At 41.3% G+C, this 144,179-nt stretch overlaps 1 protein-coding gene, 2 long non-coding RNA genes and 1 pseudogene across 6 annotated transcripts; 2 read left to right on the top strand and 2 right to left on the bottom strand.

The window, feature by feature from the left end:
• Positions 1-15,012: 15,012 nt before the first annotated feature.
• On the bottom strand, positions 15,013-19,590 carry LOC136937083 (uncharacterized). Its single transcript, XR_010875212.1, has 3 exons — positions 19,086-19,590; positions 17,095-17,172; positions 15,013-15,486 (listed from the first exon to the last, which is right to left on the bottom strand). It is a non-coding gene; the product is annotated as an uncharacterized lncRNA (long non-coding RNA).
• Positions 19,591-37,968: 18,378 nt separating this feature from the next.
• Positions 37,969-123,745, bottom strand: taok2a (TAO kinase 2a). 4 transcript variants are annotated; one of them, XM_067230720.1, is made up of 20 exons: positions 123,466-123,745; positions 102,437-102,574; positions 102,141-102,212; positions 101,701-101,802; positions 93,956-94,001; positions 93,767-93,863; positions 93,144-93,257; positions 92,695-92,786; positions 92,106-92,199; positions 90,598-90,679; positions 90,152-90,319; positions 89,740-89,946; positions 89,207-89,335; positions 76,607-76,843; positions 75,458-75,586; positions 58,121-58,324; positions 57,737-57,976; positions 57,259-57,480; positions 56,728-56,910; positions 37,969-42,258 (listed from the first exon to the last, which is right to left on the bottom strand). In XM_067230720.1, the coding sequence occupies exons 2-20, from the start codon at positions 102,563-102,565 to the stop codon at positions 41,371-41,373; spliced, it is 3,435 nt and encodes a 1,144-aa protein (XP_067086821.1). In that variant the 5' UTR covers positions 102,566-102,574; positions 123,466-123,745; the 3' UTR covers positions 37,969-41,370. The 4 variants fall into 4 exon arrangements, with proteins under 4 accessions (XP_067086821.1, XP_067086830.1, XP_067086838.1 ...); XM_067230729.1 differs by having other exon boundaries at positions 57,268-57,480; XM_067230743.1 differs by lacking the exon at positions 37,969-42,258 and adding an exon at positions 48,865-49,236.
• LOC136937890 (uncharacterized) lies at positions 59,368-70,840 on the top strand (annotated as a pseudogene).
• LOC136941213 (uncharacterized) lies at positions 116,518-117,216 on the top strand. Its single transcript, XR_010876456.1, has 3 exons — positions 116,518-116,545; positions 116,652-116,842; positions 116,929-117,216. It is a non-coding gene; the product is annotated as an uncharacterized lncRNA (long non-coding RNA).
• Positions 123,746-144,179: the final 20,434 nt, after the last annotated feature.

Here is a 144,179-nt window from a genome sequence, read left to right as displayed (position 1 = left end):
CTTTTGTGAGGCTTGGTCTGAAGATCATCTATGGTCATTTTGAAGAAGATATGACAATAATTGTAGGAGGAGTAGGCTTTCAAAGGTTTTTGATACAACCGGAAATAGCGGAAAATCTATACAACCGGAAATTGACGTCATAGGGTGCGTTGAACTCGTCTTCATCCAGGGAATCCAATGGTACCTCATTTTTGTAAATCAGTCATACGGTTCAAAAGTTGCGTGTGTAAACACAAGTCCAACTTTGACCCATTGGTGGCGCTAGAGTGGTCTGATGGGATACATGAAACTTGGTGTAGGTATAGAAGGAACTGTCCTTAATGAGTGTGCCAAATTTAACAAAAAGTTATCCAAGGGTTCTAGGGGCTGCCATTGACTCCCATGGAACTAGAATAATAATAATAATAATAATAATAATAAAACTAACAATAACAATAGGTTTCCTCCTTACGGAGGAATCCTAATAATAATAATAATAATAATAAAACTAACAATAACAATAGGTTTCCTCCTTACGGAGGAATCCTAAATATAACTGCAAGCAGCAATGGCGGATTCCTCCAAACATTGCAAACCACTGAAAAATGTATATTCTTTACAAATTGTCACTGTAAAATTCCATGCTGCAGACTTACCAATGGGATACCAAATCTGAAATGCAATACCATCAAGATCCACAAGGACTTTTTTTTCAAGCCAAGGAGTGAAGGGAGGGGGCTTGGTGAGCCTACCCATTCCAGAAAGCCTTGTATCTTTGTGTATCAGGGCGTGGCCTGTAGTAGCATCACTTATGGGTGATATTGGGCCATTTGTGGTGTGGTAGTTACTCTTGGCCTATACTATCAATGTTTTAGGGTTTTGAGAACTTTTTACCATTGCATAAAAAATCGGAAATGCAATACCATCAAGATCCACATGGGCCTTTGCTAAAGACCAAGCAATGAGTGGGGGCTTGGTCAGCCCACACTCTCCTGAAATGTTGTGTTTGCGTCTCGCCAAGCTTGCGCGTGTGTCAAGGGAAAGGCTGAGTGTGTGAGAATGTGGAGCACGCGCGCGCTGAGGAGCTGTACCAGACAAACGGTTGTGAAAATAAAAAATCTGTTGAATACATGAGTGAGGGTTGCTCTGACGATGATGTGTGCCAATTCTGGGGAAGATTGCACCAGAATTGAAGGAGGAGTAGCGAAAAAACGTGTTTCCTTAATCTTTATTGTACAGAAAAATCCAATATGGCGCCCGTTATAGGTTCTTGAGGCTTTTTTGTTCCTCATGAGAAATAAGGCATATCTAATGAATTTCAGAATTTTGGGACAAATGGGATGCAAATGGCATCACTTTGAATATAGGCAAATTGGGGCATGGCTGTAGAGGTTTAAAAAGCTACCTCTGCCTAAACTGACATACACCAACTCAGAGTATTGCGTTTCAATAACCTCCTCATTGCATTCACTCTTATTCCCATAGCTATTGTGGTAGCAAACAAGCATAACTACGTGTGGCCTACACATCAAACAACATTTCTAGTCAATTGGAGTCATGGTTCATAAGAAGATATTTGTACGTTTTCAAAATGTTCACCGTACATGGTGGACTGTATGGGTCACCACTGTATAGTTTCCCATTATAAATAAGGCATGTAAAGTTTCCGACGTTTTAGACTGATGGTGTGGAAATGCCATCACTTTGAAAATTGACAATTGGGGCGTGGCCGTAGCGCCACCTATGGGTAATGGTGGGTCATTTGTGGTGTGGTAGTTTCTCATGGCCTATACTATCAATGTTTCAGGATTTTGAGAACTTTTTACCATTGCATACAAAATCGGAAATGCAATACCATCAAGATCCACATGGGCCTTTGCTAAAGACCAAGCAATGAGTGGGGGCTTGGTCAGCCCACAATTGCCTGAAATGTTGTGTATGCGTCTCGCTAAGCTTGTGCGTGTGTCAAGGGAAAGGCTGAGTGTGTGAGAATGTGGAGCACGCGCGCGCTGAAGAGCAGGGGAGACATTTCATTGAAAATTTCGTTAGCAATTAGCCAAGCATGCATGTTTCAAATATTCACATAAAATCAACTTTTCATGTTACAGTCAACTTTTCCTCAGATTTGTGTACTAAACATTCTCAAGAGTCTTCATATGAACTTGTGATTGAATCAAAGTATCAGTTTTTGACCGGCGGATGTGTAAAGCATTATTTTAGCGTTAGCGATAAATTCGATTTGCTTTATATCAATCATTTTTTGAGATATGAAGTTGCCTTTGCACATGGTAGTGTCGTCCACCGATATACCAAGTTTAGTGTTGATATCTCAAAGATTTGCTGAGATTTGACCCAAGTTCCTGTTTGGTTACTTTTTTGCTGATTTTGATTGGCTGTGCCGGACAAACGGTTTAGAAAATCAAAACGCCATGGGATAACTTTTGTGAGGCTTGGTCTGAAGATCATCTATGGTCATTTTGAAGAAGATATGACAATAATTGTAGGAGGAGTAGGCTTTCAAAGGTTTTTGATACAACCGGAAATAGCGGAAAATCTATACAACCGGAAATTGACGTCATAGGGTGCGTTGAACTCGTCTTCATCCAGGGAATCCAATGGTACCTCATTTTTGTAAATCAGTCATACGGTTCAAAAGTTGCGTGTGTAAACACAAGTCCAACTTTGACCCATTGGTGGCGCTAGAGTGGTCTGATGGGATACATGAAACTTGGTGTAGGTATAGAAGGAACTGTCCTTAATGAGTGTGCCAAATTTAACAAAAAGTTATCCAAGGGTTCTAGGGGCTGCCATTGACTCCCATGGAACTAGAATAATAATAATAATAATAATAATAATAATAAAACTAACAATAACAATAGGTTTCCTCCTTACGGAGGAATCCTAAATATAACTGCAAGCAGCAATGGCGGATTCCTCCAAACATTGCGAACCACTGAAAAATTTATATTCTTCACAAATTGTCACTGTAAAAATCCATGCTGCAGACTTACCAATGGGATACCAAATCTGAAATGCAATACCATCAAGATCCACAAGGGCTTTTATTTCAAGCCAAGGAGTGAAGGGAGGGGGCTTGGTGAGCCTACCCATTCCAGAAAGCCTTGTATCTTTGTGTACCAGGGCGTGGCCTGTAGCGTCACTTATGGGTGATATTGGGCCATTTGTGGTGTGGTAGTTACTCTTGGCCTATACTATCAATGTTTCAGGATTTTGAGAACTTTTTACCATTGCATACAAAATCGGAAATGCAATACCATCAAGATCCACATGGTCCTTTGCTAAAGACCAAGCAATGAGTGGGGCTTGGTCAGCCCACAATTGCCTGAAATGTTGTGTATGCGTCTCGCCAAGCTTGTGCGTGTGTCAAGGGAAAGGCTGAGTGTGTGAGAATGTGGAGCGCGCGTGCTGAGGAGCAGGGGAGACATTTCATTGGAAATTTCCTTAACAATTAGCCAAGCATGCATTTTTCAAATATTCACCTAAATTCAACTTTTCATCTTACAGTCAACTTTTTCTGAGATTTGTGTACTAAACATTCTCAAAAGTCTTCATGAACTTGTGATTGAATCAGAGTTTTTTGACTGGCGGATGTGTAAAGCATTATTTTAGCGTTAGAAATAAATTTGATTTCCTTCATTTCAATCATTTTTGAAGATATTAATTTGCCTTCCTACATGGGAACATGACGTAGTGTCTTTCACGTGACACACCAAGTTTGGTGTTGATATTTCAAAGATTTGCTGAGATTTGATCCAACTTCCTGTTTGGTTGCTTTGTTGACGATTTTGATTGGCTGTACCGGACAAACGGTTTTGAAATTCAAAAATCTGTTAAAGAATTCAGTGAGGGTTGCTCTGACGATGATACCTGCCAATTCTGGGGAAGATTGGACAAGAATTGTAGGAGAAGTAGCAAAAAAACGTGTTTCCTAAATCTTTATTGTACAAAAACATCCAATATGGCGGCCGTTATAGGTTATTGAGGCTTTTTTGTTCCTCATGAGAAATAAGGCATATCTAATGAATTTCAGAATTTTGGGACAAATGGGATGCGAATGGCATCACTTTGTAAATGGAAAATTGGGGCTTGGCCGTAGCGCCACCTATGGATAATGGTGCGTCATTTGTGGTGTGGTAGTTACTCCTGGCCTATACTATCAATGTTTCAGGATTTTGAGAACTTTTTCTAAAATGCATTACCATCAAGATCCACAAGGGCCTTCACTTCAAGCCAAGGAATGAGTGGGGGCTTGGTCAGCCCACAATTGCCTGAAATGTTGTGTATGCGTCTCGTCAAGCCCGCGCGTGTGTCAAGGGAAAGGCTGAGTGTGTGAGAATGTGGAGCACGCGCGCGCTGAAGAGCAGGGGAGACATTTCATTGAAAATTTCGTTAGCAATTAGCCAAGCATGCATGTTTCAAATATTCACATAAAATCGACTTTTCATGTTACAGTCAACTTTTCCTCAGATTTGTGTACTAAACATTCTCAAGAGTCTTCATATGAACTTGTGATTGAATCAAAGTATCAGTTTTTGACCGGCGGATGTGTAAAGCATTATTTTAGCGTTAGCGATAAATTCGATTTGCTTTATATCAATCATCTTTTGAGATATGAAGTTGCCTTTGCACATGGTAACATGTTGTAGTGTCGTCCACCGATATACCAAGTTTAGTGTTGATATCTCAAAGATTTGCTGAGATTTGACCCAAGTTCCTGTTTGGTTACTTTTTTGCTGATTTTGATTGGTTGTGCCGGACAAACGGTTTAGAAAATCAAAACGCCATGGGATAACTTTTGTGAGGCTTGGTCTGAAGATCATCTATGGTCATTTTGAAGAAGATATGACAATAATTGTAGGAGGAGTAGGCTTTCAAAGGTTTTTGATACAACCGGAAATAGCGGAAAATCTATACAACCGGAAATTGACGTCATAGGGTGCGTTGAACTCGTCTTCATCCAGGGAATCCAATGGTACCTCATTTTTGTAAATCAGTCATACGGTTCAAAAGTTGCGTGTGTAAACACAAGTCCAACTTTGACCCATTGGTGGCGCTAGAGTGGTCTGATGGGATACATGAAACTTGGTGTAGGTATAGAAGGAACTGTCCTTAATGAGTGTGCCAAATTTAACAAAAAGTTATCCAAGGGTTCTAGGGGCTGCCATTGACTCCCATGGAACTAGAATAATAATAATAATAATAATAATAATAAAACTAACAATAACAATAGGTTTCCTCCTTACGGAGGAATCCTAATAATAATAATAATAATAATAAAACTAACAATAACAATAGGTTTCCTCCTTACGGAGGAATCCTAAATATAACTGCAAGCAGCAATGGCGGATTCCTCCAAACATTGCAAACCACTGAAAAATGTATATTCTTTACAAATTGTCACTGTAAAATTCCATGCTGCAGACTTACCAATGGGATACCAAATCTGAAATGCAATACCATCAAGATCCACAAGGACTTTTTTTTCAAGCCAAGGAGTGAAGGGAGGGGGCTTGGTGAGCCTACCCATTCCAGAAAGCCTTGTATCTTTGTGTATCAGGGCGTGGCCTGTAGTAGCATCACTTATGGGTGATATTGGGCCATTTGTGGTGTGGTAGTTACTCTTGGCCTATACTATCAATGTTTTAGGGTTTTGAGAACTTTTTACCATTGCATAAAAAATCGGAAATGCAATACCATCAAGATCCACATGGGCCTTTGCTAAAGACCAAGCAATGAGTGGGGGCTTGGTCAGCCCACACTCTCCTGAAATGTTGTGTTTGCGTCTCGCCAAGCTTGCGCGTGTGTCAAGGGAAAGGCTGAGTGTGTGAGAATGTGGAGCACGCGCGCGCTGAGGAGCTGTACCAGACAAACGGTTGTGAAAATAAAAAATCTGTTGAATACATGAGTGAGGGTTGCTCTGACGATGATGTGTGCCAATTCTGGGGAAGATTGCACCAGAATTGAAGGAGGAGTAGCGAAAAAACGTGTTTCCTTAATCTTTATTGTACAGAAAAATCCAATATGGCGCCCGTTATAGGTTCTTGAGGCTTTTTTGTTCCTCATGAGAAATAAGGCATATCTAATGAATTTCAGAATTTTGGGACAAATGGGATGCAAATGGCATCACTTTGAATATAGGCAAATTGGGGCATGGCTGTAGAGGTTTAAAAAGCTACCTCTGCCTAAACTGACATACACCAACTCAGAGTATTGCGTTTCAATAACCTCCTCATTGCATTCACTCTTATTCCCATAGCTATTGTGGTAGCAAACAAGCATAACTACGTGTGGCCTACACATCAAACAACATTTCTAGTCAATTGGAGTCATGGTTCATAAGAAGATATTTGTACGTTTTCAAAATGTTCACCGTACATGGTGGACTGTATGGGTCACCACTGTATAGTTTCCCATTATAAATAAGGCATGTAAAGTTTCCGACGTTTTAGACTGATGGTGTGGAAATGCCATCACTTTGAAAATTGACAATTGGGGCGTGGCCGTAGCGCCACCTATGGGTAATGGTGGGTCATTTGTGGTGTGGTAGTTTCTCATGGCCTATACTATCAATGTTTCAGGATTTTGAGAACTTTTTACCATTGCATACAAAATCGGAAATGCAATACCATCAAGATCCACATGGGCCTTTGCTAAAGACCAAGCAATGAGTGGGGGCTTGGTCAGCCCACAATTGCCTGAAATGTTGTGTATGCGTCTCGCTAAGCTTGTGCGTGTGTCAAGGGAAAGGCTGAGTGTGTGAGAATGTGGAGCACGCGCGCGCTGAAGAGCAGGGGAGACATTTCATTGAAAATTTCGTTAGCAATTAGCCAAGCATGCATGTTTCAAATATTCACATAAAATCAACTTTTCATGTTACAGTCAACTTTTCCTCAGATTTGTGTACTAAACATTCTCAAGAGTCTTCATATGAACTTGTGATTGAATCAAAGTATCAGTTTTTGACCGGCGGATGTGTAAAGCATTATTTTAGCGTTAGCGATAAATTCGATTTGCTTTATATCAATCATTTTTTGAGATATGAAGTTGCCTTTGCACATGGTAGTGTCGTCCACCGATATACCAAGTTTAGTGTTGATATCTCAAAGATTTGCTGAGATTTGACCCAAGTTCCTGTTTGGTTACTTTTTTGCTGATTTTGATTGGCTGTGCCGGACAAACGGTTTAGAAAATCAAAACACCATGGGATAACTTTTGTGAGGCTTGGTCTGAAGATCATCTCTGGTCATTTTGAAGAAGATATGACAAAAATTGTAGGAGGAGTAGGCTTTCAAAGGTTTTTGATACAATCGGAAATAGCGGAAAATCTATATAACCGGAAATTGACGTCATAGGGTTGAACTCGTCTTGATCCAGGGAATCCAATGGTACCTCATTTTTGAAAATAAGGCATACGGTTCAAACACAAGTCCAACTTTGATCCATTGGTGGCGCTAGAGTGGTCTGATGGGATACATGAAACTTGGTGTAGGTATAGAAGGAACTGTCCTTCATGAGTGTGCCAAATTTCACAAAAAGTTATCCAAGGGTTCTAGGGGCTGCCATTGACTCCCATGGAACTAGAATAATAATAAATATAGCTGCAGGCAGCAATGGCGGGTTCCTCCTCAGCATTGCAAACCATTACAAAATTGACATGACACAGACATGTATTTCATACATGTACACAACATTTCAAGACAATTGGATCAATGGCTGATTTGAAGTCATTTTTTGAAATTCTTCACAAATTGTCACTGTAGAGAAATATCCATGCTGCCGACATTATGGGTTCTTGAGACTTCTTTGTTCCCCATTGGCAATAAGGCATGCGTACCAACTTTTAGACATTTTGGACTGACAGGGTTAAAATGCCACCCTTTTGAAAGTGACAACTTTGAAGCTTGTTCTGTCAGGCCACCTGTGCTCTGGTCAGGCCCATCATGCAGAGATCCATTCTTTAAAAGCTTTGATTACAACAATAACTTTATGAAAGTGAGGATACACTTCACTAAAGGAAGTGTGTAGGTTATGTACTACTACTGCTTGCTCTGCCCACACACTTTCCCCATCCATGCCATTTCCTGAGTATTAGAAGTAGCCCAAAAAACATACCATACACAGTCACACTGTTTTCAAAACTATAACTGGTTAGAAGACCATGGCTATTAGAACTCTACCTGAATTGAGCTCTCTCTAGAATCTCAGTCAAACAACTGTCAAGAGTCATGTAGGGAACTGGACCAAGGTATAGCTAATGTCCAGCTTTTAGCAAGTGTACCTTGTGATGGTACTGGAGCTTGACAATACTTAATCATGGTCAGACTCTCTGATCCCATTAAACTACACAACATGCACAATCAGGGTGACCAACAGTATTATCTTAAGTAAAAAACAATAACATTACACACATTTAAGTGAACGAACACAACAACTGAAATCCCTTGCACAGCTGTTGTAACCAAACTATTTTCCACAACTATTTGCGTTTTTGGTGTGCACTGCATGCTGGGTACCCAAGGGCACTGACGCTACAATATTTATTATCTAGCTGCCTTTCGGGCTGTGTAATATGATGAGATGCTAGCGATGCAAACATGAAAGCTTGTCTCGGGGGGTCATGCATGTGATCTCACTACAAGCTTTTGATTACACGTGAGGACTGTTAGCAAAGTATTTCTATTCGTGTTTTGTTAGTGATTGAATGGTTATGTCAGCTAGCTAAAAACAATGTTAGTTAGCTTGGCTAAAATGGTTTCATAGCATAGCAACAGATATCAACAAATCAGATCAATCTAACTTAATTCAGAAGGGGGGGGGGGTGTGAACATATACACTAGAGGTGAAATGGTAGGCATTGTTCTGCCTTGAAGCTGCGTGCGCATCCTCATTGTTTGTAACCACCAACCCATCTATATGTAAAGATAACATCCAAGCTAGCAATTTCGCCAAATTTGACTCCAGATTTTTTACACCATATGTACTTCGTTATGGTTTTTGAGTCAAACAACTTGCTAAATGATTAAATGTCTGTTAAATGTCAAATCCAACTTTAAATGTATAAAAGAGAGAATTAAACCTAGAGGTTTAAAAGGCTACGTTTGTCTAAACTGACATGCACAAACTCAGAGCACTGAGTTTCAACATCCATGTACACATTTTGTCTCTATTTTTTACTCTACTCTTTAACGCATGACTATGTTTAACTTAATGTCAGCACCTCTCTGTCATCAATTGTCTCTGGAGTGGGGGATGGGGGCTTCTTATCCAACAAATTACATTCCTGAACTTTTAAAACATATCAATGGCCTACTACAATTGTAAACATCCTTTGGCCTGCCCATGCTGGGAAGAAAACTACAGTTTTTCTTTGATTAAACGTTGACCTTGAATAAACGCTGCACCAAAAATGAACATTGTGTAATAAATGGCACCTTCGATTAAACGCCTCCCCCCAAAAATCAGAAAACGGTTATTTAATTGGTTAAATTAAAACACAGTATTTATTACACAAGTAATTTACAAGTGTAGCATACTATTATCCCATGAAACACTGGCAGGCACAAGTGTCTTTCTTGCTACAGGTTTATTTGAAGCTTTTTCTCCAAATCCACCGTCAAAACTAAACTCACGCTGTAATGAGAAAATAAAGACCACATTAGCTTAATATGAACATGCAATGACATGCGCAGCATGTAAATAACGTTCACCAAAGTCAAATACAGACACAAAACAACATACTTTGTTGGCTGCATGCTGAAGCCTACACAAGGTAATAGAGGTTTCCTTAGATTGCTAAAAACCTCTATAACAACCTTAAACTTATCACTTAGAGTGAATGTGCATAAAGCTCCAGGACCTGACAACATCCCTGGCTGTGTTCTCAAGGCCTGTGGTCCTGAACTGGCAGAGGTGTTCACTGACATCTTTAACCTATCCCTGTCGCAGTCTGTCGTCCCCAATAGGTTCAAGGGGGCCACCATCATCCCAGTCTCTAAGAAACCATCAGTGAGCTGTCTCAATGATTACCGCCCTGTTGCCCTGTTGTGATGAAATGCTTTGAGACGTTAGTCAAAGACCACATTACATCCTGCCTGTCACCTGCATTAGACCCACTCCAGTTTGCATATAGGCCGAACAGGTCTACAGATGATGTTGTAGCTTTGGCCTTGAACACTGCTCTCTTTCACCTGGATCAGAACAACATATACGTGCGGATGCTCTTCATCAACTTCAGCTCCGTTTTCAACACCATAGTACCATCCAGGCTCATCATGAAACTACAGGACCGGAACATCAGTCCTTCCATGTGCAGCTGGACAGGACACAGGCAGTACGGCTAGGTAACATCACCCCACCAGTATAACAATCAGCACTGATGCCCCACAGAGTTGTGTGTTAAGCCCACTGTTGTACTCTCTGTTCACCTATGGTTGTGCAGCCACAAACAGCTCCAACACTATCATTATGTTTGCTGATGACACCACCATTATCGGCTGCATCAAGAATGGTGATGAGTCTGCCTACAGAGCAGAGGTGGCAACAATGACATCCTGGTGTCAGCATAACAGCCTGTTGCTTAATGTAGCAAAAACCAAGGAGTTGATAGTGGACTACAGGCGGCTGCAGGGAGAACATGCACCCATTCACATCGAGGGCACAGCTGTGGAGTCAAAAGTTTCAGATTTTTTGGTATCAACATCAGTGAGGATCTGAGCTGGACCACCATATTGGTGTGGTTACAAGGACAGCGAAACAGAGGCTCTTTTTTCAGCGGCGACTGTGGAAATTTGGCATGGACTGCACTATACTGACCAATGTTTACCGGTGCACCATTGAGAGCATACTGACTGGTGGCATTACAACATGGTTTGGCAACAGCACTGCCCAGGACAGGAAGACTAAATGTAAATGTAAGACACTACAAAGAGTGGTCAAATCTGCACAGCGTATTACAAGGACTGCATTACCATCCATTCAGGACCTTTACAGCCAGCGGTGCAGGAGAAAGGCCAAGTGGATCATTTCTGACGCTAGTCATCCCTGCCACAGTCTTTTCTCCCTCCTGCCTTCTGGAAGGCGATACAAGAGTATAAGGTCCTGTACCAGCAGATACAGGGATAGTTTTCTCACACATGCCATCAGGATGCTGAACTGTCCTTGAAATATCTTTTTGCACTACAATTTTTCTTATTTTTTCTACCCTTTTTCTCTATTGTTTAGTATTAAAAAAAATTATTCTGTAAGTTGAACGGACATTGAGCACAAAGAATTTCATTACTGATAAATGCTGTTTATGAGTATATGATAATAAACTTGAACTTGAAACTTTTATCAGAGCTTTAAATTGTCTGTGCTTCGCTTGCTGTTAGGTTGTCGACTCTCTCACTCATGAGCATCCCAAAAGGCCCTAAAAATAAAGTCACGTAATAATTCTGAATACAATTATATAATTCAAAATTAAGACATTGCTTGAAAAAAAATTATACATTATTATAATGCAATTGCGACAATTGCATTCAGGCCTATAGATAGTTATACATATTGTATACAATATGGCGTGGTAGCTGACTTAACCATTCCTGAATGTGCTTTTCATCAACACCAAGTTTGCCTGCTATAGATCTGTTGCTGGTGGTGAGTGCTTTCTGCACAGGTTTCTGTTTGAAAGCTAAAGTGTAAGAATGTTACGGCATGCTGCGTCAGATTTGTACACAAAGTAGAGACACGCGCGGCATACATTTTACACTGGGCTTTTGTTTGACTTCCTTGTCTATTCTGTGTTTGTCTATGGCTGCACTGCAGCTACAATTCACTGAATCTCTCTTACCAATTAAACGTTGCCCTTGAATGAACGCCACCCTCGAATAAACACTCCACCGCAAATGATCATTGTGTAATAAACGCTGCAGCATTTAATCAAAGGTGGCCCCAGCTTGCCCCTTATGGTCTAGGTGCATTGCAAATGAAGACGAGCCTTTTCATTTGGCCTAGTGGCAGACTGTCTGAAGTTGTCAAATGTCACCACTCATGGAATTCTTCTTGTCCAATAAAATTAAACCTACTTGATTGAAACAAATTGTTTTGCATACTATTATATTACAATTATAAACAAACATCAAGAAAAATTGTATATGTACAAAGTTGCTTCCTAATTGCATTCAGTCTTATTTTCATAGCTATTGTGGTGTCAAAGTAGAATAAATACATATGTGTTTTACATAAACATACGTACTGAATTTTAAATCAATTGGAGTCAGTGTAATTACATGAGGTGATATGTCCATGTCATTGTTGTGTTGGAAATGTATGTGAATGCTGGGTGGTTGACTATTTGTTATTGTATAATCTGTGTGAGATGTAAGCAAGGTAAATATTCTGTGAGGTGGTAAGATAGACAGCAGTTTTAGAATAAACAAATACTTTATTAGCAATGAACAAAATATAAGTTAACACAAATGTAAGTGTAAAATGAACATGAGTAAAATAAGAACGTATGTTTAAAAATAGGTGGTTTTTAACCTTTTGTAATTTTTTACAATAAGCAAAGAATTTACTAGAAATGAACAAAAATACAAGTTAAAGACAAATGTATAAGTAAAACAAAGATAAGTAAAATGAAGATAAGTAAAAGAACGTATGTTGAAGAATAAGTGTTTTTACACATTGCAAGTTTTACATCGAAAACACATTTAAAGCGAGAGTAAAATGAATGTGTTTGACAATAGTAAGAAGGCAAAATATTTACATCATGTGATTTACTGTGTAGGGGTTGTGCAATGGAGGGGTGCTGTTAGAAACATGTACAAGGCAAAAATCAAATAAAAACATTTACAAGTATAACAATTATGAAGATTATTAAGATAACAACTGTGTGTGAAACAATAGGATTATCAAATGTTAAGGGTATGTTTATGACAAGTGTTGTATGTGAAGATGTATGTTTTGGTGAGTGTAATGCAATAAGTTGTCAGAACTATGTGGTGTGTTGTGTTGATTTACACGTCACTGGTAGAAGGCGTTTCATCCAAAAAAGTCAAGAGGGTCTCATCAGCGATGTCTGTATCTTCTTGAACAGATGCAGAAGCTGTGCAGGGGTGTAGTGTCGAAACAGCATCATCTTTGACATGCACAGTTACTAAGCCTATGGACAGGAAATGTGCAGTGACTGTGATTGGGTCTGTGTCCAGGTAGATGTGCTTCGGTGCCGTGTTTAGGACGACTGTAGGATCCATCTTCAATTCTCTTGTAGTGGTGTCATTTAACTCCAATGTGAGGGTAACATTCCATTGGTGCCGGAGCTTTGGTGTAATATAATGTTGGTTACATGTAGGGCACATGTGGAAAGGTGCACCAGGAGGACAGTTGGGAAGAGGGTGCCTTTTGGGACAGGTGATGGTTGATGTAGTCATGGCTCCAATGATGAGTCCAGTGACTTCTTCTGAGTTGTCCATTACTGGTGCAGCTACACCATGTCTGGGGGGTCGATTGATGGTCTCTGCTGTGGTGGATGGTGATGTGCTGACAGTGATGGTGTTGTTATAGTCCTTAACAGTGACAGGTGAGAGGGTGTACCAGCTGTTTATACTGAGGTCCATGTTGTTCCACGTAGTTAGCAGGATACTGGCAGTGCTGTCGGCGACGGAGTAGGTAGACATCTGTATCTCCCGGCATTCGTGTTGAAGCCAACGGGTGGTGTTGTCTCGGATGTCTTGAATTTTGACTTTGATATTAACCTGATGAACAACAAGAGGAGAGCATAATTTTAGAAACTGTGAGAACAGATGTAGGCTATGGTAGATGGTAGGTAACTGCAATATATTATTGTGTGTTGTTTCAAAAGTTAATCAAAGAAATGTAAATGTGTGTGTAGCTGAAATGTGCATTGATTAGATATGATCACACAGTGGCTATGTGGGGTTGAATTATGCGAATGTGTTGTATAGGACTATACAATTAAAGGTGTGATTTTGTAAATAAAATAATACTGTGTGTAAAATGACGATGTATGAATGTGTAATTTATATAGTTGTGTGGTGTATGAAATTGTATTGGAAAGTTGGAGTAAACATTTACCTGTTGACGATTTCTTGGTTTAGCTAATATTTCAGCTATGGTTATGGTTTTGTTTTCCATTCTGGTGCTTGGTTGTTGGTGAATGAAGTGTAGAGTTGGTATGATGTCCACTGATGTACTGCTTCCAACCAACACAGAGAGCTCACAAATACCTCTGGCGTTATTTGTGCTTTCATGGCATTTGCATTGCGTTTCCGTGTACTAGACTTGTGTAGTGCTGTAGTGTTTATGTTGTTGCCGTCTTCTAATCTCATTGTAAAGCTCATTCCAGTTACCTCAAACGGTTTTCCAAAGGCATTCATTGAACTTGCAAGCCTATTAATGTGATGGCTGTACATATCCTCAAAAGTTTGAAAGAAACACACAACACTTTTTCCTGTTGGATGAAGAAGGCCATCATAGCTGCGTGCGTGGGAGTCAAATACTGCATAACCACTGGTGTGTTTAATAATGGCACAAGTACTTTTATTAATTGTCAAAAAACAGCTGTCATCTTCTAGTACTACTCTTTGCAGTGCTTCATAAAGGCTTATTGACATGTCTGCCAAATCTGGATCATAATCATGTACTCCTACTATGCCACTAAATGCTTGTCCAAGATTAATTGTAAAATCAACATTATGCAACACATGAGACTTTGGCAAATCACTTACCAAAAGATGAGTATGTTTTACCTGATTGCGGTTCTGCACTGATGTATAAAGCTTGTTTCCATTCACAAGAATATTATCAAGGTCACTACTTTGCCACGTGCACACATCTTTCAGTTCATTCATCAACATTGCTGTTAAACTGTTTGTCAGACATTGTACGCCTGCATTTTCTGCAAACATCACATGTCCTTGATGAAAAGATCCTTGTATATACCTGTTATGACAGCTTGGAGGCATGGTGTTGGACAGCTCACCACTGTTCATGTATTCAACAGAGTTTGTTGAATGACTTTTGATAGTTTTAATTTCATCAGGTATTACAATAGTGTATGTTTCAAAGTTTTCAGCGTTGCACAGTTTTGTACCAAAGTTTGCAAGGTTTGTATCAAGTTTTTTTCCTTGGTGACTGAGAGTTTCACCGTGAGAACAGTATGCCCCAATGGCTGCACACCTTATAGATTGCAGAGGCAGTGTGAACGATGCTCCACTGGTCCTTGAAAGAGACTGCGATACATTATCACAGCTCACAACAGGCACAGACTGTGAAAGAGTCACAGGGCCTAAAGATAGATGACCGAGCGGTCGGAAGAGGAGGAAAATCAGAGTAGGTGAAGCTTGGGGTGGGGGATGAAGATGGAGATGGGATATCACAAGGGGTAGAGTGGGGATCAGTGGACAGAGAAAAATCAGACAAGGCGCTACATGTTGCAGCAGCAGCCAAGTGAGGACGCCCTTTCCGCCAGTTCTTCTTCCTCGGCATCTGAAAAACAAGGAAAAGTTATCAAGTAAGGAAGAATAACTACACATCAGCAGTACCAGTCTTCATAAAGCTACATTGGTATATAGTTTTTCAAGTGTACATTACTGATATTAGCAGTGACATCACACCTTTTTTTTTATTATTGCTCATCAAAAATATGGTTATTTGATATGGGGCAGAAGAAAGTTTACAACTTTTCATACACATTGTAGTGCATAAATAAGTGACAGCATCTTCAAGACTATTTTATTTCATACAATACAAAACTGGAAAACATTTGGAATGCCATGGTCTGTATTTTGCCAATACAGGAACACAGTCCTCCAAGTTGATCATAAGAGGACAATTTTATTGATTAGCATGACATATGAAATTAGTAACATATTTATTAATACATGATTCAAACAGTAACTGTAGCCATCAACATTAAAATAGGTTCAGCATCAATCTGCATTTAACTAAGTAAGTTTATTTATAAAGCACACTAACACAGCAAAAGCTGACCGAGGTGCCGAACAGCACAAAAAAATAATAAAAAAGACACCATAAAATACATAGTAAAAACAAAATACAAACAGTCAATAACAGTAAAATCACAACTCAAGAGGTAGTGGGAAACACTAGTGCATATAGGTGTGTTTTAAGTTTTATTTTAAATACAATGAAGAAGCCTGCCTGATAGAAAGTTGATTCCATTTAAACATTCACAAAAAACAAGCATTAAGGAAATCAAGGGAAGCCTCTGCTCACTGTTAAATGATAAACTGTATTTTGTTGTTATACTTTTATCGACCCTACAGTTCACTTCAGAACATACATCTTTAACCCTAACACTTAATGCAAACAGTAGTCAGTTACTGTTACAACCCTCTTTGCCTAACATGGAGGTAATGGCAATGTGTGGAAAATGCACATTCATCACAGGGGAATAACAATGGAATGATGCCCAAGCAAAAACCAAAAAGTATCTTATCTAGTAAACACATGAACTTACCTAGACTAAACATACATGGGGTGGCACCATTCCTTACCTAGTGTGTTAACACAGGTTTGCTGTGTGATGGTGTATGCCCATGAAGGGCAGCTTACCTATTCCAAAGCCCCGTGTGCAGTGAACAAAAACAAACCAACCTAAAGCACAATATCAAAATAACTGCTCTATTAAAAGGGTTCACTATGAAGCAAACTATTCTAACAAAATAATAACAAGATTTACAATGATTTCAACAAGAAGTCTCTCTGACTTGACAACTCTCTAAACAAGCAACTTTCCAAAGCAATCTCTGAAACAGCTGACTAGTGCGGTAATTTTATGTTGACAACTAAACCGCTGATTGGAAGTGCGTGGCTGATTGCCAATCACGAGGTAGGGAGACTGATAGCCAACTGCCAACAAACGCCAACTAGACCATACCTACATGCAGCGAATAGAAAGAGGGGAGAAAAGAAAAAACACACAACCACAACTATACAGACTGAATTAGGACATTTTAAACATGGTCCGTAACAAAGACGTTGTTAAAAATGCTCCTTCACATTCATTTTTCTCAATTAATCTTATCACTTAAACACACTGGTTTAGCATTTTTTCCCACAAGGAAGTCTAACCTCAACAGTGGATCCTTGGTCTTCTGGAGCAGATATCCTTTTCTTGGCTGCCCTGGATCTCTTGCTGGAACGTGGCATCTAAAAAACACATAGAAAACCATCAAAAACTATGAAATGTAACATACCACACTACTGCTTAACAATTTCAATGTCTTACATTATCATAACTTCATTGTCAACAGTTCTAGTATACAGACCTTCAAGAAAATATTGAAATGGTTAGGATTCTCAAAACACCAATCTCTTTACTTAAAAAAAAATATTTAGACATCTATTATTTCCCTTTATTCAATTTACACTGTCTACATTCAAATTTAAGTCTGTAAAATGTAAACATACAGAAACAGACTCGACTATAAATACAAATTAAGACCAATTGAGAACAATTTATCTTGCAAATGGTTTTTACTTTAAATTCAAGTTTCACCAAAAGAATCATGACAGTTTAACACAAATAACCAAACCTTACTGTTAAAATACTGCCAAGCCACTGACTCACATTAGAAAATTAAAACAAATAAACATAGCCTAGAAGATGTTCCTGTAGGTCAATTACATAATCAAGAGCATGGAGTAGGAATGGATGAATGACAAAATACCCCGCCAAGCCCAATCCATTGAATATTTCCCACCCATAAATTAATTTCCTGAAATGCAATAATTCACCAACATTTTGAACAATTTCATGCTCCAAACTTTGTGGGAACAGTTTGGAGATGGCCCCTTCCTGTTCTAACATGACTGTGCAACAGTGCACAAAGCAAGCCCCATAAACACATGGATGAGCGAGATTGATGTGGACGAACTTGAGTGGCCTGCACACAGTCCTGACCTCAACCCAATACAACACCTTTGGGATGAATTAGAGCAGGGACTGCGAGCCAAACCTTCTTGTTCCACATCAATGTTGGACCTCACAAATGCACTTCTGGAAGAATGGTAAAACATTTCCATAAACCTCTTAAAACTTGTGGAAAGCCTTCCTAGACGAGTTGAAGCTATTATAACTACAAAGGGTGGTCCGACATCATATCCTATGGTTTAAGAATGAGATGTCACTCACGTTCATGAGCGTGTAAAGGCAACCGAGCGAATACTTTGGCAATTTAGTGTATAAAATTGATACAAATATAAAATGTTATCAAGAGATAGGAAATCGTGCAGCATAGTACGAAATGCCTATTACAAACGTATTGTAGGTCTCTAGGCTTTCAATGGAACTCCTAAACGATCAAACCATGAACCCAAACAAAGCTAGCAAGCAAAACAACCATGGTACCATTGCTACTTGCTTAATGCTAGGTAGCTCTAACTGTGCAGCAAACTAGGCTACCTAGCTACAGTTTCGAAAAGAATAACTTACGATGTGAAGACCGTCAGAAAAACTTGAACGAACAAACAAAATTACATCAACAATGACATGTTGCTAAATATAGAATAACCCAAACGTAGGTACGTACAGTACATACATTTGAAACGCCGTCCACAACAGCAAAAACTAGCCTTCAGGGTTATAGCGTGCTCGGCATTTGTTTGACCTCCTTGTCTATTTGTTTGTGTATGGCCGCACTGCAGCTACAATTCACTGAATCTGTCTTACTAATTAAACGTTGCCTTCGAATAAACGCCGCACCACAAATGATCATTGTGTAATACACGTTGCAGTGTTTAATCGAAAGACACATTTGGAACTCACTGTGTTAATTTAAATTACATCAACAATGACATGTAAAAATAGAACAACCCAACCGCATAGTTACGCACAGTATACTAATTTCAAACGCGTCTCACAGAAGCAAGTATAATGTTAAAGATTTTACGGCTTGCTAGCCTGTAATACTGTCTGTACAAAGATAAATCCTTAGCTCAGCTAGCCTAGATAGATTAGCTGCTATCCTGTTTACAACAGTATAAAAGTCTTCAAGTTATCATACGAATACAAACGCTAAAATACATGTTTTGTACTGCTGTTGTAGGCTCTTATTACTCACTGTCAAATGTAACAATGAAAATCTCTGAGGGCTGCAGGAGTCTCGTCAGTCGTTGTCTTCAAGTCTTCTCCAACGATAAAATGGTCTTCTTCTTGTGCGTCGTACCAAGGTCGCGCGTGTGTCAAGGGGCTCTAGCCCCTTGTGTGTGTGAGAATGTGGAGCACGCGCGCACAGGAACAAAGGGAGAGAGGATTTGGGGAAACAGCCCTAGAAATTAGCCAAGCATGCATGTTTCAAATATTCACTAAAAATCTACTTTTCATCTTACAGTCAACTTTTTCTCAGATTTGTATACTAAACATTCTCAAGAGTCTTCATATGACCTTGTGATTGGATCAGAGTATAAGTTTTTGGCCGGCGGATGTGTAATGCATTATTTTAGCGTTAGCGATAAATTCGATTTGCTTTATATCAATCATTTTTAGAGGTATGAAGTTGCCTTTGCACATGGTAACATGTTGTAGTGTCTTCCACGTGACATACCAAGTTTGGTGTTGATATCTCAAAGATTTGCTTAGATTTGACCAAACGTCCCGTTTGGTTGCTTTGTTGCAGATTTTGATTGGCTCTACCGGGCAAACGGTTTTGAAAATCAGAAATCCCAACGATAACTTTTGTGAGGCTCAGTCTGGAGATCATCTATGGCAATTTTGAAGAAAATTCGACCAAAAATGTAGGAGGAGTAGGGAAAAAACATGTTTCCTTAATCTTTATTGTACAGAAAAATCCAATATGGCGGCCGTTATAGCTTCCAGAGGCTTTTTTGTTCCTCATGAGAAATAAGGCATATGTAATGAATTTCAGAATTTTGGGACTTATGGCCTGCAAATGGCATCAATTTGAAAATTGACATATTGGGGCGTGGCCTGTAGCGCCACCTATTGTCTCACATGGCCCATGTTTGGTATGGTAGTTACTAATGGTCTGCAGTTTCACAACTTTTTACGGTACTGGTCTAGGGGCTGCCATTGACTCCCATGGGTAAAACATAATAATAATAATAATACCACCAATAACAATAGGGTTCTCCTACCGGAGGAACCCTAATAATAAAACTAACAATAACAATAGGTTTCCTCCTTACGGAGGAATCCTAATAATAATAAAACTAACAATAACAATAGGTTTCCTCCTTACGGAGGAATCCTAATAAAACTAATAATAACAATAGGTTTCCTCCTTACGGAGGAATCCTAATAATACCACTGATGAAGAAAGTGTTTGTCCGTCTCTTCATAAACGGAGTGACTAAGTTCAGTTGAGTTCTGGATTTTAATACGTATTTATCAATCTGCAGATTGGGAGAGAAAACCAGTCTTCTGACCATAAATGACAACACAACACCAAGCTTAGGTCTCAACCAGGTCTCTCTCAGCTCCGAAAGCCGGAGGACCATCTTTTATAGGGCACAGGAATGTAAACATAGATAGTGACAGTCAGGCAGTAATGACGTTACAACAGTCTCAGAGGAAGAGCTTCACAGCTCCCAACACATGACCACTCAGACTAGAGAGATCATAGTTGGCGCTCTCCTTGTAGTCATGACAAAGGACGTTTACCCAGTACTTTCTCCTGATCACGAACATCTATTAACACTGACACATAGACACAATCTACTGTTATTAATAGCAAGCTTACATGATAAACGTACTAACTAGTATCCAATGACTAGTTCTATTGATTAGTGAATAATGTAAGCACACAGGAAATCCCAATTTCTTCCACAGTCCCCCCTTTTGACGTTTAACGTCAACACAACAAACAAGTCTCATAACATTTCAAAACCTTAACAATCAAACAATACTTTATCTGCTACTACTCAGCACAGCATACATGATTATAGGATTTGAAGAAGTATTAGGTAGTACCCCATCAGGTGAAAAGTACAAAGTCCATGAAGTGAATAGAATAATGTTTAGCTCTCTAGCTAGGGCACCCAGAAATGACCTTAACGCTCCTTCTATTTTCCTTGTTCAAAGTTGCATGGTATTATACACTTTGGTGATATTGTGACCTCTGATTCGTCCTAGTAACACAGGCACCCCCTAGGATCCCACAAAAGAACTATCTTATAGCTATTCACTTCATAAGCAAACAGCATTATGACAGTTTATCAATGATACCAGAAACAGAGGCATATTTCTCTCCTGGACATAACCAAGGGTCATGCTCTCATGAGCTCAACACAGCATGGTATAGATCAAACACTGTTCATAAATTCAGATTATTTCAAACAGTATAAAAGTAATAAAGTAACCACTATCTTTAATTATTGTTCACCGATCTGTGGTTAAGGACAGATCTATTCAGATTGCACACAGCATTGTATGTCAGTTGGAAAATAGAAGGAGGCAAATGGCCATCTTTATTACACTGGCAAAATAGTCACTTGGTACTTGAGATTACATATCCGACATATCAATCATTCTCAGGGCAATGCAGTAATCCTCATTTTTGCTTGCTTTTGTCTGTGGCTTGATTTGGGCTACCATAAACTTACTGAGAGCCTACTGCACAGCACTGTACACAGCAGGCAGTACACATCTTCAAAGCACAAACCACAATCAGCACAACAACGATTAACATGCCCAATCCAGTGATTCCCATTTGAATGATAGTCGAAAAAGAAACCCCCCCCACAGAGGAAGTCAGCACATGCAGATTCATCGTGGATAAAAGTACAACAGTCATGACCTATCACAGCACAGGTACCTCCCTGAGCTGACAACAGATAATCCAGTGCCGTTCGGTTCTGTAGCACTACCTGCCTCATGGCCTTCATCTCAGAAGCAACCGCAGTTAAGGCGTCGGCTGTCTCATTACCAATGGACTCCAACCCTACTGCTAAGCTCCTAATATCTCTAAAGGCAGTGATAACACCATACACAGGGAGAATGGCAGCTGAAAACGTGAAAAGTGACTGTGTACTATTGAATCCACGTGATGTGATCCCAGCTTCTTAGCATCTGCATTAATAATACTTCTCTTGTGGCGGTGCCACCATTGTTTGGGAAAGGGGTGCAGGGGCAACCCATCTACAGGTCTGAGGGCTCTTACAATAAACCCAAGGTAACACTTTCCTGACCAGTCGGCAGGCAGGAAATAATAAGCACTCTTACCACATACCCACATGGTGCCATTGTTAGCTGCACGAGGAACCCAAAATGGTGATGCCCTTATACTTACAGGTCCATCTGCATTAGGCAAATCATGCAACAGGCTGTTAGCATACATACCACAGTGTGGTTAAATGTATTTTTCCAAATACCCATAATTATTTAACCATTTAATCAACCATATACTACATCTTCTGTAGTATGCTAAAGGTGTAGGAATAACATAGTTAATAACATCAGGAATTTATGTCACCCGCCCAAATGGTATACAGGACAAGTAACATTGAACTCAGATACAATTGAACTTACAAATCATCCAGTAGAGTGTGAGCATACATAGAAACCGTATCCTCACATGTATTTTTTCACTCTCACTGTACCACTGTGCCATACACATAACCATGCAGGTGGGGCATATTCAAGAGATGACTGACTCATTCGACAGAACAGTCACATTTGTAACATCCAACCCTACACAAGGCCACTTCTTGACCTTACACATATCAGCCATTGACAGAGGGACAGATCCCTAGATAACCTCAAGAATGCTTGGGACTCTAACCACAAACCCTGCAAGGCCTGTCCCCTCTAATGCTGCGTCCAGTCATTTTTCCCGTCCACGGTAAGGTGTTGTTGTACAGATTGTTCTTCATGTGTGCTTTATAATGAATCTCAATGTTCACATCAGTATAATTGGGAGCGTGCAATAGTGACTCTCGGTGTGGCTCATGTATGCGATGTCTGTGGACTCATGCGTCCAGTATCAGTAAATGTCTGTCAGGTGTGTGCGTCAGTATGTCTGGCTCTCATCTCTCATCGTAGCTCCGGCAGCGGCCTCGGTTTCCTTGAAACAACCGAGGGCCTCCACCACAGTATCCTCTCGTCCCCATTCTGGGTGCTGTCATCTGCTTCATGTAGAGGCTGGAGGAAGACTGAAAGTGTCTTCCCCTCTCCAGGCTCCTCTCTCTGGTTTCCCATCTGGGTGCTGTCATCTGCTTCATGAATCACACATGGGGAAGAGAGGCATGGTAGCAACAGCAGCCCCTCTCTGGCTTTCTCCACATGTGACTCACCTTTCGACGTCTTCAACACCTCCGGGTGGGTGCTCTTTGGGACCTCCTTCTCGGCGCCCCTGGATTGGAGTGCTAGATGGCGGGGTCCTGGTTCTGGCTCAAATCGGTCCGCTGGACTGGAACCTGCTTCTGGATCAGCCGCTGCAAACGGGTCTCCACCCCCCTTGGTGTACTCCTGAAGGAGTAACCCAGTGGGGATGAGACGAATGACAAGTTGGAGCAGGCACCATGTGGAGGTGCACCTGCTCCTCCACCGGCCCCTGGCTCTCAGTTGGGACCCTCCACCGTGTTGTTCGGTGGAGGGGCCGTTTTGCAGTGTGTCGCATGGATCCATGTCGGACGACCCTCCACTCTCACAGCTGTGTGAGTCACCAAGAGAAACCAGGTATGGACCGGTCCATCTCGGTGAGAGGGCAGTCCTCCGTTTGTGCACTTTCACGTACACGTAGTCTCCCGGTTGATAGGGATGCCATGGCTCCCCAGCGGGCAGCTTTCACCTGTGAATGCACAACCCTGGCTGCTCTAGTTAGGGCAAAACAAAAGTTTAACATTGTATCATCCATCTGGTGGATATCCATCTGTTTCAATGATAGTGGGGGAGAGACAGGCAATCTCATTGGTCTCCCTAAAACGATCTCATGTGGGGAAAATCCATTCCTCCTCTGGGGAGTGGACCTCATGGCCATAAGAGCTAGTGGGAGTGCATCAGGCCATTTTAGGCCAGTCTCTTCACATATCTTGGCTAGTTTGTTTTTCAAAGTTCCATTTTGCCTCTCCACTGCCCCTGCAGACTGTGGGTGGTAGGGACAGTGGAAATGCTGGTTGATCTGGAGCGCTTTTCAAAGTTCCTGAACAATTTGATCTGTGAAATGTGAACCTCTATCACTGGACAGTCTTGTGGGGGTCCCATATCTACAGATCACATCTCTAATGAGAATCTTGGCTATCGTGGTAGCATCAACTTTCCGACATGAGTAGGCTTCTACCCATTTCGAGAACATGTCAACAATTACAAGTACAAATTACAACACTTGTTCATCTGCATAAAATCAATTTGTAAATGAATAAAAGGACCACTTGGTGGCGGGTGGGCTGCGTCTCTTCTCTTTGGTCCCTTTCCGGGATTATGCTGCTGGCAGGTATGACACTGAGCACAATGTTGCTCAGCCTTTGTGGACAACCAGGTGCAAACCAATCAGTATTTACTATTGAGACCATACCCCCCTTGCTCGTATGGGCACAGCCGTGCGCCATGCGAGCTAACCAAGGGACCAATGCACGTGGCGCCACCACGCGGCCGTCGGGGTGGCTCCACACTGCCGAAGTTGGATCTTTCACACAGCCAACGGATAACCAACCATCCCTCTCAGTGTTATCAGCAGCGGCTTGAAGGTCCGCCACATCATGAAGAGAGGGAGTGTGTGTTTCCGGTTGCTGAGACACAGAAAAAAAAAAAAATAGAGACCTGGGACACATCAGAGGATTTGGCCGCAGCCTTTGCTGCTAAATAAGCTCTAGCATTTCCTCTTGAAACATCATCTGTATTGTTAGTATGAGCCTCACACTTAACAATAGCTAGCTTTGTCGGTAGTAGTATTGCAGATAACAAATTATCAATCATCTTTCCATTCTTGATTGCTCCACCTGAGGAGTTAATAAAACCTCTTTCTCGCCATATGGCACCAAAATCATGAGTAACTCCAAATCCATACCTCGAGTCAGTGTAAATATTTACAACCTTGCCTTCTGACAAACAACATGCCCTTGTCAACGCAAACAACTCTGCCTGCTGTGCAGTGCATTGTGGAGATAGATTCGAATGTCTCACTGTCCGTGCAGACCGCATATCCGGAGTTTAGGGAGCCATCCCATGCTCGGGACGAAGATCCATCTACGTACAACACAAGTTCAGCATTTTCCATAGGTTTGTCAAACAAATCAGGTCTGGGTGTTAGCACTTTATCGACAACCATCTCACAGACATGTGGTTCACCATCATCAGGGGTGGGCAACAATGAAGCTGGATTCAATGGGGAGCATCTATGGATCGTAATGTTACTTTGAGTCAACAAAATCAATTCATACTTTGTGGCTCTGGTGGCTGACAGGTGTTGAGTTTTGGTGCGTAACAGAAGAGCACTTACTGCGTGAGGAACCATCACTGCCAAGGGCGACCCCAGCACTATATCTGTAGTTGCTTCCACACATGTTGCCGCAGCAGAGACTGCTCGTAAGCACGGGGGGAAACCTGCTGCCACAGTATCTAAAGAAGAACTCAGATAGGCGATAGGCCTCCTAAGATTACCATGCTCCTGGGTCAGTACACCCTGGGCAAACCCTTTGGCCTTGTGGCAGTACAGTGTGAATGGCTTGCTGTAGTCTGGCAGACCGAGAGCTGGCGCCTGGGCCAAAGCCTGCTTGAGAGATACAAATGATTTATCAGCTTCAATGTTCCACAACAAATGAGTATCAGTCTGGCCCTTCATTAAATCGAGGAGAGGTCTAGCCAACACAGCATAATCAAGGATCCACTGACGACAATACCCGGCAGAACCTAGAAAGGATTTGAGTTGTTTTGGTGTTCTAGGCTTCGGTATCAATCGGATGGCCTCCACTCTATCAGGAGTCAAATAGTCGCTCTGTACCTTTGAGTGTATGGCCCAGATACTTGACCTCCTCAGACCATAACTGCAGTTTTGCCTTTGAGGCCTCATGGCCCTTCTCAGCCAGTGCATATAATAAAGCAATAGTGTCCTGTTGGCAGGAGGCAAGATTCTTAGAACATATAAAAAAGGTAATCAATATACTGCACCAGAGTAGAGCCGGGTGCTAAAGTGACATCCTGGAGGTCCACTCGTAATGCTTGACTAAACAACGTAGGTGATTCAGTGTACCCCTGTGGTAGAACTGAAATGTATAGTGGACCTGGCGAAACGTGAATGCAAGCAGATGCTTTGCAGATCTTCTGCAAAGGGAACAGAGAAGAAAAGCAAACTAGAGAGGGTACAATTTCTGGGGAAATTGTAGGGTGTGCTTGCTTGCGTCGGTTGCACAGGGGTCCGTTTTTGAATGACATTTTTACAACTGATATTTCTGTATATTTTATATAAAAATGCATACTTATTATTTATAAAGATTACATAGATTTTTTTGCTGCTCATTTACAACTCAAAATACGAGTGAAGTGTAGAATGAAATAGATGTCTTCTCATTTCCCCTGCAAGAGGCAGCCTCATCGTTGAATCAAAACGAATACATTTGGCAGACCGGTGTAAAAATTGACCTAATCTCTATGACTTAAACGTCATTTTAAGTTTTTCCCTTGTCATGATATTTTCAGGCATTTAGCCTACTCATATTGCATTCATTCATGAATAAAGAACCCCCTTTGAAGATTATTCTACGACGTTACCCGGCAGTAGAAGATGGAATCGCGATTCAAACAGTACCATCTGCTAACTGAAAATATGCCCCCCAAAACGTAAATAAGCTTGACATTTGTTTAGTGGAAAATCGCTCATTCATAAAAAGCTCACTGGTAGCGATCATTGTCAGTAACAACGCAAAATGCGATATAGCCCTGTGTGGAGAAGCTGCCCCGGTAAATTGTACTACTACGGTACAGTAGTAGACTACTGCTGTGTTCGTCTTGGTAGCGATGGCGTTGGTTGAATTGGATTTAACGTTCCGTTGTACGGTTTAGGCTGAAATTAATTATTTTCATGAACAGATTGACAACGTTTAGGGTGTGGCAATGAAGTTCAGGTTAGTAGTTAGATAGACTTTTGATTTAAGTAAGGGGAGTGCCGAACATTTTCTGTCGCCGTTTGACTTCCAGTACAAAAACATCTAGCTACAGTACACAGCTGTTTACTACAAATTGTAGTGTGTCTCGTGTAAGCTACAGCGTTGCAGTGAGCTACACTGGTTTGAAACCACAGGTAATGGTAATTTCACCAAAAAATCGTTTACTAATGTCAGAATAAATCCTACAACGAAAATGTATATGTGAGGAATGTTTATTTTAACGATTGAAAACAGATAACGCTACATCATAGACTACTGTAGTATGTGTTGCCCGGGCAACACAGGCTAATGTCATGATGCTAATACTTCAGTGAAATAGTTGACTACTGTTTCCGAAAGTAGATGTACTTCCTTAATAATATCAGCTTATACTGTACATTACACATCACAATTGTGTGTCATATCACAAAGTAAAATGAGTAAATAGTTATCACCCTGGCCTATTTTCTTGTGGCGTTTCTGCAGCTGCCTTGCAGTAAAGCTATAGTTAGCCTAGCTATCCCCCAAGTTAACAGATGCTAAACGAATGTTCTGGCAAAGGTAGTCACGCGTGTTTTCGTGATGTTAGTGACGCAGTGACGTTAGTAACGTCAGTGACTGTGGCTAGCAAATTAGCCACCGTTAGCTTCACTTTTCGCCACAAAAACTTAACTTACGCTTAAACCATGCAACGGAACGTAAATTCCAATAGAAGCAACTCAATCGCTACCAAGACGAAACTTTTGACACCTACGTTGTCTATGTAGGCCAAATATTGACTGAGTTTTAGGGGGGCAAAAAGAAATAAAAATAAAAATAAAAATAACTAGAGAGGATACAATTTCTGGGGAAATTGTAGGGTGTGCTTGCTTGCGTCGGTTGCACAGGGGTCTGTATATTTTATATAAAAATGCATCGGGCCTACTTATTATTTATAAAGATTACATAGATTTAAAAGCATCTTTTTTTTGCTGCTCATTTACAACTCAAAATACGAGTGAAGTGTAGAATGAAATATGATGTCTTCTCATTTCCCCTGCAAGAGGCAGCTGACAGGCTGAATCAAAACGAATACATTTGGCAGACCGGTGTACAAATGGACCTAATCTCTATGACTTAAACGTCCTTTTAAGTTGTCCCTTCTCGTGATATTTTCAGGCATTTAGCCTACTCATATTGCATTCATTCATTAATAAAGAACCCCCTTTGAAGATTATTCTACGACTTTACCGGCTGAAGATAGAATCGCGATTCAAACAGTACCATCTGCTAACTGAAAATATGCCCCCAAAAACGTAAATAAGCTTGACATTTATTTAGTGGAAAATAGCTCATTCATAAAAAGCTCACTGGTAGCGATCATTGTCAGTAACAACTCAAAATGCGATATAGCCCTGTGTGGAGAAGCTGCCCCGGTAAATTCTACTACTACAGTACAGTACTAGACTACTGCTGTGTTCGTCTTGATAGCGATTGCGTTGGTTGAATTCGATTAAACGTTCCGTTGTACGGTTTAGGCTGAAATTAATTATTTTAATGAACAGATTGAGAAAGTTTAGGCTGTGGCAATGAAGTTCAGGTTAGTAGTCAGATAGTTTCCCTACTGAAAGACTTTTGAGTAAGGGGAGTGCCGAACATGTTCTGTTGCCGTTTGACTTAAACAGCTGAGGAGTTGTTGTTAGCTACTCACACTAGTGTCTCGGGTACAGTAGGCTACAGCGTTGCAGTGAGCTACACTGGTTTGAAACCACAGGTAATGGTAATTTCACCAACAAATCGTTTACTAATGTCAGAATAAATCCTACAACGAAAATGTATATGTGAGGAATGTTTATTTTAACGATTGAAAACAGATACATCATAGACCACTGTAGTATGTGTTGCCCGGGCAACACAGGCTAATGTCATGATGCTAATATGTCAGTGAAATAGTAGACTACTGTTTCCGAAAGTAGATGTACTTCCTTAATAATATCAGCTTATATTGTACATTACACATCACAATTGTGTGTCATATCACAAAGTAAAATGAGTAAATATTTATCACCCTGGCCTCTTTGTTTGTGGCGTTTCTGCAGCTGCCTTGCAGTAAAGCTATAGTTAGCCTAGCTATCCCCCAAGTTAACAGATGCCAAACGAATGTTCTGCCAAAGGTAGTCACGCGTGTTTTCGTGACATTATTGCAGACCGGTGTAAAAATTGACCTAATCTCTATGATTTAAACGTCATTTTAAGTTTTTCTCTTCTCATGATATTTTCAGGCATTTAGCCTACTCATATTGCATTCATTCATGAATAAACAACCCCTTTGAAGATTATTCTACGACGTTACCCGGCAGTAGAAGATGGAATCGCAATTCAAACGGTACCATCTGCTAACTGAAAATATGCCCCCCAAAACGTAAATAAGCTTGACATTTATTTAGTGGAAAATAGCTCATTCATAAAAAGCTCACTGGTAGCGATCATTGTCAGTAACAACTCAAAATGCGATATAGCCCTGTGTGGAGAAGCTGCCCCGGTAAATTCTACTACTACAGTACAGTACTAGACTACTGCTGTGTTCGTCTTGATAGCGATTGCGTTGGTTGAATTCGATTAAACGTTCCGTTGTACGGTTTAGGCTGAAATTAATTATTTTCATGAACAGATTGACAACGTTTAGGCTGTGGCAATGAAGTTCAGGTTAGTAGTTAGATAGACTTTTGATTTAAGTAAGGGGAGTGCCGAACATTTTCTGTCGCCGTTTGACTTCCTAAACAGCTGTGTACTGTAGCTAGATGTTTTTGTAGTGTGTCTCGCGTAAGCTACAGCGTTGCAGTGAGCTACACTGGTTTGAAACCACAGGTAATGGTAATTTCACCAACAAATTGTTTTCTAATGTCAGAATAAATCCTACAACGAAAATGTATATGTGAGGAATGTTTATTTTAACGATTGAAAACAGATAACGCTACATCATAGACCACTGTAGTATGTGTTGCCCGGGAAACACAGGCTAATGTCATGATGCTAATACTTCAGTGAAATAGTAGACTACTGTTTCCGAAAGTAGATGTACTTCCTTAATAATATCAGCTTATATTGTACATTACACATCACAATTGTGTGTCATATCACAAAGTAAAATGAGTAAATAGTTATCACCCTGGCCTCTTTTCTTGTGGCGTTTCTGCAGCTGCCTTGCAGTAAAGCTATAGTTAGCCTAGCTATCCCCCAAGTTAACAGATGCTAAACGAATGTTCTGGCAAAGGTAGTCACGCGTGTTTTCGTGACGTTAGTGACGCAGTGACGTTAGTAACGTCAGTGACTGTGGCTAGCAAATTAGCCACCGTTAGCTTCACTTTTCGCCACAAAAACTTAATTTAAGCTTAAACCATGCAACGGAACGTAAATTCCAATAGAAGCAACTCAATCGCTACCAAGACGAAACTTTTGACACCTACGTTGTCTATGTAGGCCAAGTATTTACTGAGTTTTAGGGGGGCAAAAAGAAATAAAAATAAAAATAATAATAATAATAATATATATGTGAGAGAACAAAGGTTGTGCTCTCGCCGAAGGCTTGAGCACACCCAATAATATATATGTGAGAGAACAAAGGTTGTGCCCTTGCCGAAGGCAAAGCACACCCAACAATAGTCATTCACAGAGCAAGAAAGTAACAAGGTTACTTGCTAAGTATCGTAACAGGGTTAGGCACAACAGGATGTATAACACAGGCATTACCTGCTTATAAACCCATAATAAACTTCCAAGTATTTTATTAGCCTTAAAGGATCAAATTGACCTTAAATCTACCTATGACTCCTTGTTTCAACAAAGCATCAATAACTGGGACAATACCTTTCCCTACTTCTCTATTACTAGCATACTGAGGTACGGTTCTCAAGAGTTGTACTACAATCAATGATAATAACAACTTGGGTAGCATTCTTAATGCGCCCAATATGATTCGTTTGTGTGGACCACAGTAGCTCAGGCCCAGCTTCTAGCAAGGCCACATCTGCGGGGACTGTGTATGGGATTGCTAGGCCAAGTGTTCTTTATCCTAAGGAATAGATAAGAAAAAGTCAGTAGTGCATTTCATTTCGGTTCAGTTTGTACAACAAATTCCTTTCCAACAGATTTACTTGTTACTTACTTTTACATAGTTGAAAGAAATACATCTTTCAAAGATCCATCTATCCACCCATAAGAGCTAACTGACAGTTGTGTCCACAGGAATCCTAGAAACTACCACTATCATCTCATTGATTTGGGTACTGTGTACTGTTGACCTAGCTAACCTAGTAGCTCTGTGTCTTACTTGAAAAAGAGGAGCTCTCTGCCTCCCCTATTCTTGATTATTATTATTTTGATGGTGGCTGTTTACTGTCTGAGTGTCCTTGAGCAGGCCACAGCAAGCTCTTCGTTCTGAAGAAAACGGGAGGGGTTGAGTGCAGTAGTATGGAGTATATGACTGAAGGGTACTGACTATTTCTGTATACTGTGACAATAACCTGCCCTGTGGCGTATCTGTTTACAGAGTATGCACATATCCCTGTCTATCTCTTACTCCCCTTGCTGCCTGCCCGTGGCTCTCCTCTTTCCTTTAAACATATTATTTTCTTTCTGTAAGACATTCATTTGCAATGTCATTAATTTCTCAACTTTCTTTTCTGCATTCTCCAGCATCATGTACAATTATGTTTGACATAATCCATAATCATATCAGCAGTTTTGTTCTCCCAATGTAGAACCTGTTTCTTAACTTCTACCTGGAGTTCAGGAAGCAATCCACATATGAACACATAACAAAGTGGCATGGGGATGCAGCTGCTGTAAAACCAGAATGTTTTTCAAAAATCCTAGTAAGTCTTTCCAGATAATCTGTAGGATCCTCATCTTTTCTCTGTTTGCAATCATACACTTTGCTCCAGTCAAGCAACACCCCTTCGGTATTACTGCCATTAAACACCATCAGGAATCTATTTCTCAACACACCGGGCTGGAGTGCAACCTCTAACCCTTTCCTCAACCTCATAAGCAGTAGTGCTTCTTCTGTTCTTAGGCCTTCCTGACTAACCTCACCAATCATATTTTCTGTGGTATGAACCTCAACCTTCTCTTGTAGGTTCTGTGCTGGTTGCACCTGACCCGCTGCTTCCACTAACACTGCATTTTCCCTATCTCTGGCTCTCCTCTGCATAGCCACAGCTATAGCAACAATCTGATCACGTTTAACAATGACTCCTGGACGCTCTGTCTCTCAAACTGCTCTAGTTCAATTCTAGCAGCCTCTTGTTTGTCTTGCTCAAAACGTTCAAGCTCACTTTTCTGTGCATCTTGTCTCTGTTTCTCAAGACGCTCCAGCTCACTCCTAGCTTCTCTATCAGAATCAGTTTTAGCTTGATCTGACCGTATTTTCTCAAGATAGCCAACGCCACGCCGTCTCGTAGCTTCAGTTAACCATATCATAAACATTGGCCAGCTGACAAATTGTTTACACTTCCGACTTGTTTCCTTGTCTTTCAAAACCGCTTTTAGACTCTCTAATATTTTTACGTCAAACGTTCCCTCCAACGGGAAACAATGTGTCGGGTCATGATTTGTCCACGCATGCCATTTCTCAATGCTTGACACTGCTTGAATTCTATGTAGCTCAAACATATATCTGGCTGGACTGTTCGCAGGTAACAACGTCTCTATCGTTCTCGTGGAATCTGAATTACCCATACTGAGTTACAATGTAGGCTATCTGTAACAAATCTCCTAACGGTATGAAGCCAACTCTATTGATTTACTGCAGCAAGAATCACCCATCACTTTTAGAAACAGTCACAAGATCATAGAGCACTGTAACACGGTCACATAGTACTATTGAAGAATAAAAAGAACTACAATATAACTCGCTAGTGAACTACAAATATGGCCTTTTCAAGCCAAACTATCCTCGCCTTCCGGGCGCTCAAATCATGGGACGCGCATACAACAAAACCTCAACTTGGGAACGCGCCTACATTAATTTCCTCAACTCCGTTACCTCATAAGTAACAAAATATTCACAATTCGTGTTTAAGAGAGACGAGTTAATCCATAAACTGCCAGTCTATCTTTCCCTCAGTATTTGATTGTGTCCCTCGCTGATCATCTAAAGCCAAGTTTGTTCGTAAAAACCTAACTGTCCCTTTACATTGTCAAAGTATCCCTAACTTGTTTAAAACACTTTACCCTTAAAAGTCGGTCTCTCGCATAAAGCCTTTGACCCTAATACATTATGACCGCCCACCTACTGTGCTTGGTCTTTAAGAAAACTCAAAACAACACTTAATACCGTTACAATTCAAACAAAAAAATAAAAACCCAACAAGATCTCTGTTCAAAAGAGAAAAAAACTTTAAACATGCATCTTAAAACATATACATTTGGTTCACCCCTGGCTGTATATATAAAACCATACACTCTGTTAACAGATCCCTCCCAGATCAAGAGTATGGGCCGTATTCTTGGTTAACAGATCCTTTGCCTCAGATCAAGAATACAGATTTTTACATATTTCTTTAAATACTTCACGTGGACAGGGTTCTTGTACGCTATCAGAATTCGCCAACTCTGACCTAGACAAAGTAAAAATAGCAAGTAAAATAATGACCCAAATTTACTAAACCAAGATTCTACTATATTATTTTTTTATTTTATTTTATTTTTTATTTATTTTATTTTTTACAAGTAACACACATACATTTGGTTCACCCCTGGCTGTATATATAAAACCATACACTCTGTTAACAGATCCCTCCCAGATCAAGAGTATGGGCCGTATTCTTGGTTAACAGATCCTTTGCCTCAGATCAAGAATACAGATTTTTACATATTTCTTTAAATACTTCACGTGGACAGGGTTCTTGTACGCTATCAGAATTTGCCAACTCTGACCAAGACAAAGTAAAAATAGCAAGTCAATTAATGACCCAAATTTACTAAACCAAAACTCTAATATTATCTTCCTCCTGTTGAGGCCTAGCAGACTCTGGTCTGCTAAGACCAGGCTCCCAACTGAACATCACAATAAAAGGTTCTTAAATTGTTTACGTTACCAGCATCGCAGAGGGACAGCAGGCGCACCAAGCATAAAGCAGTCCATGAATGGGGTTTTGGAAAAGGATCCCCTTACCTTTTAGTTTTGTGCACCACGGGTTCTGCTTTATACTGGTGCCGCCGTGGGTCTCTCCTGGATCTGGTTCTGTAATCCTGCTGCTCGACAACGCCAATTGATGAAGAAAGTGTTTGTCCGTCTCTTCATAAACGGAGTGACTAAGTTCAGTTGAGTTCTGGATTTTAATACGTATTTATCAATCTGCAGATTGGGAGAGAAAACCAGTCTTCTGACCATAAATGACAACACAACACCAAGCTTAGGTCTCAACCAGGTCTCTCTCAGCTCCGAAAGCCGGAGGACCATCTTTTATAGGGCACAGGAATGTAAACATAGATAGTGACAGTCAGGCAGTAATGACGTTACAACAGTCTCAGAGGAAGAGCTTCACAGCTCCCAACACATGACCACTCAGACTAGAGAGATCATAGTTGGCGCTCTCCTTGTAGTCATGACAAAGGACGTTTACCCAGTACTTTCTCCTGATCACGAACATCTATTAACCCTGACACATAGACACAATCTACTGTTATTAATAGCAAGCTTACATGATAAACGTACTAACTAGTATCCAATGACTAGTTCTATTGATTAGTGATTAATGTAAGCACACAGGAAATCCCAATTTCTTCCACACCACCAATAACAATAGGTTTCCTCCTTACTGAGGAATCCTAATAAAACTAACAATAACAATAGGTTTCCTCCTTACGGAGGAATCCTAACTAGAGAGGGTACAATTTCTGGGGAAATTGTAGGGTGTGCTTGCTTGCGTGGGTTGCACAGGGGTCCGTTTTTTAATTACATTTTTACAACTAATATTTCTGTATATTTTATATAAAAATGCATAGGGCCTACTTATTATTTATAAAGATTACATAGATTTAAAAGCATCTTTTTTTTGCTGCTCATTTACAACTCAAAATACGAGTTAAGTGTAGAATGAAATATTACGTCTTTTCATTTCCCCTGCAAGAGGCAGCCTCATAGCTGAATCAACTAATAAATTTGGCAGACCGGTGTAAAAATTGACCTAATCTCTATGACTTAAACGTCCTTTTAAGTTTTTCCCTTCTCGTGATATTTTAAGGAATTTAGCCTACTCATATTGCATTCATTCATGAATAAAGAACCCCCTTTGAAGATTATTGTACGACGTTACCGGCAGTAGAAGATGGAATCGCGATTCAAACAGTACCATCTGCTAACTGAAGATATGCCCCCAAAAACGTAAATAAGCTTGACATTTATTTAGTGGAAAATCGCTTTCATAAAAAGCTCACTGGTAGCGATCATTGTCAGTAACAACGTCAAGCGCGATATAGCCCTGTGTGGAGAAGCTGCCCCGGTAAATTGTACTACTACGGTACAGTACTAGACTACTGCTGTGTTCGTCTTGGTAGCGATTGCGTTGGTTGAATTGGATTTAACGTTCCGTTGTACAGTTTAGGCTGAAATTAATAATTTTCATTAACAGATTGACAACGTTTAGGCTGTGGCAATGAAGTTCAGGTTAGTAGTTAGATAGACCTTTGATTTAAGTAAGGGGAGTGGCGAACATGTTCTGTCGCCGTTTGAGTTCCTAAACAGCTGTGTACTGTAGATGTTTTTGTAGTGTGTCTTGCGTAAGCTACAGCGTTGCAGTGAGCTACACTGGTTTGAAACGACAGGTAATGGTAATTTCACCAACAAATCGTTTACTAATGTCAGAATAAATCCTACAATGAAAATGTATATGTGAGGAATGTTTATTTTAACGATTGAAAACAGATAACGCTACATCATAGACCACTGTAGTATGTGTTGCCCGGGCAACACAGGCTAATGTCATGATGCTAATACTTCAGTGAAATAGTAGACTACGGTTTCCGAAAGTAGATGTACTTCCTTAATAATATCAGCTTATATTGTACATTACACATCACAATTGTGTGTCATATCACAAAGTAAAATGAGTAAATAGTTATCACCTTGGCCTCTTTTCTTGTGGCGTTTCTGCAGCTGCCTTGCAGTAAAGCTATAGTTAGCCTAGCTATCCCCCAAGTTAACAGATGCGAAACGAATGTTCTGCCAAAGGTAGTCACGCGTGTTTTCGTCACGTTAGTGACGTAGTGACGTTAATAACGTCAGTGACTGTGGCTAGCAAATTAGCCACCGTTAGCTTCGCTTTTCGCCACAAAAACTTAACTTCAGCCTAAACCATGCAACAGAACGTAAATTCCAATAGAAGCAACTCAATCGCTACCAAGACGAAACTTTTGACACCTACTTTGTCTATGTAGGCCAAATATTGACTGAGTTTTAGGGGGGCAAAAAGAATAATAATAATAATAATATATATGTGAGAGAACAAAGGTTGTGCCCTTGCCGAAGGCAAAGCACACCCAATAATATATTTGTGTGAATAAATTATACTATGTTAGCAGCCACTTGTGGAAACGGGGCGCCATCTCTCAAGGTTTAAAGTGGATTTTTCACTAGCTTCCAACTTCGTTTCTCTGTGGACAATTGAGGTGTTTTCTTTAGTCAATTTATCTTCAATGAAAGCGAAATAGTGTGAATATTTCGACCCCGAAAACGTAACACGTTCTGCAGCCATGATTGCTGTCTGATAAATACAATCTGTATTTATAAGGCTATTTTACTTGCAGTAACTTGGACAATTAACGCAAGTTACTTAAAGAAGTATACTTCTTTAAGTAACTTGCGTGGCCATTGGTGACCTATACAGTCCGCCATGTACAGTGAAAATTTGAGAAAACCTACAAATATCTTATTCTCATGAACAATAGCTCTAATTGACTTGAAACTTGGTACAGCTATTTTGCGAACCTCAGGAGGAATCCACTATTGCTGGTTGCTGCTATAATTATTATCATGTCTAAGCTTCCGCGCTTTGGTGTCTATGGCAGCCCCTAGAACCGTATGGTGAAAATCATCATTTTCACCAAGTTTCATGTCTCCCATTGGAGCAGTCTAGCGCCACCAACGGGTCAAAGTTAAAGATGCTTTTACACGTGACTTTTGAAGCGTATGGACGAATTTCAAAATTGACGTATCGTTGGATTCCCTGGATCAAGACAAGTTCAACGCACTATGACGTCATACCCAGTTATATACATTTATTGCCATTTTGAAGATTTCTTTAAATTTGGAGAACTTCTCAACTTATGATAAATAAATGTAATCTAATTATGAATAACTGGCTCCAAAGAGACGTACAATATTTGGAAGAAATATACTTTCTAAAGTGGAAAGCCTCTCAAGAGTTATTTACCCAAGTGTGACGGCCTCCTCTTTCTCAGCCGTTAAGTGGATACACCTGGGCTGGTGTGTCTCTTCCCCTTTAAAAGGACGTCGGAAGCAGAGAGAGGATCCTTCCTTTTCTCCACAGCACGTTTCTGTTTTGCGTTGTGGCAACCTTTTGACTTTTGTTAATACACCCTTCAACACCGCTCACTCTCATGAGACACTCCCACACATGTACACCACTGACTTACATACCTCACCTTTGATTATGTTAAATTAGTATTCTTTAATAAATTACCTCTCGCATGTGTTCCCCTTTGTTTTGTCGCAACCACTGAGCCGGGTTCGTGACACAAGCTATTCGCTGGCAATCTTGGCTGAAATTAATACAATTAACTTGGATTATATTTGGAAAAATGTATATTATGTAAGGTGAAATGAAAAACAATATGAAGATGGTGAACTGAACACAATTTATTTTGACATTATAAATGATGTGCTAAAATAAAAATGGTTGCAAAACTTAATTAAATGAATAATCACTTTGGTATAACAATTCTTAGTCGGTATTTAAAAAAAAATTGGGAGTAGGCCTATTACATTTATTTTACAATGTGACTTTGTTCTAACTTCTAAGCTGCCTTTAAAACTTTCCACTTTCCACGAACAAGTCATTTTAGTCCCCATTGTCAATTTGGAACAATAGATGTATATTATCAAAAGAAAATCTTTATTTATAGATGACTGGTGGGATAAAATAATATGGTCAATTTTGAATATTATGGACATGGGGGTAACATCTTAGATTATAAAAACTTTTGTTGCAAATTTTTAATAAACAGCCCTTAAAAGATTTAACACACAATAATTTTAAATATCCCTTAACAAATTATTTGACAAATAACAGAACAAGTTAAATACACAGTGGCAAATCCTATGAGCCTAGGATAAACCAAGTGCTTTTTACTGATAACAATTGCACAAATACATTTATGAGGAAATGTCTTCTGAAAGAATGCTATCTGAGCATCCGATATGTTGATCTTACGTTCTTAATCATCATAATCATCATCTTAAACATATTGCATTCTTATAGAAGCAGTGTTTCTATAAGAATGTGCTTCTATAATCTTTGTAACAGTCCAAAATGGTGGCATCTCTACCTTTGTGCCATCTAGTGGGGGTTTCAAAAACCCACCAGAGCTTCACATTTTGTCTTATATACTCTTTGCTTTGGCTAATAAGCAATCTTTAAGGTCTTATACAATTAGAAAACATTTGACAGGACAACCAAATAAGGGCAAATTAAGTTTTGTTTATTTTTTATTGTTTATTATTTTTCTTAATGTACTAAAAATGCTCTATTTGCATTGAACCTGAACAACAACTCTGTACCAGACCATACACCCATCCCTCTGCTGTTCCATCAACAAAAATACTTATATACACCCATTTGTTAGACCATTCATCTTTACTGTTGCCCTAACACTTTTTCACCTTTCAAGAGTTCAGAATTGTAAGGGGATGAAATAAGCAGGATTTAATCGAATTGACACCACTGAGATGAAATCCTAAAACAGCATGTAGGCAGAGATATTTTCTTTCCCACTCTCCCGTCTTCAGGGATCACAGCTAAAAACTGATACAGAATATTCTGTAGTAAATTTGCGTTTAGATAATACATTTACTACCCAATGCATAAAACGGGTAAATAAATACTCAGCAGCCAAAAACAGATTTAGCTGGCCTGGACAGTAACACAATACTCTCTCTTTCACTATATTTGGAGCATCAAAATGGTCTGGATGCCCTCATTCTTATTTAAACAACAGTAAAATAAGTGGACTCAAAATGCCTGATACAGACATATATATAAATATATCTCCACTTGTTTTGGTGAGTGCCGGTCGAAACAAACATGGAACCCCTGGTGGTCAAACCAAGAAGTTGTTGTAATGCTGCTTTCTAGGAAAAGAGGACAACTCCTAAACACAATCTAATGCTACAATGACTTCACACATTTATCTGGACTGCAGAAGGTGTGTTTGGAGACATTGTTTGGTAGTCTACAAATATATCTAAACATCTAAATTAGGGAGGGCTGAGACATAAAAAGGAATGCTGGGAAAGGCAGTACTTTCTTGATTATTTCATAAATTTAATGACAGCAATCATGGCATACACCTCATTCTTTTAACACTGATTTTTTCACTGAACACCTTTTATGACCAGAGCTTAATCCTCCATCTTAAATGTACCTGTCACCTACAGAGTAAGCACATCAGAAATAATATTGTAGCTCTCAAAAATCCATTGTCTGGGACATTGAGGAAAATGGTTGAATTAAACAAGAGTTGTGAAAGGCTTGAGCGATAAGCAAGGCTGCTACATTTTGTGTGCACATAGCCTGGATTTAAATACCATAATAATAAAAAAAGTTTGATGAATGCAAGAGGTTCTATAATAACATGATTTTGAGTTGTATACTGTTGACATATCTTTGCTCTTAACTTAAATTACAGAGACAAAGTTGTTGCGCAACATGGATATTACAATTGCAGTAGTAGTAGTAGTAGTAATAATAATAGCATAGTTTTCCACATCCATTTCCAATTTCTAGAACATGGGGCAAATGCATTTTTATTACTTTACAGTTTAAGAGATAGTGCTTCTATGCACATTTATTAAGTACAATGTAGGTCAAGTAATGGACAGTGAACATTTTCTACGGGTCAAAAATCAAACAAGTATTTTATATATGTGTAATTCCTACAAATGGGTTAAACAAAGGTTTTATAATGTATATAAAAACGCTGAATGTACATTATTCCCATGCATTGAATTGTAATATCTGCTGTATGCATATGTACATCATGTCTATACTCAGAAAGAGCTGGCCAGGAATGTGTCAAAGGTGAAAAAAACTAAGCAAGCATTCAGCATTGTGCACACTTTCAGATTGTTTGTGTGGAATTAGTCCTTGCCTCACTCAAAACAACTCCCATGGCAGCATCCCTTTTAAAGGGCAGTGGTGAAGTTGAGTCAGTTAGGACACTAAATGGCAGTGTTGCATTTGTTGTATTTCAGAGTCTATAAAAGAAAATTTTACTCTTACACCTCTATTGACCATTTCATTTGAACAATTCTTTTATATTGTAAGAGCTATTTACATAATTACATTGTTTCTTAAAGCACACTCTAGTCGCTCAACATAAGTCAAATTCACTTTGAGTGAGCAATGCTCCTTGCCGTTTAGGTGTTAAAAATGTAAACACATTTTTACATTATATGGACACATAACAATAAAATAAAATACATAAAAAAACACTTCCACATCCACCCCATTTGGCCTATGTACTCGTGGAAGGCTGTAACAGGTGTCATCAGATCTCCTACCAAGCCATGCAGAATTGAATTGTACAAAGGGTAGGTTTTGAGTGTCAACTAAAAAAATCATAATACTCAGTGGTCTCTATTCTCTTCTAAGCAGCTAGTTTGTCCTAATCTTACCATGTCTGGCATATATTTAGAGATTGTAGTTCTTCATCTAATACCTAGCCCCAATGAGTGGAAGAGATCATTTCATTCCAACAAAAAAGGAGAACATGGTTTGATGTACTCAGCAGCCTTTTTGTAGCAGTATGTAAACCTTACGACGGCCAAGGGTTTACCTGGAAGAACTGTCTACTTGGCAGGTCTGGCATCGTGGGTTAAGTGTGGTAATTGACAGCTCCTTAGCTTGAGTATTGAAAAGACGGTTCTATCTCGTCAAAAAGGCCTATAAACCAAGCACCTCCCTTCAATGGGTGGATCCATTAAAGCTCCCACTTTGGAAGTAGTACAGACAAATGGCTTCCCCCCTTCCCCATCACTTTGAGGTGTAAGAGAACATGAGACGTGGGGCTCCTCTCCCCACTTAGCTTTTAAGAGTAGGAGAGATGGGAGCCATTAGAGATGTGTGAGGTGACTGAGGTGCTCCGACTGAGGCCTCCATCGCTTCCTCCTGCGCCACCTGGCCCCCCAGAGGCTGTTCTCCTCAATGGCTGGGGGCTGTTTCTCAGGGCCATCAGGCTGGGGCCCCTTACCACCAGGCCCACACCTCCATAGCCCCCCTGGGAGAAAGAGGAGGAGGAAAGCGGAGATGAGGAGGAGAGGGCAATGGGGGGGGGTGGAGGAGGTGGAGGCAGGAGGGCCAGAGACTGTGCAGAGGCATGCGAGGACAGGTGGTGGCCTTGGGAATGGTGGGCATAGTGCCCCCCACCCCCTCCTCCACCCCACTCTCTGCCCCTGTCCCGCTCCCTCTCGTGGTTCTCACGGTACAGGTGGGGTGTGCTCTGGTGGTGATAGTTCTGGGGAAGATATTTTTGCTGCTGCTGGTGGTAGGGATGTGAAGAGGAGACCGATGCAGAAGAGGCTGATGTGTGGCCCCTGCCACTTATATTCATCTCGCTATCTCTTCCCAGTCTGTGAGATGATGTTATTGACTCTGCCCTGCTGAATTCACTGCTGGTGCTTCCCCCACTGCAGCTGTTCTGGCTGCGCCAGGATGGCGCCACAGAGTTCTGCACACCATGGCTCCAGTGGCTGCCCGATCGGGGAACGGGCCTTGATGGCCAACCCCCAGGGCCTGAGGAAGGGTTAGGATAGCCCTGGTTGAAAGCCTCAGCAGGAATGCCAGTCAGAGCCATATTGCTAAAGCCAAGACGCATGCTTTCAGAGTCAAAGGCTTCGATTTCATGTGCCTGACGCTCCAGTAGAGTACGAATGCGCTCTGAGCGCTCATTCTGTATCGACAGCATCTCTTCCTCTATCTGTAAAATTGAAGGCAGATATTAAGTTAGTTAAGGTTAGGGTTGAAAACCGGTTATGTGGCAGAGAACATGACACCAGACACAGAGCCGACATCTTGTTCACACCTCCATGGGCTCACAAGATGTAAATCGACAGTAAATAACCTTTTGTCTTCTCTGAAAGGAAGGGGGGGGGGGGTTTACACCCTACTACCCCTTCTAGCCCAGACAAATGCTCCACCAAACCAGAGATGCTCCCCCAAACCAGCATTTAACCAGTTAAGGAGTAGCGTCGCACATATGTGATCGTTTGAATGTGTGTCTCACAGCGTAACGTCGCACTAGGGTTGCCACCCGTCCCTTAAAATACGGAATCGTCCCGTATTTGAGAATAAAATAGCGAGTCCCGTTTTGAATCAATACGGGATGGGTTTTGTCCCATATTTTCTGAGTTGTCTTCAATGCATCATCCCATGCTAATCATCCCACCCGAATTCTGTGAAGACTCGTCCTATTCTGTTCCTGATTGGGTAATACTCGCTGCCATTGTTGGTTTACCACCACTGCCACTGCCCCATAACCCCCCCCCCCCCCCCCGCGGCAGGCGTCAAATTTTTCTGTATTGAAGGTGGCAACCCTACGTCGCACATATGCAATTTCGAACATTCTAACTGAATATTTTCCGATTTGTGAATTGCCAATTCACAATCAAGTTTATCCAGAAAGTGACGATGCCTACAGCTGTGAAAATCAAATCCCGATTGTCTTTCCATGCTAAACCGTTGTGACTTTGTGTAGTCCAGAGCCATTAGTCTACACAGCAACAATTGTAGCCAATAACCTCTACCTACTGAAATAAACCATCAATTTTAAATAGTCTTTTCCTTAGTTAGCTAGCCAGTATTTCATCAGTATTTCATTATGCCTGTTTTAGACTCACTCTATCCATAAAATTTTGGCTCGTGAGAGTCAACTCAAGATGGCTGAGTTGAGAGCAAAGAGAGGAAGCCATTTCACAATCCAAGTCTGCCTTGTCTTTACCCTGCCTAACATAATAAAAGGCCACCAAAAATTGCTCTGAAAAATGGAGAGGTATAAATGAATACATTATCATTTTACAACCTCTTACATTTACATTTAGTCATTTAGCAGACGCTCTTATCCAGAGCGACTTACAGTAAGTACAGGGACATCCCCCCGAGGCAAGTAGGGTGAAGTGTCTTGCCCAAGGACACAGCGTCAGTCGGCATGACCGGGAATCGAACTGGCAACCTTCGGATTACTAACCCAATTCTCTCACCGCTCAGCCACCTGACGCTACATCTGGCTGCAATGAATGCCTATATTCTGTACAAAGAGTGCATGAACGTAACAATAAACTAAATGAAATGGATTCTTGAGCTGAATTGATCAGAATAGAATGCTTGGAATATAGGGTAACTGGATCGAGTAGACTACGTTGAAAGAAACTGTTGAGACCAAATCCATTGATTCACTACGCGATTGAGCATTAGAAGGGGGGGATGGAATATCGCACCCTTCAAACATCCTGAAAGATGCATTCAGAGTCTTACCAGCTCAAAAAAAGAGAAATTCTGTGCACAATGCAATGCCCGATATTTTCCATTTTTGTCTGTAGATGTAAAGGGAACAAAAAATTCTAAAATGGGACTCAGGGAGTCAGATGGCTGAGCGGTTAGGGAATCGGGCTGGTAATCTTAAGGTTGCCAGTTCGATTCTCGGCCGTGCAAAAATGAAGTTGTGTCCTTGGGCAAGGCACTTCACCTGTAATGGCAGTTTTTGACATAGTTACAATATCTATGTTTCTTTAAGCGGTAAAAAGTTAGTTCCTTTGTTATAGACAGTCGAATGTAAGAAACTGAGGCTCTGTGGTGTGGTTTACTCTGTAGAATGGATGTAGCGGTTGGTTTAAGGTATTTATGGTGTTGTTTTATGATACCTAACTAAGAGCAAGAGGGTCTTAGTTGGGTGTGGAGGTTGGGGGATTCTTGAGTTCCCGTGGCCTAAAGGGAGAAGTGTAGATGAACTGATTAAGCTGCTCTGACCCTTCCTGTTGCATGGGTGGTGTTAATTAAATGCTTGTTTGAAGATGTCCACACAAAGGACAGTTGACCATTTGACTGGTGAACTCCTGTGGCTTTAGTATCTAGTGGTTTGGGGAGAGATGCCACATCAATGAACTGTGGGACAAATGGTATGGAAATGTATTGTTTCAAACTGTCACTGAGTTGAGTTAGCCAATCACAGAGTTTGCTACATTGATGGATTGACCATCAGAAGAACCATTTGAACTAAAGTTTATATAAGGCAGGGTTTTAGGGTTGTTCTGGATCACTCTTGCGAACGACCTGTGGTTAGCACCTCCTTCGTAATGACTGATCAGCAAAGCTTTGTTTAATATTACGTAATTGTATAATCTAAATACATTGTATTAAAACCACATCTCTTGACTACTCAGATCTACACAGTGCCACTTGAATTTCCACCATTACACAACTCACAGTCTTCATAGTGGGGCAAAAACAATTGTAACTGGCTGTGGTGGTATTTTTCTGGATCTTTTGTGGGTGACAGTCTTGCATATCTAATAACAGCTGGTTCCATGCGGGATCTTTTTTTATGTGGCCATAGTTGTCCTGAAGTTGAACAATAGATTTGCTTGGATTACTTGGAACTTCACTTTGACTCAAGACACGATATTCTGAGCAAACCATGGCAAGGCACATGTTTTGAAACGGTGGTGATTGTGGTCTATGTTTATATCGGTCTACTACACTTGTCATCCACATAGTATTTTGTAGACTGTTGTCATTGTTTTTCCTTACTCTTGTGAACGATCTGTGGCTAGCACCTCCTTCGTTATGACGGATCACAAAGTACTTTGTTAATTCTTAATTTGTACAAGCTAAATAAATTATATTGAAACCGCCATCTCTTGACTATTCAAATCTACACAGTGCCACTAGAATTGTACCACAACACACCCTACTTGCCTCGGGGGGAATGTCCCTGTACTTACTGTAAGTCGCTCTGGATAAGAGCGTCTGCTAAATGACTAAATGTAAATTATCTGCCAAGTGAATTTTTGTAGTAACTCTCTTAATCAGCCTCCGTCTCCTCTGATGATGGGGAACAAAGACAATGGGATTAGGGATGCAACATATATCCACGGCCATATCGGTATCGGGCGATACATTTTAATTTTTTGTGTTATTGTTATCGGTCTAATAACAAAATGTGGTCGATAAATTAATGCAGATAATTTAAGGATTATTTCCACCAAATTATGGATTATTTGTTCAGTTTGGACAAAGCCCAACCTGTATAATTGACCAATTAACTCAAATCAACAACAAAGCCCATGAATGCTGCTCCTGAGGATTAAGCCCGAATCCCAATACTCTTTTACCCCTACCCCTTACCCCTACCCCTTAGTTTTGCGCATTCACGTGAGTGTAAGTGGTGTCCCAATACTCTTTTTTGATCGAGGGGTAGGGCTAAGGGGGGGTAGGGCTTTACTAATGTAAAGTTAATTACATTAATAAATGTAATATTTTCGTCTTAAATAATTGATAAAAAAATTACGACAGTCTTGTTTTGTCCTCTATACAGTCATGTACATATGTGTTTGCAACCATGTTCTTAATTGAAAAGTTAAAAAAAGATCGCTAGTTTGCTACGCTAATGTTACATTGCTGATTTGAACAACAGTCCCGCATTTCTATGATTAGCCTTGAATCGACTCCATGCATGTCTACAGTTTTAACTAAACTCCATTAGCAGCGAATTTCGTTTGATATCAGTGAATAACACTACTTGCTTTTGAGACTTTCGATATACGTAACCAAGTGCTGTCTCATTTCATAGGGTTATGTAGCCCTTACCCCTCAGTTTCGAGGGACAAGGGCTATGGGTAAACTAAGGGGTAAGGGTAAGACAGAAAATTGGGATTTGGCCTAACTCGGTTAGTGATTGCCTGACCAAATATACCAAAGATGCACCAGGGGCCAGTTGCATAAACTTAGTTTAAGACTAGTCTTAGCCTTAGGCTGTCTTAAATTGTCAGGTTAGACTAATCTAATTAAGCCTGTTTGTTGCATAAATAGTAAGACTGACTTAATTTGAGGTAGAAAAGTTAGCCACCTCTTCCCAAGGCTAAGCCTTGCGGTAAGGGCTTAGTTGCTATGCCAATGATCTGTTAGTACGTCATTATCTTAGCATAATTTATTGAGGGTTCTTGCATGTTTCATCAAGTCAAATTTAAGACTTTTTAAAGACATTTTAAGAACATGAAGATTGAAATTTAAGACCTACACGACGCATTACCCCAAAAAATATTCAAATAAAAAAAGAAATCTGAAAAAAAACATTTTATTTCAAGGAATTCAGTCATTGAAAAAGCATACATTTAATTTACAGATAAAGCAATCACATTAGTAACCGAATTGAATATTTTTTGGGCAAAGTTTGCAGCGAGCCTCGTACCTGGAGCTGGGTACCGCTTGTAACCAACAGCGGAAATTGCTGTGATCTAGCCATTTCTCGCTGAAAGTACACTTTCCCATTTTTCACACGTAGCCAAACTTTAACAAACTCTGAGGAAGTGCAGACGTATTTCGCAGGCAGGTATTGCATTTATCACAGGATCTACATACCAACACCAATATCCCCCAGAAAGAACTACAACACACCGAACCAACGTTCCGAGGGCAGCATTCTGCTGGTTTCGTTTGTAGCAAAGACTCGCTTTGTAGGCTACGACTCAATACTTTTTTGCTACTTTGTAATAACTGTCTGCGGCCAGCGTTTCTGGAAATGAACGAGGGTAAAACCTTTTTTAGACCTGACTAAATGAAATGTAAGACCTCGGATGAAAATCTGTCCGTTTTAAGGCCTTAAATTTAAAGTTCAGAATTTTTGACTTTTTAAGACCCCGCGGGAACCTTGTTTATTACAAAAGGAATTAAGTTTGTTCATTTTAACTGCAGAAGATATTACCTGGGGTCTGTTTTACCGCTAAAATGTCATTTTATTAAACGAGTGAGTAGATGACAACATAACTCACTTTAGGAGTTTATCTTAAAAGTGTAAAGCTTAAAAACGCATACACTATTTGTTAATAAGACAACTTTGTCAATATTGTATTCCTCCAACAGATACAGGTTTTCATCAAGTTTAAACGTATCAATCTCTGGCCGTTAAGTGTCGCTGTTTTGTCCGCCATCTTAAATTTCTCCGCAAAGTGTCTTACTTTATCCATAACGCAAAGCGCACCAGGCTATCAAAGTCAGTCTTATGTTAGTCACTCATAGCTTTATGCAACAGGTAAATTGAAGTGTCTATGGAAAGTCGGACTTAGTTAGATTTAAGTCTAAGTCTAGGTATATTTTTATGGAACTAGCCCGAAAACGCAATTCTAATTGCAACCAGACTGAGGTAACACACAACTCACCAAATTGAGAGGAATACTTTAACTAAATAACCTTTCGATTGAGCTCCACAGACCCCAACGGCAGCCTAGGACCTCCAGACTCCACAGTGAGCCTGCTTTGAGCAACAGACCAACACACTGACAACCATAAATACGCCTAGCACTATATTTCTTACTCGTGACAATGGCATGATATTGATCTACTGTACTCTTAGAATGCATCAGAATCAGAATACTGATTCTTACATATCGTCGCTGTCGGATGAAAACCTTGTATTTAGATTTGATTCCAATTTTTCTACGTAAATGGAAAGCGGGAATTCAACTTGACATACAGGGAGTTACCTTACGACTGTAGGACCAATTCCATTACTTCCAAAACACGCATTTCCACTGAAGCAACCGGCTCAAGCAGTGAGACATGCCAGCTTGAGGTAAGTTGTTAAATTTAGCTATGTTTATATGCACATTTTGCTACTTTTATATGCAGAACTTTGACAAAATACTCGTTAAGCTCTTTAAATATATTAAGCGTTTACTGAATGCTTCTGTGATGATTTATATGCGTTTCAGAAACTTGCCTTACAATTTTATTATTGTTAGCTAGCCTAGCTAAGTTGAGTTAAAGTAGGTAGCTAGCTAGCTGTATTAAATTAAGTAAATCGTTTGCTACTAGTTTCAGGTTCGCTATGACATTTTCATCGGAGGAAATATGTGCCTTGGGGAATGTCCAATTTGATGAGGCAAGGGAGTTTCAGCCAGCCATCGAAGAGTGATGCCAACTTAGGAGATGAGGAGACTGTCATGCTAGAGAGCATTGAATTTAATGTTGAGGCTGTTGTGGAAGCAGGTAGCTAGCTAGATTGAGTATAAGTGCTTATATTAAGTCTAGATCTAGCAAAGCAAGTCAACTGTTTTTTCTATTTCTTGTATCAAATTGTGTTGAACACCTTGTTACGTTTTTGTTTTACATTATGCTCTGAATTGTAATTCTGCATCCTTCATTCAAACACATAAGTACAAATGTGTTTGTACTTATCTGTTCAGGAATCAAGTCATCTTGGTAATGTTGAAGAGGAAACAGATACAGATGGTAAGATGCAAGATGTAATAAAATGCAATTGACACAAAAACCTTTTAAAAGACAGCCAATAGTTTATATTTTGAGAGGTTGAGACAATCATCTCAGTCTTTATATTTATTGGCAGATGAGCATAATTTCACAAACATGTTCATGCTATGATGAGTTTAAATGGCAAATATTTATAAATTACTTAAATCCTCATATCTTTCTCCTTTTCACTGAAGCTGATTTAAACTGCACTGCAAATGAAGTGGCTGGGCCATTAAGAAAGAGGGAGACTGGAAAAAAATGTACAGAAGAGAAGAATGTTGGGACATACATACCTACATACATACATACAGAAGATATCACAAAAGCACCAAGGATTATGGGACCAGCGAGTCTGAACACAGCATGTCTGAAGTCTACCAAGCATCACTGCAGCCAGGTCCATGAAGCAGACAGGGAGAAGATGGTTAAACATCTATGGGAAAATATGGGGTGGGGGGAAAGGAAGATGTACGTGTCTGGTTTAGTGGATGTCACTCCAGTGAAGAGGAGAAGGGGTAGTGCTAAAAGCTCCAGAAGATCTTCAACACTCTCTTACTACCTCAAAGTGGACAAGAAGAGAAAACCGGTGTGTGAGAAAATGTTTCTCTCTACCTTAGGGTTCAGGGAGTGGTTTGTGCTGCACTGGGTAGAAGGCAGAAATGTGGCACCTCAGCAGAAAGAAGAAAGAAAGAAGAGCATTGTTCGAAGTGAAACTCATTAATTAATGAGCTTTAATGATTAATTTCTAAGGAACTTTCTGATTGACCTAAACTGCCTTCCCACTACTGAAAGTCAAAGATGTACCTGGAGCCTGTGTTTCAGTCCATGAGTGACCTACACAAAAAATACTTTAGTCGCCATGTATAGAATAGAAGAATATGACGGCTTTCATCCAGACAGGTGTTTACAATAGAATTCAAACACCAGAATCTGGGAATATACCATCTACAAGACCACCACCTAAAAAAAGTAGGGGTACAACAGGCAAAGGCAGACGACAAGGTAACTGCCAGTAAGAACAACAAACGTTTGGTATTATGCATGGGTCTACAAGCACATCACCTTTGAGCAAAACTAAAAGGTTCAGCCCTGAACTACAAAACCAAACTTGCAGTCCACAACTATACCATCTACAGTCAGGTCCATAAATATTTGGACATAGACACAATTTCATCATTTTGGCTCTGTATACCACCACAATGGATTTGAAATGAAACAATCAAGATGTGCTTTAAGTGCAGACTTTCAGCTTTAATTTCAGGGTATTTACATCCAAATCAGGTGAACGGTGTAGGAATTACAATACATTTTATATGTGCCCCCCCCCTTTTTAAGGGACCAAAAGTAATTGGACAATTGGCTGCTCAGCTGTTCCATGGCCAGGTGTATGTTATTCCCTCATAAAGGGAGTTCGTTATTTCATTGACAAGGAGCAGATAAAAGGTCTAGATTTCATTTCAAGTATGGTATTTGTGTTTGGAATCTGTTGCTGTCAACTCTCAATATGAAGTCCAAAGAGCTGTCACCATCAGTGAAGCAAGCCATCGTTAGGTTTGTTTTGATTTTTCAGCCTATCAGAGATAGCAAAAACATTAGGTGTGGCCAAATCAACTGTTTGGTACATTCTTAAAAGAACGCACTGGTGAGCTCAGCAACACCAAAAGACCCGGAAGACCACGGAAAACAACTGTGGTGGATGACAGAAGAATTCTTTCCCTGGTGAAGAAAAACCCCTTCACAACAGTTGGCCAGATCAAGAACACTCTCCAGGAGGTAGGTGTATCTGTGTCAAAGTCAACAATTAAGAGAAGACTTCACCAGAGTAAATACAGAGGGTTCACCACAAGATGTAAACCATTGGTGAGTCTCAAAAACAGGAAGACCAGATTAGAGTTTGCCAAAAAATATCTAAAAGAGCCTGTACAGTTCTGGAACAACATCCTATGGACAGATGAGACCAAGATCAACTTGTACCAGAATGATGGGAAGAAAAGAGTATGGAGAAGGGAAGGAACTGCTCATGATCCAAAGCATACCACCTCATCAGTGAAGCATGGTGGAGGTAGTGTTATGGCGTGGGCATGTATGGCTGCCAATGGAACTGGTTCCCTTGTATTTATCGATGATGTGACTGCTGACAACAGCAGTAGGATTAATTCTGAAGTGTTTCGGGCAATATTATCTGCTCAGACTCAGCCAAATGCTTCAGAACTCATAGGACGGCGCTTCACAGTGCAGATGGACAATGACCCGAAGCATACTGCGAAAGCAACCAGAGTTTTTTAAGGCAAAGAAGTGGAATGTTCTGCAATGGCCAAGTCAATCACCTGACCTAAATCCAATTGAGCATGCATTTCACTTGCTAAAGACAAAACTGAAGGGAAAATGCCCCAAGAACAAGCAGGAACTGAAGACAGTTGCAGTAGAGGCCTGGCAGAGCATCACCAGGGACGAAACCCAGCGTCTGGTGATGTCTATGGGTTCCAGACTTCAGGCTGTCATTGACTGCAAAGGATTTGCAACCAAGTATTAAAAGCGACAATTAGATTTATGATTATGTTAGTTTGTCCAATTATTTTTGGTCCCTTAAAAAGGGGGGGGGGGGGGCACATATAAAAAGGGTTGTAATTCCTACACCGTTCACCTGATTTTGATGTAAATACCCTGAAATTAAAGCTGAAAGTCTGCACTTAAAGAACATCTTGATTGTTTCATTTCAAATCCATTGTGGTGGTATACAGAGCCAAAATGATGAAAATTGTGTCAATGTCAAAATATTTATGGACCTGACTGTATAACATGGCCAGTCATGATGCTACATGTTGTGTGGCATGAAGGACAGGGAGGTTTGTCTGCCAGTGAATTTGCATCCTGCCTCACTGACTACTTCACCAAGCACAAGGAGTACCAGGAGTACATTCTGTGGAGTGATGGCTGTGGTTATCAAAACAGGAATACTGTGCTTTCCAATCAGGACTCAACATAAAAAAATGTTGCCACGGCCCCATGACAATTTTTACTTGCTCCCCCTCCAAAAGTTGTAATTTATCATTGTTACAACAAAACCAAAGACTTATAAGTTATGTTACTCTGTTAACATGTTTAACCATATTAAACACATCCTGGATATAAAAAGAACAAAAATGAAATCACATTTCTAGTGATTAAAAATTAAAAGGTAATAGTCAGCAAAACTATTGACTTTTAACCTCAAACATGACGTGCTCTCTTCCCTGCTGACAGCCATCTCTGCACAATTCTGTCTGGCTGAAACTGAAACCTCTGGTCCCTCAATGCTAATATATAAAAGCTTCCATAGCATTTCATCAGTATGATACTAAGTACCCAAGTCAACACCATTCTTCTGCTGCAGTTCAATAGCCCGGGGGAACTAGGCGAACGGCTGGCCCGTCTTAATTACATGATATGCCGTTGTTATAAGTCGTCCAATAACACGATGGGCATCTGCATTTAAATTCCTGACCAGCATGGTCAACGGCCTGGAAGATGGATTGTCAACCATCCGCTTAGCTGTCATGCAAACCAGGTTCTGTCTGTTAGCATGGCTGGTCAGGGATTGTTTTAGAAAATTGTCGGTGCCTGTGTAAAAAGATCCACTTTTTTCTTCTTTAGACGGGAACATACGACAGACGACACAGTGCATCTTCGTTCCATAAAAAAAAGTTGCTTCCGTTTGAGCTCGTAGATCTACTTTGCTGCCATCTTCACTTTATCGTCTTGCGCCAGTCTCGCGCCAGTTGTAAAAAAATTTATCGAGATTAGAGAATTACAATTTGACAACCACTCGTCACTTACTAGTCAACTCTTGATTTGCCAACTGTGCGCCCCACGAGCTGCAAAGTTATTTATGCATTTAGCAGATAGCAAAACATATGAAGGATGTAAACTTTTACAATGCACATTTTTTTTTCAACCAATAATTTGCCGTGGCCCGATCCGGCCAGTGAGTTGCTAGTTTAACTGTCCCGACGTTACTTTCTACTGGACCCGGGCCATCGTTATTGTTGAGCCCTGCCAATGCTCTCAAGTTTGCAATGGAAAACCATAAATTGTTCACCCAGAAGTTCCTGGAGCAGGGACATACTCAGATGGAGTGTGATTCTGTCCACAGCATCATTGAGAGGTGCCTGAGGGGACAGGACATCAAGAGTGGACGCCGCACCGATCCGCCTGTCGATCTCACGCTCCATTCTTCCCTCACTCGTGAACAATACCCCGAGATAATTGAACTCCTCTGCTTGGGTCAAGATATCCTCCCCAACCCGGAGATTGCACTCCACCCTTTTCCGGTCGATAACCATGGCTTCTGATTTGGAGGTGCTAATTCCCATCCCAGCCGCTTCGCATTCGGTTGCGAACCTCTCCAGTTAGAGCTGAAGGTCACGGGCCCGATGAAGCCATCAGGACCACATCATCTGCAAAAAGCAGCGACCCGATCCTGAGGTCACCAAACCGGACCCCCTCAACGCTCTGGCTGCGCCTAGAAATTCTGTCCATATAAGTTATGAACAGAATCGGTGACAAAGGGCAGCCCTGGCAGAATCCAACCCTCACCGGGAACAAGTTCGACTTACTGCCGGCAATGCGGACCAAACTCTGGCACCGGTCGTACAGGGACCGGACAGCCCCGATCAGGGAATCCGGGACCCCGTATTCCCGGAGCACCTCCCACATGAGCCCCCGAGGGACATGGTCGAACGCCTTTTCCAAATCCACAAAACATGTGTAGACTGGTTGGGCGTACTCCCATGCACCCTCCAGGACCCTGCCGAGGGTGTAGAGCTGGTCCACAGTTCTACGACCAGGACGAAAACCACATTGCTCCTCCTGAATCCGAGGTTCGACGATCCGGCGGACCCTCCTCTCCGGGACTCCTGAATAGACTTTCCCAGGGAGGCTGAGGAGTGTGATCCCCCTAAAGTTGGAGCACACCCTCTGGTCCCCCTTTTTAAAGAGGGGAACCACCACCCCGGTCTGCCAGTCCAGAGGCACTATCCCCGATGTCCACGCAATGTTGCAGACTCGTGTCATCCAAATCAGCCCTACAACATCCAGAGCCTTAAGGAACTCCGGGCGGACCTCATCCACCCCAGGGGCCCTGCCACAGCGGAGTTTTTTAACCACCTCTGCGACCTCAGCCCCAGAGATAGGAGCCCCCCCCCCCTTAATGAGGTCGTATTCCTTCCACCGATCCAGGACGTCCCCTGTCGAGGTCAGCAGCACACTATCCCCACCATATAGAGCATTGACAGTGCACTGCTTCCCCCTCCTGAGTCGCCGGATGGTGGTCCAGAACCTTTTCGAAGCTGTTCGGAAGTCATTCTATATGGCCTCGCCAAACTCATCCCATGCCCGGGTTTTTGCCTCCGCGACCGCCAAAGCCGCGTTCCGCTTGGCCTGCTGGTACACATCAGCTGCCTCTGGAGTCCTACCAGCCAATAAAGTCTGATAGGCCTCACTCTTCAGCTTGACGGCATCCCTCACCTCCGGCGTCCACCACCGGGTTCGAGGGTTACCGCCGCGACATGCACCGACCGCAACTCCGGTCAGCCGCCTCAACAATGGAGGTCCGGAACATGGCCCATTCGGACTCAATGTCCCCGGCCCCACGAGACATGGTCAAAGCTCTCCCAGAGGTGGGAGTTGAAGCTCCTTCTGACAGGGGATTCTGCCAGCCGTTTCCAGCAGACCCTCACATTACGTTTGGGCCTGCCAGACCTAACCGGCGTCCTCCCCCACCATCGTAGCCAACTCACCACCAGGTGGTGATCAGTTGACAGCTCGCCCATCTCCTCACCCGAGTGTCCAAGACATTCGGCCTCAGGTCCGACGACACAACTACAAAGTCGATCATCGAACTGAGACCTCGGGTGTCCTGGTGCCAAGTGCACATATGGACACCCTTATGCTTGAACATGGTGTTCGTTATGGACAAGCCTTGTCTAGCACAGAAGTCCAACAACAAAACACCGCTCGGGTTCAGATCGGGGGGGCCGTTCCTCCCAATCACGCCCCTCCAGGTCTCACTGTCGTTGCCCACATGAGCATTGAAGTCCCCCAAGAGGAAGAGGGCATCTCCGGGAGGAGCGCTTTCCAGCACCCCCCCGAGAGACTCCAAAAAGGGTGGGTACTCTGAGCTGCCGTTTGGTGCGTAAGCACAAACAACAGTGAGGACCCGTCCCCCCACCCGAAGGCGGAGGGAGGCTATCCTCTCGTCCACCGGGGTGAACCCCAACGTACAGGCGCCGAACCGAGGGGAAACAAGTATTCCCACCCAAGCTCGACGCCTCTCACCAAGGGTAACTCCAGAGTGGAAGAGAGTCCAGCCCCTCTCAAGGAGACTGGTTCCAGTGCCGATGCTATGCGTCGAGGCCGACTATATCTAGCCGGAACCTCTGTACCTCGCGCACCAGCTCAGGCTCCTTTCCCACCAGCGAGGTGACGTTCCACGTCCCTAGAGCTAGCTTCTGCAGCCGAGGATCGGACCGCCAAGGCCCCCGCCTTCGGCTGCAGCCCGCCTCACACTGCACCCGACCCCCATGACCCCTCCTGTAGGTGGTGAGCCCACTGGAAGGGGGTCCCACGTTGCTTCTTCGGGCTGAGCCCGGCCGGGCCCCATGGGAAAAGACCTGGCCACCAGGCGCTCGCCATCGGGCCCCACCCCCGCGTCCGGGCAAGGGCAACTGGGAACCATTGTTGTGTTTCTTCATGGTAGGTTTTTTGTCACGCTTTGTCTGGTCTTTCACCTGGAACCTGTTTGCCCTGGGTGACCCTACCAGGGGCATAAAGCCCCCGACAACATAGCTTCCAGGATCATTAGGACACGCAAACCCCTCCACCGCGGTAAGGTGGTGACTCAGGGAGGATTCGTTTTGTTCATCTATTATAAAATCTTAATAATATTTTCCTCTTCCTGTAAAATGTCCTTTTTGGAGATACAAGATTCATCTGACAGCAACAATACTAAATATATACTTTTCCTTGATTTTAAATTTCAGGATGTACTTGGCCAGAAAGACTTAAATATATACTTATAAATAAAAATTGAATTTATTGTATAATTGAAATTGCTATTAGACTTTTTAAATTGGCACTGTACCCCCTCTTGAAATTTCAGCTGAACCAACACTACAAATTGCACATTTCATGTCCTTCTCAGATAAGGCACATTTCTCTGCGTTGGTCACCAAGCGTTTCAGCTTCACTGAACCTTTTTCATCACATTTAAAGCTGACTGTACATAAAGCAGCAAGTAGCCTAAGCCATGTTTAAAATCCATCACAACGGCATTCCAATTGTGCTTTTTGTATAGAATAGTGAAGTTAGATCTGTACCTTAAATTATATAGCCTACAATTAATGTAGTAACATTTTAATAACATGTTTGCTAATCCTAATATCTAAAATAATTGTGTATTTCTTAATCTTGTAGCCGAATTCGCAAGTGGCTTGCGGAAAAATTGATCAGCTGCCGAAACAATCGCTGTAGAGCGCCTGTGTGGCCGGTCCAATTTGATAACATGGGTCCCAAAAGGAAAAGGGCTGCATGTTGCAGCGCTTTGCAGCCAGTGTGTCCCTGCAGTTAGAGAGACTGGGACAGCAGTGCTAAATCAGTCTACATCAATTTATAATACAGTAAAACTACCGAATTCTTTTGGCTTTATTTGCTTTCTTCAGTGATTTAATACAACATAACAAGCTAACTACTAGTTACCATTAAACGATGCTACTGGTATTCTGCAAAGCTCTGGTATTTTGGGGGTAGGGACAGGTTGATGGATTGAGCCTCCAAATAAAGCCTTGCCTTTGCAGTTGAACACTCAACCAAATTATAGTAACACTTTTGCCTTATTTTACCACTTTTTATGCCAGACTTTCAGTGCTTTTATACAACACAAACATACCCTCTGCTCTAGAAGAGCTCGGCGGATGGACACCCTCTGCTCCAGGTCCTTAGCCTCCCTCTCATGCTGGGAGTCTGTGTGGATCTTGATCTTGCTCTGGTAGGCGTTTAGCAGCTCCAGCTCCTGCTGTAGTTGCATCCGCAACACTTGGTACTCTGCCTCCTGGGTCTCATCCAGTCGAAGCTGCACAAAAAACCAAAGGCTTGAAGTTAGCAGAGCGTACTATGAAAAATATTTCCAAATATCATCCTAACAATAATTATTAGACATAATTCACATCACTGAGCGATGAGAATAGGCAGCTCTGGGGTGCAATCTTGGGGCGGTTTGATTCATCTGATAGGTTTATAGTCTTAACATGTAAAAAGATGGAAGCGTTTGTGTATGTGTATGTATATAAGTTTTAATCCCTTACATCTCGACAAACTGCCTTTACAGCATTTAATATAAATAGCAGTAGGCCATGCATAAGTGAAGATGACAGTGTTGGCTTAGTAGTTGGATGTAGCAGGTGCACGGTAGGTTCCTTGCCTTACTCACAGCCTGTGTGGACAGCATGTCGTTGATGGAGTGGTCATATTGCTCGGCAAGAATAGCCAGTTTACGAGTTTGCTCCTCTTTCAGCCTCTTCAGCACAGTCTTGTGGTCAGATTTAGGAGTGCTTTCCAGTAAGTGGTTTCTTAGGGCCTTGTACTGCCGGGTTTGTATTTTACACGTATCCTGGAATTGGCGCTTTATTTGAAGTTCTTTGGACTATAAATGGAGGGAGGAGGATAAGACAGGACAGGGAGTGGGAAGATCCTATTTAACCTCTTTTAGATGACCATTTCACTGTTTGCAATCTGACCTGATCTATGCATCCTCAAATTGTCCCTTTCTGTTACTCCTTACACGGTCTCCTTCCATAACCCTCATAGTATCCTTATTTAACCCTCATCCTTATCTAGCCCTCACAATATGCAACCTGACCCTATTCAGTATCCTTACCTAACCATCACATTATCCTTACCTTGAGACTCTTGGGCTGTTGTCTGACCTCCACTGCATGCTTCTGACGCAACTCCTGCTCCCTGCGCTTGTTGTACTCCATCTGGTTGGTGAGCTCCGTCTGGTGCTGCATGCGGATCAGATCGGCCCTTGTACGCTGCACCGAGCCCAGTTGTCTGAACTCCACCTCCTGGGTGGACTCGTGGTGCCGGAGGAGCATGGCGCATTCCAGATCCTTCTGGGTCTGCTTCTTGTTCAGGTCCTATTAGAAACCGGGAAGAATGCGTATGTGAAATATGTGCAGGGGAAATTGATGTTTAACTAGTGAAGAACCACATCAAAAGCTGAAGGAACATAAAACCCATTACATGTAATACAATTTCAGTGGCATCGAAATTATAGTTACCTCTCTTAGAAGATCCTGCTCCAGGTTGTGTCGAGCCAACAGCATCTTTCTCTTGTACTGGCGACACTGCAGCTCGTAGTATTGTCTTTGCCTCCGCAGTAGCCCCGCCTCCTCCTCCGCCTGAACCTGCTGCAGACATTCCTTCTGACGGACCAGCCACTCCTGCTTCTCCCTTTTAGGGGTGGACTGGTTCTCATTCAGCTCCTAAAAAAAGAGCATGTAAACTGCTTAAGTAGTCTTTTAATACTCCAGTAAAACTTTACAGTAAAACAATCACTTACAGTGCCATTAGGAATAAGATTTCAGCATCAAAAAACTGCCTGCCTGTTCATGCAGTTTACAAAAAACCCTGCATGTTATTTTTACAAGCTAGCAAGATTTAAATGTAAATGGTCATAAGCAGGGATGTAGTGGGGGCTAAACGCACGTAAACGCCGTTTACGCACCTCCCGAAATTTCGGAAATAGCGTTTATCCACCTCTAAATTGCAGAAATTGCGTTTATCCACCTCTAAATAGCATTTATGCGCGTTTACGCACATCTAAGTTCCCTGTGCCTCGTATTCTGCCGTTGGAATAATACGAAAAAAAATTGGTGTAATTTTAAACTTGATGACCCTGTAAATAAATAAATTCATAGTTTACCCACTATTTTTTACCACTACACCACTGGTCATAAGTCAATCATTTAGCACTCTTTTATCCAAAGCAAAGTACAAATAGTGCATATACAAAGTAAAGCAGAAGATCAGGAATCGGAAGTGCCCAATTCCAACAACTTTTGGTGGTCAGAGTCAAGGAACTGTTTGTATTTCCAAGATAGCCAATACTGCTAGATAGCATGGATGACTTCATTTAAAAAAATGAAAATCTAACATTTTCAAATGTTAAAAAAGGTTATTTGACATGTCAATGCCTTGAAAGTTTGTACTCGGGTACAGTGTGATCAATGACCATGAAAGGATGCTATAATGCATACCCCCAAATTCTCATTTCAAAATTCTATAATTTACACCAAATGACAATGAAACAACAACTGACATCAGAAACTTTATACATATCTAATTTCTCATGAGGAGCTCAAGTCTCAAGAGGCTGTAAAGTTTGCCATGATGTAATTCTGTAAAGTGAAAATATTTACCCATGATTTGATCCCCTGCTGATTTTGTATGTTTGCCCACAGACAAAGAAATGATCAGTCTATAATTGTAATGGTAGGTTTATTTGAACAGTGAGAGACAGAACACCATGGCCAAGACCAAAGAGCTGTCCAAGGATGTCAGGGACAAAATTGTAGACCTACACAAGGCTGGAATGGGCTACAAGACCATCACCAAGCAGCTTGGTGAGAAGGTGACAACAGTTGGTGTGATTATTCGCAAATGGAAGAAACACTGTCAATCTCCCTCGGTCTGGGGCTCTATGCAAGATCTCACCTCGTTGAGTTGCAATGATCATGAGAACGGTGAGGAGTCAGCCCAGAACTACACAGGAGGATCTTGTCAATGATCTCAAGGCAGCTGGGACCAAGAAAACAATTGGTAACACACTACACTGTGAAGGACTGAAATCCTGCAGTGCCCGAAAGGTCCCCTGCTCAAGAAAGCCCCGAGCTAATACCAATTGTCTTAAATGCACTGTGGGATACAGAGCCATGAAGTCATGGAACCTACTACCAACAGAAATTATAAACGTGACACGTAAATGTATGTTCAAAAAGCAAATAATGAAACACTTGGGTACATTTAGCTTTTAGCAGACGCTCTTTTCCAGAGCGACTTACAGTAAGTACAGGGACATTCCCCCGAGGCAAGTAGGGTGAAGTGCCTTGCCCAAGGACAAAATGTCATTTTGCACAGAGGAGCAAGCATAGTGGCACAGTCTGCTGCCTGCTCTTTTTCTTATATTCAACTAAATTGTCAAACAAATTCCTCTAACTTTCATATAGTTTAACTTACAGAAACAAGTTATACCTTAAAATGGAGGAAATATTGTCCTCTTTCAGCCAATGTACCTACTAAAGAGCTCACATTTACAGACTTCCAGCTATGAGCCTTGAAGCGAGAGCAGCCTTTAAAATTCTCTCACTAACTTCAATGGAGAGGTGGGTAAAATTTGTCAGAGAAAGCCGAAGGAACAAGATTTTGAAACTGCCGGTAGAGTCGTATTTCTGACCGTACAGACATATAAAGGACATCTCTGGTTTCGGCAGAGTCTTGGGTCTCGGAAAATATCCTTTTTTTTGGATTGGACGTATAGTTTTGAGTCTAGGTTAACTTGTTTGAGGTGTGGATGCTAGGTACATTTCTGTTATTCTCTCTGCCCAGCTAGTTAGCGATCACAGCTGCGCCATCACCGTGGCAACCAAACAGACACGCACCATGAAAGCAGAATTGGGTACACGTTTTTGAAACTGCCGGTAGAGTCGTATTTCTGACCGCACAGACATATAAAGGATATCTCTGGTTTCGGCAGAGTCTTGGGTCTCGGAAAATATCCGTATTTTTTTGGATTGGACGTACAGTTTTGCGTCTAAGTTAACTTGTTTGAGGTGTGGATTCTAGCTAAATTTCTGTTATTCTCTCTTATAATCGAGCTAGCGCGATGGCTCTCCATAACTAAAAACGGTTCGACATTTTTTCCACAAATCGACCAAATTGGCCAAACAAGGTATGTACATTGAACTTAAAGTGTACATAATCTAGCTAGATCGTTTTTATTTTTGCAAGTTTCACAGAAATCTGCAAAAATCGAGGCTCAAGATTGTCATAGCTGACCGTCACAAACAGCCAAACCGGGGTCGCGTAATGTTGTGTTTGCTGCAGCTGGCGTTAATCCTACGAACAAACGCTTCATAACTGGAAAGTTTTTACTTTTAATTGACGATATTGAACACAGATGTTAAGTAACTTGTCTTTACTTTAAATATCTTCTCCGTTTTCAATTTGAAGCAGTAAATCTAACACAGTAGGAATCCGCTCGCTTCGCTTTGACTAACAAATATGTTTTCTCAGTCCACCATACATTAGACGAGCTATTTTTCAAGCACTTACAAGATACAGGCCATGTTAGAGTTGATATATATATATATATATATAAAATTGTGCGGGCAATGTAGAACAGCAGACAGATTTGAAATATTATCTTTTGTTTTAAAGTTATGGCTATTCTAGTGACACTACGACTGTCATCATAGCTGCCACAGAACGGCGAAACCAGGTCATACTGTAGAGTAGCTAGCTACGTTCTTCCTGCAATAACTATCGTTCGTTACCTACAAACAAATGCTTCGTAACTGAAGAGTATTTACTTTTTATTGGCGATATTGACAATAGAGGTTAAGGAACTTGTCTCAAAAGATCGTCTCCGTTTTCAATTTGAAGCAGTATCTAGCTTACTGTAGGAAATCTCCCATTGCATCCTCTCTCTAGCTTCGCTTCGGCTAAAGTCAGATGGACAACGATGACGATGCATGCATTATTCACGCCAACGGTGTTAATACAGTCTGTACAAATACCACTTTGACACACTTGCAAGAATTAATCCGCTGGTTAGATGTAGCATGATCTTATTTAATACCCACAATACTGTAGTTCAGCTTTTTTTGCAGCAGCATATCTGAGTTCGAGTAGCGTTTGCAGTTGCACAACAAAGTCACGTAATGTGACAAGATTGAATTTAAAAGTATAACAAACTCACCAGGGAAAACGGCAACATCGGCAACCTTGCACCATGGATTATTATTTTTATGTCTTCTTTAAATTCAGTGTCTGAACAGGACTGGGTGTGCTGTGCAGGCACACATGACTAGTTTCTCCTCCACCTTGAACCTAAAACCTAGATTCTAGGTTAGAAATGTTGCCAATAACCAATGGTTGCTACGTTACAAGAAACAAGGAACTAATCCGATTGGCCAACGCTCTTCACTGTTCTACTGTCCTTCCACAAGTACTTTCCAGCTCTGAAAAGAGTTCCAACAACTACATTTCTGCAATTTTTTCCCTTTTCTCTACTTATTTAGCATCCTTAAGTGACTTCATTTTATAAGGATTGAAAAATAATTCAAAATATGAACAGAATTCATCTCCCATCTCCTTCTTTAAACCTTCAACTTTTTCTGCTAGGACTTATAACTTTTTTTTCAGCAATTTAATAAATTCTGCTTTTTTTTCCAGCAAGTTCAAGTCATTCCAGTGTTGTCCTTTCACCTTCAAATTCGTTCAACCCAGACTTCAGCAACTGGTTTTGTGCTAAATTTTCACATTGTCCTGCAGCTCATCTTTCTGAATTTTTCCCCTTTTTGTTTAGTATTTTACTTCTCTTTTCTGTACTTTTCTGCCTTCATCTCGCTGCAGGTCCTTTCTAACATACATTTCAGGCCTTTTGAAACCTGAGCAAATGACTTTCTACAAAATTTTCAAATTCTTCTGAATTATTTCTCTTTTTGCATTTTTCTTCTCTTTTCTGTAGTTTTATGCCTTCGTCCAGCTCCACCCCCTTTCAAAAATACCTTTCGGTGCTTTGAAGCTTCAGCTTATAACTTTCTACTAAATTTTCAAATTCTTCTGAATTATTTCTCTTTTTGCATTTTTCTTCTCTTTTCTGTAGTTTTATGCCTTCGTCCAGCTCCACCCCCTTTCAAAAATACCTTTCGGCCGCTTTGAAGCTTCAGCTTATAACCTTCTACTAAATTTTCACTATTTTCAGCTTTTTTAGCATGGTCAGCTATCTCCATTCAGGTTTTCAGCATTCTCACTGCTGTTTCGCAGGAACAGCCATTTCTAGTTGGGTGTGCTCAAGCCTTCGGCGAGAGCACAACCTTTGTTCTCTCACATATATATTTATTATTATTTATTTTTGCCCCCCTAAATCTTTGTCAATATTTGGCCTACATAGACAACCTAGGTGTCAAAAGTTTAGTCTTGGTAGCGATTGAGTTGCTTGTATTTTTATTTACGTTCCGTTGCATGGTTTAGACTCAAGTTAAGTTTTTGTGGCGAAAAGTGAAGCTAACGGTGGCTAATTTGCTAGCCACAGTCACTGACGTTACTGACGTCACTAACGTCACTAACGTCACGAACGTCACGAACGTCACGAACGTCACGAACGTCACGAACGTCACGAACGTCACGAAAACACGCGTGACTACCTGTAGCAGAACATTCGTTTCGCATCTGTTAATTTGGGGGATAGCTAGGCTAACTATAGCTTTACTGCAAGGCAGCTGCAGAAACGCCACAAGCAAAAAGGCCAGGGTGACTATTTACTCATTTTACTTTGTGATGTGAAACACAATTGTGAAATGTAATGTACAATATTAGCTGATATTATTAAGGAAGTAGGCCCACATCTACTTTCGGAAACGGTAGTCTACTATTTCACTGAAGCATTAGCATGACATTAGCCTCTGTTGCCCGGGCAACACATACTACAGTGGTCTATGATGCATCTGTTTTCAATTGTTAAAATAAACATTCCTCACATATACATTTTCGTTGTAGGATTTATTATGACATTACATTACAAGTAAACGATTTGTTGGTGAAATTATAATTCCCTGTGGTTTCAAACCAGTGTTGCTCACTGCAACGCTGTAGCCTACGCGAGACACACTACAAAAACATCTACACAGCTGTTTAGGAAGTCAAACGGCGACAGAACATGTTCGGCACTCCCCTTACTTAAATCAAAAGTCTTTCAATAGGTGAAACTATCTGACTACTAACCTGAACTTCATTGCCACAGCCTAAACTTTGTCAATCTGTTCATGAAAAAAATTAATTTCAGCCTAAACCGTACAACGGAATGTTAAATCCAATTCAACCAACGCAATCTCTACCAAGACGAACACAGCAGTAGTCTACTGTACTGTACTGTAGTAGTAGAATTTACCGGGGCAGCTACTCCACACAGGGCTATATCGCATTTTGCGTTGTTACTGACAATGATCGCTACCAGTGAGCTTTTTATGAATGAGCGATTTTCCACTAAATAAATGTCAAGCTTATTTACGTTTTTGGGGGCATATTTTCAGTTAGCAGATGGTACTGTTTGAATCGCGATTCCATCTTCTACTGCCGGTAACGTCGTAGAATAATCTTCAAAGGGGGTTCTTTATTAATGAATGAATGCAATATGAGTAGGCTAAATGCCTGAAAATATCACAAGAAGGAAAAACTTACATGGACGTTTAAGTCATAGATATTAGGTCCTTTTTTACACTGGTCTGCCAAATCTTTTCGTTTTGATTCAGCTATGAGGCTGCCTCTTGCAGGGGAAATGAGAAGACATCATATTTAATTCTACACTTCACTCGTATTTTCAGTTGTAAATGAGCAGCACAAAAAAATGTTTTTAAACCTATGTAATCTTTATAAATAATAAGTATGCATTTTTATATAAAATATACAGAAGTATCAGTTGTAAAAATGTCATTCAAAAACTGACCCCTGTGCAACTGACGCAAGCAAGCACACCCTACAATTTCCACAGAAATTGTACCCTCTCTAGTTTTTATTTATTTTTGCCCCCTTAAGTCTCAGTCAATATTTGGACTACATAGACAACCTCGGTGTCAAAATTTTCATCTTGGTAGCGATTGAGTTGCTTGTATTTTTATTTACACTCCGTTGCACAGTTTAGGTTACAACGTTTTTGTAGCAAAAAGTGTCTTCTGTCAACAAAGGGTACTCAGTGCTAGCCTACGTCAGCACACGTTAGCAACGACGCATGGATACAACGTGATAGACGTTCTAGCACGCAAGTTGGAGCTTGGATTACAGGGCTCTCAAGTGTCACGCATTGAGCGTGACAGTCACTCATTTCGGTCTTTTGTCACGCCCTCCCGCCACACATTGTATTTGTCACGCAGAAAAAAAATATTTGTAATATATTTAATATGCCGCAGCACCCAACCAAAATTCCTCTTGCCGCGCCACTCTCACTATGGAACCGGCAGGAATCAAGCGTCTCTCCTGGAGTTCTTAGTCGAGCCTGCCACTTATCAGCCAATCCAAAAAAAGAAAGGGTCTACACAATAGCCAATCGGAAAATAGCACCATTGTATCTGGGTAAGATTTAATGAAACAACCAATGGAAAAAAAGCATATCCTGTAATTTTTCACGTGATTCTGCTACGTCTTCCGAAAGTTTAGTTCACCTACAGAGCAAACCACTGGAGCTCGAGCAGACTAGGCTAAGTCATGATCTCTTATTTTAATGTTACAAGAAAATTCACAACTTGTTTGACACAAACAATGACAACTTGACGGCTGTTACAAAATGTTTCCCAGATAATTAGCATCAGTTTTTCATGAGTGTCTGTAACTTAACCAACAGTTTTACAGCCTGTTCACTGACAACACCTGCTCAGAACAAGTAGTTCATAGATGTAGCTGGTGTGTACCGGTGAAACTCACTTCTCAGGTATGTAACAGGCCACCCGCGTCGACGGATTACTAGCTTTTCGTTGGCGTAGTTGGTAATGGGGGCACTTGGGATGTCAGAGGTGGCAAGTTCGTACCCAGTGCGGGACGAACATAGGCCCGATACCTCTGACGGAGTTTGCAATACCACGTCTGTTACATAAAATTGGCCTAGTCATATTTTCGTTATCACACGATGACTGACATAATGTCACATTATAAACAGGTGAGTCAGGTGGCTGAGCGGTGAGGGAATCGGGCTAGTTATACGAAGGTTGCCAGTTCGATTCCCGGTCATGCCAACTGACGTTGTGTCCTTGGGCAAGGCACTTCACCCTACTTGCCTCGGGGGGAATGTCCCTGTACTTACTGTAAGTCACTCTGGATAAGAGCGTCTGCTAAATGACTAAATAAACATCTCTTTCCAAATAGGCGTAATAATTTTATTAGCACTAAATACATTTAAGTGCTTTGCATAGTCGATGTTATAGGTCACTTTTAAAATAATGTCATATTTTACATTTACATTTATTCATTTAGCAGACGCTTTTATCCAAAGCGACTTCCAAGAGAGAGCTTTACAAAGTGCATAGGTCACTGATCATAACAACAAGATAGCCAAAAAACATCGCGAGTAGCCAAAACATGAAGCACACATTGTGAACAACCAAAGTAAGTGCCAAAGGGAAGAACCATAAGAGCATGTAGTTAAACAAGTCACAACCAAACAACATGAACAGCTATAAGTGCAAGTGTACCTGTGGGAAAAAGCAAGCAACAGTAATAAAACAATATATCACAGCGAGAACCAAAAATTTAAATCAGTTACCACTAACCACAAGAGCAACAAGTCTCTAAGCAAGAGTCATTGTGATCCTTGAGGAAACTAACATCGGGTCAAGCGAACCGTTCCTAAGTACCGTTGTACTCCCGGAACAAGTGCGTCTTGAGCCTTTTCTTGAAGGTGGAGAGACAGTCAGTGTCTCTGATGGAGGTGGGGAGTTGATTCCACCACTGGGGGGCCAGACAGGAGAAGAGCTTGTGTTGGGACCGGGCGGTCTTGAGCGGTGGGACCACCAGGCGGTTGTCTGAAGAAGACCGTAGGTGGCGGGTGGGGGTGTAAGGCTGCAGGAGAGACTTGATGTAGACGGGTGCAGTCCCGTTCACTGCTCGGAAGGTCAATACCAGGGTCTTGAATCTGATACGGGCCATGATAGGTAGCCAGTGGAGAGAGATGAGGAGCGGGGTAACATGGGAGCGTCTGGGTAGATTGTAGACCAGGCGGGCCGCCGCGTTCTGAATCCTCTGAAGAGGGCGGGTTGCACATGCTGGGAGACCAGCGAGCAGAGAGTTGCAATAGTCCAACTTGGAGAGGACGAGTGCTTGGACTAGCAGCTGGGTGGAGTGCTCAGACAGGTATCTCCTGATCTTCCGGATGTTGTAGAGGGTTAATCTACACGACCGGGAGACCGCAGCAATGTGGGCCGTGAGGGAGAGCTCGTCGTCCATTTATAACTATATCCTGGCCATGGATGCATTAATCATTGCTGCCTTTCAAAGATGTCAGGTAAAAAGCAATTAATTAATTAATTAATTTTTAACCCCTCACGGGGGGGGGGGGAGAATATCACTCTTGCCTGTCTTCAAAACTTGAGAGCCTTGGGATTATGAGTGAAAAATGCCAACCCCCAAAATTACCAACCATTGGGCTTTGTTGAGAAAGCAATTTCGAGTGGAACTGCCATCTCGGATTTTTGATTTAGGTTGTGAAAGTCTTTGTAATTTGAGCGAGTGCGGGTCGCCCGTGAGACTGCCTAGGCGGCAGCCATGCAAGTGTCATAGTAGTCTAGTATTTTTGTAATTTTATAGTTCGGTCAATTCTACACCAAAAAACAGAAGGAGGGCAATGTTATGACGATATGACTTGTGAAGACAGTCAGAAGGTAAGATTTTAATGTATGTTGCTGTAAAAACTTTGATTGGTTTGCTACGTGAGAGCCCCATCAGCCTCCGTTGACGATTGCGTCAGCTGTTGTCAATCTCTGATGAGTATTTTCGTAATTTTGTACCAGGGTCAAGGAGGGCAGTGTTTGAAAGATATGGCGATTGCGAAGACAACCAGCGGGTCAGCATATTTTTTTGATTTTTGTAAAACTTGGAATTTTAGTGACACCGCGGCTTGTTTTGACGTTAGCCTCAGTCAGACTCGGCTCGCCCACTGGCAGTGTGTAGTACTGTCTTCAATGCCGCAGCTAAACTTTATGTCAAAAGAAACATTCTCATTTCCGGCGCTTTCAAACAATCAGTGAAATCTGGAGCAACAGCAGCTAGCTTGCCTCTAGCAAACTTATTTTGAATTAGCCATTTCCCCCTACATTAAGGTCAAACTTATTTACGTTTTGGGGGGCATATTTTCAGTTAGCAGACGGTGTTGTGGAGGGAGTCAGGTGGCTGAGCGGTGAGGGAATCGGGCTAGTAATCCAAAGGTTGCCAGTTTGATTCCCGGTCATGCCAACTGACGTTGTGTCCTTGGGCAAGGCACTTCACCCTACTTGCCTTGGGGGAATGTCCCTGTACTTACTGTAAGTCGCTCTGGATAAGAGCGTCTGCTAAATGACTAAATGTAAATGTACTGTTTGAATCGCTAATCCATCTGAAATATACTGCCAGTGACAACGTTGTTACAGTAGCTTGTTTCAAAGAGGGTTCGCAGCTGTTTCAAAGGGTGTTCTTAATGAAATATGCAATATGAGTAGGCTAAATGCTTCAAAATATCACTACAGGACGGACCCACCTGCAACCGACGCAAGCAAGCACACCCTACAATTTCCCCTGAAATTGTACCCTCTCTAGTTATGTATTTTAACCTTTGATACTTGTAATGTAATGTATGTTTTAAATGTTAGATATTGGTATTGTAATGTATGTTTTCAATGTTTGATATCTGTATGTAAGCTTTATACAGTTAGTATTTGGACATTGACACAATTTTCATCATTTTGGCTCTGTATACCACCACAATGGATTTGAAATGAAACAATCAAGATGTGCTTTAAGTGCAGACTTTCAGCTTTAATTTCAGGGTATTTACATCCAAATCAGGTGAACGGTGTAGGAATTACAACACATTTTATATGTGGCCCCCCCCTTTTTAAGGGACCAAAAATAATTGGACAAACTAACATAATCATAAATCTAATTGTCACTTTTAATACTTGGTTGCAAATCCTTTGCAGTCAATGACAGCCTGAAGTCTGGAACCCATAGACATCACCAGACGCTGGGTTTCGTCCCTGGTGATGCTCTGCAAGTCCTCTACTGCAACTGTCTTCAGTTCCTGCTTGTTCTTGGGGCATTTTTCCTTCAGTTTTGTCTTTAGCAAGTGAAATGCATGCTCAATTGGATTTAGGTCAGGTGATTGACTTGGCCATTGCAGAACATTCCACTTCTTTGCCTTAAAAAACTCTTTGGTTGCTTTCGCAGTATGCTTCGGGTCATTGTCCATCTGCACTGTGAAGCGCCGAATCTGAGCAGATAATATTGCCCGAAACACTTCAGAATTCATCCTACTGCTTTTGTCAGCAGTCACATCATCGATATATACAAGGGAACCAGTTCCATTGGCAGCCATACATGCCCACGCCATAACACTACCTCCACCATGCTTCACTGATGAGGTGGTATGCTTTGGATCATGAGCAGTTCCTTCCCTTCTCCATACTCTTCTCTTCCCATCATTCTGGTACAAGTTGATCTTGGTCTCATCTGTCCATAGGATGTTGTTACAGAACTGTACAGGCTCTTTTAGATGTTTTTTGGCAAACTCTAATCTGGTCTTCCTGTTTTTGAGACTCACCAATGGTTTACATCTTGTGGTGAACCCTCTGTATTTACTCTGGTGAAGTCTTCCCTTAATTGTTGACTTTGACACATATACGCCTACCTCCTGGAGAGTGTTCTTGATCTGGCCAACTGTTGTGAAGGGGTTTTTCTTCACCAGGGAAAGAATTCTTCTGTCATCCACCACAGTTGTTTTCCGTGGTCTTTCGGGTCTTTTGGTGTTGCTGAGCTCACCAGTGCGTTCTATCTTTTTAAGAATGTACCAAACAGTTGATTTGGCCACACCTAATGTTTTTGCTATCTCTCTGATAGGTTTGTTTTGATTTTTCAGCCTAACGATGGCTTGCTTCACTGATGGTGACAGCTCTTTGGACTTCATATTGAGAGTTGACAGCAACAGATTCCAAACACAAATACCATACTTGAAATGAACTCTAGACCTTATCTGCTCCTTGTCAATGAAATAACGAACTCCCTTTATGAGGGAATAACATACACCTGGCCATGGAACAGCTGAGCTGCCAATTGTCCAATTACTTTTGGTCCCTTAAAAAGGGGGGGGCCACATATACAATGTATTGTAATTCCTACACCGTTCACCTGATTTGGATGTAAATACCCTGAAATTAAAGCTGAAAGTCTGCACTTAAAGCACATCTTGATTGTTTCATTTCAAATCCTTTGTGGTGGTATACAGAGCCAAAATGATGAAAATTGTGTCAATGTCCAAATACTTATGGACCTAACTGTATGTGGACCCCACTAAAAGTAGCTCTGTCTTAGGGTAGAGCTAATGGGGATCCTTCTAAATATACAAACAATAAACAAACATGTACAGGCCCGTCTGAGGTTTGCCATTGAACATCTGAATGATTCAGAGGAGAGCTAGGTGAAAGTGTTGTGGTCAGATGAGACCAAAATCGAGCTCTTTGGCATCAACTCAACTCGCCGTGTTTGGAGAAGGAGGAATGCTGCCTATTACCCTAAGAACACCGTTTTGACCGTCAAACACGGTGGAAACATTATACTTTGAGGGTGTTTTTCTGCTAAGGGGACAGGACAACTTCACCGCATCAAAGGGACGATGGACGGGGCCATGTACCGTCAACTATTGAGTGAGAACCTCCTTCCCTCAGCCAGGGCATTGGAAATGGGTCGTGGATGGGTATTCCAGCATGACAATGACCCAAAACACACGTCCAAGGCAACAAAGGAGTGGCTCAAGAAGAAGCATATTAAGGTCCGGGAGTGGCCTAGCCTATCCCATAGAAAATTTGTGGAGGAAGCTGAAGGCTCGAGTTGCCAAACGTCAGCCTCAAAACCATAATGACTTGAAGAAGATATGCAAAGAGGAATGGGACAAAATCCCTCATGAGATGTGTGCAAACCTGGTGGCCAACTACAAGAAACGTCTGACCTCTGGGATTGCCAACAAGGGTTGTGCTACCAAGTACTAAGTCATGTTTTGCAGAGGGGTCAAATACTTATTTCACTCATTAAAATGCTAATCAATTTATAACAATTTTGACACACTTTTTTTCTGGATTTTGTCTCTAAATAAACCTACCATTAAAATTATAGACTGATCATCAACAAAATCAGCAAGGGGCCAGTTGTTCAAAAAGTTTAATCTGGATCAGAATGATCTGGATTTTGAAATCCCATGTTTTGATATCCAGGATCAGGTAACCCATTTTGCATTTGTACTGGTTTTTCAAAGCAACATTGGATTGAATCACCCTGAACCAGATACAAACTTTTCAAGATTACCAAATTAGGATTGCCAGTGTTGTAAATGGGACTACGTATAACAATGTAGGCCAATGTAGTAGGCTAGCCAAGTAAAGAACAGGTTCAATAGCCGGCATGGGGTCACTTTTAAATGTTTTGATTTGAAGACACAGAAAAAGTCCAAATAAACAATCCAAACAGTCAGAGCCATTATCTGACCCACAAACAATTGAAAACAAATAAATATACATTCTTTACAAATACAATGTGAATATTTTGAACATGTGATTCAAAATCAGAAAAAGGCTAAATGTCCAATAGTTAACAAAATTAAAGAACTTTCAAAGTCAGACTTCGGTTGTGGAGAGACCAGCTTTTTGAAACTCTTTTAGAAGGCGGATCTCAAGTCAAGGGGTCAGATGGCTAAGCGGTTAGGGAATCAGGCTATTAATCAGAAGGTTGCCGGTTTGATTCTCGGCAAGCAAAATTACTGTTATTGGGCAAGAACCTTCACCCTCAGGGCTCAACATTAAACATTTTTGGCACTGGCCCCAACGGGCCAGTGGGTTTGAAACTTACTGGCCCCAAGACAATTTTTACTGGCCCCCCCTCCAAAAGTTGTAATTTACCATTGTTACAACAAAACCAAACACTTAGAAGTTGTGTTATTCTGTTAACATGTTTAACCATTTATTAAACACATCCTGGATATAAGAAGAAACATGAAATCACATGTTTAACCATTTATTAAACCCATCCTGGATATAAAAAGAAGAAACATGAAATCACATTTCTAGTGATTAAAATTAAAACGGTAATAGTCAGCAAAACAATTGACTTTTAACCTCAAACATGAGGTGCTCTCTTCCCTGCTGACAGCCATCTCTGCACAACTCTGTCTGGCTGAAACTGAAACCTCTGGTCCCTCAATGCTAATATATAAAAGCTTCCATAGCATTTCATCAGTATGATACTAAGTACCCAAGTCGACACCATTCTTCTGCTGCAGTTCAATAGCCTGGGGGAACGAGGCGAACGGCTGGCCCGTCTTAATTACGTGATATGCAGTTGTTATAAGTCATACAATAACACGATGGGCATTTGCATTGAAATTCCTGACCAGCATGGTCAACGGCCTGGAAGATGGATTGTCAACCATCCGCTTTGCTGGCACGCAAACCAGGGGCTGTCTGTTGCATGGCTGGTCAGGGTTCTGGTTGTTTTCGAAAATTGTCGGTGCCTGTGTAAAAAGATCCACTTTTGTCTGCTTTAGACGGGAACATACGACAGACGACACAGTGCATCTTCATTCCATAAAAAAAAAAAGTTGCTTCCGTTTGAGCTCGTAGCTCTACTTTGCTGCCATCTTCACTTTATTGTCTCGTGCCAGTCATTAAAAAATGTATCGAGATTAGAGAATTACAATTTGACAACCACTCTTTACTCACTACTCAACTCTTGATTTGCCAACTGTGCGCCCCACGAGCTGCAAAGTTATGTATGCATTTAGCAGATAGCAAAACATATGAAGGATGTTAACTTTTACAATGCAAATTTTTTTTCAATCAATAATTTGCAGTGGCCCGATTGGGCCAGTGTGTTGCTAGTTTAACTGTCCCGACGTAACTTTTAACCGGCTCCGGGCCATCGTTATTGTCAAGCCCTGACCCTACTTGACTCGGGGGGAATGTCCCTGTACTTACTGCAAGTCGCTCTGGATAAGAGTGTCTGCTAAATGACAGTAGGGGTGCAACAATTCAACAAGCCCACGACTCGGTTCGGTTTTATGGGTCACGGTTTCGATTCGGTTTGTTTAGCACATTAGGGGGAAGAGAAAAACATTACCATTTCAGTGTTCTCTCTGTGTATTTTCTGTATATCCGGCATAGATGCCCCATCATGTTATATCAGTGGTTGTCAAACTATGGCTTTACCCTTCTAGTGGTACACGGAGGAATCTCAGAAATATTTAAATACCTTAACCATGATATCATTAAAATGTGATTTTTAAAAGGTTTTGCCTTTCCTATAATATTGTTGTTTCGAAACAAAAATAAATGTTGGCACGAGATACTACCTGACTGTTCCTGGGTAGTGGCGCATGCAAACATCCTGCGTGAAATGTGTGTAGCTCAATAGGGTAGGCTTCTGTATTTTAACATTGGTCATAATGGTGGTAACTTGGAGTCAAAGATTTTCTAAGGTGGTACGAGGTGTAAAAAGTTTGAGAACCACTGTGTTAGATGTATTACCGTTTGCATAATTTACACGTGCCTAGCTTCGTATGATTTGCCTCTCCAGTGTTGCCAACTCCTCAGTAAGGAAAGTAGCAGTGCTGCGCGAGGCTATAGTGAGACCGACCGCCTGTGAGTGCTATGGGACAGCAGCGTCCGCTGCTCGTTGAGGACAGTACTGCTAAACGATCCGTGCTTTCACGTCAGTCTCTAAAACATCAGCAAGTTTCCAACAACACCGGAAAAAGTTGGTAGATTTGTCGGTAGTCACTTTTGACAATAAAAGTCGCCAGGAGGGTTTGGAAAGCCAGATATAGCGAGAACGTTGCTAAGTTAGCAACACAGCTCTAGTTCCTTCCAGCACCTGAATCGTCATTGATATACTGACAGTTCATTGGACAGGTATTCTCCGGGAAAGGTTACGGGAAAGGACAAAGGGTGTTAGGTTGTGTATTCTTGTAGATCTGAAAAAACGCGGTTTACATGTAAAAACCGAACTGTGGTTTGTGTGTTGAACAATTCTTTCTTTTTTTGCGGTTCGGTTTTGCACCCCTAAATGTAAATGTAAGTCCGGCTTTGGTTTGCTGAATTTGAGAAAGAGTGATTTGTTCCTCTGCCAGATAAATCGGTGCTTCAGCTCTTACATAATGAATTACATGATATAGTTTTATATGACCAATTTCAAGTTATTACATTTTGTTTCTGGAATCCACCCTTCTGATGGGATCAGAATGATCTTGATTTTTTTGATCAAAGGTATCCCAATCCTAATAAAAAGTTTTAAACAACACATATTGAAGGTTTAATCCAGATCAAAACCAAGACTGGATTATTTGATCTAATCCAAATTCAGAATCCAGTTTATTTATTTATTCTGAAAAACCCATTTTCCAGATTTGATCCAATCCAAAAAAAAGCAGAAATCCAATCAGATCACTTCTGAACAACTGGCCCCCGGGGATAACCTTTTTCATTCCCTCACTGTACACTAGTAGAGTTCAGTACAATCATTCATGTCTACATAGTGTAAAATTTCCACATTGTGAGTAGATGGTATACCACTGGTTTATAAAATGACCATGCTGAAACAGTCAATTTGAGAATGATGGAACACAATGATTGCATGTCAACATGGTGCAGCAGCGACCCTCAGTCTATTATTGCAAAAATTATGTCAATTATTTTGGTCAATATCGAAGTAATGATTATTAGAAGTGATTACTCATTAACTTTGTAAACATGCTTTTTTTCTTCACTAAATACATTTTTAACAGTGGATTTTCTTGAAACTTAAAATTCTAATGAAGTAAAGGGGGTGTAGCGTGCAACATGCCACATTACTCTCAGTCTGGCTGAGAGTAAGTTTGGGCTTTTACATTTGCATTTAGTCATTTAGCAGATGCTCTTATCCAGAGCGACTTACAGTAAGTACAGGGACATACCCCCCGAGGCAAGTAGGGTGAAGAGCCTTGCCCAAGGACACAACATCATTTTGCACGGCTGGGAATCGAACCAGCAACCTTCTGATTAATAGCCCGATTCCCTAACCGCTCAGCCACCTGACCCCCCTTTTAGGGAGGGGTGAAAGCATACCACTGTCAAGGAAAGGGGTGTGCTGGATGAATAACACAAGACAAAACAAGAACATTATAGAGAAACGGAATGCGGCATTAGAGTCGCTCGTTTTCATAATTGTTGAAAGCCAAAACTAGTTGGAATAAAATTCAATTAATCGCCCAGTCCTAGTTAGCACGCCTAAAATGTTGCTATGCAATTGCATTTATTCTATTGTACTACTAAATAATGCAAAAGCAATTATTTCCCAATAATTTGCAACATTATGACCTTTACTATCGACATATAAATGGAGTGCCACAAGTTTGTCAGATGGCATCCTGTACATAAGATTTATTTTTCTCAAATACACCAACGGTTTTAACAATTTTGCTTATACGCCATCAGCTCAACTGGAATTCAGATTAATAAACTATAGCAAAGTTGGAAGCATAGGGTACTTCCTTTACTTTTAATTGTAGTATATTTATTTTGGGGGCTTTTTTTTGCCTGGTAAAAATTTCAACATGAATGGACAACTAGTAAGAATCCTACCTCTTTGAGCTGCTCCTTACGTTGTCGATACTGGCGTTTCTGGGACTCTAACAGGCTGGTGAGCTCTTTCTTCTGCTGACCAAGAATGTGCTGCTGGAATTTCTTCTCCTCTGCTAATGCTGCTTTTGTCTAGATAGATGCAAGAATAAAGACAACTTGTGAAATAATGTAAAAACCTTTATTATATAGCATCCTAAATAAATTACCACTAAGAAGAATGTTTACATTTACATTTAGTCATTTAGCAGACGATCTTATCCACAGCGACTTACAGTAAGTACAGGGACATTCCCCCCGAAGCAAGTAGGGTGAAGTGCCTTGCCCAAGGACACAATGTCATTTTTGCTCGACCAGGAATCGAACCGGAAACCTTCTGATTAATTGCCCGACTCCCTAACCGCTTAGCCACCTGACTCCTGACAATGTTCCTTTTAGAATGAAACTATCCAACCATTTTTACATCTTACCAAAGTCCCCCATGCTACTTTGCCATCCCTATCCCTAGCTCTTTCCCTATTATGGCCTGGTGTTGGAAAAATGAAGATGTAAAACATTTATCCTGTATAAGAATGATTCTGTGTTCAGTATTCCTTGGGTGCAAAGAGAGGCCTAACCCAAAATCTGAACTCTGGGTAAACATACAGGACCCTTATCTTGGGGCTGAGGACTTAGAAGAAGGGGGTTGGTGTGGTTGTTTTAAGGAGATACTTTGTGACAAGGACTATAGGTGGAGACGCAAGGTCTGGTGACCATTTGTTGACACCTATGTGAAGGAGTTTAAGACCCCAGGACCGGAGATCCTGTTGTTGTGTTTCAATCAGGGTTGATGTCATAAACACGCACACATGTAAACACGCACACACGCGCGCCAGGTCTATGCAAGGGAGCCAATGAAGAAGAGCCATGGGACATTTGCATGCCTTTGTCTTAACCAATGACTGTAAAGAGTGGGGCTGATTAAATAGGTAGCTAGCGCAACATGCTAGCAGACAAACTTTGTAGCACAATGGCGTGTGATGTCTCCTTGTGGGCCGGCCGCAAGCAATAAAGCTTTCTTAAACTTGTTCACCGACTGACTGTGCAATGCTTGATAGATTAATATTCCTGACACCTGGTGCGGTGTTAGTCAGCTTGTCCCTCCCTCCTCACCTCCTTCTCCAGGATGGCTTGGTGTTTCTTGCCCAGCTTGTCCCCTTCACCAGTGAAGCTGTTCCTCTGGTTCTCGAGCTCCTTGTCCAGTCTCAGCTGATGCTCGTCCATTTCTGCCTTCAGCTTGTTCTCAAGGCCCATCAGCTGCTTCTGGTGTTGCCTCCTCATGCGCTTATAGCCAGACATCTGCTCACGTAGCGCTGACCCCTGCTCATGCTCCTGGATCTGGCGTGTCACCTGAACAGATTATGCATAGTATTTGAACAGACCGTGTGAGAACATGTCGAAGCACTATTACAGTAGTCTTGTTGGTCCTTTAATCAATTAATCAACCATGTAAAAGACACCACTGACTACTTGTTCACTAATCCAAAACAACTGATATACAGTACTGTGCATAAGTCTTGGGCACTGTTACTCCATAAAGCATGGGGATTAACTAAAAGACAATTTTACTAAATATATATACATTTTCAATTTGTTTACATGACGTAGAGACGTAGTAGACGTAGCCTACAGTAGGATAGACGTTGAGTAAACTTTCGCAGTTTGAGCATCGCTTTGCTGATTTCAGGAGAATGGCTGAGAAATTTGCTGTGATGAACCCGAAACATTTTTGTCACCCTGATGCCAGGGTTTTTCCTGGGTCAAAATGGGTCTTCGGTGCTCCAAAAAAAAAATATATATGTATATGTATATTCTCGGAACAGGTTAATGTAATAGTCTAATAGCTTATGTAATATTGCACATATTTTCATCCTATTTCCCCTAAAGCAATAAAGTTAGGCTACTTAAAGACACCTTACACTCAAAGTATGGCATAACTGCTGCCAATTAATAATTGACGTAAAAACTTACATTTACATTTACTCATTTAGCAGATGCTCTTATCCAGAGCGACTTACAGTAAGTACAGGGACATTCCCCCCGAAGAAAGTAGGGTGAAGTGCCTTGCCCAAGGACACAACGTCATTTTGTACGGCTGGGAATCGAACTGGCAACCTTAAGATTACTAGCCCGACCCCCTCACCGCTCAGCTCATCTGACTCCCTGTACTTATTGTAAATGGTCAGTAGCCTAGCCTATCGATTAAGGTAGGCCACTCTGAAGCATGTACACTGCCTGCTTCATTTGATCTTGATAGGCTAAGCATTCTGTAGAAAATAATAACAATAAACCCACTTTGTATTCATTAAAAGTACTTCAGCATAATAATGCACCTAAAGTACAAACCTGAGCAAGGGCAGCAATCGCTATCAAATCAACAGAACGAGGGGATCAAAACAGAACGAGGGTTCGGCTGTAGCCTACTTAAAACATACTATTGAGAACATATTCGCTGACATGCATTGCATGAGTTTTTTTTAATCGCAGACTTTTTTTTGCCTTTGTTGCTCGGGAAAACGGCTTTGGCACGCGCCAACATTTTCTCTATGCAGGAAAAACCCTGGATGCTGCTCGGAAAGTTAGAGCGCTTGCGGAGTTCTATTCGGAATATCTGTCTAAGGCCGATTATGTGGTTGATGAAGTTGGAATTTTCAGAGTCGCACATGTGCGACTTTACTCTGTGAGACCCGCATTCGAACGAAAACAGTCACGAACAGCCACTGCTTTTTGGAAGGCCAATAAAGACCTCTTTCCTGCTCTCGCACAAGCAGCACAAGTCTTCCTCTCCGCACCTTGTACAAGTGTAGATAGCGAGCGACTTTTCAGCACAGCAGGACATATTTTAGATGAGAAGAGGAACAGGTTGACTCCTAAAAATGCTGATATGCTTATATTTATCAAGGCAAATCTTCCAGTGATGCTGCTTGATCAGAAGTAAGGTTTGAATACTTTAGTATGCCCCCTCTCCGAGTGAGTGAGTGCGTGCGTGAAATGAGTGAAGTGAGAGAGTGAGTAAAGGATGTGTGAGTGAGTGAGACACTATACAGATAGATATACTCTAGCGCCACCAATGGGTCAAAGTTGAAGGTGTGTTTACACACGTTACCTTTGAACCATATGCCGCATTTTCCAAAATGAGGTATCATTGGATTCCCTGGATCAAGACAAGTTCAACGCACTCTATGACGTCATACCCAGTCATATAGATTCTCCGCCATTTTGAATGTTAAGGAGAAACTTTTTTTCGCTACTCCTCCTACAATTCTTGACGAATCTTCTTCAAAATTGCCACAGATGATCTTCAGACCAAGCCTCACAAAAGTTATCCCCTGGAGCTTTGATTTTCGCAACCGTTTGATAGTTACAGCCAATCAAATTCAGCAACTGATCCGGAAAAAGGGAAGTGAGGTCATATCTTAGTGAATCTTTGATGCATTGACTCCAAACTTGGTGTATGGATTCATGACCCTGTTATTAAGCGGTCCGAAAAAGGTAGGGTCATTTGAGGTCTAGGGGGCGCTACAATAGGCAAAACTGTGTTTTGACCAATAACTGTTGATTTGTTTGTCGTATTTAAGTGATTCCTATGTCTCGTGATATCTTAGGAGATCCCGTGTCTGACGCATGTTAACGCATGATACCAGACGAATTGATGAGGCAGCCATTTTGAATGAATGAATTAAATTAAAATTTTTCCCTACTCCTACACAATGTATCCAATATTCAACAGATTTGGAACAGATTATCTTCAGACCACAATCACCTTGACATGTCAAAATAGGACTGAATTACATCTTTTTATACTTGGGGTCAAATCTGACAACGCTTCCCACAGAAGAAACTGCTTATATTTTTACCCAGTAACTGAACCGTGATTTGCAGCACTAAGAATCGCTCACTAGGATAAGTTGGTGTCCTGGCAACGGCAACGTCAGAGGTTCGAATCCAGCGAAAGCCGACGAGCTTGTCATGTCTCTGATTCTCTGTTTAGCGAGACTGTAAGCCACTGCAAAGGAAGCCAGGTACACCGCAGTCGCTAGTTACCTGTAGTCAAGCTACAAGCTATAGTCAATGCAATCCTCACACAAACTATCAAAATGATTTTAGATTTTCGAAACCGTTTGTCTGGTACAGCCATCGAGAGATTTTGTCTCAACAATTCCTTTCAACATAGTCTACTCAAGTCAAGTTACCCAATATTCCAAGAATTGCATTCTGATCCTTACAGATCAAGAATACATTTCATTTAGTTTATTGTTACTTTCACGCACTCCTAGAGAATATGGGCATTCATTGCAGCCAGATCTAAAAAGTTGTAAAATACTCATATATACACTACCGTTCAAAAGTTTGGGGTCAAATGTCCTTATTTTTCAAAGAAAAGCACTGTTTTTTTCAATGAAGATAACGTTAAATTAATCAGAAATACACTATACGTTGTTAATGTGGTAAATGACTATTCTAGGTGGAAACGTCTGGTTTTTAATGAAATATCTACATAGGTGTATAGAGGCCCATTTCCAGCAACTATTACTGTATGTGTTCGAATGGTACATTGTGTTTGCTAATTGCCTTAGAAGACTAATGGATGATTAGAAGGATTAGAATTAGAATGCCAAAGGTCTGCAATGTTGTAATTGCTGCAAATGGAGCATTATTTGACGAAAGCAAAGTTTGAAGAACAAAAATTATATTTCTAATAAAAATTATTTCTAATAATAATAATTAACCTTGTAAATGTCTTGACTATATTTTCTATTCATTTTGAAAATTATTTGATAAATAAAAGTGTGAGTTTTCATGGAAAACATGAAATTGTCTGGGTGACCCCAAACTTTTGAACGGTAGTGTATATATATATATATCGGCAACCTTCTGAGTATTAGCCCGATTCCCTAACCGCTCAGCCATCTAACTCCCAATAGAAGGCAGGTTGTTTTAAATACAAGAGTAATGCATGGATCCCATACTGGGGAATACATCAAAAACATTCCTGCACATGTTGGAGTAAAGGGAAATTACCAAAGACCGTGTAGTTCTGGTCCTGGGGGACAATGGCGGAAACATGGTGAAGTGTTTGAGGCTCACAGATATTCAAGACCTTAGCTGCACAGCACATACGTTGCAGCTGGTGGTGAATGATGGTTTGGCCAGCCAAAGTGCTGTGATAGATGTGATTGCCATGCTAAAGAAATGTGTCACTCACTCCCAACATCCCATTTTGGCCAAGCAGTGCCTGAGAAACATCCAGAGGGACCTTGGCCTACCAGAGCACAACTTAATCCAGGCAGTCCCAACAAGGTGGAATTCAACACTCCACATTCTGCAAAGGGCATTGGAACACTCTGGGGAACACGGCGATTTTACATATCCAGCTGCTCACCAGTGGGACATTGTGTCCAATTTGGTTGAACACTCATTCCCATTGAGGAAGTGACACTAGAGGTGAGCTACAATAATTCATCTGCATCCAGCATCATTCCCTGTGTGACAGTGTTCAAGATTCTACTTGAAGATAAAGGCCCATCAACACAGGGCATCAGAACGCTCAGGGAGGTAATGAGGATGAGCTTATTCAAATTCGCCAAACTTAAAGACTCAAAAAATGTGGATATAGCATGTCTTTTGGTCCACGTTTCAAGAGTCATGCATTCTCCTCTGCCTCTGGTGCTCTTCAAGAGCAGGCTGAAACAGAGAGTCAATCAAGAGCAGCAGGCTGATAGAGAGGAGCCTGCGGCAGAAGACCAACCCTCTAAAAGGCAAAGGAGAGAATAGACACTCTGCCATAGCCAAATAGACAAGATCTTCAGTTCTCTTCTTGGCCCCCATACTGGTGATCTGTCGGCCAAGGACAGCATTGAAGACGAGTTACATCAGTACCTCAAAGAGCCAGTGATTGACCAGCGTAAGGGGGATCCACTCCAGTGGTGGAGACAGAATGAAGGGTGCTTCAAGCTACTTCCCAAAGAAGCAAGAACATTTCTTTGCTCACCACCCTCATCAGTCCCTAGTGAGTGTGTCTTCAGTGAAGTGTCTGCAATTTATGACAAGATAAGAAGCAAGCTCACTGGAGAGCATGCCAAGCAGCTCTGCTTGCATTTAAGAAGCCCTCCTGTTCTCCACTCATTACCTGTATTAACTGCACCTGTTTTAACCCGTTACCTGTATAAAAGACACCTGTCCACACACACAATCAAACAGACTCCAACCTCTCCACAATGACCAAGACCAGAGAGCTGTGTAAGGACATCAGGGATACAATTGTAGACCTGCATAAGGCTGAGATGGGCTACAGGACAATAGGCAAGCAGCTTGGTGAGAAGGCAACAACAGTTGGTGCAATAATCAGAAAATGGAAGAAGTTCAAGATGACGGTCAATCTCCCTCGGTATGGGGCTCCTCGCAAGATCTCACCTCGTGGGGCAGCAATGATCATGAGGAAGGTGAGGGATCAGCCCAGAACTACATGGCAGGACCTGGTCAATGACCTGAAGAGAGCTGGCACCACAGTCTCAAAGAAAACCATTAGTAACACACTACGCCGTCATGGATTAAAATCCTGCAGCGCAGGATGGAAGGAGATGGAGAGGAAGTGTAGAGCTATCCCAATACAAGCAATGATTGGTGACCGAAAATTAGCAAAACAACTTATCAGGAGGACTTGAATCCTTTACACAGCTGAATCACAGCTTTTTGCAGGTTGATACAGGACAATAGACTACACAGTTTTCAGACAATAAGAGAAAAATACAATTTAGAAAAACAAGATTTTTTCAGATATTTACAGCTACGCCAATACTTTTTAAAAGAAATGGGTAAAAAAAGAAGCAAATACTATGCCGAATGACATAATACAGTTGATCACACAGATTTACACTATTGGCTCTAAGTCAGGGATTTCAAGACTACCAGGGAATAGTTAAGGGAAGAGGCAGTTCCACAAATTACATCAGAGAGAAATGGGAAAAAGAAATAAAAGGAAAGAAGATCCCCCCAACAATGGGAAAATATATGTGAAAATATGTCTTCAACTACCTGCTCATCTTATTGGCGTGAATTTTGGTGGAAAAACCTTGTCCGTTTTTTTATCACACCTAAACTAAAATCACATTAAACATCACTGACACATACATGTTGGAGGGGTTGCGGGGAAGTGGATGCAAATCACTACCACATTTTTTGGGCCTGCCCGAAGATTGATAAGTTCTGGGAGAGGGTTTGGGAAACTATACAACATATTTTAGATTTACCAATTCCAGGATCGTGTCTATCACTTTATTTGGGCGATATGCCAGAAGAACTTACTAGAAATGATAAATACCTGTTGAGAATATTTACGGCAGCAGCAAAGAAAGCAATCACACGTAAATGGTTACAGACCGACTCACCTACTGTGGATAATTGGTTGGATATTATTAGGGAGATCCATGAGATGGAAAGACTAACCTTTCTACTGTGTTTGAGAAATGACTTGTATATCGGAAGATGGACAAAATGGAATCTGTATAAGTTTAAGTAGGGTTGTGATTATTGATTGACTTTTGATGTCTTATGCCATTTCATTTTCCTTTCTGCTGCTGTATATTATGTCAATATATGTATGGGAATGCTGTAGTGCATGTCACAATAATATGATGTACAAAATGAATGTTGTCGTGCCGACACTTAACCTTGTACTTGTCTGGTTGTTCAGTACCATTGTCTTTCACAGAAAAACTCAATAAAATCTAAGTAACAAAAAAAAAAATCCTGCAGTCGCACGCAAGGTCCCCCTGCTCAAGCCAGCGCATGTCTCGTCTGAAGTTTGCAAATGACCAACTGGATGATCCAGAGGAGAAATGGGAGAAGGTCATGTGGTCTGATGAGACAAAAATAGAGCTTTTTGGTCTAAACTCCACTCGCCGTGTTTGGAGGAAGAAGAAGGATGAGTACAACCCCAAGAAAACCATCCCAACCGTGAAGCATGGAGGTGGAAACATCATTCTTTGGGGATGCTTTTCTGCAAAGGGGACGATGGATGGGGCCATGTATCGCGAGATCTTGGCCAACAACCTCCTTCCCTCAGTAAGAGCATTGAAGATGGGTCGTGGCTGGGTCTTCCAGCATGACAACAACCCGAAACACACAGCCAGGGCAACTAAGGACTGGCTCCGTAAAACCATCTCAAGGTCCTGGAGTGGCCTAGCCAGTCTTCAGACCTGAACCCAATAGAAAATCTTTGGAGGGAGCTGAAAGTCCGTATTTCCCAGCGACAGCCCCGAAACCTGAAGGATCTGGAGAAGGTCTGTATGGAAAAGTGGGCCAAAATCCCTGCTGCAGTGTGTGCAAACCTGGTCAAGAACTACAGGAAACGTATGATCTCTGTAATTGCAAACAAAGGTTTCTGTACTGCTTTTTGCGGATGATGTGGTCCTGTTGGCTTCATCGGGCCGTGACCTCCAGCTCTCACTGGAGCGGTTCGCAACCGAATGCGAAGCGGCTGGGATGGGAATCAGCACCTCCAAATCTGAGGCCATGGTTATCGACCGGAAAAAGGTGGAGTGCAATCTCCGGGTCGGGGAGGAGATCTTGTCCCAAGCAGAGGAGTTCAAGTATCTCGGGGTCTTGTTCACGAGTGAGGGAAGGATGGAGCGCGAGATCGACAGGCGGATCGGTGCAGCGTCCGCAGTGATGCGGGCTCTGCATCGGTCCGTTGTGGTGAAGAAGGAGCTGAGTCGAAAGGCGAAGCTCTCTATTTACCAGTCGATCTACGTTCCTACCCTCACCTATGGTCACGAACTGTGGGTAGTGACCGAAAGAAAGAGATCGCGAATACAAGCGGCCGAAATGAGTTTTCTCCGCAGGGTGCCCGGGCTCTCCCTTAGAGATAGGGTGAGAAGCTCGGTCATTCGGGAGGGGCTCAGAGTAGAACCGCTGCTCCTCCACGTCGAGAGGGGCCAGTTGAGGTGGCTCGGGCATCTGATAAGGATGCCTCCTGGACGCCTCCCTGGTGAGGTGTTCTGGGCACGTCCCACTGGAAAGAGGCCCCGGGGAAGACCCAGGACACGCTGGAGGGACTATGTCTCTCGGTTGGCCTGGGAACGCCTCGGGGTCCCCCAGGAAGAGCTGGTGGAAGTGGCCGGGGAGAGGAAAGTCTGGGCCTCCCTGCTTAGGTTGCTGCCCCCGCGACCCGACCCCCGGACAAGCGGAAGATGATGGATGGATGGATGGTTTCTGTACCAAATATTAAGGTCTGCTTTTCTGATGTATCAAATACTTATGTCATGCAATAAAATGCAAATTAATTACTTAAAAATCATACAATGTGATTTTCTGGATTTTTGTTTTAGATTCCATCGCTCAAAGTTGAAGAGTACCTATGATAAAAAAATTACAGACTTATACATGCTTTGTAAGTGTGAAAACCTGCAAAATCGGCAGTGTATCAAATACTTGTTCTCCCCACTGTATATCGGTTCAAAATATCGGTTATCGGTCTACTTGATCTGTAATAATCGGCATCAGTCCTGAAAAACGCATATCGGTCAGTCCCTCATTTTGACCCCATCAGGCCAAGATGTCTGAAAGTTGGTATGCATGCCTTATATTTTATGGGGAACAAAAAAGTCTCAAGAACCCATAATGTCGACAGCATGGATTTTTCTCTACAGTGACAACTTGTGAAAAATTTCAAAAAATAACTTAAAATCAGCCATTGCTCCAATTGTCTTGAAATGTTGTGTACATGTATGAAATACTTGTCTGTGTCATGTCCATTTTTTTTAAAATAGTTAATAGCACTGTTGAGGAGGAACACACCATTGCTGGCTGCAGCTATATTTAAGGTTCCTCCGGTTGTAATTTCCCCAGCGCCCCATTACTCCGAAATGCCTGAAAATTGGTATACTAGGGGTGGAACGGTACATGTATTCGTATTGAACCGTACGGTATGGGCGTCACGGTTCGGTGCATGAAATTAAATGGAGAATACACGGTATAAAAATAAATAAAACTTGCGTGCAAATTAATGTAATGCGGAACTACTGTTAGATACTCGTGTTCTTTAGGGACATGTAATCAGTAGCTCTGATTGGCGCCGCCGTGAGTCAGACATAGCTAGCAGCACTAAGGACGAGTATGGCGAGTGGTGGCGACCCACGAGAGATAGAGGACCCGCCGGCCTCTTTAAGATTGCAAGTTTGGGAAAACTTCGGTTTCCCATTCGGTTACAGTAGTACAGGCGAGAGAGTGGTGGATAAGACAAGCACTGTGTCAGCAGTTGTGGGCAGTGACTTGCAGTCTGGGTAGTCAAGGTAGGCACTGCCTTCCCTGCCAAAATTTAAACGTAAAAATGTTTAGTAAACAACTTTAATTAATAAACTTGTATTTGTATTTTTACTGTTTATTCTTGTGATTTATATTTACATTTTAGTCATTTAGCAGACGCTCTTATCCAGAGCGACTTACAGTAAACAGGGACATTCCCCCGAGGCAAGTAGGGTGAAGTGTCTTGCCCAAGGACATAAAGTAATTTTCCTGGCGGGGAATCGAACCGGCAACCTTCTGATTACTAGCCCGATTCCCTAACTGCTCAGCCACCTGACTCCCAGGTGGCTTTATATATGCAATATGTGTGTTATTTCAATTGTTTAGACGTTACGATGACAAATGTAGTAGTTATGCATAATCAAATAAAAAAATAAATAATAAGAAGTGCTTTTACTGTCCGTTCACTGCGGACGCCAAGCAAAAAAACAGAGTGTCTAATATGTCTATATCCTTAAACAGGCTCTGGTAAAACTCACTTGCACACTTCGATCCTGTATTCTTCAACATGTACGTTGAAAAGCACAACTCTGCTGTGCCTTTGCACGTAATGTTATGCTATTAATCACCTACGTTATGTATCAAACATGGACCAATTGAAATCGAGATATTACTGGACATTTGCGCAGCTATAATCCCCGCAAAATTCAAGTCAAAATGACAGCAGTGGTGTCTGCTGATATCACAGAGTTGAGGAATTTCTCCAAACTTGATTTTATTCAAAAAATGATTTAATAGCAAGAGGGAGGTCTACGCCACACCTAGATGGACTACTGCAGCAAAAGGGACAACATGTTTTCGATCGTTTCAAACAGACTGGTATGAAGAAAAGATTGGCTATGTGGCTGTGCTAACAGTCAGCGGCTGTAGGCTACTGCTTGTACTGTTTACTGCGTTTACTGTTTTGACATTATTTTAACAATAAATGAGGTAATCTGGCTTTCATAACTCAGTGCCTAGCCTCTTACTGACATCACCGCACGTGGTATGTGAGTGGAAATACATCTAACATGCTAACGCATATAACGCATCTGGCGTGTGCTAAATTACAAAAAATATCCGACGCCATCACCCAGGTGTGCCAATCACTGGAACGAGACAAAAAAAAGTCCAACTTCTCCTCCCTACAGTGCTTAACCAACCATTAGATACACATACAAATAGGGCCCCAAAAATCACTGACGCAATCGTAATTTACCCGTATTCACTTGTAGAGGAACCTGGTTTGTTTTGCTTTTCCCTCCGTTGTATCGAACTCGTACCGAACCGTGATGTCTGAACCGCAGTATGAACCGAACCGTGACTTCAGTGTACTGTTCCACCCCTATGGTATACATGGCTTATTTCTCATGGGGAACAAAAAAGCCTCAAGGACCCATAAGGTCCGCCACGATGGATTTTCCTGTACAGTGATAATTTGGGAAAACCTTCAAAATTCCTCTTCTCTTGAACCAAAGCTCCAATTGACTTGAAATGTTGTACAGATATGTATCATTGACGTATTAAAATTTTTTACTTAAGGCAATTGAATCAAATACAAAATGGCTGTACACATTGCCTCAATTTCTTTGTGTCAATAAATCAAATATAATTTTGACTGATGGCTTTTCAAACCTAATAGGGTTCAAGATGACATCACTCTGAAGTACCATAAACAATTTCACCTTGGTATGTCAAAATATGATTGAATTAGAGGTGTTTCAATCTTGGCTGAATCTAACAACGCTTACCACGTTTTTATACAGTAACTGAACATGACAATATTCAACACTGAGAATAGCTCAATGGGCTGGGACGGTGACCTGTAAAGTATAAGGTTGTAGGTTCGAATCCAGCCAGTGTTTGAGCCTGTCTTAAATTTGAATATCTGTTTAGTTAAACAGGATGACATCGTTCTGAAGTACCATGCGCAATTTCACCTTGATATGTCAAAAGATCATTGAATTACAGATGTTTAAACTTTGGCCGAATCGAACAATCCATGCTACAGGAGAAACTGCCTTTTTTCGTACAGTAACTGACCATGCATTGTCATCCTTGAGGGTTAGGGTTATAATTTTTATTACTTGTTTAGTTAAACAGGCAGACATCATTCTGAAATACCATGCGCAATTTCCTTTCACCTTAAAATGTCAACCGTTTCTTAACCTTTGTCCCAAAGCTGACAAAGGTTGGGTACCCAGCATGCAGTGCGGCATGTCAAAAAACGTGGAAAATAGTTTGGTTACAAACAGCCGTGCGAGGGATTTCAATTGTTGTGTTCGTTCAGTTAGATGTTTGTAATGTTATTGTTGGTCAGTTAATATAATCTTGTTGGTCGGCTGCTCTACTGTCACAGGCTATTTTCGCAAGAAGCTGAACATGAGCTCTGCCCTAGCACTGTTGCCCACATGACTATTGTTAGTTGTGCATTGACTGAGAGTCTGGAAAGAGATCAACCCAAGAAGAGTTTCAATATCCTATAAAAAGTTAATACTCAGCCCTTACTATTCATAAAATCTCAGCAGTTGGTGTGTAGCAGAGAGGCTAGAGAGACTGACTTGTAACCTTATGCTCATGAGTTCAAATCCCCGTTCAGCCTATTATTGTTGGCCAAACATGAAGTAGTTTTGCTCTCTTGTTGTCCAAGTCTTGATCTTCTACAGTGTACATGTTTATAATATTTTTCCATTTTGCGGAGGAACCCGCATCGCTGCTTGCAGCTATATTTATTATTATTATTTTTGGTGTCTGTTTCAAAAGAAGGAGAGGTTAAAGTCCTCTCCGGTATAAAAGGGTTAGAGTCCCTGAACAAGTTTTTGTGTTTCAAAAGAAGGATAGGTTAAAGTCCTCTCTGGTACAGAAGGGTTAGAGTCCCTGAACGATTTTTTTGTGTTTCAAAAGAAGTGAGAGGTTTGAGTCCTGTCAAGGACCGGTTAAAGTCCTCTCCGGTAAAAAAGGGTTAGAGTCCCTGAACGAACATAAGGGTTTTACTACTTTTATTAGTTATATTATTGTTTTTATAGATTTGCTTTAGATTCCCGTAAAGATTGACTTGCAGCATGGACAAACATATGTAGAAACAGGCAGGTAAGAAAGCAGGTCTCAGGACAAGGGAACTCATTTCTATTCTTTGGTTTCTGGCAGACAGGACTTGAATGGGGTGTGACATTTTTATAGGGTGTTAAATGTGTGGATTTTGGGTTGGGCGTGGGGATTTTGTGAAGGTGTGAATCATTTTTTATTAATATTCAATATAATAAAGTTCTGTGTAACATATTATTAACAAAGGAAATATTTTGACCCCCCCCCCCTCCCCTCTAATAACCTTGGCTTTTGGCTCGGAGCCAAACCGCAGGGCTCTGATAGACAATTAAGGACCAGGTATATGTTTGGATGGAGGTGGTTTGTGGTTAGAGTTTTGCTCACCAGAGATGCGGTGCGGATAGTAGCAAAGTGGTCTCGATTTCGGTAGCAGGCCCGGCGGCGGCCAGCAGATGAAGCCTGCTGCTGTTCTAACTCAGGCTGGTAGGGGTCATCATAGATGTTGTCCTGGCCCTATGACAAACAAACAGCATTCCAATCATTCAGAAGGTATAGTAATGGTAAGATGGTGTAGTACCAGCTTATTTGAGTTTTGTAATTTTATGATGAGTGTCAAGTGTTTTTAATTTTTTTAATTTATTTTTTTAAAGCAAACATATCAGCATGTAAGCTTGGTAACGAGTGAAATTCCAACAACGGACAAATCGTTAATAGGATTGGATGTGAAAAATTTGACTACCTATATTGGACATTACACTGAAAAATAAATGGTGCATGTGGTAAAATGTCAGCAGTGAGACTGGGCTATTTGGGTTCAATGAAACATCACTAAAATGTATGAGTTAAATGTAAAATGCATATAGAGTTACTGCCCTAAACAAAAGAAAATACATTCACACAAGCACAGACACACTTACAGATGGGCGATGCAAGATAGAGGAGTTGGAGGTGACCGTGTGCTCCCCCTCCTGCATCATGGCAATCTCGTTGCTGTCATCTGAGCCGTCAGCCAGGCTGTTGACAGAGCTGCTCTGGGAGCTAGCGCTGATGGACATGGACGGGACAGACTGGGAGCTTTCCATGCTGTTTACTGTGCCTGTCCGCAAAAGGTACTGCTCCACCTCCTAATATGCACATATGTAATTTCATAATTTTTTACCTCTTCACCCACAACTCATGAACACTCCATAATGACCTCAGTGTAGGCCCTTCAGTTACAGATCTTCCTCGTTTCATTCACAACTAGTGGCTTTACTTGTAACAGTCTATCTCCTGATCTTTAGTCAGAAACTCTTTCCCTCCTCACATCTCTGTGTTGTCATTCATTACCTCCTCTTCCTCTCCCTCAGGTGTGGGCCCATTGTGCTGAGTCTCCTGGAAGAGGATCTTCTTCATCTTTCTATACTGTAGGTTGTCAAGTTCCCGCACCGCGTCCTTGGTCCTCGCAATCAGGTCCATCACCACTGTGAGCGGCCGCTCATGGCAAAGAAACCGATGCTGGGACAAGGGAGGATGGAGTGAGAGAAAGATGAGGAGGCAGTAGGGTTTAACAAAAGTCATTCCCTTGTCTGCCCTGACCTTTACTCTGCTGAAACCATGTGGATATTGTGTGTGTGCATGCCTGCATGGAGTTACAGTGTCTGGACAAATTAATAGATTTCTGTGGAAAAGTATAATTAAGCTAATTATTCATTTAAACCCAAAGTGAAATTTCTGTCGTGAGGAGGGACGCAAACAGTAGTTAAGCAGATGAGAAAAAGTGTGTATAGTCTCACATTCAGTAACACATCAGAAGTAGGTCTGTCCTGAGGAATCTTCTGTAGACAGGAGTCCACAAAGTTGCAAAAGAAGTCTGACCTGCAATGAACGGAGAGAACGTAGTCATTCATAGTAGGAGAGATCAGAATAAGGGTTCATTCATAATGGGAGAGGTGGCGAGTTAGTGGGAGAGATCGAGAATAAGGTTTCATTCACATCTTGGCGGTCCACGGCCTGCCGGCGGCCCCTAGGATTGTTCAGTACTAAAACTATGCTACACACAAATTTACTCGATTTATATATGTACAAATACCATATATCTTGGAAAGCTATGATTCTTGTGATTCTATTGATGTAAACCATTTCAAGATTGAGTCGCAACAGAAGTTACAATCAACGTCTTTGTCTGACCACCAACATGTTAACAAATCGAAACTGAACAGAGACGACTCATCTATTGAACCTCACAGTTGTCCACTTATACATAACATCCCAACAAAAATGGACTGGGTACATTGTCAAAGGTCCAAATAATCCAATCAAGTTAAATATTTAGTCCAAAACACAGTATTACATTGATAAATACCCATGGACTCTGGTTGCATCATTCTTAAGTGATCGCCAATTGCGCTCCAGTCATTCACATAAACTCTGTTCTAACTGCAGATGTAAAGATTCCTATAATCTCAGTCTCAAAATGGCCACTGCACTCTGACCTTTAGATTGGAGCTTCCATGTCCTTTCCATAGCCTTCGACAGCTCTCTCATACCAGTCTTTTATTAGAGCCAACAATTATGAAAAGTAATCAACCATGGGTCAACCAAGGATCCTCTAGGAGTCTCCAAAGGGCACTTTTAGAAAACGCATGGATGTACCCTTAGAAAACCATGTGTAATATATATATTTTTTTGTGGTATAATAATCTACTTGGACTAGGTAAGACTTCATACTGTGGTCCCATTGTGTTTTCTAGCTAATACCTCCCACCTATAGTCATCTGCAGGCATCTGTATGCAAAACAAAATTCAGGCAAAAATAAAAACGTTCTATTTCATTGTGTTTAAGCTTCTTTTAGTCAAAACCAGTAGTACTTACAGGGATTATGACAACAGGGGAAATAACTTCAGTGTCACCTTTCAAGGGAGACCATGCATGTACTCCAAATTGTTCAAGAACAGATTTCAAATTACTTTTGGTATGCCCACTTTAGGCGCTTGAGGCGAATTTGACAGTATTGTTAAGAGGTTAAACAGCGTTCCAGTATGTTCCATTGGTTGAGACTTCTTGGGTGGAAATCAGAATCAGAATTTGGTTTATTCGCCATGTATGTTATACAAACACGGAATTTACTGTGGCAGGGTGGTGCAAAACACTAAACATATACGAATCTTAAATTAAGTAAAAGTACAAAAGTTTAACTATTTCTAAGAACTAAACAATCTAAGAATACAACAATTTAAATATAAAATATATACAAAAATAACAATGAGCAGCGAAATCAGGAAAGACTGAAATTATTCTCACCAGTGATTGGACTGTAGGATGGGACTCTCGTTCTGGGCGATGTGATATAAGGCACTCATAGCATTCATGTTGAAAAGAGGAGGCTTTCTTTCAGCTAGAATGTCAGAAGTTGAGAGATGTGGATAATACAAAAAATAAAAATATAGTTTGGAATATAATATAATAGAAAAGAATAAAAAAGATGGGGGAAAAGTGAGGAAGTAAAAGGGTATTAAGATGGGTATTAAAGTAGAAGTAATACTAGATAATTAACAATGTTAAACTATCGCTCCATTCTGTTTAACTTGCTCTTGTGAGTGTATGTACATAAAGCCAAATGGCATAAAAATCACGTTCCAATTAATTGGTATAGTTGCTCACGCAACAAAATCCAAAACCAAGTCAGCAATCCTCACACATTTACAACAGAATGTAAAGTCCTTGATCAAACCAAGAGTTTCCAGTGTGAGCAGTATTGGAGCAAGGCAGAAGGCTGTCGCCCAACACTTTTAGGAGCCCCATCACCCCTTGGAGGCAAAACACATTCTTCACTATTCTGATCTGGGCAGAAGATGGTCATCTGATTTTGAAATGGCTGGAAATGGCTTACCTAGCTCTATGCATGTAATGCCCAGAGACCAGACGTCCACCTTGCCGTCATACTGGCCTTCATCCATGGCCAGGATAACTTCAGGGGCCATCCTGTCAAAGGGGATTGGGATATATCTGATCAAAATTAAACACCATAAAAGTAAATATGTTCTGCTATGTTAGGATATTAAGCTTGTGGATGACAATATGAAACTATTCTCACCCAAGTATCAAAATGTCAGTATATGGCCCCAGCTAGTTTTAATTACAGAAATGTATTTTGAGCTACTTATCCTAGTCAATCCAGGGGAACGGTATACTGTATGCTGTCAAATAATGATTACCCAGCCATCGAATAGTCAACAGGTAAGGATACTAGCAGAATAAAGATAAATAGGATATTTAGACATTAACACTTAAAGTCAAGGTTATTTGCAAGGGGCTTTCAATTAAATACTTGTGTCTAACCAGTAAGGGGTCCCCACAAACGAGTTGGCAGGTGCAACAATGGATGCAGAGCCAAAGTCACCCAGCTTCACCTGACCAGGTTCTGTCAAGAGGATGTTCCCTGCTTTTACATCCCTGACAGAGAAAAAGGTACACCCATGTCAAAATTCAACAGAAGAAAATACCAAGGCAAGGCAAAAAAGGGTTGTTTAAAGACAGACGTTGTGGTGAGTAAAAGTAAAGAAAAAAAGAATTCCAAGAGGGCTGGGAGCTTGGCTTGATGTGCCAATTGATTTGATACAGCTCCTCTACAGTCTCCATATGTCTTCCTTAATGTTTCTGGGGCCAAACAAAAACCTCATACATAAATATAAATAAAAAACTACAGAAGACACTTTTCAGAGATACATACAAAACAAACCTGGCCACATGTTTTGTTAAAATGGTGACTACAGTATGGCACAAAATTAGGTAACTCTTTGTTTACAGTGTACACACAGCTGGAGTGGTAACAAAGTCCTCAATGTACATAGTACGAATCTACAAATATTGCCATTTGATTGAGAGGTTTTGATAGAAATTGTTCTTCAAGTCAAGTGCGTGTGAGAACAAAACACGCGTCTACTCAAGATGTTGTTGCTTACCTGTGGATCATATTGTGGGAATGAAGATATGCCAAACCCAACAATGCACCATGGGTAATAGCAGCTATTTCTACTTCCTGGAGTGGCTTCTTGTGAACTTCAAAGGAAAGATTTTTTTTTTTTTTACAAATAAGATATAAGGGGAGGGGGAGACAAAATTTCAACATAGTTTTTAAATGTTATCCAGACCTTCTAGGAGATCCGAGGCTGAGCCTAGGCAGTACTCCATCACCAGCTGAGAAAGAAACAAATAGGTGTGATGGTTTATAATCAACCAGAGGACCACTAACTTTCTTTTTTAAATTTGCCACAGATAAATCATTATCAAACCATTTAGATTATAAAAATGAGTCTCAACTGGTAACTAGATTATGATTATAATCAGTGTTTCCCATTCATTGGCTAGACTGGAGCGGCCCTCCATGGTCTAAATTGTCCAGCCATAGTTTCATAAAGTACAATTCTCATTACATAAAATATCTCTAACGTTGTGTTTTGCACCATTGCTTTATCAAAGCATTTCTCACTCCCATTCAGTCACCCCCTCTGTCCGCCGCTGTTAGTGTGCACACTCTTCACTTACACGGGAGCACTGGAACGTTCCTGGCTGCCTGCGTCCAATACATTTTTTCGCTGAAACATCTTATGACTGCTAACAAAAGTTAGTCAGTCTCCTCACTTACATCTAGCTAACTAGTGTTCGCTAATTATAAATGTTAACGTCGTAATTACAAGCGGATCTGACAGCGTAAATTTTCTGCATTTTAGGATTAAGTTGGCTCTTCATGTAACCATAGGCTATGAATGAAGTTGAAGTAGCTAACGCTACGTAGCACGCTTAATGCTTCCATGAGATCATGAGCATACTACGTAGGCTATTTTAAAGAGAATAAAATCCAGCAGTGCCACCAGTTGAGTAATAAACAGCCACAGAAGTAGCTAACTAGTTTGGCTAGGATAGTTTGATGGCAGGCAGTTTGCACAGGACAGCAGGTGAGTTTGACAGAAGGTTGTAGAGTAGTTTCAGAACTTGGTGTATGTGGGAAATAATAATTTTTTTAATGCCATCTAGGTGCAGTGCACTAAAGGTGGAATCCTGAATAGCATTATGACTGAGGTCACCGAGATGTGTGCCAAATCTTTAACCCATTTCATTTATATGTCAAACATAATCTAACTAAAAGAAGAGTAATAGTGTGCTCAAAATTATTCATAGATCTCAATTTTGCTCTCAAAGTGCACCAGATTTTTGGATTCAACTTTAAAATGCACCAAATCACCAAAAGCGCGTCCCCGGACCCCCTTAGAGGGGCCGGGGTTCACATTTCAAATTAAATTTATTTCTATAGCCCTTTGTACAAGCAATGTCACAAATGGCTTCACATAGAACTGCCCCTCAGCCAACCTCAACCCTCAAGGAAGACAGGGAAAAACTCCCAGAAAAACTCACTAAAGGAGAAAAAAAATTGAAGAAACCTTCACCCCACCATAGTCTCATAAAATCCTGTGGGAAACTGTAATAATTAGTGGTGGGCCGTCATCTGCGTTAACGCGCTGCGACTCTTATCGGCGATAAAAAAATATCGCGGTTAATCTATTCTCAAAGTTGGGTTGGGAGCTGGGTCTATACTACGCAAGCTATGATGACTTTCACCTTGATATTTTAGCGCGGATGTATACCTAGCCGAATTGCACTGTAGGGGGCGAGAACGAGTCTTCGAACCTGTGTGTATGCCTTGTGTATGAAATTATCACATCAAACGTGACGTGCTAACATGGATGCAGCTATGAAGCCGCCTGGTTTGCTTCAGGGAAAATGTATTTTTAAGAAGCTTCCCAATGGAAACCTCGACAAGACTAAGGTTGTTTGTCTGATGTTGCGCAGGGGAAGAGTCGTCGTCAAACTACGATGTTTGAGTGCAACCGAGGCAAGCCCGTCAGCACAGCTCTATCAGCCAAGCTAACTAATCTAATAAACAGTTAATAAACACAAGTACATCTTATTGAACATTATTTATTTTCATCACCAATTATCATAGTACAACAGCTTTCTCAAGCAGTTTGTGATGCATTTTGGAAACAGGAGATGAGCTCCTGGTCTAATGTGCCACCTGGCTTGAGAAACCTGTTCTCAAAGACTTACTTTTAGTCATTATTTGGGTAGCACACATATTCTGAATACCTTCGGCGGAATTCAAATGAGCCATTTTAATCTAGATTAATCTAGATTAACGCCAAGATTACAGTAAAATTTATCTAGATAAAAAAAAAATCTATGCCCACCATAGTAATAATATTAATAAATATAGTTTTTAGGCCTTTCAATAAAATCCAGTATGGCGGCCGCATCAATTCAGTTGACATGAAAAGTTAAAAGATATCACGTCACAAAGGATTTACTTTATCAGGGCAACCACTAACAGTTATTAGCTAGAACGCATTGTTGTTTCGTGCGGTGTCCCCCCCAGTGGCCACATGAAACTATATATTTTGGACATCCTCAGAAAAGGGTTACCAAGTTTGGTGTCGATTTCTCAAAGAGAAAAACACAAAATGTTTCAGCTCAGCACAGTTAACACCAAGACCTAATTTGGAGCCAGGAAAAACCCTGGTGTAAGCCTTTTTTTCCACAGGTGGGAAAGTTTGCCACGTGATCGCCATCATCAACTCCAAGAGTTAAATTATATGTAGACAACTTACAAAATAAATCTGTTATATTCATCTTCTCTCTTCAGCCCTTTACATTTTGAGCACTAGTTAGCTCCATGTCACGTGACAACGAAGCGCAGTGAAAGGAAGGGAGTAATTGACAGCTAATATTTACCCATGTAAAATCTGCATTAAGGTTAAGAATGCAGGGTTTTTCCTGCATAGAGAAACATTTTGGCGCTCGCCAAGCCGTTTTCCCGAGCGGCAATGACAAATCCCGAGTGCCAAAGGCAAAACAAAAGTCTGCAAAAAAAAAAAAAGCTGTGTTCATCACGCATGCAATGCATGTCAGCAAATATGTTCTCAATAGTATGTTTCAAGTAGGCTACAGCCGAACCCTCGTTCTGTTTTGATCAATAGTAATCGATTTGATAGGCGTGTCTTCTTGTCTGATCAATACGCAACTATGAGGTGCGCGAATGGACAGAGTGGCCACTAAACTGTCGTTCCGCTGCAAGGGCCAGCCCGACGTGCACTTATACACCTGTACAAATGCAAATGAAATTTCCACTCAAAATGCTGACAAAAGTTTGATTTACGATTTACAACGCAGCTTCCATTGGTATTCTTAACCTGGAATGATAATATACAGTGCAGTGTTTCCTCTATGGCTAAGTTTCTACCGCCACGGTATCAGAAATCAGGCTGTACAAAATTTTAGGCCGTCTATCAGCAGTGATTGTTAGAGTGCATGTCGGAGAATTGCACGGACACGCGCTTCACACCGCAGTTGAGATTGCGTGTGTGCGTCCTTGAGAACCATAAGTCGTATAACTTATGTTGTCAGTTCATTTAAGCCTGTTATTGTATAAGTCTATAGTTCTTGCAAATTTAAATCAAGTTAACTGGTGATTTTCGTTGTTAGTATTCTTCCCCTGCTAGCTAAATTGCACATGTCTGTTGATTCGATAGCGATTGCTGCCCTTGCTCAGGTTTGTATTTTAGGTGCAATATTATGCTGAAGTAGTTTTAATTAATAAAAAGTGGGATTATTGTTATTATTTGCTACAGAATGCTTAGCCTATCAAGATCAAATGAAGCAGGCAGTGTACATGCTTCAGAGTGGCCTACCTTAATCGATAGACTAGGCTACTGACCATTTACAATAAGTTGTTACGTCAATTATTAATTGGCAGCATTTATGCCATTCAAAACATACTTTGAGTGTAAGGTGTCTTTAAGTAGCTTAACTTTATTGCTTTAGGGGAAATAGGACGAAAATATGTGCAGTATTACATTAGCTATTACATTAACTTGTTCTGAAATACAGGTTTAGTTTCGGCGGGGGGGGGATGTAAAACACCTGGGAATAAATACATAGATTTTTTTTATGGAGCACCGAAGACCAATTTTGACCCAGGAAAACCCCTGAGAATGTAAAGAATAAGTTTATGTTTTAGTTAAGGTTATGTAACATTGGATGGACCGGTCACTGTATCAGCTCAAAGCAGGTACATACTCTGCATTGATTAGCAAGCATTTTGTAGAGAAATGAAGACAGGTCACACCACAACAATTATTTACACTAATGCTGCCAAGTACAGTATATTGAGATGGCATAGAATACATTCTGGTCAAATGTGATTGGTCGCAATTGATAAAGCCTTGATAAAGGGAGAAAAATCTAATATTAATAAATGTACTAATTTGTACCTTCTATTTGTTGAGTATCCTAAACAAGTCAAAATGTAATAAGAAATTAGCCTCTGTGCGGTACTTTTATAGAAACTATTTATTCATTGAATTTACAGACAATGTGCTATGTTGTGATATGTATTGTACTGGGGGGTCAGATGGCTGAGCGGTTTGGGAATCGGGCTATTAATCAGAAGGTTGCCGGTTCAATAACGTTGTGTCCTTGGGCAAGGCACTTCACCCTACTTGCCTAGGGGGGAATTTCCCTGTACTAACTGTAAGTCGCTCTGGAAAGGAGCGTCTTCTAAATGTAAATGTATTGTTATTGGGATATGAAAGGACCTATGAGATTTGTCATATCGCACAACCCCGGGTCAGTCAATGTATGTGGATTGCTTTTGCCTGCTCTTGAAAGTTATGGATTGGCTTCAAAACAATGAAAGTGGACGTTTCTCATGCAATCAATAGGGATTTAGCAAATCCAGAGTAAATAACTGATCAGGGGTCTGCTCCAATAAGCGAGTTTACTAAATAAGCCAGGCTAATGTCAGTCTGACTCATTTCCAGTTGATTCTGTTCCATAAAGCCAGTATAATGTAGTTCAAACTCAAGTTACTATGGCAACTTATGCAGCGAAAATTACCTGGTCCGGGGCAGCCTAACTGTCAGGCTTAGCCCGTGTTATTGCTTAACCAAACGTTCCTGTAACAATGACCCAACGGGAATTTGATGGTCCACCACAGACTTTCCTAGCGTGATGCCACATTTAACTTTTTACCAATATCAGTCAAATATTTACATTTATAGAAGATCAACTTCAATAAATAAAACATTTACCGTATTTTCCGGACTTTCCTGCGACTTATAGTCAGGTTAGTCATACTTATGTATCAAAATATATATAATTTAACATGTTTTTAAACGTTAATTCATACTGACTGACATAAACCAACGAGTTCAACGGATTCAGTGATGTGGAATGAGATTGGGAGCTTAGTGAATTAGTTTACCGGTAACTTGTTTGTTGGACTCGCTAGCTTGTTATGTTAATTCAGCCTCTTCAGCCTCCCAGGTATGTTCTTTATGCTATTGTGTAGCTGAATAACTGTTAATGTGTTACGTTAACATACCGGACACCTATTCAGCGTGTGTTTCTGTGTGCTATTGTGTAGTTGAATAACTTGCCTTTCCAGATTAAATGTCTGTTCTTGATCTTGGATTTTGTGAAATACATTTCTAAATAAATGCGATTTATAGTCCAGTGCGACTTATAGTCCAGTGCGACTTATAGTCCGAAAAATACGGTAGGCTAATGCATTAAACACTAATGGACAATGATTTCAGAATGATACAAACTATAGCCTACGTTTTACTTATATGGTAGGTTGTGAAATCAACGTTTAGGCTGAAACTACATAAAATATGTATTGATCTACATTAGCCCAACAGAATGATCATAATTACATAAATCATGTACAACTGCAAAAACAAACCAAAATCCATGCCTCTATCCTCCACTTCGCCAATACAAAATCCATGTTAAAAAGTTATTATTGGTTAATTGTAGGCTATTTATTTAAAACAATGTCAAAAATTTCAACGTAGATGTGTTTAGTGGGCCTATGGTTTTGTAATAAATGAAGTAAATATCTATAAAAAAGGACATCAACGTACGTATCGTTCATGTCAATGGTGTGTCATTTTATTTAGATGAGGTGGTGGATGAGGGAACTGTCATAGTACGCAGCTTTAAGAGAACAACCTTTCGGGGAGAAGGCACATGGACATTGCGCTTTGCCATGGTGGATTGATATGATCCATGTTCTACCTCTCAGGCTGCTTACGAATATGGTGCACCTGCAATTATCTTGAGTACTTGAATTTGACTCAAATTAGCCAAGATTGTGTGAACTAGAATTGGCCTTTATGGAAGCCTTTTAGCTCCAACTGACTTGTTTTGTTAATTCAAGTCAGGTTTGGGACTTTAATCCCATCTTTTTTTGAGCGGCCTTTATGGAACAGGACCCAGGTCACTATAGAGATACTTACTGGAAACCTCAGTGGCAGTTGTGTAATGATTTGATGTTGGTTTTCTACATCAGAACTTGATGACAAGCATTTTGTATTAATTAGAATACAGCTTTTACTGAATTATGGCAAACAAAAAAGCAGACTGGAGGGTTTGATACTTTTAAAACAAGTATAGTTTTGGTATGGCCATCAGAACGAGACACTGATAGGAAAGCACAACAATTAAGTAGCCTAGTGTTCTTTTGTACTTGGCTAATGCATGAACACTGTCAATAAGATGCTTGCATTTGCCTTACAGTAGTTGATCATTTAATCAGTGCAGTATGTCTGGCTGAATAATGACTGTACTGAGCCCAAATCGCAATCAACCTCCTCCCTCGATCTATCCTAGTCACTCATCATGTCATTGACTTAGTAAATCCTTCTCAAAAGACTGCTACAAATGCTGTATATTGCAGATGTACAACATAGATCTGTCTTACAAGTGGTACTAGCTGTCGCTTACCATCACTTCACATGGTTTGAAATTAGGACAATTTTGTTTGCATATGCTCCCGAAATTGTGTCTGTGCGACCTAAAAATATATTTGAGAGTATTTGTGCAAATAATCGTTACAGTGCGACCTGTTTTAATTTCTTATAAAGCGCTCATTAATTAGCCTACTACACAGTACGTGCCTGTGTAAATAAAAATAAAATGCATCTATAATATTGTTGATTTTATAACATATACGTGTTGTATTATAGTTAATCTATTATTCCTTCATTTCCCCAGCAATAACTATTAAGCGTATATCAGAAAAATCACTCAAACAAGTTTGTCCTGTCTACCAAGAAGGCTATCGAGGCTATTACTGATTGAGTTTGACAATATCCACCCATTAGGATATTAGATCCCACCCACTGCAATTGATGGCTGGAAGTTCACAGACATAATTATTTAACAGTGCACAGAACCAACAGTCATGAAATGTGTCATGAAATAATTAAAATGTGACACTAAATGAATAGATTTGACAAATAATTAAATGCTGAAATAAATACATACTGATATAAATGAATACATATTAAAATAAGTAATTAATTACTGAAATATTTAAATACTAAATCTAATCAATATATACTGAAAATTAAATACAGAAATAAATAATTAAATAAGGACAAAATTGTGTCTTACAATTAATTATTTATGGTAAAATTTCACTAGAATTATTTTCATGACATTATTTAATTGATTCTTCCTCCACAATTTCCACATTTCACAACTTTTTACTATCCAGTTCTAGGGGCTGCCATAGACTGCAATGGGAGAAGATGATGCGTACTACTACTAATAAATAATAATAATATAAGTGAGAAACACAATAGGTGGCTTCGCTGCTTGGCCATCAATAATAAGAAAAGGTAGAAACACAATAGGAGCCTTCGCAGCTTTGCTGCTTGGCCCCTAATAATAAAAACTAGAACCACAGTAGGTTGCCTATGCAGCTTCGTCCCCAATATAAAGCGTAAACATTCCAGCAGAAACATGTATCACACTTGTAATGTATCACACTGACCCATGCTGTGTGCTCTCTAAGGTAGCATCCTCTGTACTCAATGGTGTTGGGGTGGCGAAGCTTCTGGAGAAACTTCACTTCTTTGATGATGTCCTGCCATTTCTGTGGGGATCAAACTCATGGACTTCATAATACGATAGCATTTTAATTTGTGCAACCATTTTCTTTCAGATCAGCACGGCAAAGCAGCAATGGCATCAGCTAGCTTTACGTTACACTTAACTATTATCAGACAAAATAAAATAATAGCACCCCCCAAAAAAACTGGAAACCTAGAGGAAACACTGGTTACACATACTTAAACTGCTTGTTAACAACAATCATTTGTAGTGTGGCATAATGTAGTGTTCACCGGAAATGACCAGAACACCCCCCGCAGCAGACAGACATTTTTGTTAAGTCTCTCTTGGCTCTGTGCATGTATGGATGTATTCACTTACCTCATTGGACTGCTTGCCATTGTAGGACATCTTTTTGATGGCGACCACCTCATTGTTACGCACATCTCTGGCCTGTTGGACACCATGTAGAGGTTCAGTGACACATATACATGAACAGTAGGACTACGTCCGCACAAGCCCAGAAGTCCTTTCGGAAAGGTCCTCTTCCGTTGATAATTATCTTCTCCATACTTCCCTCCGTCAGATCCACCGAATTATAGCTACTTCAAGTGTACCTCACTTCTCACCCATCATATTAAACAGGCACAAAAAGGATGCACAGAAACGGTCCTTACAAAGTACACAGCCCCAAAACTGCCATGGCCGATCTCACGGAGGTCTGCAAACAGCTTTTCTGGGTCATCTCGATAAAACAGGTCTGCCACCTCCGAGTCCTTGACATTGCCCCGAGCACTCGCTGGCATGGCCAGGGCCTGGCAGAAGGAGAAGAAGGTTTTATGGACTTAATGGAGAAAAGAAATACCATCATAATTTAATTGACCTATCGCTAAGGCACTCCCTAATATATAAATGGTCAAATCATACCATAACTACCGTAACCATTACTAAGAGCAGAGACCTCGGACAAGCCATATCGTCAGGCGCAGGAGATAAGTTAAAATCTTTATAAAAGTAAAACAATTAGTAATACAGGATGGTGAAACACTGTGCGTGGGGTAGGGCTGGGCGATATGGGTAAAAAAATATCGATAGATTTATATTTCCATTCAATAACAATAATTAAGACGATAGATCACAGATCTGTAGTAGTAGCAATATAAGTCTCTTCAAACTCACACTTTCTGCATTTTCCAACGAGTGATTTTGCTTCAAGTGGTAAAAAAGGTTTGTCGTATTACCAGACTTGGTAGCCACCTGTTTGTTTAGTACACAATTTGCACCGAACATTGCTTTACTCTGTCGGATTTCAAAAAGCCAAACCACTTCCAAATAACTGAAGAAGACAAAGCCTTTTTATCAATAATTTCTTCATTGGAAGTTGCTTCCTCGCCATGGCTATCGCTGTCACTGTTTTCGGCAATAAGACTAATTTTCCGCGGTTAACATTAGCTACTCCGCTTGAGATGCTCAGTATATTTTTGTGAGGGTTCCATTTCTCCGCATCACAGACATTAAATGGACTGCTGTTCCTAATTATTCTCTATCGACATTATCAATATTATTGAAAATGAATTAATGTTACGATATCTTTATTGAGGGAAGTCATTACTTCGATAAATCGATTTAAAAAAATATTGCCCAGCCCTATCGTGGGGTACCTGTAATACAGACACCAGATACCCTGAAAATTTGGATGGAGGAGTCCTTTTTGTTCCTTTTCCAAAGCCGAAAACTAAACTATATCAATATAAGGATGAAAATGGAAAAGGCTCTTTGGTCGAGGTCTATGCCACTGCTGTGGCTGACTTGTATAGGAAACATCTTCAAGTTGGCCACGCAAAATGTCCAAACTGTAGGCTACATGTCATGAGCCCAATGTTGTGGGAATGGTAACCTGGTGCTCTATAGTTTCAGCAGCAATGAGACAGGGCAAACATTACTGTTTGAAACAACAACTTTCTCTACAACTTTCTCTCTTTCTCTACTTCTACTAGTTAGGTAGGTAGCTGTTACGTTAAAATCGCTACAATTGATTATCTTCATATATATGACATATCGGATGTGATCCTATCCTAGTTCAACCAAGTCAATTCTAGCTAGCAGCTAGTTAGCTACTCAGTCGGCTAGTTCAAGGATGGCGTTTAGACATCTTATCAATTCGAAACAATGTTTTGGGAGATTTAATGTTACAATGTAGCAGAATGATTTATCCTGCAGTGCATGAACAACACTGGTCTTTGATGGTATTGTCATCAGTAACATTGATGCTGAGCTTGTGGGGTTCCTCATTTTTCCATTGCGAGCGATAGACATTGGCCTTTTTAAAATAATTTTACACCATGAACATAATGCTCCTTGGCATACTGTAAACCTTTCTGCCTGCTTCTTAAGGATATATATTTGTTATCTTTAAAACAGGTCTACTACTTGCTGTGGCAATTCAGAAATTTGTATTTCTGCCATTACAGTGTCAGTGAATGCTTGTCAGACATAGCAACATTAACTAAGAGGGGCGGGACTTAGCGATAGGTCATTTCACTGGTATGGCCCAAAAGTAAAGTATCCTGTGTGCAATACAAAGCGATTCGTGCAGTGGCTGAGACAATTTTGTTTAAAGATGCTGTAAAGTGGAATTGAAAATGAGTTTTAAGTTCATCACACCACAGAAGAATGTGTTGTTAACTTCCCATCCAAATTCGAATGAAAAAAAAGACAAGTATGTTAAATTAGGCTTTGAAATCGTGAGAAAATCAGCAGTCTTCTCTGCTTGAGACCAGGGGGGCGTGTCGCCCGAAGGAGCTGTAGCTCCGCCCCCTCGAATTTATTGAATTTAGCAACAGCAGCAACACTAGCTAAATCAATTGCAGATATCAGAACAGACCTACCTGCAGTCTCTGAGTGTTTTGTGTTAATTACTTTGTCTTTGCATCATACCAGCTGAGTAACAGAATGCAACCATCTGTGATCTGACGTAGATAGGTCGCTGTGACGTAGATAGGTTGGGTTGTTGCCCAGGCTGTACAAAACCTGAGCAAAGTTTTCACGCTTTGCACATGCTTTCAGGAACTTTCACATGTATGCAATGTACTGAGTAGCAAATCATGGAATTTGCTTTACAGCATCTTTAAATGAGTAGCTGACCACGCCAAGTGTGGTTACAACACCCACAAGTTACTTGTTTCATGCAGTACAAAGCACTTAATACATGGCCTGACCACTGACAATTACATGCCCTGAATGTAGTGAGAAGGGGAAAAAAACTTTTAAATATTGATATTTGATTTTTAATGTTGGAATAGAATGTCTTGAATTGTCTTTGGGAAAATGTTATTGTCTATTATTTGTGTTATTGTCTTGTTTGTGTATCAAAGATGGTTGTTACTAGCTACCAACTTGTTAGCCAATACTTAAGTCAGATTCATTAGGATTCCTCCGTCAGGAGGAAACCTATTGTAATTGTTGGTATTATAAGGGTTCCTCCGGTTGTTCCATGGAAGTCAATGGCAGCCCCTAGACCAGTTATGTAAAAAGTTGTGAAATTTGGCATTGTTGAAACTGCAGAGCATTAGTGACTACCATACCAAACATGAACCACGTGAGACAATAGGTGGTGCTACAGGCCACGCCCCAATATGTCCATTTTCAAAGTGATACCATTAGCAGGCCATATGTTCCAAAATTCTGAAACTTAGTAGATATGCATTACTGCTCATGAGGAACAAAAAAGCCTCAAGAACCTATAATGGCCGCCATATTGGATTTTTCTGTACAATAAAGATTTGTCCAAAATGACAAAATTCTTCCCCTCAGGAACCGTAGCTCCGATTGACTTGAAATACGAAACTGATGTGTAAGACATACGTCTTTGTATAGGGTGATAAGCTATGAGTAATATATTACAAAATTGCCAAATTATTAATATAAAGGTGAATTTGCACCTGTGGCACATATTTCATGTGTCCATAAATAAGTGCCACATTGACCTAGGGACTTGATCTGTTCCACACACGAGGAAGACACTACAGCATGTTACCATGTGCAAAGGCAACTTAATATCTAAAAAAAATTTTTAAATTAAATGAAATCTAATTTATCGCTAACGCTAAAATAATGCTTTACACATCCAACGGTCAAAAACTGATACTGATTCAATCAAAAGTTCATATGAAACTTGTGTGAAAGAAATTTTGGGCCTATGTACAATGAATGTGTTTTAGGAGAAGTTTACAGTTGGTTAAGAAGCTTGATACAATGAATGTTGATTCAACTCCATTTGGTAGAGATGCCATTTGCAGTTTTATGACACCTAACTAGGAGACGTGAAGTCTAAGAGACAGGAAGTCTGGATGACCTGAGAGAGTTCTTGTCACCTGGGGGGAAGAGAAAGTTGGTCTGAAGACAATGTGGATTCAACTGTATTGTTCTAAGGATTTAACCAATGACAGAAGAGATTTGGTATAGCTGCATGTCTGTAGGATGGACCAATGACTTTTGAGAACTGTCGTATCTATAAAATGGTCTGTTGAAGAATGTTCTGGGGGGTTCAGGGCCATCAGCTGGGTAGTGCTGGTGGGCTGGATTATCCCAGTCCTATTCTAGAATGCTAGATGGAGCTGTATGGAATTTTCTTTGTGTTATTGTCTTATGTTTGTGTGTCGATGATGTTATGTTGATAACGTTATTATGTTTAAATCTACGTCAAATAAACATTAACTCTGTACTTCACCCGACTTCAGCTTAAACGATTGATTCTCTCAAAAACTTCCACGACACTTGACAATGTTTTGTACACAAATCTGAGAAATAATTTAATGTAAGATGAAAAGTAGATTATTGTGAATATTTGAAATGTGCATGCTTGGCTAATTGCTATGGCTTCCTCCAAAATACTGTCTCCCTTGCTCCACAGCGCGCGCGCCAAATTCTCACAGACACATCCTGGCTAGAGCCATAGAAAGAGAGTTGCGACACTTCCATAGACTCCCATTGTTATCGAGAAATGCGGAAGTAAAGCGTGTCACATGCGACCTGTAGTTCCAAACATTGCATTTTCCACCGTTCAACCCCATTCATTTTCAGTGTCTCCGAAGCAAGTTAGCTGGTAAATTGAGGAAAATCCTTAATTTTTTCATATTTTTACCACCACATATCAATTGTTATTAGTAGTATTTCATATAGCTAGCTTTAGATAAAGTTTATCGTAAGATTATAGCTTGTTTGATTCGAAACGCAGTTAGCGTTAGAGCTAGACTGTAGGTCTAGCATCTAACATAAGCAACACTTTTACTGAAGCTAGTTAGAGAGCACGTGTATCATAACCAGAAGTCAGTTGGTTTATAGTCTGTCAAATTAGTTCTAATTATTGGTGTTTGTTGGCATACAAAGTAAGTCTTCTATATATAGCTCTTATTAGCCAAGTTAGTAGAGCTAGCAACAATGAATTGCAGATTAAGGGGTCCGAAGCAAGTTAGCTGGTAAATTCACGAAAATCCTGCATTTTGTCATATTTCGACAACCACATATCAATGGTTATTAGTAGTATTTTATATAGCCAGCTTTAGTTAAAGTTTATCGTAAGCTTGTTAGATTCTAAATGCAGTTGGAGCTAGACTGTAGGTCTACGTAAGCAACACTTTTACTCTAGCTAGCTGTACATGTATCATAGCCAGAAGATCACCGGATCACTACAAACACAAGGAGTGGAAGAACACAGGACATATTGTACAATAAAATGTTTTATTGAATGCAGTTGGTTGCCTTGTTTATTCTGTTCTATTTACCAAACTCCTTTCTTGTCTTAAATTGAGCAGTTGCTGGTGATAATGGGTAGATTCAACTTGCATCAAGTACTACAAATATAAGTGTTGTTAATGTGGTAGGCTAAATTGTAAGTGGGCTGATGAATAAAAAAATGTTTAACAAGACCCATTTACTTCAACCGTCTAAGGTTAAATGTTAAGTGGAACAATATAGTCCTCATTAGGCTACTGTTTGGTATGTACAGTATGGTACAGTACTGTTTGTACAGTATGGTAGCTAGCATAGCCATTTCTAGCTCTGCTTCACAATATTGCGTTATGTATAAGTTCATGTAATACATACATGTTAATAAAGTATCAGACATACATGATACAACACACCAGTAACCAATTGACATTGTGTTAATATACCGAAAATGTCCGTGAATCGAGATGGTGCTGCTGTCTGTCCCCCCGAAAACCATTCAAACAGGTTGACAGCAGTGGGGGTTTTGTTTAACTACAGCGAGCTACCGGAACCACGTGACAAAAAAGCTCTAGCTTTTTTCCTGTGTTTCACTGGCAGTGAGTGTTCACAATGTTGTATTTCACTCCATTCTACACCAAACATGTCAGGGAGGACTACCTTTTGTAGATACGAGTCTGCTGAAGATAGCTAGAATATCAGATTTCTTTAACCAAGCCTGTTTCATTCATCATTTGCCTGAGAAAGCGACTTCCGTTGGCCAGCTTCATTTAAAACCATTCAAACCGGTTGACAGCAGTGTTTTTTTTGGAACTACAGCGAGCTACATGAACCACGTGATCACGTGTCAGCGAGATCAAAGCGTGTCGCAACTCTCTTTTTCTATGGCTCTGATCCTGGCCCTTGACACATCCTGGCCCTTGACACACACGCGAGCTTGGGGAGACGCACACACATCCAAGTTTTTCGGAAAAGGGTGGGCTGACCCTGTCCCCACCCTCACCTTGATTTTTACCGAAGGCCCTTGTGGATATTAGTGTTATTGCATTTCCAATTTTGTATACAATGGTAAAAAGTTGTCCAAATTCTGAAACATTGAAAGTATAAGCCATGAGTAACTACCGCACCACAAATGGCCCACCACTGCCCATAGGTCACTACAGGCCACGCCCCAATTGTCAATTTTCAAAGTGATGGTATTTCCACCCCATCAGTCTAAAATGTCTAAAACCTGATTAACATGCTTATTTATCATGGGAAACCATACAGTGGTGACCCATAAAGTCCGCCATGATAGATTTTGCTCACAGGAGACAGCCACAGCAAAGACCCACATTGGCATGCAAGCTATCCATGGTTGGAAGACCCCGCATCTCTACCAAATAACAGGAGGATGGTTGAAGCCACGTTTTTCAGGACAGAGACAGCTATCGAGAGAACTTGAATGGAAAAGCGCCTATACGGCTCAGGTGCGTGACATGGTAAACCGGAAAGATGCAATGAAATTGTCTGAAGACGACATTCTCAACTGGAAGGGACCAGTGTGGTATGTGAGTCACCTTATTGCTCCAAACCCCCACTCTGTCACAACCCCAGTGAGACTTGTGTGGACTTGTTCTACTCAGATTCAGAGATGGGAGTCTATGCTGCTCTGGGAGACATAAAAAAGATGTATAACTCAGTCTGGCTGGAGGACCGCGAAGTGCACTTACACAGATTCCTCTGGCGAGACTCCGAGGATGAGGAGCTGGGAGAGTATGCTATTGCCAGAGTGAATATCGGTGACAAGCCTGCTGGGTGCATTGCACAGGTAGCAATGCGTGAGACTGCTAATCTTCCTCCCTTTACCCACCTCAAGGAAGAGAGGCGGGTACTCCAGGAAGATAGCTATGTGGATGACATTCTCACATCCCCTAACAGCCTCGACCAGCTGGAAATCATCACCGCAAATGTGGAAAGAATCCTGAAAGCTGGTGGATTTGAGCTCAAGCCTTGGGTCCGGTCGGGCCAAAGTGGGAGGAAGGAGGACAGTGGTGAAGTAGAGGAGAGTAGGGGAAAGACATTGATCCTACCAAACCAAATGTGTGATGATGATAACAAGGCACTTGGTCTGGGCTAAATTGTGGAAGAAGACAAGCTCCACGTCATGGTAGGAATCAATTTCTCCAAAAGGAGGAAAAAGATGCGGCTCGGTCAAGACCTTCTGCAGGGGCAAATCAGAACCCAGACGCCGATTCCCCTAACAAGAAGAGAGCTTCTCAGCCAAGTATCAGGGCTGTATGATCCCATCGGCCTGGTGGCTCCTGTAAAGCAAAAGGGAGCGATTCTGGTATGCAGAGCTTTCCAAGAAGCAAAAGTAGGAAGCTGTCCGGCCAGAGACACGCTCTCAGATGGACTTAGGGAGGATGGAATAAGCTCTTCGAAGAGTATGAACAACTGGGCAAAGTCAAGTTTAGAAGGGCACTGACCCCCTCTGGCTCGACAACTAAACCCTTGGCAGTTACCTTTTTTGACGGAAGTGAGGATACCTATGGGGCAGTGATGTACCTAAGGTGGGAGTCAAACAAAGGCCCACTTGGCTTTAGACTCTACAAGTCTGACAAGTTAACTCTGTTGGACCACAAAGGGGGTCGTTAAAGCGGAGATGTGTAGAGCAGTATTTGCTTCACGCTTGAGAAAGTATTTTGAGCTGCACAGTCAAATCCAAGTGGAGAAGTGGTATCACCTTGTGGATAGGAGGAACTTGACAGGGTGAGAATTTCTGCACAAACTGTCAGAAACCGTCTCAGGGAAGCTCATCTGCATGCTCGTCATCCTCATCGGGTCGTCCTTATCAGGTTGGGGTCTCGACCTGACTGCAGAGAAGTTAAACCCTTTGAAACGCAAGTTCTATATTTCCTGACTGCCCCCACAGCGTGAGTTCTTTTGGTGTGAATTTCCAGACAATTTCAGCACTTCTCGGTTCGCATTTGAAATTTACCTAGTTTGCACCGTGTATTAGTGACGACCACTCAATTCATTGGTTATTTTGTTTATCCCACCTTCTTGTGATGTATTTCTCATTCGGTTTTTGCCAAACTAGCTAGCTCGTAGTGTAGTAAAGTGTTAATCAACAAGTTAGCTGTTGCTAATTTGCAAGGCTATGTTACGTTGTTTGTGTGGTCGGACTTTAACGAATACACAATTCAGATACATCCAGTCAGTCTAACTTGATTGCTATGCATCATTTTGTTTTCTCTATCTGGCTTCCATCTCGTAAACCTACTGAGTTGGCAACACAGCCCGTGTTCACTAAATAAGTAAGGAAAATAAAACGATGCATTACAATCCTAGCAAGTTAGTGACTAGATGCACCTGCATTATTTTGTACTCGTTTTAATCTGTCCACACAAACAACGTAACATAGCCTCGTAAATCATCAACAACTGTTGATTGTCAACCAAGTTGAGCCATAGGCAAGACTGGAAAATGACTCTCGACCAAAGGCGATCAAGCAGGCTCATGCTGCTTGGATACTTCCAAACATTTTTGGTTGGCTTTTAGTCTTCTGGGAAAACCTTTCTGGTGAGTAGATTATTTATACACACAAGTTATACACATATACCTGTGGCATGATATTGAGATGAAAGCATGACCTATTGTTGATTTCCACGATGTGGTGTTTTTGCTAGCTAGTGCGTAGTAACTTGCTATGTTTAGTGTAATTAGAGCAAATATAATGCAGGCATCCATTCTAAATTGGTGGCTATGTTTTGTGATCTCTTGCTACCACCTACTGCCATTCATTTCCATGTTGATGGAACATTTATTGTCAGGCCACAGTTCAAGTATTGCAAAAATGAGGCAAGTGTAATTCGTTTGGAAAATCTAGGCTAGGGCTACTTGATGGACGACATGTAGAATAAACCAGACTTTATGCTTATTCAATATAACAACCTATTGAAATGACAAGACGGTAATGTAAGACTAATGTTTCATAGGGTAATGAACACACCTCGTCATACCATTTGACCGCCTGCTGGCCTTCTCTCAGGTGTGCAGAGCAAGTAAGGTCATCATAAAAGCGACTCATCCCTGCTGAACATCAACTAAACCGTCGAGCACCTAATTCCTTGGTGTACATTTACATTTATTCATTTAGCAGACGCTTTTATCCAAAGCGAGCTTTACAAAAGTGCATAGGTCACTGATCATAACAACGAGATAGCCCCAAACATTGCGGGCAGCCAAAACATGAAGCATACATTGTGAAAAACCAAATAAGTGCCAAAGGGAAGAACCATAAGAGCATGTAGTTAAACAAGTTACAATTAAACAACATGAACCTCAAAAAGTGCAAGAGTGTACCTGTAGAAAAGCAATCAACAGTAAAATATTTCACAGCGAGTACAAGAATTTAAATCTGTTACAACTAACCAACAAGAGCAACAAATCTCTCAATAAGAGTCATTGTGATCCTGGAGGAAACTAGCATCAGGTCCAGCCAAGCATTCCTAAGTACCGTTGTAGTCCCGGAACAAAGCCGTCTTAAGCCTTTTCTTGAAGGTGGGGAGACAGTCAGTTTCTCTGATACCAGCACTGGCTGAAAGCCCATCTCCCATACCACATCTTCACCACATTGCATAGAGGGACTATAGAGAGCATCCCGAGGAGCTGCATCACGGCCTGGTTTGGGAACTGCACCGCTTCGAACCGCAACTCTGCAGAGGATAGTGAGGACAGCCGAGAAGATAATCGGGGTCAAAAATCCCTCCCTTACAAACATCTAACGCTGCCTCTGCAAAGCCACACGCATTGTGGACAAACCCATGCACCCCACACGCACCTGTACATCATCAGACTCCACTCAATATTTTTGCATATGGCTGCTACTTCAAAAACTGATGTCCACATATGGTATTATGCTTACATTCACGTATTGTGTATTATCTGTATATTTAGGAGGTTCCCTATATTTGACCTTATCATGGATGTAATCTATGTTCTGTGTACTTATATGTTATGTTATGCCAGGTTGCCTTGCGTTGTCTTGTCTCAAGAATTTCAGTGCCCAGTCTGACCTTGTGGTGTTCTGTGCATCTGACAATAAAGACTTGAACTTGAAGTATTCCAACCTCTGTGTCTTGGGGCATGTGTCACAAATTTCATCTCGTCGGACCAATTTTATTTACCTAATTCTACTTAGTTGTTGTAGTTGTCTAGGTTATGTCTGTTCCTGGAAGAATGTTGTTTTGTTTCATTGTGTAATGTAAGTATATGATGACAATAAATGCCAGTTGACTTGTCAAGACAACAGACACAGATATCCCAAGCCCATCATGATCCTGGATGTCCATAGTGGATCCTGTGTAAAGGATCATGTCTTAAATATGGCCAGTACATCACACAACTCAAACATGCTGTACATCTTTGCTGGAATATTGATGGAAGCCTTGCCTACCCCTACACAGCATCAACGTTGTAAATTATTTTGATGTGTTATGTTTTATGGCTCAATGTTTGTGCTAATGATATTCCTTGATATGTAACGTGAGAGTGAAGTGATTTGTACCCTTTCCTGGACATGTACCGGAAACGAATTCAAGGATACTGTGGTAAAAATTAAGAAACGTGTTTTTATAGATTGTTGCGAATTAGGGGTGTAACTTATTACTGTCATTACTGTTCCCAATTTCAAATATTCACATGTGAATCCACAGTGATCGGATATGGTATAGGATCGTAGTGTAGCTGTCGTCAAGCTAACTTGGCTATAACCGATCATGTGGGCTGCCATGTTTTTTGTTTTGATCAGTACTCAATACATTGTGGGTGTCAAAGGGTCAACGAGATAACCCACTCTTCTCACGAAAAGTGAGACATCAAGTGGTACATCAAAGTTCATCTTTGTTTCCGGAACACAAAAATCAAAAGATGGCCGCAAGTAAATATGAGTCGAAAGACAGACGAATGTCGTAGGGCTGTCCTCATACAGTCGACTTGTCGATTTTCTGGTCGATATGCTCTTGGTCAACTAAGATTTGTTTTGTCGGGGTGCCGTACGGCAGTGTGAGATCTGATTCCCGCTTGTGTCACCATTGCTGAAATTGTAGATTATATTATTTAAGACAAATAAAGCAACTCAAAAAATATATAATTTAAAAGAATAGGTGTTATTGTTTTCCCTTTCGTTAATCTGCGCTTTGTTTTGTTTTTTTGCACAAGCACAATTGGCTGACAAACTACAAACTCTGCCATTGCCTACTTTGTCTGTGTTATTAGTCAAAATATGATGTAGCCTACCACCTGAAAACCGCGAGTTGGCCTACTTCGCTCATGCTAACGCGCTGGGTTGAAAAATGAATATGCGTATTATAAGAATCACATCCAAATCGAATGACATTATCTTCTCCGGCTGAGACAACAAAATCTTTCTCTGTTGCACCGTTCCCCACTCGGCTTCTACGTAACCCAGCTAACACATGACGTTGCGGCAACGTTGCCAGTAAGTGCTCAGATGGTAACCCGCGACGTTACCTTCTGGCAAAGTGCCAATCGTGGCAACGTCGTAGCAACGTTATAAAGGGAATGTTGCCAAGTTGTTCCCATGGACAACATTGCTGCGACATCGTACCTTGGTCGGCTGGTTACATTATTTTTAGTCCCATGGACAACGTTGCCGCGACGTTGTACCTTGGTCGGCTGGTTACGTTATTTTTGGTCCCGTAGACAACGTTGCTGCAACGTCGTACCTTGGTCGGCTGGATACGTTAATTTTGGTACCATGGGTAACATTGCCGTTACGTCGCTCTTTGGTCGTAGGACAACGGATCTCGAGTGCATTATAAGTGGTTTATCCAGAGATGGAGAGATCACACTGGACTACTCTCAGTTCTGACACTTTTGTAATGTAGCCATAGTAATGTAGCCATAAATTTCAATCACACACAATATTAAATGTTGCATCCCAGCACGTATAAATGTAGACAATGCATGTAATTAATGTGCAGCTCAGCCCCAGCATGTCATTGGTCATCAATTTTCTCATATGCAGAAACATAGCTTTAATAAATAAAATACTTCACTGATATAATTTAGTCTTTCATTCTTTACTATAAACATGTACAAAAGCAAACAATTGTGATGTGTAACATGATTAAGCAAACATTGTTTGTATAGCACACCAAAGCTGTATGACACACAATGCAAATTTGTGCTCCAATAATTTTGTAATACAAAGTTGTTAAATGAGACCAAAAGGTAAGCGACTCTTAAGAGTTTCATTTCCAATAGTTTTAAATGTATAAATGTATTTGCAGAAATTGAAATGGGGCATGCTATTACGTATAGGTTTGAAAAGTAGGCTATTTAGCCTGTTTATCTGCTATCAGATTCACGTTGTTTACGTTAGGATTTCGCTAGCTAGAGGTAGGCTAATAGAGAATCCAAAAAGTTATGTTGAAATAGTGAAAATGCATATACACTACCGTTCAAAAGTTTGGGGTCACCCAGACAATTCAGACAGTTTTCCATGAAAACTCACACTTTTATTTATCAAATAAGTTGCAAAATGAATAGAAAATACATTTACAAGGTAAGAAATCATTCTTTTTATTTGAAATATTAATTTTGTTCTTCAAACTTTGCTTTCGTCAAAAAATGCTCCATTTGCAGCAATTACAGCATTGGAGACCTTTGGCATTCTAATTCTAATTCTTCTAATCATCCATTAGTTTTCTAAGGTAATTAGCAAACACAATGTACCATTTGAACACTGTAGTGAGAGTTGCTTGAAATGGGCCTCTACACACCTATGTAGATATTTCGTTAAAAAACAGACGTTTCCACCTAGAATAGTCATTTACCACATTAACAATGTATCGTGTTTTTCTGATTAATTTAATGTTACCCTCATTGAAAAAAAGTGCTTTTCTTTGAAAAATAAGGACATTTCTAAGTGACCCCAAACTTTTGAACAGTAGTGTATGTCTCACAAATCACCCACAAAAGAATCAGTGAAAATAAACATTCACAACTGTTAGAAAACCTTGTTCCAAATTAGTTTATTTAGCCCTGAATTTTCAAAGACTGTGGAGCTAGCGCGTGGCTGATCAAGTTTTGATCACAGTCGGTCATGGCATGCACAGCAATATGGCGTTATAAAAAACTGCGTTGTCGCTCCTTAGTAAGGACCTTATATGTTTGAGCCGTCTAATTCAAAATCACCTTAAATTAATTGGTAATGTTACCAATTAATTTACCAGTATATTAGGGGCACGCCCCTAATATACTGGTAGGGGAAGGTGCAATTAGAATTCCCATTGGAGAAAAAAGTTTTCACGCCCATTCTTCATGAAATAAGCGTTACATTTTTGAGGAATACTGTTTACACCGATGCAATAACAATTTACTGTAAAAGCGCTTGACTTATCTCTTCTCTTGATAACAGGATGTATAATGTCGTGGAGAAGGACTGGTTGGGATTGTAGCCCAATGCTGGACCTTTAAAGAAAATGGGGTAAGTATACTTTAAATCTATAAGAGTATCATGTCACTAATTCTTCCAAGTTGTACATGACATCTGTTTTTGGATTAAGTTTATTCGTTTTAATATCAATATGCTAATACTATGTACATAAACTACATTCCACTTTCATTTCTGTACAGATTATCCTACCACCGTCACACGGCCTAGCACCGTGTCCCTGGGAAATTATGGTAAAGTGATGAATGACCGTTTATAACAGTTACAATAATTGTATGAGCCATGGCAACCCTAAAGGCTATGTTTTGAAGCAAAAGCATGACTTAAAACTTTTGCATTACCAAATGCCATACCCCTAGGTGTCAACTCTGATCTGGAGGAGGAGAACCCATTGGGGGTCCAGGGAAACAGCTGGCAGCCAGGCAAGTGCAAATATAAGACACAAAAAAATACTCAAACCATTGCCAACTCATTGTAAGGCGTACCTAAGTTGTTCTGATCGTGGGGGAAACATTTGTCAAAACAACAAATGTGGTCATACTAATGCTTTGTATACCCCATTCGGCTGTACCATCTTGGGCAAAGACCATTCAAGGTAACATTTGTTATTTACATCAATGTTACAGCTAATCTAGAAGAACCACAGTGTATGCCAATCATGCAAACTCTTTTAAACTCGTTTTACTTGTCCGTAATTACAGACACATTACAGGTTATGCTCCGGAAGATGGAGACATTGGAGGAGAACCAGCGAGAGGCTCTCCTATTCAGGCGACTACAGGGCAGACACACTGAAGAGGTGCCAGTGATGGACCTACAGGTGGCCCAAACACAGGCTGAACTCCAAGACCTTGAGGAGCGCCTTAAGGTGCTGGAGTTCCAAAAGAGAGTGGTAGGTGTTTGGAGATGCCACTAACTATGGCGTGTACGCAGCTTTCAAATTGGTGCTGACAATAAGTTAATGACTTCTAATTGCAGACGCTGTGATGAAGTGGAAGACGGGACTGGGAGAGAAGGCTGTGGAGCTCGTCATAGCGGAGACACTCAAACACGCCCCGGCAGCCCATTCAAAACAAGCAAGGTGAATGAATCATGATTGCAGCTTCCATATCCAACCTTTCACATGGCTATGTGACAAAAAACTAGAATCCCATAATATTTTTTTGATGATGTATATTATTTTAGATGTGATTTTTTATGACTTGTATAGCCCCTTTCACACATGCAATTATGTTGATAGGACACTAACTTATTTTGTGCTTCATTTTCAGGCCCAACAGACAGGACCTGTAGCGGGGACTGGCAGAAGATTTTAATTCACTGTTTGGCACTTTGTTTGAAATAAAATGACTGAATGTTACATGGTAATGCTGCCTCGTTTATGATTAGCTTGAGTTAGGCTACACATCACACAAACATAGTCCTCCTAAAGTTGGCTACCATGTAGCCTATTATACAAGAACAAGTAGCATTTGGGGCAAATGAGGTTTGCATATGAACCGCCCCAATATAAGCAGTAGAATTGAGAAATATAGGTTACTTACTTAACGTCGCAGTTACGGACTGGCAACGTCACAAAATTACGTTGCTAGGAGGCCGCGGTTACAGACTGGCAATGTCACAAGATTACGTTGCGGTTACCTTCTGGCGTCCCACAGATGCACGGTCCCGCAACGTCGCCCAAGACGTTGCGGCAACGTATGTTTGGTCATCGAGTGACGTTGCGGCAACGTAACTGTGTTAGCCGGGGGTATCATATACTTCGTGATGAACGCTTACTGCTTGAGTAATTTTGTAGTAGGCTACATTGAGTAAGGCTTTGAAACATTTCGACCAGTGATCCTGTCGGGTGTTATTTGGCTTATTTGACACACTGGTGTTCAGAATTTCAGCTATGCATCGTACATGGCTTGTGGTGTTTTATGGGGCCAAATTAGGTTGGTGGTGTTGCCCCGTTTGGTAGCAACGTTAGCCAGGCAGGTTTCGCACTTGACACTGCGCAGCATCTTTTTTTTTTTAAGGCAAAATTGGCAAAGTGACTGTTGTCTCAGGTTCTGTCGAGCCTGAGGCCATGATCGTACAGGTCAAGGTACAGTGTAGCGTGCAAAGTTGATCCTTCGCCTGCAAACTGCGTTACTCTCGCGTGTCACGTGACCAAAGTAAAATCGCAGCCATTGCGATTACAAAATCGCGTTCTGTCCCATTGCGATATTAATCACAAATGCAATTAATCGTTCAGCCCTAGTGGTGTATAAATGAACTTAACTTGCACTTACTACAATGATGGTCATAATTTAATGAATAAGCTTCAAGTGAACTTGGGTATGTGTGTGTTGTCTGTATGCTCTTTGGGTTACTTACCTTTACACAACTAGTAGCCTAACTAAAACAACAAGTTTGTATATAAGTATGTATTGAGTTGATGTAAATTGTGCCATTACACATACTCATACTATCTTTTTGATTCCAGAAAAAAACAGCAAACCATTTACATTTAGTCATTTAGCAGACGCTCTTATCCAGAGCGACCATGAGGCTTCTTGATGGGAAATGCATCATGTACACCACAGCAAGCTCAACCTCAACATGCTTGTCACTGATATGAGGCCTCAGGTCCAGGACCCACTTCACAAAGCTTATGGAGAGAAAATATGAAGAGACATTCAAGGAAGTGAAGACTGCAATAAACACCAGCAACAGCAAACTTGCTCTCACCACTGATGTATGGACAAGTGTAGCAACTGAAGCCTACCTTGGCGTTAGATGCCACTACATCACAGATGACTGGAACATGCAGTCAATCTGCCTCACCACCACGCCACTGCAGGACAGACATACTGCATCTACACTGCAGAGTGGTTGGAGCAGGTAGTGGTCAGATTTGAAATTCCTCCTTGCAAAATCATTGCCATCGTCCATGGCAATGGTGCCAATATTGTGGCTGCGGCAAATATCCTGGAGGAGAAGCATGGGTGGTCCTCTGTCCGTTGCACTGGTAACCCTTGTGTTTCAAGTCACAACGCTGTGAATCGTGGGCAATTCCCTTAACTAAAGGGTCAATGACATGACATGCATATTCTGTCCATTGTCCAAGTGCATTATTTCCTTTTTTTTATGTACAATTCATGACAATTTATTCTATAAAACCTAATCAGTTTTAATACATTTTCAATACATTCAAATAATAAATATAATTTTATGCTTTGGCGTTTCAAACCTCCAAAATGTCAAGCGGCACAACGTGCCGTGCAAATAAGCAGTCTAAGACAACTATAAAATGTTTAAAAAAAATCTGAATAAAATACTCATTTGCTAGCAATGGCAAAAGCTAAAACAGGCATTTAGGTAGAAGCCTGTTTGATTAGAAATTAGTTGCAAAAGTCATGTGGCATAACTAGCGTCAGGTGACGAAACTGAAAGGCAGATTGTTAAGTACTAAACTATGTGGTGCATGAACTTGCTTTGTTTACTGTATATTGGTACACATGCCATATATCGTTGGAAAGGTAAGTTTGCGTGATTCTATTGATGTAAATGATTTCAAGATACAATTACAACAGCAGGTACAATCAATGTCCTTTGAACAAAATATTCGCTCAAAGAAGTGGTGGATGAATCAGGGCTCCAGACTAACTAAAATAAAAAAAAACTGGTGCCCCAATTTTTCCTTGCGTCGCCACAATTTCAAGGTCACCTTTTTATCACGCTCCATATACATTCATATATATTATGTAAATGATCTTAAACAAGAACAAGGTTTAGGTAAATATTTTTTTCTTTGAAGCATAATTATACTGTATATATATATATATATATATATATTTAAAAAATATTTTAAGTGCTTCACTGAGCTGCCAAACTAAAACACTAAGCAAAATAAAACATTTAAAAATAGAAAGTGCTACTGTTTAAAAGTGCTTCCCTGAACTGAGACCTAACATTTTATGGCTCAAAGTCTTATAGCGGGTCCCCCCTTGCTGTCGCATGCCCTTCAGATGGCCAACAACTTTAATTTGGCCTTCTTGCCCTGTGGCTAAACCAGCTTACCACACCTCTCCCTAGCATCAAAATCCTAGCTCCACGGGTTAGCTCCATGGCTCAGCTCCGTAACTCAGGGGTGGGCAATTAATCATTTTCTCCAATTGTAAAAAGCAGTAAAGTATTACCGTATTTCTTCAAATTAATGCCGCCCTCGAATAAACGCCGCACCAAATAAATCTGAAAACGGTTATTTAATTGGTTAAATTCAACCCCAGTATTTATTACACATGTACATAACTTTCTGCAGCTTTCTGTTTGAAAGCTAACGTGTATGAACGTTTTGGCATGCTGCTTCAGATTTCTACACAATGTAGAACACTTGTATGAGACAGTTGTACTACCAACGCACACCTAATTGACAGCCAATGAGAAAGGGACTTGCCGCACTCAGTCAAACAAAGAATAAACAAGGAGGTCAGCGGTAGTAAAGGAAACCTGCGTTTTTAGCAGCATGATTCACTTGTCACAATGCCAGCAACGAAGTTGTCTATGGCTGCACTGCAGCTACAATTCACGAAATCTCTCTTACTAATTAAACGCCACACCAAAAATGAACGTTATTAAATAAACGCTGCAGCGTTTATTCGAAGAAATACGGTATTTTGAGGTCGCTTTTCGAGGGCTAACCAACAGCTAACTCTCCTGTCGATAAGGTTGCGCAAGCGCACATATATAAATCGCCTGATCACTGTAGTCTTTCAGGACTACATATTTACTACCACTCAACACATTTCTTTATTTTTAATTTTAGATTTACCTCACGCGGGCCGGATTGGGACAGCCCGTGGGCCCGCGGGCCACAACCGAAATCTGGCACCTTATTAAACGAAATTAAAAAGAGTGAAAGAGTTCACAGACACCAGAATGAACGCGTTCACAGTATTGTTCATCAGGCAGTAATACAGTACGTTCAGTTCACGTTCACCCAAATTATCAACGAGTTCATGAACTTTCGTTCAATGAACGCGTTCAGGCGCAACACTGGATTTAACCCCTACTGGAGAGAGTTGTGGGAGACGACGATGATTGGTCAAAGTTGCGGGAAAATTGCGGTGATAGGTTAAAATTGCAACGTTGCGCTGAATTCGCGGGGAATCATTGAATTCGCGTGAATTGGTGCGATCGCAACATCGCAAATTCCTGGAGGGTCTGTATAGTGATGTATCCTGTTTTTGATCAATTTACTACTTTTACTTAAGCTGTTGACTTAAACACTTAGTGTATTTGAAATAAAAAAATATATTATTCAGCATATTTTCTGTCATTACTAATGTTGTCAGGTGGCAAAACTGATTTGCGTCGCTGCAGTGGACACGCACTGTTACAGTGCGTTTACACTGCAGCGACGCGAATCGCTTGCCATCGCTCGCCTTCCCACAGTTCACCACGTGCGGGGGCGTATCAAACGGATTAATGTAGAATTGTAGTTCTCTAAAGTCACTGTTGTAGTTGATGTTTACGTACTCGCAACATCGATCAAAATACAACTTGTATACAAAATACAAAACTGTTTAATAGACATACACGTTGACATGTGTAAAACGTTTTATTATATTACTCAAAGTCTGCTAATCTGTCGATACGACCAGGGAGTTCCAGCCGGGCTACTACTGTAACTAGCTAGTTACCAGAACAAAGTTACGTAACTAATGTGACGAGAGACTGAATTTGAAAGTACAAAAAACCCACCAGGAGCACCGACAACGTCCGCAAACCTGCGCCTGGCCTCATTGTTTTTATGAATGTCTTTGTACAATTACAGAGACGTATCGTACAGGACTGGATATGCAGCCACACAGGCAATTAGTTTCTCCTCCATCTTAAAAACTGAAAGCTAGAAATGTTTACCATGGTTGCTACGTTACGAGAAACAAGAAAACACTGCGATTGGCCATCGCTAGGGAAAATCGCTCTCAATTTGCATAAAGTTGAGAAAATCTCAACTCGATCGCGTCGCTACCCACAATGCACCACGCAAGCAATTCGCCTGGCTCCATTGAAAATGAATGGAAAACATGTTGTCGCTCGTGCGTTCACACTGCAGCGGAGCAGGCGGGGCGTCGGCTTCCAATTCATTTTCAATGAAACCAGGCGTTGACGCTCGCGTAGGGCATTGTGGGAAGGCGAGCGGAGCGTTGCGTTAAAAGTGGTATTTTGATCGATATTGTGAGTACATGAACCCAAATCTGCACGCTTGGCCATGACTACAACAGTGACCTTAGACATCTACAACTCTGTATTAACTTGTCTAAAACGCCCTCGAGCGTGGTGTACTGTGGGAAGGCAAGCGATGCAGAGCGTTAAAAAACGCTGCAGTGTGAACGCAGCGTTAGGGTGAATGGGCGTTTAAGCCACGCAACTGCATGAGCTTAAATACCAAATATCATAAGCCCAATGGGCTTAAGTACATACCCATTGGGTTTATGATACCTCGTCAAACAAATTGATCTCTGCTCAACCCATGGCAAGACAGGGTACACATCAATACAGACACCGTTCCCAGTTGTGGTGTTATTTTTATTTTATTTTTTATACAAACTTTTAAATTGTGGGTATTTATCCTAATATAATTGACCTGTCATATAAATGAAGGGATATTATTGGTTATCAAACACAGGAGTTTCAAGAGCTAGATGACCATCACTAGTAGCTAGCTACAGGACTTCTGACTGTATAAGTAGTTAGCTAACATTGTCATCAAACCTACTACGGCTAAAAATCAGCAACTTGATGACATCATAGTCGACTGACATTTCTTGCTAGTTATTACTAGAAAACTGAAGTAAAACCTATGCTGTAGGTAAGTGTTTATAACGTAGAACAATAGCCTTAGCATATCATTCCAAAAATAATTTTGGTGCCATGGTCTCAATACCTTAAAGCGGTGGAATGTTTCAAACGTTACCTAAAATCACACCCAAAAACTGGAATTGTGAGAAAACTAATAGAGGTAACCGAAATCTGACTAGGGATTAGTTTAAATTGCGTTAGGTTACATACGGATTGGAAAGAAAACAAAAAAACGGAAATTCTTGGTTTGTCCACAATCAAAAAATGTGTGCGCTAATCTGCTTGTGCTAGGCTAGCTAACTTGCACATATAGTACTCCAGAGTCTACGGTATACTGACAACCACTGAGTAAGAAAGGACTATTTGCTAAACCTAACTTGGAGCTAGCTAGCTGTAAAATATGAAATCAAATCATAAGTGGTTACAACACGAAAAAGGCCTAGTAATGTGCTAGCTGAGTCTAGCTAGTCAGTAGCCAAGGCCGCCAAAACAGCACGCCCGCTACACACTAGCTAGCTAGCTTCATGTCTCTTGTGTCCAACATTGTCTCGCTAAAGGTAGCCTAGCTCCTGAATAGCCACGGCGGCCACATTGAAGACATGGTCGGTAGGGATGTAGTTAATGTACGTATAGTTAAATAAACTTTGTAGCTAGCTGACGTAGGTGCTAGTTAGCGTAACTTACCGCGGCTTTGTTGTGATCCTTGCCTAGCCACGAAAAAACCTTGCAGTGGTCTCGTAACTAACACGGAGATGAGACTATGTTCTCGGGTTCAAATCAAAGTAAATTCCATTGTCAGTTTTAGTTCACGAGACTAGATGCGACGAAAATGATATATCCTACAAATAATACCTAGCCAACTCAGAATACCCGCTATGACATTATACTATTGTTACTAGTATAGCTCGATAGCTCTTGCTAGTTGTTTTCTGATGTGATCCGGGGTGTTGTGGCTGGTCATCTGCGCCCGATTCCCTGCCTTTCATATTGTAACATCCGTCTATTCACCAAACTTAAAGCACACGACCCAAATATCTCTCTCCCAGTGATTCCGCCTCACACCTTTTTTGCTATCCGGAAAACTATGGAGGATTATAGGGGCCAGAACTAAAAAAAATACATAAATAATTGAATGGTTAAATACTTGGATAAATAAATAATTATGTAACACAAAGCTTAAAAAAATGACTCATTACATAATTGAATGCCTAATTGACATACAAAATATATACATTACAAATTAAATGAGACACTAAATATATAAATGTTACATGTACTTGTGTGTATATATATAGATTTACGTTCACATTTATTTACATGTATTTATTTACTTGAGTCAGGTGGCTGAGCGGTTAGGGAATCGGACAATTAATCTGAAGGTTAAAATACCGGCATGGCATAATGGTGAGGCTAGATAGTTATAGCTAGATGCCTTATCGACCTAGCTATTCACATAATAGCAGAGCGATGGAGCGGTGGCAGTGATTGTCTTCTTTGTTAGGCGTAGCGACGGTTCCTAGCTGTGTTAGCTAACATTACCTGGCACTAATCACCCCCCACTACCTGTACATTTTGCACACGAACAGTGCTCGATAAGTCTCAAACAATTTAAGACTTAAATATATGTTTTGTAGAGCACTTATCCGCCCAAGTACCTCTACAAAATCTACAATGTGTGCCAAAATAATACATCCTGACAAGCCATGCTGATCAATTTGATCTATAAGCAGGGTTTTTCCTGCATAGAGAAAATTTTGGCGTGCGCGAAAACCGTTTTCAGGAGCGCCAATGACAAATCCCGAGCGCCAAAGGCAAAAAAAAGTGTGCGATGAAAAACAAAAAACAAAGCTGTGTTCATCACGCGTGCAATGCATGTCAGCGAATGTTCTCAATAGTATGTTTCAAGTAGGCTACAGCTAAACCCTCGTTCTGTTTTGATAAATAGTAATTGAGTTGATAAGCGTGTCTTCTTGTTTGATCAATACGCAACTGTGAGGTGCTCGAATCGACAGAGCAGCCAGTAAACTGTTGTTCCGCTGCGAGGGCAGCCCGACGTGCACGAATACACCTGTAAAAATGCAAATGAAATTTCCAATCAAAATGCTGACAAAATTTTGATTTACAATTTACAACGCAGCCTCCATTGGTATTCTTAACCTGGAATGATAATATATAGTGCAGTGTTTCCTCTATGGCTAGATTTCTGCCGCCACGGTATCAGAATTCAGGCTGTACAAAATTTTAGGCCGTCTATCAGCAGTGATTGTTAGAGTGCATGTCGGACAACTGCACGGACACGCTTCACACCGCAGTTGAGATTGCGTGTGTGCGTCCTTGAGAACTGTAAGTCGTATAACTTATGTTGTCAGTTCATTTAAGCCTGTTATTGTATAAGTCTATAGTTCTTGCAAATGTAAATCAAGTTAACTGGTGATTTTCATTGTTTGTATTCTTCCCCTGCTAGCTAAATTGTCTGTTGATTCGATAGCGATTGATGCCCTTGCTCAGGTTTATATTTTAGGTGCATTATTATGCTGAAGTAGTTTTAATTAATAAAAAGTGGGTTTATTGTTATTATTTGCTACAGAATACTTAGCCTATCAAGATCAAATGAAGCAGGCAGTGTACATGCTTCAGAGTGGCCTACCTTAATCGATAGGCTAGGCTACTGACCATTTACAATAAGTTGTTACGTCAATTATTAATTGGCAGCATTTATGCCATTTAGAACATACTTCATGAGTGTAAGGTGTCTTTAAGTAGCTTAACTTAATTGCTTTAGGGGAAATAGGACGAAAATATGTGCAATATTACATTAGACTATTACATTAACCTGTTCCGAAATATAGGTGTAGTTTCGGCGGGGGGGGGGGGGGGGGGGGGATGCGAAACACCTGGGAATAAATACATTGATTAGAAAGAAGAAGAAAAAAAAGAATATATATATACCCTTTTTCTTTTTTTGGAGCACCGAAGACCCATTTTGACCCAGGAAAAACCCTGTATAAGGCCATCATGCGATCTCTGACACGACTAATGTCTTCCATCATCTACCGAATCTAGGTGTCCCTATCTGCCTTCGATCTTGTGTGCAGCTGGGTTGGTCTGAAGATAACCACGCCCCTCTTGTTTGCATGTGAGATCGGAAATAAATACAGCACAGAAATAAATGTGGTGTGGAAATATATGTGGAAATAAATGTGGCGTGTAAAAGTCTCAAAAAATAAATAAATGTGGCATTAGGAAATAAAACTCCTATGAAAAATAAATAAATGTTGTCTTTACAAAAACGTCATTTTGAAATAAATAAATGTTGTCTTTACAAAAACGTCATTTTGAAATAAATAAATGTATTTATTTATTGATGTCGGTAAATGGATTCAGCTATATAATTATATAATGCTATATTTATATAGTTATTGCCATCTTTTTTTAATTTCAGAATTTATTTCATAGCCTTATTTATGTATGTATTTATCTATTTATTTACCTAATTATTTATTTAATTTTGACTAACTCGGCGTTCCATGACTCACAGCCTAGCATGGGACGGGCAAAGTGAGCTTGAGCGAAGTTAGAGGAGCGGTGTTTGCACAACCACTATGATGTAAAAGGAGTTGTGTACTGAATGTAGAGAACAGAAATTGAAACTTAAGTATCGATCTTATCACGCCAGTATCAATCAATAGGCTACTGATACCAACGTTGGTATCGATAGCCTACTTGAGATCGATTCGCCCACCCCTATATGGCTGTACCATGTCGCTGAGGATCGTGAACACATTTTCATTGACGTCTGTGTCAGTCAGCGCTGATATCATTGCTATAATTTCAGCGAAGCTCTCAATATGTAAAAACAATTATGTAAAAAATGTGAATTGGCAGTTGTCTCCTTCTCTTCAGCTACATTTCGACCACTGTAGCATGCAATATTTCTTTCCCTGAATCCACACTAGGTGCTGCCATCTTGAATTAATCAAAAGCAGTCGTAGCTGGCCTTGGTGTCACAGACTCGAGATCTGATTGGCTATCGCAACTGACTGTCTCCGTTCACTTACAGCGCACGGGAGCCTGCTCTGTTGATTCTGAAGGCATCAGGCAGATTTCATAGAACCTGACAACACAAGCTAGCTGAAATATGATTGGATAAAAACTCTACCATAATATACAACACTGTCAGCAGCTAAACCAAGTGGATATAATATGACATGGAGAACAGACTGGATATTTATTTTATTATTTATGTCAGTGTATGTATTGAATTACATTAAGATGGAGGGAAATTATGAATAATAATTGTATTTACATATTTACGAAAAAATAAATACATAAAATGTTTTGACTTTTCGGAGTATGTTTAGGCCAGCAAAGAAGGCCTTGCTGGCCCTGACGGCCCACCACTGTTGGGTAGGCCAATCAGATGTAGCAGGGCTCTCAAGTCTCACGCATTCACCGTGAGACTCATGCATTTCAACCATTTGTCATGCTCTCACGCAACACCTTATATGTCTCACGCATTTCCACCATTTCTCATGCTGAGAAGTAGGCTAAGGGATAACTTGTGTTAGGGATAACTACCCAAACTAGATTGGGTACAATTTCTGGGGAAATTGTAAGGTGTGCTTGTGTCGGCTGCAGATGGGTCATTTTTTTAACTTACATTTTACAACTGATATTTCTGTATATTTTAAATAAGTACACATACTTAGTATTTAAGATTGCATAAATTAAAAGGCATACATTTGTTGCTGCTCATTTACACTTCAAAATACTAATAGTGAAGTGTAGAATGAAACAGGGTTCTCTTCTCATTTCCCCTTTTTGCAAGAGGAAAGGGTGATAGGCTATGTGGCAGCCTCACATAGTTGAAACAGTTGCATCAAAACGAAGAAATTGGGCGATCCTGTGTAAAAATGGTCCGAACCTATACTATGACTTAAACTTCTCCTAAAGTTTTTTCCGTCTCGTGATATTTCTAAGCATTTATTCATATTGCATTTCATTAACAAAGAACCCCTTTGAAACAAGACGATTCTAACAAAGTTGTCACTGGTAGTATCTTACAGGGCCGTAATCATAATATATATTGGGGGGGGACACATCCCCCCCAACATTCAAATCTGGTCAAAATGTCCCCCCAAATTATCATAAAAAATGTAATTACTTGGCTAAACGTAAATAAAGGAAGGAAAGGAAATCTCCCCAGCAGATTTCATCCCCCCCAATGTTAACTCCATGGCTATGGGCTTGGTATCTTAGCTGGAATTCCGATTCAAACAAGTACCATCTGCAAACTGAAAACATAAATAAGCTTGAAATGTATTTCTGGAAAACTGGCTAGTGGGGTCATGTGACAGGCTATCCGCACTGTAAGTAGGGAAAATCGCCTCGCACTTCTCCACTCCAATCGTTCGGATATTGATTGACATCGATTGCTCTACAGGACTTATGATCATCATTTGATAGCCCTCTTGGGGTTAATTGCTTTCATAATCTATCAGTCCCACCATAATACTAGCTCAACAGCACAAATACAGGGAAAACAAAGCTGATACAAGCTGATACATTCCAGCTGATAGAAGCAATGCAATCGTGACCAAGATGAACATTTTGACACCAACATTGTCTATGTAGTGCAAAACATTTTAGGGGTGAGAAAATAAATAATAAATATAAAGACATATGAGAGAGAATGTACGTTGATTTGATTTGATTTATTCACAATACCACTTCAAATATTACAATAATAATACAGTTGGGGTACAAGACCAATTGGGTAGAGTGAAAGGGTCCCCCAAAGAAGCTAGGAAAGCTTATAGGAGGGGGCCGATGATTCATGTAAGGGTAGTGGTACAGACTATAGTATACACAATACCACAGATGACGCACAAGTACATGCATAACATACATAACATGGTACAGACTATAGGATACACAATACCACAGATGACGCACAAGTACATGCATAACATACATAACATGGTACAGACTATAGGATACACAATACCACAGATAACGCACAAGTACATACATAACATTACATACCTTCAATCATACACATACATCCCAGTAGTTATTTTTTAAATTAATTAATTAATTTTTATATTAGGTATAGGTTAATAAGAAATTGTTTTAGTTGTCTTTTGAAGTTGGAGATAGAGGTCAGCACTTTGAGGCCTTCATCAATCCCGTTCCAGATCTGTGGCCCCCTACAGACAACACTCATATTGGAACGCACATGTCTGCGACATTTTCATGATATGAGTGGTTTGATTCTCGTTTGGTATATATGCTGGGGGCTGGAGATGGGAACAAGACTACTCAATCTAGGGTTCAGTCTGTTAACAATTTGGAACATGGGGGAACAAGATGGCGCTGTAGAGTGAACAGCATTGTAAGCCAGCTCCAGTGGCATTTATCAGAGTTTATATATTAATCTATCATGTCTGGACAGTAAAAGTACGGAATTTTGTAGGGGAGGTACTCTAACATGAGTCTAGATCATTATTTTCGCCAAAATTCAGAAAGCATGAAAAAAACATCGAAGAAAGTGGTGAAGACTACTCCTGAGGGAACTGGTGTTAGCGGTGAACTAGCGGTTGCTAGCCCAGGGATGGAGCCAAATATTATTCAAGCTTTGGACAACATCACTGACAAACTCACTATGGTGATCGACACAAAAGTTTCCAGTCTTAGAGGCCATTAAAGATCAGACAGCACAGTTGCAAGCAATTGCAGCACGCGTAGGGGAGGCTGAAAAAAGAATTTCTGATGTCGAGGACACAACTATAGCCTCAGAAGCTAGGATAGCATCCCTTGAAAAACAAGTGCGCGACATGTTTGAGCACATCGATGATCTTGACAACCGAGGTCGTAGATGCAATGTGCGTGTGGTTGGCATACCAGAAGGCTCCGAAGGGACAAATCCAGTGGAATTTTTAGAAACGTGGATACCAGAACACCTTCAAATGACTGTGAAAGATGGTCGTTTAAAGCTTGACAGGGCTCACAGATCATTGGCACCGAAACCCAGTCATAACCAGCGTCCAAGACCATTTATACTGAAGTTTCACAACTTTCAAGACAAACAGCGGGTAATGGATGCGGCACGGCGGCTCGGATCTCGAAGTCAAGATGATGCTACGGCCAGAAAGCCCAAAGTTTCCTTCTTCAATGACTACTCGGCAGAAGTGGTTCGGCGGCGGAAGGCATTTGATGACACGAAGACCCGACTAAGGAAAATGAACGTGATCTATGCATTGCTCTACCCGGCTACTTTAAGGGTGACAGTCGATGGTAAGCAGAAGAGATTCGACTCTCCGAAAGATGCCGCTTTACTTGCACAGTCATTAGAAGAAGGACGCAAAGGTATGCCAGACTGAAGGCTGGACTCAGACACTGATTTTTGAAGATTAATGTGGTATGTTACCTCCTGTTTGAGTTTATCTATACATAGACTTTATATTTTATTTGCCAAGTATAGCCACTGTGAGTAGGCTGACGTGTTGTTGTTTTTTTTTGTGACGATGGTGGTGAGGAATGAAGATTGGGTGGCAAGCTCTTTAGTCTTGCCGTGGGCGATGTTTGGAACTCCCTGCAGGTTAGGTAGCAGGGACAACCCCCTTGAACATTTAAGTTTGATTTGTTTATTTTTGTATAGTAGTTCTTGTTCACATTACTTTTTTTGTTTTTCTTCTCTTGGCTCAGTGACTGCACATGTCGTTTTATATGTTTTAGGATTCATGTTCTCAGCATACTTTCTCTACATAACGAATAAAGTTGGCCTATATGGCGAGTAATACGTTACGTCTATGTACATGGAACATAAAAGGGGTTCATAGTCCTGTTAAAAGAAGAAAAGTACTGCGTTTTTTGAAAAAAGGGCATATTGATATTGCTCTCCTGCAAGAAACGCACTTGGATGATGAAGAGCATCTCAAATTGCAGAAGGAAGGTTTTAATCAGGTGTTTTTTTCCTCATTCACCTCAAGAAGTAGAGGAGTGGCTATATTAGTGAGAAGGAACATTCAGTTTTCATTGCTGGACTGTATTAAAGATAAAAGTGGCCGATATGTTATTGTAAAGGGCATCTTGCAAGATACAGTTATATCTATACTGAACGTGTACTACCCTCCTGCTCACCCCTCTGACTTTATAACTAAGGTATTCTTGGATTTTTCTGAGATTCAGTCAGATATTGCCATTGTAGGTGGAGATTTTAACTGCATACTAAACCCACTTATTGATAAATTACCTTCTAAAGCTATGTCTCTTTCACCACAGGCTAAGGCACTCTGTTCTATTTGTGAGGATTTAGGATTTGTTGATGTTTGGAGAACAATTCACACTTCTGATAAAGCGTATACTTTCTTTTCTGCACCTCATGGCTCTCACAGTAGGATTGACTACTTTTTCATGTCAGGTCTCGCGATGCACAGGGTTTTGTCTTGCTCTATTGGTAGTATTTTGATTTCTGATCATGCCAAGGTAATTTTGGACCTCTCCATCAAGGGTGTAAATAGTGGAGTGAAGTTCTGGAGACTGAACACATCAATCTTGAAAGATCATACATTTGTTACTCATTTTACCACTGAATTTCAGTATTTTATCTCCATTAACACTCGATCCACAGACAACCCGGCCTTATTATGGGAAACTGCTAAAGCATATGCTAGGGGGTTGATTATTTCCTTTTCAGCAAGTAAAAAAAGGCAAAAAAGAGAAAAGCAGAATCTGTTAATGGCTGAACTTAAAACTAAAGAAAATGCTTATGTTGAGTGCCCATCTCCCACTATTTTGACAGAAATATCTGCAATTAGAACAACCGTAGACAACCTTTTAACACAAGATGAGGAAGTCAAAGTCAGATTTATTAGACAAAAGTTTTATGAACATGGGGATAAACCTGGGAAATACCTAGCATATCTCACAAAAAAAAGAGCAGAGTCACAAACCATTGCAGCCCTTTGTGATGCTCAAGGCAGCCGTATATATGATAATAAGCTTATAAATGACACCTTTAAGATATTTTACCATAATCTCTATAGTTCTGAGCAGCCAAGGGATGCGTCTGTTCTGATGGATAAGTTCTTTGACCAGCTAAACTTGCCCACTATACCATCAGAACATAAACTTGCTCTTAATTCACCCATTTCCAGAGAAGAGGTGTTTAATGCCATAGGAACTCTTCAGAATGGGAAAGCTGGTGGACCGGATGGGTACAGCAGTGAATTTTACAAAGAGTTTTCAGGCATATTAGTAGACCCTTTAGTCAGCATGTTTAATGATGCTTTCTCAAATAAAGAGTTACCCCCGACCTTGAAAGAAGCAAATATCTCACTCATACTGAAAAAGGGGAAATGTCCTGAGTCCTGTGCCTCTTATAGGCCCATATCCCTTCTAAATGTAGACAGGAAGATCTTGGCAAAAATGTTGGCTATACGCCTTGAAGGTCTCCTACCTAAAATTATAAAAGAGGATCAAACTGGTTTCATAAAGGGGAGAAACTCATAACAATGTTAGGCGTCTTCTTAATATCATTCAGGTCTTCCAACGTAGACAAGTTGATGGTTTAGTGCTTTCTCTGGATGCAGAGAAGGCCTTTGACCGAGTTGAATGGTCATATTTATTTTACTGCTTGGAGAAATTTGGTTTAGGGGATAATTTTATTAGGTGGGTCAAGGTCTTGTACGATAATCCTCAAGCAGCCATTCTTGCTAATGGACTGAGGTCTGACGGTTTCCCTGTGCATAGAGGAACAAGGCAGGGCTGCCCATTGTCCCCCCTGTTGTTTGCCATGGTTATTGAACCATTGGCAGAGGCCATAAGGACAATACCCTCCATCCAGGGCTTACAAATAGACAATGTACATCATAAGATAAGCCTTTATGCCGACGATGTCTTAATTTATATTTCAAGTCCAGAAACATCAATACCTGTGTTACTTGATGTTGTTGGTTTATTTAGCAAATTTTCTGGATATAAAATTAATTTGACAAAATCAGAGGCCATGCCGCTAGGGAGCCTAAGCTCAATACCTACAACACTGCCTTTTTTCCCCTTTAAGTGGTCCCCAGGGGGCTTTATCTATTTAGGTATATTCATAACCCCTACATTTGAGCAAATGTATAAGGCTAACTTTGTTCCATTGTTTGAGAAGGTGAGGCTAGATTTGGAGCGGTGGAACTCTTTGCCAGTCTCCTGGCTAGGTCGTATAGCTCTTATTAAGATGAACATATTGCCTAGATTGCTTTACCCTATCCAAATGATCCCAGTTTTATTTTCAAATGGAGTCTTAAAAAAACTAAATGGTTGGCTTAGTGCATTTATATGGAGCAAACGTAGACCAAAGCTAAAGATGGCTACCTTACAACTGCCAAGCTCTGAAGGTGGATTAGATTTACCAAATTTGAGAAAGTACCAGCTCTGTGCTCATTTGCGATATATATATGATTGGATCGTAAAGGAGACAGCCTCTGTCTGGCTGGATGTGGAAACCTCCCTATCAAAATACCCACTGAAGAACCTGTTGTTTGTTAAGAGTTTTAAAACTGTTAGGTCATGCTGTGACAATATTGTTACTCTCAATACAATTAAGGCTTGGCGACTAACACGTAGACTTGAGGGGAGGTCCAAACTAACATCAGTTTTCACTCCTATTTTGAACAACCCCGATTTCCAACCAGGACTTCTTGATGCTGGCTTCAGACAGTGGCAGGATTGTGGCATTTATGTGTTGAAAGACCTAATTTCTGATAATACATTAATGTCATTTAACCAAGTGGTTGAGAAATATAATATCCCCAGACAGAGCTTCTTTCGTTATTTACAGATAAGACATTATATATTGCACAGTACAACCCTAATTGATAACCCTGGTGCATCTCATCTTGAGAAAGTACTGTTTGCAACACCTTGGTGATTGTCTATCAGTCTACTCTACGGAGCTATGCGTACTCTGGCAACTGTGGCTTTGCAAGAGCTTAAAGAAAAGTGGGAGAGCGAACTTTCTGTTACAATCAATGACAATGAGTGGGACGATATTTGGGTCTACGCTAAATCAATTTCAGTCTGTAATCGAGCCAAATCTATACAGCTAAAAAATTTACATAGAATGCATATATCCCCCAACCGCAGACATCATTTTAATCCAACTTTGTCGCCAATGTGTCTTAAATAAAACAGAGATTGGTACTCTAACCCATTGCCTTTGGTCATGCCATAAACTGCAAAGATACTGGGCTAATGTTTTGACAGAAATTGAAAAGATACTTGGGCAAAACTTACAGATGGATCCAATGTCTCTTATTCTAGGTCTCCCTTCTAGATATGTAGTGTTAAAAAACCAGAGGCTCTTCTGTATTCTTACATATGCAGCTAGGAAGAATATATTATTACAGTGGATAAGTGATAGACAGCCAACTGTTAAGGGCTGGCATAATGTTTTGTTTGATTTAGTACCTCTAGAGTACCTGACATGTGTGATACATTCCAAATCTAAACAATTTTATAAAGTTTGGGAACCTTATCTGAATTATTTGAGCCCCAACGTTTCTGACATTATGTTACAGGGATTTTTTGAAAAGTCGTAAGAGAGAATACTTTGCTGTGTATCTGTTTTCTTTCTTTATTCATCATTTTTATTGTATTGTATGTGTGTAGCTGAGCCGATGTTGTTGTATCTGTGTGTTGTGTTTGTGATGTGTGTGTTTGTTTGAAGTATGGTTGTGTGCTAAAAAAATTTAAACCAATAAACATATTTACAAAAAAAAATAAAAAATTTGGAACATAAGGCAGGCATTATGATATTCATTTAACTCAGTCAGTCTTAATAACTTAAAACTGTGGAATAGAGGTTGGGTGGTAGAATTTATCTCTGACCAAGACAGAGCCCGTATGACTTTCTTTTGCAGGGAAATAAGTTTTTTAAGATGGCTGGTGAAAGTGTTGCACCATATCACATTACAATAGTTAAGATGTGGTTCAAACAGAGTTTTATACAGCGTGAGAAGGACAGATAGAGGAAGAAAATGTCTGATCTTATAGAACAAGCCAACATATTTGGACAGTTTGTTTACGAGATAGTCGATATGACTTTTAAAGTTAAGCGACTCGTCAATGAGGACCCCCAGGAATTTAGTGGAGTACACTCTTTTTATCGCCTGCCCATTTATTTTAATCAGGCAAGGGTCAGTGTTGATACGTTTTTTACATGATTTGAATAAAATGAAATTTGAGCCTAAATGTTGAGCCTTGCCAAGGGCAAGCACACCCAATAAGAAAAGGTAGAAACCCAAAAGGTCAAGAGGACAAGTGCTTGGGCTAGCAGCTGGGTGTAATGCTCAGACAGGTATCTCCTGATCTTCCGGATGTTGTAGATGGTGAATCTACCTGACCGGGAGACTGCAGCAATGTGAGGGAGAGCTTGTCATCCATGGTAACCCCGAGGTTCCTGACAGAGGATGAAGGGATCACCGTCGCAGATCCCAAGGTGATTGAGAGATCGTGGGAGATGGAGGGTTTGGCTGGGATGATGAGAAGTTCTGTTTTGGCGAGGTTCAGCTGGAAGTGGTGCTTGTTCATCCAGGTGGAGATGTCTGTGAGGCAGGCCTTGATTCTGGCTGAGGTCCCCGGATCAGTCGGGGGGAACGACAGGTACAGCTGTGTGTCGTCAGCGTAGCAGTGGTAGGAGAAGCCATGGGAGGTGATGATTGGTCCAAGTGAGGTGATGTACAGGGAGAAGAGGAGGGGTCCAAGGACAGAGCCCTGTGGGAAACCAGTGGAGAGCTGGCGGAGGGCTGACACTTTGCCTCCACAGGAGACCTGGTAGGATCTTTCCGACAGGTATCCATTACAAACAGTATTTTTGACAAAACTCTTTGTCCTGTGTTTTATTATGCTAATATTTATGATCAACTTATTAAGGAAAAATCACAAAATCATTAAATGATCATGAAAATTCACATTTGCATATTGATGATGCATTCACTTCATAAATTATGAGGCATTGCTTTCCCATACAGGAAAGTAGATAAGCTGCTTTTCTAAGTAAAAAGTATTGGTATTGGTATTGGCAATACTGGCCCTGTATTTACTTGGTATCGGATCAATACCAAATTTTGCATTATCACCCACCCCTAGTGGTAACTGTCCCAGAATCCCACAGTTTTGCTGCCGGCTGCATTACTCATGTAATTACAATAGAAGGCCAGGAGATGGTGTGAACTCCCAATATTATGCAGCAATTTAACAACATATTCACATCGTTACATACACCCCCCTTAAATTCTGCAAAACTTGGGCAGCACCAAAAAAAACAAATAAAGAAAAGAGACAGAAAAATAAATAAATATAAAAACAGAACAATCAGATAAACAATTTGAACCACGTAGAGCACTAACGTACATGTCAGTCAATGAAAACTCCCCTAGGGAGTGTGTGAGGACACTAACTAAACACAGAAGAAAGAAATGCCGTATACACCTCTCATACTATTACGCGGCCCATACATTCTAACCTGTAAACACTTGCTGTGCAACAGCTTCTGCTTATCCCTCTAATAAATTTGTAACCGATGTACACTGCAAAAATACTCCTGACAAAAGAAAACAAGGATGCCACCGATGGTACTGAATCAGTTACAATTTGGTCATTCACTTCACAAATAAGCCTCTTTGGAGGTCTAGTAATTCTACCAACTCTCGTTCTGGTGAACTCAATCATAGTGCTACGTGGCTGAGTGCAAACTGCGGAACCTGTCCTGTCAGTGCCAACTGGGTCAGCTTCACAAACAGGGGAGTCAAGTACGCTGCCTATTGAGCAGTCGGTACTGTCGTCACTGGAGACATCGCTATCCTGGTAGATCATTATGTTACTCAGGTCACTAGCTAGGTCATCTTGTGAGCAATTGTCAACTGCATCAGGTAAGTCTACAGAACAGTTCCCATCAGACTCAGCTACTTGTCTGTGCCAGTCCAACGTCCGTGCATTGTGGTTTCTTCCTCAGGGACCTCAGGAGTATCTTCACATTCTGATTCACCTTGCCTCGTGTTTTGGTCAGGCTCACCGTCTATAGGGAGGAGATTTATGGCAAGTAGGAGATTCCTGTGAACAATCTTCTCCCTGGCGTTTTCCAGGTCCTTGATCCTGTACACGTTGATGTCCGGTGTCACTGATATCATTTCGTAGATGGTTGAGTCCCATTTATCTGCAACCTTCCTCTTTCCTCGTTCACCTCTGTTGGCCAGTAAAACCGTGTCCCCTACTGCTAACGGTGATCCTCTAACCTTGCTGTTGTAGAGATTGGCATGACGGGTCTGTTCTCTGAGGCTGTGTTTTCGAGAAATCCGGGCTGCCTCACTCAGGTCTTTTTTCAACTGGGACACAAAGCTCAACCGGTCCACTACACTGGTGTCTGCAAGAACATTCTGAAACATGACATTGACTGGAAGACATGGGACTCTCCCAAATATGAGATTAAATGGCGCAAAGCCAGTCGTCTCATGTTCAGTGCAATTGTAGCAGAAGGTTAACGTTTAAAGCATCTGCAGCCATCTGGCTTTGGACTTCGACGGCAGAGACCTTATCATACCACCAAACGTTCTATTGAAGCGCTCCGCGATCCCGTTCCCCATCGGATCGTATGGCATAGTGTGTGACTTCTTCACTCCAGCCATTTCCAAAAGTTCTTTAATCAATCTACTCTCAAAATAAGCCGTTTGGTCAGAGTGAATGCGCTTCGGGAACCCATAAATGCAGAAGGCGACGGGCAACTTGCTTTGCAGACTGGTTCTTGTAAGGGAACGCATGGGCCATTTTTGAGAAAAGATCGGTCATGACTAGGACATCAATAGACTTGTTGTCGCCCTGTTCTGCTGTCCAAAAGTCGATGCAAACTAGTTCCATCGGCTCTGAAGTATGGATGTTTGCAAGTGGAGCACGAGCATGCGATTCAGGGGTCTTCCCCACAATGCATCGATGGCAGTTCTTCACATGGTTAACGATGTCCCGCTCCTTCCCTGTCCAAAAGAATCGCTGTCTTGCTAGCGATAATGTTCGAGAACGCCCTTGGTGGCCTGCTGAATCATGGAGACCGACAAGTACTTGCAGTTTCAGAGAGTCAGGTACAACATACTGGAAGAGCTTCTTGTTCATATTCTGCGTCCTCCGCTCTTTGTACAATATCCCATCACGGATGGTGAGCTTGTTCAGGTGCTTCAGCAATCTGATCACGCCGCGAGGTTCTGAAGCACGTTCACGTCTAGTAGGCCTATGACATTTCCGGACGTAGTATAAAACTCTGCACAGAGTATTATCTCGCTCTTGAGGGCTCAGAAGCTCACTCTGGGGAAGGGCAGTGGGTTGGTCTTCTTGTGGAAGCCGAAGCACAGATGCGCCTATACCCAATACTTCACTCAAACCACCTGAGCAGTGTGCATCCAAAACAGCAGAAACTTCATCAGAAGAAATGGAACCACCTGCCCTAGGCAAAGAGGCAGTGAGAATAACCTCTCCAGATGAACTCCCACCAGGCGACCTCGCCACTGCATGTTATTGTTGCTGGCTCTGAAAGCATCCTGTACAGTTGTATTGTACAGGATTGTACAGAGTTGTCACTCTGTTTACTCGATCCAGGAGAGATAGGTAGGGCTCTCTGTTCAAAGCATCGGCTACCACATTTCTACTGCTGGGAACATATTTGAGGTCAAAACTGTCCGAAGCAAGCCTGGCCACCCAGCGCTGTTCACACGCATCAGGTCTGGGCTTCGTCAGTATGTAGGTCAGTGGGTTATTGTCCGCCCAGGCTGTGAATCAGAAGAGTCAGAATCAGAATGGGATTTATTCGCCATGAAAGTTTGCACAGACAAGGAATTTGCTTTGGCAGGAAGGTGCATACAATAAACATATAGGGACCTAAAATTAAAATATGTGGACTATCCATACTAAGGGTAAATAAACTAGTAACTATAAATTAGTTTAGTTCTAATAAAATATACAATTAAATAAAATATAAGTTGCTGAAGTGTCGTCCCCTTAGCCAATGGCTAAACTTGTCGCATACTGACAACTTCAACGCAAGTAATTCCAATCTGTGTGCTGGATAATTCATCTGGGAATGGGAGAGCGTTTTACTAGCAAATGCAACAGGCCTGGCCGTCTTCTCGCCTTTTGAGATCTGTGAAAGCACAGCCCCGATTCCATCGAATGAAGCATCAACAGCAAGGATAAATGGCTCACTAAAATCAGGGTGGGCCAGGGTCACACTTGTCACTAGATCGTGTTTTAGCATTTCAAATGCTTCCTGACATTCCCTTTTCCAATCAGAAGGGGTCAGTTTGACACATACTGCTTTTTTTTCTTGATCTGCGTCCTCTTTTTGCCACACGTTGCTTGGTTAGCCCGGCTGTGAGCTTGAACAGCGGCTTGGTTTTAACTGAACAGTTCTCTATGAAGTGCCCATAGTACAGGACCATTCCCAAGAATTAACATATCTTCTTCTGACACGGTGTAATTTGGTCTGACTACATCAGATCTGTCGCCTGTACATTGTTGATACTCTGAACCTTCTCTGGGCCTGTCTGTACCCCACTCTCACAGATCAAGTGGCCAAGAAATCTTACAGATCTTCTCAAGAAATTTCACTTTTTTGGAGCTAACTTCAGGTTGTGTGTAGACAACTAAGAAAACACCATTTGGAGACGCTCAAGCGCTAACTGTTCGGTTGGTGCAAACACCATGAGGTCGTCTAAGTAGCAAAGTAGACTTGTGAAGTTCTCATCCCCAAATATGGACATCATCATGCGCATGAACGTTGCTGGGCTGTTGGAAAGACCTTGGGGTAAGCTGTTGTACTCATGCAGTCCCAAAGAAGATGAGAATGCGGTGTATTTCTTGTCTGCTTCGTGTACAGGAATATTATAGAAGCCTGATGTAAGATCCATTGTTGAGAAGAATGCAATCACGCCCAGCGCAGCTCGCGCATCAGCCTGGTGTGGCAAGGGATGGGAATCCTTCACTGTTCTGGCATTAAGCCACCGAAGATCTAAATTTTTCTTCCACACTAGAACAAGTGGAGATGCATACTCGCTCATCGATTTGCGTATGAGGCCCCTCTCTTCCATTTCATTTAGAGCAGTTCTCAGCTTTTCGTAGGGCCGGGGGGTACTCGCCGATAAGGTAGGCGGAAAGGTTTGTCGTCGACCAAATGGATTCTGTGTACGAAGCCCTTGGCCTCGCCGCAATCCATTTTATGTCTGGAAAAGATTGTTTTGTGTCCCTCAATTATGCGTAGCAGTTTGTCCTTCCAGGCTAGTGACACCTCACATGATTCCAAGTCTGTCCTGCAATCCCAGATCCTTGAGGACTGCTGCCATGTCTTCCTCTGTCCTAGATGAACTGTCAGATTGCTGCCCATACTGCACATTAGACCGAATAGTGTCAGCCTCCGGTAAGTCCTCTATTGCTATGCAGGGAGACACATTTGCAATTTTTGCGTTTCTCCTTAAGGTAATAGTTTTGTCAGTGGGGTTGATCATTTTCACAGGAACAGAACCATCTCCCGACAGTGGTGTACCCTTACTGTAGTAGGCTCTCAACGAAGGCAGTCGCATTTTCTTTCCCTCTCCTCCCCCTGACCTTCCCTGCTTGCTTCCCTGCTTGGCTTCTGTCTCTCCACCTTCAAGAAAAGGCTCAAGACGCACTTGTTCCAGAGCTAATAGTGTCTTACTGAGTGTACTTCGTGACTGCCATCTTACTGTAAGTAACCAGAGTTTGTTTCATTCATTTGTGTTTTGCTAATTATTTGCCTCTTTGACAGAGGGTAAGGGTATAGCAGCTAAATTGGTCAATAGGTAGCTAGCTAGAGATCGAGTTTCAGGGTACTTGCCGCCGAGTGAGACCCTGGCTTTGTTTACATAATTAGGGCCATTGTAGAATTTGGTTAAATCAGCCCTGACTTCTGTAATCAGATTCAGAGCTAATAGTGTCTTACTGAGTGTACTTCGTGACTGCCATCTGACTGTAAGTAACCAGAGTTTGTTTCATTCATTTGTGTTTTGCTAATTATTTGCCTCTTTGACAGAGGGTAAGGGTATAGCAGCTAAATTGGTCAATAGGTAGCTAGCTAGAGATCGAGTTTCAGGGTACTTGCCGCCGAGTGAGACCCTGGCTTTGTTTACATAATTAGGGCCATTGTCAGCTGCGCCTTTAGCATATTTAGGCGAGTAGCACTGCAGAGGCAGCCTCGGTGCACGAAGACTCGGTCGAACAAAGACAGGGAGTCTACCTGCGGGAGTCGTCCGAGGATGGCCGACGTGGTGGATCACCTCTTCTGATAAGCATCACCCTATTTGTATTCTAATCCACCTAGAACATATTCATAGCTAGCATGTGTTTCTTCAGCATTCCCGTTCATTACACTACCCGTAGACGTAGATATATCACAAAGTATATACGGTCAACTTCTAACATTTGCTACCTATCCAGATCTTCTCCACCTGCCCTCTCTCTTTCTATAGGGCTCTGGAACTGCCAGTCCGCTGTGAACAAGGCAGACTTCATCCCAGCGTTTGCATCTCATGCTTCTCTTCATGCCCTTGCGCTGACAGAGACATGGATCCGCCCTGAGAACACTGCAACTCCAGCTGCTCTCTCCGTCAACCACTCCTTCACTCACTCACCCCGCTCAACCGGGCGGGGTGGTGGGACAGGGTTGCTTCTTTCCCCACATATTAAATACACATCCACACCACTCCCTGTTACTGCCAAATCATTTGAACACCATTATGCGATGCTAACTGATCCTATCAAAGCATGCTTAATTGTTCTTTATCGCCCACCAGGCCCGCTAGCCGACTTTGTGGAGGAGCTGGACATGCTCCTCAGCGTCCTCCCGGATGATGGAACCCCCCTGATAGTCCTTGGGGACTTCAACATCCACCTCCAAGGAACTCAGGCCGTCGACTTCTTGTCTCTCCTGACCTCCTTCGACCTGACGCTGCTGAGCACACCGGCGACCCACAAGGCAGGCAAACAGCTAGACCTCATCCTGACACGTAACTGTATCACTGACTTAACCTCTGTAACCCCACTGCATATTTCTGATCACTACTTTATCCAATTCTCTATCTCTCTCCCTCCAACTCCTTCTACCTCCCCTCCCCTTGTAACTTTCCGGCGCAACCTCCGCTCCCTATCCCCCTCCCATTTCTCCTCTATTGTAACATCCTCCCTCCCCCCCATTGACGAGTTCTCGTCCCACCCCACTAACACTGCCACCGACACCTTGTTAACCACTTTAACTGCATCACTTGACTCTCTCTGTCCCCTGTCAACCAGGCCTGCACGATCTTCTCCCTCCTGCCCGTGGCTTACGGATGTTATTCGTGAAGAACGGTCCACCCTTCGGGCAGCCGAGAGGAGATGGCGCAAGTCCAAAGGCGGTCTGGACCTTGATAAGTATCACTCCCTCCTCAAATCCTTCTCTTCTCACATAACTGGTGCTAAAACCCTCTACTTTCTGAACAAAATTAACTCTGCTTCAAACCCCCACAAACTTTTCTCTACCTTCTCCACCCTTCTTAACCCACCTCCCCCACCCCCTCCCTCCACCCTGACAGCAGACGACTTCTCCTCCTTCTTTGAGAAAAAAGTCGCCGACATTAGCAGTCGGTTCCCTAAACCCACCTTTCCTACCCTCTCACCCTCCATGACTGACCCAACTAAATGTCTAAACTCTTTTTCTCCCCTGTCTGAGGCAGAGATCTCTGACCTCATTCTCTCACATCGCCCCACCTCCTGTCCCCTTGATCCTATACCCTCCCCTCTCTTTCAAACCATCTCCCCCTCCATCATAACTTTTCTTCTCCATGTCCTAAACTCCTCTCTCACCTCTGGCACCTTCCCCTCTGCCTTCAAACAGGCTAGAGTTACCCCTCTACTCAAAAAACCCTCCCTTAACCCTGCCGTTCTCCAGAACTACAGACCGGTATCACTGTTACCCTTCCTTTCAAAAACAATTGAACGTGCTGTATCTAACCAACTGTCTAACTTTCTCTCTCAGAACAACCTGCTTGACCCCAACCAATCGGGCTTCAAGACTGGCCACTCCACAGAGACTGCCCTCCTTTCAGTCACCACTGCCCTCCAGTCTGCCAGAGCGGCTTCCAGGTCATCCGTTATCATTCTGCTGGACCTTTCTGCAGCGTTTGATACGGTTAACCACCAGATCCTGCTCGCCAGACTTTCTGAGATGGGCATCACTGGCACTGCACTCCAGTGGATCTCATCCTACCTGTCGGGAAGATCCTACCAGGTTTCCTGGGGAGGCAAACTGTCGGGCCCTCGCCAGCTCTCCACTGGTGTCCCACAGGGCTCCGTCCTTGGACCCCTCCTCTTCTCTCTGTACACCACCTCACTTGGACCAATCATCACCTCCCATGGCTTCTCCTACCACTGCTACGCTGACGACACGCAGCTGTACCTGTCGTTCCCCCCGACCGATCCGGGGATCTCAGCTAGGATTGAGGCCTGCCTCACAGACATCTCCGCCTGGATGACCGAGCACCACCTCCAGCTGAACCTCGCCAAAACAGAACTTCTCATCATCCCGGCTAAACCCTCCATCTCCCACGATCTCTCAATCACCCTGGGATCTGCGACGGTGACCCCTTCATCCTCTGCCAGGAACCTTGGGGTTACCATGGACGACGAGCTCTCCCTCACGGCCCACATTGCTGCGGTCTCCCGGTCGTGTAGATTCACCCTCTACAACATCCGGAAGATCAGGAGATACCTGTCTGAGCACTCCACCCAGCTGCTAGTCCAAGCACTCGTCCTCTCCAAGTTGGACTATTGCAACTCTCTGCTCGCTGGTCTCCCAGCATGTGCAACCCGCCCTCTTCAGAGGATTCAGAACGCGGCGGCCCGCCTGGTCTACAATCTACCCAGACGCTCCCATGTTACCCCGCTCCTCATCTCTCTCCACTGGCTACCTATCATGGCCCGTATCAGATTCAAGACCCTGGTATTGACCTTCCGAGCAGTGAACGGGACTGCACCCGTCTACATCAAGTCTCTCCTGCAGCCTTACACCCCCACCCGCCACCTACGGTCTTCTTCAGACAACCGCCTGGTGGTCCCACCGCTCAAGACCGCCCGGTCCCAACACAAGCTCTTCTCCTGTCTGGCCCCCCAGTGGTGGAATCAACTCCCCACCTCCATCAGAGACACTGACTGTCTCTCCACCTTCAAGAAAAGGCTCAAGACGCACTTGTTCCGGGAGTACAACGGTACTTAGGAACGGTTCGCTTGACCCGATGTTAGTTTCCTCAAGGATCACAATGACTCTTGCTTAGAGACTTGTTGCTCTTGTGGTTAGTGGTAACTGATTTAAATTTTTG

The sequence above is a fragment of the Osmerus mordax genome, chromosome 3 (genome assembly GCF_038355195.1).
Source record: "Osmerus mordax isolate fOsmMor3 chromosome 3, fOsmMor3.pri, whole genome shotgun sequence".
NCBI classification, from domain to species: domain Eukaryota; kingdom Metazoa; phylum Chordata; class Actinopteri; order Osmeriformes; family Osmeridae; genus Osmerus; species Osmerus mordax.
Note: the sequence above shows the minus strand (reverse complement) of the source record. Positions and strands in the feature narration are given on the sequence as shown.

Coding starts and splice junctions, on each gene's coding strand:
- taok2a (XM_067230720.1), bottom strand. CDS start 102,565: ATGCCAGCGAGTGCTCGGGGCAATGTCAAGGACTCGGAGGTGGCAGAC. Junction 92,200..92,694: donor CATTACATGCATAGAGCTAG/GTAAGCCATTTC, acceptor CTGACATTCTAG/CTGAAAGAAAGCCTCCTCTT. Junction 90,680..92,105: donor ATCCTACAGTCCAATCACTG/GTGAGAATAATT, acceptor CGTTCATTGCAG/GTCAGACTTCTTTTGCAACT.